The sequence below is a fragment of the Balaenoptera ricei genome, chromosome 14 (assembly GCF_028023285.1).
Source record: "Balaenoptera ricei isolate mBalRic1 chromosome 14, mBalRic1.hap2, whole genome shotgun sequence".
NCBI classification, from domain to species: domain Eukaryota; kingdom Metazoa; phylum Chordata; class Mammalia; order Artiodactyla; family Balaenopteridae; genus Balaenoptera; species Balaenoptera ricei.
The window spans coordinates 42,338,290-42,482,468 of record NC_082652.1 but is presented as its reverse complement, the minus strand read 5'-3'; positions in this window follow the sequence as shown (position 1 = coordinate 42,482,468).

Genomic DNA, 144,179 nt, shown 5'->3' with positions numbered 1-144,179 from the left:
AATTCCCTAGTAGCTACTTTTAGAGACTCCCTTTAGTATGAAGCCTAGCATATGTGTGCACCATTATCGGTATAGTCTAGGCAGTCAGTTCTTGAAATAATCTTGTTTATCATGGTTGTAGGTGAATAGCTCTCAGATGGCAGCTGCATCAGGACAGCAGAGAGCAACAGTTGCTGTGGGCTGCTTTTCCATCCATTGGCTCATAGATGGGTAGAATCTGTCCTCTCTCTTCTCTTTTAGCAACTCTGAACCTGGAGCATGTACTTCTGCAGCCCGGCTGAATTATCCTCCCCTCTCTCTCCTCCAATAAACCCCTGCCCTTCTCTCGCTAAACCGTCATGTTTATAACCTCACTTTTTTTCTCGATTCATTTTATACTTTGTGTTATTATTTATTAATTTATTAATTGCTTCCAGACTTCAGCTTTATTGTTATGAACTACTGTTAATATTTTAATGGTATTTAGTTCCCTCATTGCTGGTATTTATCGCTTCACCATCAATTCCCTATTCCCAGCTGTTGTTTTGAACTAGCGTTATATATTATTATGTTTCTTCATTGCCTCTTCTCTCTGTCACAGCTGACTGCTTTTTTACCTCTCCCTCTGTGGACTTTCCTACTGTTCTCCCTCTCCGTGTTGCTCCGAATACTTTGTTGTACCTCTCTCCATTCACTGCCCTTCCAATAAAATGCACGATATTCTTCGATTCCCCTTTACTTCTTCTCTAATAGCTTTCTCTGTTGCCGTGGGGGCATTTTATGGTGCATTTATTCCCTAGAGCACAGCCAGGGTCCCTCTCCCTCTCCCTCTCCCTCCCCTCCCTTTCTGATTCAATTCCAGTCTCCTCCACAACCGTCTCATCAACGGTTCCCAACACCCCCACTCCCAGGGCTGCCCTTGCAGCCTTCTTGTTTTTGCTCTGGACTCAGGTTTCTGCTCTGGTTTTCACCTCACCGACTCCTATCCCTTCCACATTTTCTGAACTTATCGATCTTCTTTAAAGTGGTTCATCCAGCCTAGGCTTTTGTTCTAAATACATAATATTCCTTCCCCGCAAAAAACTCCCCTACATGTATATTTTCCTCTAGAATTACATACTAATATTTATTGAGTATCTTCTGTAAAACAGGCTTAAGAAACCATTGTAAGAGACGTAAATGTAATATCTCTTTTAATCTCAGCAAGGACAATAGTAGTTCTATGAGGGAGGTGTTACCCCTGATAAGGAAACTGAGACTGAGGGGGTGAAATATTTGTCCTCTCTTACGTGTTAGTGAGTGGTGGGCTGGGATGTCCATCAGGTCTGACTCCAGAACTCAAGCTCTCGACCACCAGCCTCTGCCAAGCCCACGGACAACAGCTGTCTTGACTGAGTGAAGGCAGCCTCTCTATTTCCTTGGCCCCCATCATTAGCAACTTCCCTGTCCTAATAAAGGAGTTGAACCCTCATTTTCTATAGCACTTTAGCTGGCATTGTTTCTCTTTACACCACTCTGTTAAGAATATTCCATCTGTTCTTTCTCCTCCTTGGGGAGGAGAGCTGTCTGGCAGTAGACAATAGGTGCAGATGCAGGCAGCAGGTGGCCCAGGGAGTCTGTCACTGAGCAGCAGGAAGACATAGGCTGTTGATCAGGCAAATCTGTGAAAGGACCTGGGGATACAGGGACCCAGTCCTGGGGGGCCAGGAGCATCAGGCTGGGAGCTAAAGTGGAAAGTCAGGCAACAGATAAGCCTTTGATGTAGATACTGGAACTAGGGCACAAGGTGGGTTTGTACACAAAGATTGAGGTAAAGCCCAGGAACATGGACCGGGTCCAAGGGCAGACTGACATGAGGTGGAGCTGTGGTCCGGGATTGGCTCTGTCCCAGAGTCAGGGGCAGATGAGGCTCTCCTCGAGGCTGTGACCTTGGTGTGATGTGATGAAGCCTTGGAAGGTGGTACCAGGCAAGGAGAAGTCGGTTTGGTTATGAGAGATGCTCTAAAAGTTGGACATGACACGGTGAATAAGAGTACCTTACATCATTCCTGAGGAATCCCTGATGGGACTCAAATTTTTGTTTTTATATTTACTTTTCTATCGATGAGCCAAAAACTCAAATTGGTTTATCTAAAGACCTGTTAAAAGTGTTGATTTGGATCAACCCATATTCTTTTTTTGGAGGTATTCAATTAGTTTTAAGTACCTAGGTTGCTTCTAAGAGTGGTACTGCATTAACAGGTTAAATAACCAGTAGTTTGGATGCCTATTTGCAGAAAACATTTTGTTCCTTGATGTGGTAAGAATCATTTTCCAATAGTAGTGAAAAATTACTCTCCATGCTTCATGTTTCTTATGGTTCCCTGTGGCCAAGTGCTGGCTGGAGTTAGAGGTTTACTCTGTGGCCATGAGACCCAAACCTTTCCTGATCCATGTACCTTGCTAAGGTTGTGTTTTTTTGTGTGTTTTTTGTTTTGTTTTTTTGCTGTGATTTACCCAGTACTTTGTCTCTCGAATATGGTGGAAGTTAGCAGGAAACACCCACAGAAAATGAGTGCTGTTGGGTCCTGCCTGCATGATGGGCGGTGCAGCCCTCCCCTTCCTGCTGCAGAGTTGGCTGCTAACAGCTGAGCTGCCTTCCTTTCGGTAGACTTGCGTACACTCCCTCCCTGGTCCCCATGCATCCTACAGCCAAAGGCCTGACTGGTAGGGGGGCACAAAAGACTTGAGATGGCACTGATTTTGTAGTACAATTCCTGCTCCAGATCTCCCTGTGGGATCAGACTCCCTCATGCAGTTACTCTGGAAAGTCCTCTGTCCATCAACCATGAGCACTCAAATCCCAGTCTCCGGTTTCACTTTGACTTGAGGCATTCTGATAGAAGTGGTAGAAATAGGGGAAGTTGCTCATCAGCCTCTCTAGAGATCAAGACTTGTCCAAGTTGGTGCCAAAGTCACACAAACCTGACTTGAAGCCACTGTTGTTTGATCTGAGGCATCTATGGGTTCCTTCAGGAGGGTGGATTGAAATTCATTCACTTTTCATTCCATGAGTTGAAGTGTCAAAAAGCCTTGATAAATTGTGATTCTGTTACCAGGAGGGCTAACAATAAGATGGTAAGAATAGCAGCTATCATTATTGAGAACCTAAAGTGTGTGGGTGCCAGGCAGTGTGTTAGGCAATTTATCTCCACAATTCCTTTAACTCCTAAAGTAACCCTGCTAGGTGAATGTGGTGGGGACTGCCGCTGTCCCCAACAAAACGCCCAGCCTGCTGGCCACAGTCACAGAGTTGGAGCGAGGCATCCAGTGAAGGAGCACATTTCCCGAGCCCCTTCCAGCGGGGTGGGACCCATTGCTAAGGCGTGTCTCATGTCAGCTCTTCCCTTTTTGCAAGGAAGCTCCCACCATGAGGACAAGGATAAGGCCCTAGGGAATCACAGAGAACTGTGCTGGAGAGAATCTCACTTTCTGCTCTACGTGTTTGAAGAAGTGCATTTTTTTTTTTTTTTAACGTAAGATGAGGACATTTCTATATGGTTTGAACCGTTGTGTTTTGGGGATCTCTTTATTACAGTAGCTCTTATTCTCTAACTAATACGGTAAATATTATTATCCCCAGTTAATAAACTAAGACACGGAGGCACAGAGCAGATAGGTAACTTTCCCCCACAGCAATATCAGGAGTGAAGATTCGAACCCAGATGTTTCTGCTCAAAAGGCCACTGAGAATTAGTTTGTCAAACAGTTTCCGTTCCCTAGAAAATGGAACCTAAAAAGTCTAGTAAGGCAAAGGGCCAGAAAAAAGTCTTAAATGTAGGTGACATCAGAGGGAGATTCTGAGAAGCCAGGTGACAGGGCTCTGTGACCCTGTGGCACTGCCCTGGGCTGGGCGCCCACAGTGAGCACTGGGGTTACTCAGGGAGGAGAGACTACTCCTGACTTTTTGTACGGAGTGCAGCCTGTAAGACACCCTAAAGCAGCACTTCTCAAGCTCTGCAGTGCATATCAATCACCTGAGGGTCTTGTTAGAATGCAGATTCCGATTCAGGAAGAGTGGGCTGAGGCCTGAGGTTCTGCATTTTCATACGCATTCAGGTGATGCCCATGCTGCTGGTCTGGAGACCACACTTCGAGTAACAAGAATCTGTGAGGTTTTCCATTTCAAGGTGAGCATCCTAGACTTCAAAGAGCAATTCACCGAGAGCGCCTGGTATTTAAATTAACCAACTCTATTAACACTCTAAATTACAAAACTCCAATTCCCAGAGTGCCTTTCAGAGAAGTGCCTGGCCATCCGGACGCCTGGATTGTACCTTTTGTGCAATTCGAATCACTGGCTATGTGGATTTTGCTGGTACTGGTCTGCAGGTGATAGGATTTTATAGTTATGAGATGCAGTGGTATGCTACAGATCAAAATATTTTTCACTTGTTTGACTCTAATCTATGGGGAAGGGGTGAAATGGCCAATTGATTATAATTCAGAATATAAAAAGATCAAAGTCCTACAGCACATAGCAACAGTGCTGTCCGCAGAAAAGGAGCAGGAGCTCACGGGAAAATGTTCATGTAATATATGAGGCATTAAAAATTCTGTTACATTATTCTTGCCACCAAGATTGTAATGAAAATGGGAAACAGCACCAACTTAACCCATTCTCATTACAATCGTTAGATTGTAATCTCATGTTCTCCCCTCAAGAGAATGCTAAATGAGATTTTAAACAAAAGGGAGGACAGAGAAGTATGGAGAATAAAGGAGCAAATAGAAATTGGAAACTTAAAAAAAGTGATGCATGATAGACTTCCCAGTGTTCATTTGAGGCTTTCTCTTTACTTTAGAAACAAGAACAGAGAACAGAGCATTGCAAAGACCAATTGAAGCCTACGTGGAAAATCCATAACACAACCCAAACCCGGTAACTATTTAAAACAAAAAGGAAAATGACAGGCACAAATTTGCTTTTACCCTTTAATAGCTGGGTTCACTTTAGAGAAAAAGACATGAAATTACCAAAAAAAGAGAAAACACACGCAAAAAGACAAAAACAACAACAAAACCCTGAGAGGAAGAACCTTGTAAATATCATCCTCTGTTCATAGTTACAGTTTGGGCTCTCTCTTCATTTTTGACACTAGGCATGTGAGCATGCTTAGATCATATGGATATGCTTTCTTTATCCACTTTCATGTTGCTTGCAGGAATGAAGGCTCTTTGAAGGCAACATGTAAAAAATGTATGGGGGGGGACTTCCCTGGCGGTCCAGTGGTTAAGACTCCATGCTTCCAATGCAGGGGGCACGGGTCTGATCCCTTGTTGGGGAACTAAGATCCCACATAACACGCAGCGCGGCCAAAAAAAAAAAAAAAAATGTGTAGTGTGCATGGAAAATACCATGAGAGATACATCTTCCAGGATTTATGGAAAACCTTGGTATACTGGATGTAGTAGTGAATTTTTCAGTGAAAGCCATACATGCCAATCAACTTTATAAAGATTTATTGAGTACTTATTAAGTCCAAAGTATTATGATGGTTACTATAAGGGGTCTAGTCTAAATTCATTCATTACTTAATGCATAAAATATTTATAGATCTACTATGGGCCAGACACTGGAGCTGGGGAAAGAGTGTTAAATAGAGAGACGGGATCCTTATTATATCTAGTTGAGTGGTAGAGTGAGGCATTACACAAATAAACAAGTAAATTACTGTATAGCTACAAGTTGTTGTAAGAAATGGAAATGAAAACAAGATAATAAGAGGACAAAGAGGGAAGATCTAAATGGGTGGGAGGGGAAGGTCTCTCTAAGGAAGTGGCATTTAAGGAGGACCCAGCAAGACAAGTAAAAAGTGGGCAGAAGAGTGTTCCTGGTGGAGAAGAGCGACTAGTTAGTTACCAGCCTCCTCTGTAGAGGAGATAGACGGGTGTACCACAAGGTCTGTTTAGGAAACAACCCACTCCACGTGTTTCAAAACAGGGAGTTTAATCTGAGAAGTAATTTTCAAATATTTGGAAGCATTGAAAAACCTTAGAGGCAATTGGGCTTCAACCCCAAGATTAGCTGCATCATCTCTACGACTAGGGGATAACAGGGAGAAGTAGTGTCCCCAGAGCCCAGGAACAAAGATGTTCTTGGGAGAACTGAGGGAGAAGTTATCTGGGTGGGGGCTGAAGCCCTGGGGGAGGCTGGGTCATTGCTGTCAATGCCACCTGAAAGCAGGAAGAGACAGAGGGGGAAATATCCTGGCCTCTCACTTCTTTCTTCCCTCCAAGCTTCAGCAAGTGCCTCTCATTGGCCAAACTTTCCTGGCAGTCAGTTGGCAATGGGAACCAAGCAAATGTAATTTGCACAGGGGAGGAGAAATGGGGAGTGGATCTGAGAAGTGAACACCAAAATGCTGATCAATACACAATATGTAAACCAACAATACCTGCTATAGAAAAATATAAAACAGGTAAAAGGGAGTGCAGAAGGGCTGGGTGTTGGTGGACACGATTTTGCACAGAATAGTCAGAGGTCACTCTGATCTGGGGACAGGAATGGAAGAGAACGAAGTGCACGCAGTGATGGAGGGAGCCTCGCTTCTATCTGGGGGAAGGTTTTCCAGGCAGAGAGAAGCGAATACAATAACCTTGAGGCAGGAGCTTGCTTCTGCGTGTTGAGGAACAGCAGGTAGGCAGTGTGGCTGAAGCCCCATGAGCCATGGGGTCAGAAGGTGAGATCAGAAAAATGCAGGGGGAGAGTAAGGCTTGGCAGATCACATGGGAGTTTTGAGCTATGGTAAGAATTTTATTTATTTTTAACTGAGTGAGGTGGAAAGCCACGGGAGATTTTTGAGCAGAGGAATGGCTTGACCGGATTCAAGTTTTTAAAGCATTGATTTGGCGGTGACATGGGGAGCGGGAGAAGCAGGGAGAACAGTTAGGAGCAGTGGTGTGCTGGCAAATGTTTAACAACTGGCTCTACGAAGAAAAAAACAAGTAAATAAAATACAATTACTAGTTGTTGTAAGAGATGGAAAGGAAAATAACAGGGAAATAAGAGAAAGACAAAGAGGTGAAGTCTGATTAGGATAGGTGGGAGGGAAAGGCCTCTCTGTGGACTTGACATTTAAAGAGAGACCTGACAAGCCAGGTACACATCACAGGTCATCAAGTCTGTTTCTCTGGGTTTGAATGGGACCATCTGTCAGCAAGTCCAGATGTTGGAGAAAATGTACTTAAAGAAAGAAACAAACATCCACTAGGGAAAATATATTCTTCTGTTTTCTTTAGTAACATATATTCCAGTGTTTACCATGTTCTCAGAGGATTTGTGTCTAACTTGAATCCACCCTTCTGCACTTGAAGCCTTTTCTTTATTCTGAGTAGAGAATGGAGAGTAGTTCACTAAGCCCCAAATTTGGTCTCCTTAAGTTATCCACATGCGCTGCTTGGGTCTGAACCTTGGTGTAGCTGAACTGCTCTCCCTGCCACGTTAGTCCTTGATGACTGATGCCTTATTCTGGCGAAGTTAAGGAGAATATCAACAAATCTGAATGATGTTGCGAGTCACCTGAGCTGTTCCACCAGCCTGTTCAGAATTTCTTATAGCCTCTGGATACCAGCACTAAATAAGATACAGAATGCGCCACAAAGGGACCTGCCCTGAGGGTTTTGCAATTCCCACTGTCGAAGCCCAAGGATTCCTGAAGCGAGTGGAGGAAATGAGAAGAAAAACCAGCTGAAACAGTTCATTGAACCTGCTCTGAGTTTATATGTTGTGTTGTTTTGACAGCTTTTTATAAGCGTGTTGCATGGATATGGTAAGGGAGATGGAGAAACAAGGTGGAAATTGAACAGGCACATAAATACAGAAAAATTACCAACACAGTATATATACACTATTATACAATTATATCAAAGCAATGTTGTATTTCAGGAACACCTCTGCTCTATTTACTGTTTTTCAGGTGAAGAATGTGGTTTTCAATGAGAGAGACTTTGAAGGGATAATGAATAAATCTAGGAGGAGTATGCTAATGTTGAGAGCCTGTGGTGGTAACTCACAAGGACGAGGGAAGATCTAGGCTAGTAATATAAATGTGTAACACTGCTAATGCAAGTGTGACACTAGGCCAGAAAAGGCAAAAAAAAGAATACAGAAAGAGAGAACAGCCTTGGGAAATGATCAAGGTTCTGAAGAGAGAAATAATAATGATTGGTCGTGCTAGATGGCTTTGCTACAGATATATTTTGTAGATGGCAGTTGGTTCGTGCCCATTTTACAGGTCAAAACGTGAACTTATTGTTTACTAACAATCTCATTGTCTTATTTCTTGGTCCTATGTCATATATTTATATACATATGTGTGTGTGTGTGTATATATGTATATATATATATTTTTTGGTACTTTTTTTTGTTTTCTTTTTTAACATCTTTATTGGAGTATAATTGCTTTGCAATGTTGTGTTACTTTCTGCTATATAACAAAGTGAATCAGCTATACGTATACATATATCTCCATATCCCTCCCTCTTGCATCTCCCTCCCACCCTCCCTATCCCACCCCTCTAGGTGGTCACAAAGCACCGAGCTGATCTCCCTGTGCTATGTGGCTGCTTCCCACAAGCTATCTATTTTACATTTGGTAGTGTACATATGTCCCTGCCACTCTCTCACTTCGTCCCAGCTTACCCTTCCTCCTCCCCGTGTCCTCAAGTCTATTCTCTATGTCTGTGTCTTTATTCCTGTCCTGCCCCTGGGTTCATCAGAACCATTTTTCTTTTAGATTCCATATATATGTGTTAGCATACGGTATTTGTTTTTCTCTTTCTGACTTACTTCACTCTGTATGACAGACTCTAGGTCCATCCACCACACTACAAATAACTCAACTTTGTTTCTTTTTATGGCTGAGTAATATTCCATTGTATATATGTGCCACATCTTCTTTATCCATTCATCTGTCGATGGACACTTAGGTTGCTTCCATGTCCTGGCTGTTGTAAATAGTGCTGCAATGAACACTGTGGTACATGACTCTTTTTGAATTACGGTTTTCTCCAGGTATATGCCCAGTAGTGGGATTGCTGGGTCGTATGGTAGTTCTATTTTTAGTTTTTTAAGGAACCTCCATACTGTTCTCCAAAGTGGCTGTATCAATTTACATTCCCACCAACAGTACAAGAGGGTTCCCTTTTCTCCACACCCTCTCCAGCATTTATTGTTTGTAGACTTTTTGATGATGGCCATTCTGACCAGTGGGAGGTGATACCTCACTGTAGTTTGATTTGTATTTCTCTAATGATTACTGATGTTGAGCATCCTTTCATTTATTTGTTGGCAATATGTATATCTTCTTTGAAGAAATGTCTATTTAGATCTTCTGCCCAGTTTTGGATTGGTTTGTTTTTTTTTTTTTTTTTTTGATATTGACCTGCCTGAGCTGCTTGTATATTTTGGAGATTAATCCTTTGTCAGTTGCTTCGTTTGCAAATATTTTCTCCCATTCTGAGGGTTGTCTTTTGTCTTTTTTATGGTTTCCTTTGCTGTGCCAAAGCTTTTAAGTTTCATTAGGTCCCATTTGTTTATTTTTGTTTTTATTTCCATTTCTCTAGGAGGTGGGTCAAAAAGAGTCTTTCTCTGATTTATGTCATAGAGTGTTCTGGCTATGTTTTCCTCTAAGAGTTTTATAGTGTCTGGCCTTACATTTAGGTCTTTAATACATTTTGAATTTATTTTTGTGTATGGTGTTAGGGAGGTTCTAATTTCATTTTTTGCATGTAGCTGTCCACTTTTCCCAGCACCACTTATTGAAGAGACTGTCTTTTCTCTATTGTATATTCTTGCCTCCTTTATCTAAGATAAGGTGACCATATGTGTGTGGGTTTATCTCTGGGCTTTCTATCCTGTTCCATTGATCTATATTTCTGTTTTTGTGCCAGTACCATACTGTCTTGATTACTGTAGCTTTGTAGTATAGTCTGAAGTCAGGGAGCCTGATTCCTCCAGCTCCTTTTTTCTTTCTCAAGATTGCTTTGGCTATTCGGGGTCTTTTGTGTTTCCATACACATTGTGAAATTTTTTGTTCTAGTTCTGTGAAAAATGCCATTGGTAGTTTGATAGGGATTGCATTGAATCTGTAGATTGTTTTGGGTAGTATACTCATTTCCACAATGTTGATTCTTCCAATCCAAGAACATGGTATATCTCTCCATCTAATTGTATCAGCTTTAATTTCCTTCATCTGTGTCTTATAGTTTTCTGCATACAGGTCTTTTGTCTCCTTAGGTAGGTTTATTCCTAGGTATTTTATTCTTTTTGTTGCAATGGTAAATGGGAGTGTTTCCTTAATTTCTCTTTCAGATTTTTTATCATTAGTGTATAGGAATGCAAGAGATTTCTGTGCATTAATTTTGTATCTTGCTACTTTACCAGATTCACTGATTAGCTCTAGTAGTTTTCTGGTAACATCTTTAGGGTTCTCTGTGTATAGTATCATGTCATCTGCAAACAGTGACAGTTTTAGTTCTTCTTTTCCTATTTGGATTCCTTTTATTTCTTTTTCTTCTCTGATTGCTGTGGCTAAAACTTTCAAAACTATATTGAATAATAGTGGTGAGAGTGGGCAACCTTGTCTTATTCCTGATCTTAATGGAAATGGTTTAGTTTTTCACCATTGAGAACGATGTTGGCTATGGGTTTGTCATATATGGCCTTTATTATGTTGAGGTAAATTCCCTCTATGCCTACTTTCTGGAGGGTTTTTATCATAAATGGATGTTGAATTTTGTCAAAAGCTTTTTCTGCATCTATTGAGATGATCATATGGTCTTTCTCTTTCCATTTGTTAATATGGTGTATCACATTGCTTGATTAGCGTATACTGAAGAATCCTTGAATTCCTGGGATAAACCCCATTTGATCATGGTGTATGATCCTTTTAATGTGCTGTTGGATTCTGTTTGCTAGTATTTTGTTGGGGATTTTTGCATTTATGTTCTTCAGTGATATTGGCCTGTAGTTTTCGTTTTTTGTGACATCTTTGTCTGGTTTTGGTATCAGGGTGATGGTGACCTCCTAGATTGAGTTTGGGAGTGTTCCTCCCTCTGCTATATTTTGGAAGAGTTTGAGAAGGATAGCTGTTAGCTATTCTCTAAATGTGTGATAGAATTCACATGTGAAGCCATCTTGTCCTGGGTTTTTGTGTGTTGGAAGATTTTTAATCACAGTTTCAATTTCAGTGCTTGTTATTGTTCTGTTTATATTTTCTGTTTTTTCCTGGTTCAGTCTTGGAAACTTGTGCTTTTCTAAGAATTTGTCTATTTCTTCCAGGTTATCCATTTTATTGGCATATAGTTGCTTGTAGTAATCTCTCATGATCTTTAGTATTTCTGCAGTGTCAGTTGTTACTTCTCCTTTTTCTTTTCTAATTCTGTTGATTTGAGCCTTCTCCCTTTTTTTCTTGATGATTCTGGCTAATGGTTTATCAATTTTGTTTATCTTCTCAAAGAACCAGTTTTTAGTTCTATTGATCTTTGCTATTGTTTCTTTCATTTCTTTTTCATATATTTCTGATCTGAGTTTTTTGATTTCTTTCCTTCTGCTAACTTTGGGGGTTTTTTGTTCTTCTTTTTCTAATTGCTTTAGGTGTAAGGTTAGGTTGTTTATTTGAGATGTTTCTTGTTTCTTGAGGTAGGATTGTATTGCTATAAACTTCCCTCTTAGAACTGCTTTTGCTGCATCCCGTAGCTTTTGGGTTGTCATCATTTCATTGTCATTTGTTTCTAGGTGTGTTTTGCTTTCCTCTTTGATTTCTTCAGTGATCTCTTGGTTATTTAGTAGTGTATTGTTTAGCCTCCATGAGTTTGTATTTTTTACAGTTTTTTTCCTGTAATTGATATCTAGTCTCACAGCATTGTGGTCGGAAAAGATACTTTATACAATTTCAATTTTCTTAAATTTACTAAGGCTTGATTTGTGACCTAAGATATGATCTATCCTGGAGAATGTTCCATGAGCACTTGAGAAGAAAGTGTATTCTGTTTTTTCTGGATGGAATGTCCTATAAATATCCTATAAATCCATCTTGTTTAATGTATCATTTAAAACTTGTCTTTCCTTATTTATTTTCATTTTGGATGATCTGCCCATTGGTGAAAGTGGGGTGTTAAAGTCCCCTACTATGACTGTGTTACTGTCGATTTCCCCTTTTATGGCTGTTAGCATTTGCCTTATGTATTGAGGTGCTGCTACGTTGGGTGCATAAATATTTACAATTGTTATATCTTCTCCTTGGATTGATCCCTTGATCATTATGTAGTGTCCTTCTTTTTCTCTTTTAATAGTCTTTATTTTAAAGTCTATTTTGTCTGATATGAGACTTGCTCCTCCAGTTTTCTTTTGATTTCCATTTGCATGGAATATCTTTTTCCATCCCCTCACTTTCAGTCTGTATGTGTCCCTAGGTCTGAAGTGGGTCTCTTGTAGACAGCATATATAAGGGTCTTGCTTTTGTATCCATTCAGCCAGTCTGTGTCTTTTGGTTGGAGCATTTAATCCATTTACATTTCAGGTAATTATTGATATGTATGTTCCTATTACCATTTTCTTAATTGTTTTGGGTTTGTTATTGTAGGTCTTTTCCTTCTCTTGTGTTTCCTACCTAGAGAAGTTCCTTTAGCATTTGTTGTAAAGCTGGTTTAGTGGTGCTGAATTCTCTTAGCTTTTGCTTGTCTGTGAAGGTTTTAATTTCTCTGTCGAATGTGAATGAGATCCTTGCTGGGTAGAGTAATCTTGGTTGTAGGTTTTTCCCTTTCATCACTTTAAATATGTCCTGCCACTCCCTTCTGGCTTGCAGAGTTTCTGCTGAAAGATCAGCTGTTAACCTTATGGGGATTCCCTTGTATGTTATTTGTTGCTTTTCTCTTGCTGCGTTTAATATTTTTTCTTTGTATTTAATTTTTGATAGTTTGATTAATATGTGTCTTGGCATGTTTTTCCTTGGATTTATCCTGTATGGGACTCTCTGTGCTTCCTGGACTTGATTAACTGTTTCCTTTCCCATATTAGGGAAGTTTTCAACCATAATCTCTTCAAATATCATCTCAGTCCTTTTCTTTTTCTCTTCTTTTTCTGGGACTCCTATAAGTTGAATGTTGGTTCATTTAATGTTGTCCCAGAGGTCTCTGAGACTGTCCTCAATTCTTTTCATCTTTTTTCTTTATTCTGCTCTGCGGTGGTTATTTCCACTATTTTATCTTCCAGGTCACTTATCTATTCTTCTACCTCAGTTATTCTGCTATTGAGTCCTTCTAAGAATTTTTAATTTCATTTATTGTGCTGTTCATCATTGTTTGTTTGCTCTTTAGTTCTTCGAGCTCCTTGTTAAACGTTTCTTGTATTTTCTCCATTCCATTTCCAAGATTTTAGATCATCTTTACTATCATTATTCTGAATTCTTGTTCAGGTAGACTGCCTATTTCCTTTTCATTTGTTTGGTCTGGTGGGCTTTTACTTTGCTCCTTCATCTGCTGCATATTTCTCTGTCTTCTGATTTTGCTTAACTTACTGTGTTTGGGGTCTCCTGTTCACAGGCTGCAGGTTTGTAGTTCCCACTGTTTTTTGTGTATGCTCCCAGTGGGTAAGGTTGGTTTAGTGTAGGCTTCCTGGTGGAGGGGACTGGTGCCTGTGTTCTGGCGGATGAGGCTTGATCTTTTCCTTCTGGTGGGCCAGGACCACATCCGGTGGTGTGTTTTGCGGTGTCTGTGAACTTATTATGATTTTAGGCAGCCTCTCTGCTAATGCGTGGGGTTGTGTTCCTGTCTTGCTAGTTGTTTGGCATGGGGTGTCCAGCACTGGAGCTTGCTGGTCGTTGAGTGGAGCTGGGTCTTACTGTTGAGATGGAGATCCCTGGGAGAGCTCTCGCCGATTTATATTACATAGGGCTGGTAGGTCTCTGGTCCATTGTCCTGAACTCAGCGCTCCCACCTCAGAGGCTCAGGCCTGACACCCGGCTGCAGCACCAAGACCCTGTCAGCCACACGGCTCAGAAGAAAAGGGAGAAAGAAAAAAAGAAAAATTTTAAAAAATAAAATAAAGGTATTAAAATAAAAAATAAAAAAAATTATTAAAATAAAAAAAATTTGGGCTTCCCTGGTGGCGCAGTGGTTGAGAATCTGCCTGCCAATGCAGGGGACACGGGTTCGAGCCCTGGTCTGGGAAGATCTCACATGCCGCAGAGCAACTAAGCCCGTGAACCACAACTACTGAGCCTGCGCGTCTGGAGCTTGTGCTCCGCAACAAGAGAGGCCACGACAGTGAGAGGCCCGTGCACCGTGATGAAGAGTGGCCCCCGCCCGCCACAACTAGACAAAGCCCTCGCACAGAAACGAAGACCCAACACAGCCAAAAATAAATAAATAAATAAATAATTTTAAAAAATAAAAAAATTTTAAAAGTAATTAAAAAAAGAGAAGAGAGCAACCAAACCCATAAACAAACCCAATTATAACTAGTGCTATAAACTATACTAAGATAAACATAAAAATCAGAAACTAGTCAGTCACATACAGCAAACCCCAAGTCTACAGTTGCTCCCAAAGTACGCCACCTCAATTTTGGGATGATTCATTGTCTATTCAGGTATTCCACAGATGCAGGGTACATCACGTTGATTGTGGAGATTTAATCCACTGCTCCTGAGCCTGCTGGGAGAAATTTCCCTTTATCTTCTTTGTTCGCACAGCTCCTGGGGTTCAGCTTTGGATTTGTCCCCGCCTGCATGTAGGTTGCCCTCTGGCATCTGTTCTTCACCCAGGCAGGAGGGTGTTAAAGGAGTGGCTGATTAGGGGGCTCTGGGTCACTCAGGCTTGGGGGAGGGAGAGGTACGGAATGCAGGGGGAGACTGTGGCGGCAGAGGCTGGCGTGGTGTTGCAACAGCCTGAGGTGTGCTGTGTGTTCTCCTGGGGAAATTGTCCCTGGATCACAGGACCCCGGCAGTGGCAGTCTGCACAGGCTCCCGGGAGGGGAGGTGTGGATAGTGACCTGTGCTTGCACACAGGCTTCTTGGTGGCTGCAACAGCAGCCTTAGCATTTCATGCCCATCACTGGTGTCCGCCATCACTGGTGTCCGCCATCACTGGTGTCCGCCGTCACTGGTGTCTGTGCTGGTAGCCACGGCTCATGCCCATCTCTGAAGCTCGTTTAGGCTGTGTTCTGAATCTCCTCTCCTCACACACCCCGAAACAATTGTTTCTTGACTCTTAGGCAGTTCCAGACTTTTCCCCACACTCCCTCCTGGTTAGCTGTGGTGCACTAGCCCCCTTCAGGCTGTGTTCACACAGACAACCCCAGTCCTCTCCTTGGCATCTGACCTCCGAAGCCTGAGCCTCAGCTCTCAGCCCCCACTCGCCCTGGCAGGTGAGCAGACAAGTCTCTCAGGCTGGTGAGTGCTGGTCGGCACCGATCCTCCGTGCGGGAATCTCTCCACTTTGCCCTCTGCACCCCTGCTGCTGCGCTCTCCTCAGTGGCTCAGAAGCTTCCCCCCGCCCAACCCCCATTTACACCAGTGAAGGGGTTTTCTAGTGTGTAGAAACTTTTCCTCCTTCACAGCTCCCTCCCAGAGGTGCATGTCCCATCCCTATATTTTTGTCTCTTTTTTTTTTTCTTTTGCCCTACCCAGGTACGTGGCGAGTTTCTTGCCTTTTGGGAGGTCTGAGGTCTTCTGCCAGCGTTCAGTAGGTGTTTTGTAGGAGCTGTTCCATATGTAGATGTATATCTGATGTGTTTGTGGGGGGGAAGGTGATCTCCATGACTTACTCCTCCGCTGTCTTGAAGGTCCTCTTCTATATATTTTTTTGAATGTCGATTTTCTACTAATAAAAACTGGTACAGAAACTGGGCAAATGCTCCAGAATAACTCTTTACACTCGTGATGAACTATAATATAATATGTCTTAGAGAAGAGAGAAGGAAAGTTTGCTAACAGTCTTTAAAATTATACTGAAGACTTTTATGCGAAGAGTGGTGATAATATATTATTACGTAGATACACACACATACAGTCTTATTGAAGACACAAACACACACACAAAAAAACTCAATAAATGTGCTGCAGAGAAACATTATTGACATTGAGGGTAGTTCAGTATTGGAGTAGACTACTAAAGAAAGCTGTAGAAAGAGTTTTTGGAGATCCTTAGGTATAATTTTAAAATTGAGTATGAAAATAAGACAAATATCTAGAAGAAGGCAGGGTTTTTACTGCTTAGACATGAATTTTTTGACCTTGACAACAAACCGGACTCTTCAGATTTGATGAGTTATTCCTACCTCATCAGTATTTTTTTGCCTGAAAATCACCAAGCACTCATTTTATTTTCATAAACAAAGCAGCTTTCTGAAAATGTAAGCCTCCATTTGTACACTCAGGTATTTCTCTCCATATGCCAAGCCCATTCCAATGCCAGCATGATTGGTAGTTAGCATGTGCCCTAATTATGCGTCCCCTACTAACTCCTTATCCCTTAGGTCTCAGATCAACTGTCACTTCCTCAGGGAAGTCTTTCCCTTAATTAGATGCTCCCTACCCCAATCCCCATTATACTTTCTCAGAAAATCCAGGTTATTTTAAAAATTGCTACTACATGTTTATTTGTTTATCATTTATCTCCCCCACAGGCTGTGATCTCCATTAGGACAGGGACCATGCCTCTTATGCCCCTGCTGCATACATCATGCTTAAGAATATGGCCTGACTCATAATAGGCACTCAATAAATATTTGTTGAATGGCTGAGTATAACCATTTAAAAAATTGTTGATATTAATGAGAATAATTGGTGTTATAAGAAAGACCAGGGGCTTCCCTGGTGGCGCAGTGGTTGAGAATCTGCCTGCCAATGCGGGGGACACGGGTTCGAGCCCTGGTCTGGGAAGATTCCACATGCCGCGGAGCAACTGGGCCCGTGAGCCACAACTACTGAGCCTGCGCGTCTGGAGCCTGTGCTCCGCAACAAGAGAGGCCACGATAGTGAGAGGCCCGCACACCGCGATGAAGAGTGGCCCCCGCTTGCCGCAACTAGAGAAAGCCCTCGCACAGAAACGAAGACCCAGCACAGCCAAAAAAAAAAAAAAAATCAATCAATCAATGAATAAATAATTTAAAAGGGGTATATTTATAAAAAAAAAAAAAAAAGACCAAAGATTCAAGCCCTAAAACCCCTTAAACACAAGGGCAAGGACCCTCACATACAATTTTCCAGCAAAAGAAAACAATAACGCTTTTTAAAATATAAAATTATTTATCAAAATGTTATGCTTGAGAGCAGTGTGAGGACTGAGCACATATCCTTAAGGCAATGAATTTTTCTCAGATCAGCTTTCCTCTCTCCTTTTTCTTGTCTGAGTTTGGCTGCCTAGGCTCTGATATAACTGAAAAACTCAGTCTGGCACATCTAGTAATTTACGATGTCTTTTTTCCTACTCTGTATTTTCCATTCATTTTACTGCCCAAGATGAATTGTTATTTGCTATTTTATTTGGGCAGCTCAAAGTGGCCACTCTTACCAGCTCCTAAAGATTACTTAATGTAGCCATTTCACACCATGTTATTACCCTGTGGAGTCTTTGGTTCACCTTTCATTCTTCAAGGTTAGTGAGTAGCACATGGGCGTGGAATGCTCATAGCCTTGGCTAGTGGATTCTTTTCTAGTAGTTGAGTAACAGAAGCCCCTCTGCTCTCAGATGCTCGTTGTTTAGCTGAGTGAGTCCAAGAGGCTGCCTTCAGGCCTGGTGCTTGGTGAGAAACCCAGAGGAATATTGTTACTTTGAGGGTCAAGGTCATTAGGGCTCTGTGTGAGGATTGATGAAGAAGGGAGGAGCACACCTGGTACTTCACGCTTCTGAAAGTACCCTATAAACCCCTTCATATTTCTCCGTGATCCTGATTAAAGCAAATGACAAGCAAAACAAAACAGGAGTGGTTGTCGGTGTGTTTGTGTGTGAGGTGCAGAGATCTTCTGAAGACTGGAGGTAAAGAGGGGCTTCATGGTTAAGAGCTTAATGTTGTCTTAGACAACTCTCTGGATGAACTTCTCCTTGGTCCTCATTAGAGGACCTGCTTTATAAATTGCTGCTCCATAAACTGTTATTGAAAGAATAAGTGACAATGGCTCTATGATCATGGAAGTGGTAGAACCAAAAGCACCATCATTGGAAAAGACTTGGCCATAGTTAAAAGTAAGTTATGTGCAAAATTAGGCTTAAATAATAGAGTTGGAATTTTTAAGGAAAGCTATGAGAAATCATTCAGCAAGTTTGATCAGTTTAAGCTGGCAGATTCTGACCAAATGAACTCTCTCCTTTCCAGCCTCCCTCTGCCCACACTTGTAAACTGTTTGTTCTAAATTATTTACACGTTGTCTCAACATCCATCTCACATATTTGTGTAGACATATCCGTAAAGAGTTATATAAACAGTATTATTATCATAACTATTGTTATCATTAGCTGTTTCATTTCTTATCATTTTCCTTGTGGTTCATCGAGGGTCTTCTGAGGGCTGTCAAAGAGCTTGAAAAAATAAGAATTGTACTTGTAGATATTTATTTTCATTGTATTATTTAGAACTCTACCTTAGGGAATCCTGCTAATTCCCAGTTTACTAATCCACAAAAAACCTTAAATTCTCACCCTGCTCCTCTGTAAGATTTAATAGCAACAAGATGGAGTGAAGGCTCTTATTATTAAAACTACATTACTCATATAAAATATTCGTGAGCGCTCCTATGCTGTGGTGTATGATCATAAATAATTAAAGCTGAGCTACACTTGTCAGAGGAACTGAAGCAAAGATACACTCCTCTGTTTTCAGACACTCTATAGGCAATGACTTCCTCATTAATGCAGCAATTCACTAAGGATTGCCATAGTTAATGGGCATTAGCAAAGTGCTAGCATGCCCATATTCTTCTTTTGAGAGGCTATCCAATATTCAAAGTGATAGGCCTTTTGAATGATACTTATTGAAAGTATCCAACTCTTAAGTTTCTTTTCAAATTAAAACCTCAGGAGTCACATTTTCGAAGGTGTCACTATAAGACTTCCTATAGGGATTAAACAATTTTAGAGAATACAAGAGTTTTTGAGTCTAATTTTCCCTGGACTCTTTGCCTTCTTTCACTCTTATGAAGAGTGATGACCTTTATAAAATTACTTCAGATTTGTGCTCTGTAGACCAAGATGCTGCCTATCTGTTCATATAATTGTACTGTGCTAAAAACTCAGAAGATGTTTATTCAATATTTGATCAAACTAAGTAGAGTGGGCAAGCACTTGTACAACAGAAAAAATTATTAGTATTAAAAAGAAAATTGTTATAGCTTCAAATTAGGTCAATTAAAATGATGACCCATTTCTAGAAAATTTAGTTCATTCATTCATTCACTCAACAAATATCCATTGAGTATTTACCCTGTGCCAGGAACTGTGTAAGATGGTGTATGAGATAGGCCAGGTTCCTACTCTCAAGGAGTTTACAGTTTAGCAGATACAAGTATTGTCTTCAACTATATGAATGCTTTTATTTGACTGTTACTAAGTTACAAGGCAATTTCATGTGTTTCAACCTAATACAAAGAAAACATGTTATAGGAGCACATAGGAAGAAAGCTAATATAGTTTCAGGATCAGACAATGGCTCCTTGAGGAAATGATATTTGAGCTGGTAGGAGTAGGATGAGTAGGAATAAGCTAGATGAAGCAGGAAATGACCCAGTAGTGGCAATAGGATGTGCTAAAGCTCAGAAGCAAGTGAGAGCCTGACTGTCTTGGAAACACCAGTATGGAGTACAGAAGGGAAGGGAATGAGAGGAGTGTGGAGAGGTAGGCAGGGCCAGGTGGTGGAGGGACATGTTAAGTCATGTTGTTGAAACTGCATTAATAGCTAGGGAACAGTTTGAAGCAGAAAAGCAAACTGATCAGATATGCACTGTTGGAAGTGACTCTTGCTGTAATATAAAAAGGGATGAGAGAGAGGCAGGTCAGGAGGAAGAGTGACCAGTTAAGGGGCTGGAAGATGGTGCAAGTTTAGTCAAGATTGGTTACAGTGAGGATGGAGAGCAAAGGACATTTGAGAGATAGAACTGACAGGACTTGGTGACCCAGTGAATGTGCAGAGTAAAAGAGAAAGGAGTTAAGGAAGAACCATGGGTTCCTGGTTTAATGGTGATGCCATTTATGGAGATAAAGGACCCTGAAGGAGGAGTAGACTGGGGGGCATTGTTGAGATGTTGAGTACAGATTTGATAGTATTGACATTATTTGATTCTTGGGGGTTCTTGGGAGACACTGAAGTAGAGAAGTCTAGTAGCAGTTAGTTACACAGATTTGGAACTCAGGAAGAGAGTACAGTCTGGATGGGTGGTGAAGATTTAAGAGTCACCTATAACTAGATGGCAGTTGAAGCTAGGAGAGCCAGTCAGACTTCCCAGGGGCAATATAAAATGTGAGAAGAGAAGGAACAGATGGAAGAAAAAGAAGCTATAATAGGGGCTGGAGGGGAAGGAGAGAAACTGAGGTGGGGCAGAGGCAGGAATTTGGTGTTGGAAAATAGATGAAATTCAGTAGTTTGAAAAGTAAAAGCTAAAGGCGCTGAGAGGTTAAGAAAATAAGGACTGACAATATAAATTGTAAAATTAGTAGTAGAATTAGGTAATGAAATGTGTGACTGACTTAGATAAAAAGAAATTTATTAGAACCCAATTCAGATTACAGGTCAACAAAAACATGGTAGATTTAATTTCTTCAGATTTGCAGTTTTTCTATCCATTTGTTTTTTACTAATCCCTAAGTACTGAGTGACAATAAATCATGTAACGAGAAATCATTCACTACATGTGTTTGGATTCCAATCAATGTTGTCTTCAGTTTGATAGGTCGTTGGATGACCATATGATGTCTGGTTTGCCTGGGACAATCCCATCATGTTATTCCATTGTATTTATTAATTAATACATGTTATCCCATTATATTTATTAATAATAACTCCTTTTACTCTAAAAAGTGTCCCAATTTTGACAAATGAAATGTTGTTCCAAGCCACATATACACTGCTTCTATGTCTTTCAAAAATTCAGCTCTCACTGCTCGGGTGGGAAGGTGTTCAATTCATACATATCTGATTTTGTTATGTGCTCCACAGCTAATTATGAGAAAATCATAGGAGACACATTCATGGATCTTTTTTTAATGAAAACACAGTCATAACTAATGTATAAAGGAAAAGACCATTTTCAGCTTTGAATGACTAATGTTCAATCCAGAATAATCAATATTTATTGAACATCTATTATGGGTTAGGCACCACATTCAGATTCTCAAGTTTCTTGCTCATAGTAGCACTTATTTTTCAGTACTTTGATTCAGTCTGTAATAGTTGGTCCTGATTTTTACTGCCTCTATATTATTTAGGTTTTCTTTCCCTTTCCTCCTTTAATTATTAGAAATAGAATCTGCCTTATTATATATGAACATCAGTGTCCTACTTAGATTCTATTTATGCTACCTAGCAGAAGGCAATTTGATGTCTAGTCTATGATGCCTCATGCTAAAGATGTTTACATCTATAAAATCTAGAAAGGAGAGAGCTTCTAGAGTAGAAGAAGGGACATTCCCCTCAGCATATTGGAAGCAACGAATGGATCAATAAAATGGGTGGAGGAGTTAGAGGAAGCTAGTAGGAGCACAGGAAAGTGAGGGCAGATCTGTGCCCCAACAGCCTTCCCCTCCCTGTCCCCCTAGCCACAGCTGGTGATCAGGGGCCAAGTCCCAAGGGAGGCCTGGCAGGTCTACTGCAGGCACAGAAAGAACATTGAGATGCAAAAGCCTTTTAGTCTCGGGAAGAGACAAGAATTTTAATAACAGAGAGAATTGGCCGTGAGCCCAATAAGGAAGGACTTTACAGGAATTTGGTCTAGAACCAAGGCAAAGACGAACAATAAAAGGCTAAAGCATGGAGCTGGCAGGGGCAAGTCTGATGGTCCCTGGCCAACTGGATGGAGGAACAGGACTAGGCTCTATCCAACACTGGGAGACCAAGGGCACCGGTTTCAGATCTTTAGGATCTTGTCCCATCAGTACAGTTGTTTGATATCGTATATGCTCAATCACATATGCTCAAATACATATATAGTTATTTAATTGTTTATAAGTTATCTGTACCACAATAATAATATAGCATATAAAATAAAAAACATACACAAATATAGACTTAAAAAAAAAGAGATAAACTAAATGTAAAAAGAAGTTCTAATATTTTCCTCTTGTATCCCAGTGGATTATCTTGGAGACCAACCAGTATCCTAGGAGGGGCAGAGAGACCAGATCAGAAGAGGTGCCAGGATACTGCCCTAAGGCAACTCTTGGGAATTTTCAGGAGAATCCCTGTTGGGCTTGGTCCTTGAAAAGAGAACAATAATTTCTATTTCCAATTCCTGCTGATTTCTTATTAGGCTGGCTGACTGATTTTAATATGCTCTTTCCAGTTGACAGTCTTTGGGAGCTATGAAGGGTGGGTTAGTTAATAGGGAGGGCAACACTGTAAGTGGTGTGTGTTGGGATAAGCGTGGAAGCGGGAGGGATTTGGTGTGATTGAATTAAAGATGATTCATAGACCAGAAAAGAATCTAATGGAGCCTTGTGTTCTCATGAGAGAGAGTGTGTCATGAACTAGCAAAGTCTCTTCCTCTTCTTGTTGCCGTGGGGATTGAGAAGAATGGGGTGCTCATGTTCTTTTTATTCTTCTAGAAAATAATTAAAGATAAAGAAGGAATCTATTAGAGTCTGTTGAAAAGGCAAATAATAACCTTTTGTAACCAGCTTTCATTGGTGTCTGTCTGAGACCCAGGCTGTGGCCATCTCATAAATAGAAGAGCTAGGATGACCAGATAGAAGTTTTCCTCCTTTAGAGTCCTAATGTGTCTCTACTATGTCCTTTTCAAAGAAAAGACTACTTTCAGCTCCAGGATTGCTGCTTAGTTTTTTTTCCAGAATGTAGTCTAATCTCGCACCTTTTGCTCTCTTGTCTTCACCAAATTTTTTGTTCAAATATATGCTTGTTCACTCCATTCATTTATTTACATATTTATTCACGTTATTCTTTCACTCAGCATCTATAGAATACTTACTATATTCTAGGAACTGGGGCTATCCATGAGTGTCTAAGTAGGAAGGAAGCTATGTCATTCTAAGTATAAAGCCTTGTGAGGTGTCTTTCCAACTAGAGAGGATTTTTCTAGGAACACCCTACTAATCAACTTAATTTTCTTCCTATTGGATTTTGAATTTAAAACTTACATAAAAACAAATTTGCACCAAATTGTTTACTATATTTACTATTGTTGTTCTCATTTTGGACCTCAGGTGCAAAAGGTTCATGCAGGACTACTCTTTGTTTTACTTATTTTTCACCTTTATTTCTTTATTTGATTCCCATTCCCCTGCTCCTCTTTGCTGTGTGAACTCACTCTAATATGTTTGATATATACCTTTGAATGTGTGAATATGCATATTGTAAAATATGAGGTGTGGCTCTTGTTTTTCATTTACATAAATGGTGTTATACTATAGACTTTGCTCTTTTAAATATTTTTCACTCAGTCCTTTGTTGTTATTACTCTTCTTTTACATCTTTTCATGTTTCTGTATGTATATCTAGTTTGTTGCCTCTAAATGTTTCATAGAATTCTATAGTTGCAACCACCGTATTTTGCTTATGTTTTTCTCTAATAACATAGACCTGGTTTACTGCTAGTCTGTACTACCATAAACAACACTGTGATGAGTATCCTTGTTCATGTAACTTCATAGGCCTGTGTGAGAGTTTCTATTGGATTGCTGTGTCATGGGGTATATGTTTACTTAATTTTGTTAAGTATGATGAATTATTTGCAGAAAATCTGTTCTTATTTTTATTCCTATCAGTAGTATACGTGGTTCCTGTTTCCCCACATCTCTGACAACCTGATGTGTAAGAGGTAACTAATTGTTTAAGTTTGTATTTATTCGATTATTAGTGAATCTGTATATCTTTTTCTGCACTTGCGTAATGGATGCTGTGATGGTATTGCCCAGATCCTCCTTCAGGAATGGACTTATTCCTCCATCTGGGAAATCTCCTAGCTGATGGCTCTCAGCGGTCAACCTTCTCCAGGAATTACCCTTGGGAGAAGAGAGCTACCTTGTCCAAGTTTACATGCCTTTTCCAGAAGTAGTCTATATCTAATAACCGGTTTATTTGAGGATATAGGCCCAGCTGCCTCACCCTACCATGGGGCAATTCAGAAGGACAGCCAACCTACAGAGTTCTCTGTGGGCTCAGAGGAAGCCTTGGTTGAGGCTGCATTGCAGCCCATTTTCTCCATTTGTACAATCCTGCTTCCTACTTTTCCTTCACATGTGTTGATCTTGAGAACATTCTCTAATAATCTTTCTTCATTCAAATCTCCATCTTGGAATCTGTCTTCTTGGGAACACAATCTGCTACAGTTGGTGCCAAGTATGGTGTGGTTTGAGAGAGTACAGGCTAAGAGAGGAATCTAGGGATGGATCACCCTCCAGCCAACTGGCAGTGTGGACCCCACACTGGTGGTAGGTTGATCAGGCTAGCCTGATTCTGCAAAAGGTAGCAGTGAAATTGTTAAAAACTTCATTAGTCACCAACTAAGATGGTGTACTAATGAAAAGAAATGCGCTAGTGGGTGCACTGTATTCACCATTTCATAAATATGGGGCAAATGATAATATGAACAATGAAATTAGATGGCTATTGCTAGGGGAAATCGGTGCTTTAGAAAAAAATAATGAATGATTGAGACTTAATTAATTAACAACTGAAGGCTAGGTATGAAATCAAGAAGGCATTTTTGGCTGCTGGAGAGCAGAAAAAAGCCAAAGTCTAGACCCAGAATTCAAACATAAGAGTAGGAAAAACCCAAAGTTTTAATCCTCAACCTAGACAGGTCTACTGTGCCAAGACCAGGGCACAAATTGGGAAAGAATGAGACCCTGAAATATCTTGGTTGATGAACTTGAGAATCTTGAAGTGGCCCACTCTTTCAGGTTTTCGGCTAGTACTCTATTTAACTGGCAAAATAGATAACAGGAACTGGGCTCATGGAGAGTAGTAAGGGTGATAGGATCTCAAAATAATAAAGGCATGAGATGCCTGGGTCAGAGATACTGACATGGTTGTATTTAACCATCAGAAGCAAGTCAGACCTGATTACTGTAATGATTGACAGACCATAGTGGCAGTCAGAGAGTTGGCAGAACCCGGTATTGGTTCCCTTTTCTGTGTGGTATGAACTATCATAGTGGAGAAAGCCAAGCTCTGAAACTGCTCCCACCCCATTTAAATAATAATTAAATAAAAAATGGAACCCTGGGGGTTAGGGGATGGCAGAAATTCATGTCTTGATTAAGGACCTAAACAATTCAGAGGTGGTCCCTATCATATCTCCATTTAATTCACAAGTCTGGCACCTACAAAAGCCAGATGGAACCTGAAGGATGACAATAGACTACTGCACGTGCAACCAAGTGTAGCCTGATTGCATCTGCAGTGCCACATCTGGTATCTTTTCTAGAGCAGATTAAGATGACCTCAGGAGTGTAGGATGCAGCCTTTGATCTGGTGATGCACTCCTTTTCACCTCAATCAGAAAGGAGGATCAGAAACCATTTGCATTTACTTGGAGCAGAAAACAATATCTGTTTACAGTCTGCAGTCTGTAAATGACAAATGTTAATAGTCCATCCCTTTGTCATAGTTTGCACAGACCTGAACTGTCTGGATGTCCTACAGAATACATTGATATTATGCTAACTTGACTCTATGTTGGAAGCCATGGTAAGACATGTGCTTAAGAGAGTATGAGGTAAACACTCTGAAGATTCAAAGACCAGCCACATTAGCAAAATTTCAGGCATCCAGTGGTATATCCATTAACTTTGTTTACAGTGTTCTTTATTTGTTAGACATCTAGACATTTTTTATGCTTTGGGCATGTATTCTAAGAAGTCTTTCACTACCCCTAAATTTAAAGCATGTTCTGTACATTTTCTTCTATTATCTTTATAGTTTTACCTTTCTTCTTTAGATCTTTATTCCATTAGGCATCCACTTTGAATATGGTGTTTGCAGAAATTCAAGATTATTTTTCTATATAGAGTGCATGTGTTTTTCCTATATTATTTTCTAAACAATACATATTTTTCCCATTTTTTGAGACCTTTATGTTCTATTGATCAATTTTCTTTTACTGTTATATTGGGTTTTTTTATGAAAGCTTTTTAGATAAATTACTTTAAGATAGAACATGCTCCTTTTACCTCGATCCTCTTTTTCAAGACTGACTTGGCTATTTGTTGTATCCACAACATTTTTGGATAAATTTGTAGAGTTCCAAAAAATTTCTGCTGGAAATTTTTATTTGGAATTGCAGTGCACATGGAGGTTAATTAGGGAGGATTGACATCTTTGCTATTAAATCGTTCCATCCATGAACATGGTATAACATCATTTATTTAGATTATTAAACTACTTTTCAATTGTGGTTGAACTGAGACTCCTTATCTTGTGGTGCTTCCATTATTCCCTGTTATTTGGTTATCAAGGCAGACTTAGGAGATACAAGCAGACTTAGAAACCTACATTGTTCATCTAATACTTGTTCTAGAAATAATAAATAAATAAATACCCTCCTACGGTTAAGACCTATTCTGTAGTTAAGAAAAGAAAAACAATTAATAAATGGAAAAAGACTATGAGAAAATGGCTTTTCAAAAACAGATAAAAATGTTCTTAAATATAAGAAAAGGTGCTCAATCTCACCCATAATTGGAAAAATGCAAATAAGAAAAATAACGATATAGCACTACTTTACCCACCGAGCTGGCAAGTTTCAAAAGTGTGATAGTAATCTGTACTAACATGGTGTGAGGAAGCAAGTATTCATATGGATTGTTGGTAGGATTCCAGACTGATGCAGACTCTTTGAAGGGAAATTTCTCAGTGTATTTCAAAATTAAAAATACACATAACATTTGAATTTGCAGTTCTGTTGGTAGAAATTTGTCCTTCAAGTGTATTTATATATCTATGCAAAGTTGTATAAAAAAGGCTGTTCATTACAGCATTATTGATGTAGTGAAAGGCTGGAACAAACTAAATGCTCATCAGTAGATATGGCTAAAAAATTATTTGTACATCCATTCAACAAAAAATTATCCAGCCTTTGAAAATAATTAGGTGTATATTTTTCCTGTGATATGGAAGAATTGTAAAGACTTTTAAGTGGAAAATGCACAATGCAAAATATATACGAAGTACATCTCAACTGTACAAGGCAAAAAGGTCCATTAATATACATGTTTGCATTCCCATAGAATATCTCTAGAGTGATAATTAAGAAACAGATAATAGTGGTTGCCTCTGGGAAGGACAGCTGGGAACTGAGGATTGAGGTGGGAGGAAGACTTTCTTTATATTCTAGATCCCTTTAAACTGTTTGATTAGTTTCTTAATGATGTGTACATATTAGTTTTAAAAATAAATTAATTAAAACTATTCTACAACTTGGTTTATCTTCTCACATAAGTTGTAGGATATTATCCTATATTAAGGAGGTTTTTCTGTATTTAGATTTTGACCTAAAGGTTGTATCCTCTCAGTTTATTACATGGTCTTGTGTTCCTTTCTGCACATTCAATTATTATTATTAGGAGAAATCTTTTTCTAGTAAAAATTGGAGAAAAAAATAGCATGATTTTAAAGTCTGTAACAATGGTAACTCGTCCTACTTAAGATGTAAGGGCTTGAAGTGTTTCATTGCATTTGAATAACACTGAAGTAAAATCTGGAGAATTCTTAATAGACAAGTTGTGGGGCTGAATTGCATCCCCCCAAATTCATATGTTGAAGTCCTATCCCCTAAAACATCAGAATTGGACTATATTTTAAGACAGGGGTTTTAAAGAGGTAATTAAGTTAAAATATGGTCATTAGGGTGGGCCTTAATCCAATTTGACTGGTGTCCTTGTAAGAAGAGGAGATTAGGACACAGACAGGTACAGAGGGAAGATCATGTGAGGACACAGCAAGAAGATGGCCACCTGCAAGCCAAGGGGAGTGGTCTCAGAAGAAACCAAGCCTGCTGACACCCTGATCTTGGACTCCAACCTCCAGAACTATGACAAAATTAATTTCTGATGTTTGAGCTACCCAGTCTGTGGTACTTTGTTATGACAACCAGAGTAAACTAATACTTGATAATAATTCAAAGTAATCTATGTAATGGAAAAAAAGCACTGACATAAAATATTTATTAGATGAAGTTTTCTAAGGTGCTGGGTTTGGACTGTTTCAAATGGACTGACCCTAACCAGTCCTTGCGATCTTTTTCAGAGGATAAGGGGTTAACCTCCATAATTAACATTTTGAATTCGAGTGAGATGATAGCATGTAAAACCAGGATTGCTGGAAAATGGGGGAATCTCTGTGATCTTGCAAGTGATGTTTTAAGACAGGTAATAGAAGACAGTAGTTTACACATTAGGCAGACAGGTGAGCACCGGTGTATGCCTTTCTCTCTTGTAAGATGTTATAAAAAAAAATTTAAAAATAAAGTATCCATAGCCATTCCTAAAAACAAGAGTGAGAACTCTCTGTGGACTAGAAAAAAAGAGGCACTCCAAAAAGATGGCAGTAGATGGGCAGCTCTCACTGCCCGGCCCAATCAGATACTGCTGCTAAAATCCTGGGGTTGATGTCACTGGTCAAAGTCCACTCCTGCAGAAAGGTTACTTTGTCAGGAACTATCACAACCCAGGAAACATACTGGAGAATTCTTCCACATACGAGTGCATGCAGCAGATCCTTGATGCCACCTCTAATTTCAGCTGCATCAGCCTTGCACAGTTTCATGCATGTCTGGACACACATTGAGCAGGTCCAATCTTAAGGGCATGTCTTCTCTGCCTTATGCCCCAGGGCTATCTCCAAAACTAAGGGAACTCCTTTGACCCATAGGCAAACACAGTCCAAAAGTAGGAGGGAGTCAGCACTCTTAGGGGCAGCCCTCAACTAATGGAGGGGGTGGTGGGGGATGAGAGTCCTTTGGCAAACAGTTCTGAGAGGGCTCTATATGCTTCTCAGAGGTCTTGCCTGAACTGAGAAATCTCTAATTGCTCCCTTATATTTGGCTTTTCCTGCTCACCTAGCTCACTCTCACAGCTCCTGGGCTCGTGCTTCTTAGGATTCCTTTTAAATAAACTACTTACGCCACTTTCTCAGGCTCTGTTTTGAGGAAACCAAAAACGAAAACAGTAGATAACCAAGAATTACCCAAAATCTGAAGATGGACAACACAATGGAAGAGAGAATACTAATAGCACAAACAGAAAATTTTGAGACCCAAAGAATGTGAATATAAACAATCCAAAAATCGTTTTAAGAATATTAAATATCACCAGAGAGATAAAGGAGCTTTTTGCAAACATGATATATGAACAGGAGATTATTAAACTACAAGAGGTACTTAGGAAACAAGATCTGGCAGTTACAACTTCTTAGAAATGAAAAACGTGATTGTTGAAATAAAAAATTCATTAAGTGGGTTGAGTAGCAATACTGGATACACCAGACGATGAATCAGTGAGTTTCAGTGAGGGGAGGTATTCTCTCTGAATCTAGCCCAATGACATTAAAAGATGGAAAGTATAAAATTTCAGGGATGTGGAGGGGAGAGTTTGACCATTCATCGGGGTTTGACCATTCATCGGGTAGGACATTAAGGAAAACTAGAATTGTGGAGGGGAGTCAATACAGGAAGAAATAGTTCTAAGGATTTCCATAACTGAAGGAAGACTTCAAACTGAGAGTTCATCAAGTGCCATGCAGAATGAAAAACTAAAGAAGAAAATGCATGCATGTATGAATGAATATATCAGGAACATAATTTTGAGCAGCTTGATTTGATTCACTATAATATTATTTATATTCTTATGGTTGGGTAGTTTCAAATGATACAGACTTTGTTTTTATCCTTGAGAAAAGATTCTGTAGATAGCAATAGAGGCAAATTGAGCTGCATGTTTAAGTAATCACCAGGTAATTGATGTTGTAAGGGCAATCTGATTAATTCTGGCCAGGAAAAGTCCCCATTTTATCCTCTTTATTAAAGAATTGGACAATAAGAATATCTGTGTATTAAAGGATCTGATCCTCTGAATAGATGAAAAGCAGCTTTCAGAAGGATCACTGCTGGTCATCTTACTGATTAAATTGGATCATGTCAAGATTACTGAAGCCAGCTCTATGGAGCAGACTGGACATTGGAATCTACACTGCTGGTAATATTATTTACTTCCTACATCAATCTGATTTTCCCCCTCAGTTTATGAAATGGAGAGTGGTGGTCTATACCACTGGCATACAATGACTTGTCTTCGGGTGCCAATTATTGACATGGTGGCTGTGCCTACATGATACGAAAACAATTGTTCACTCCAGTTACAAAGCGAAAGCAAACACACCGGTTAGGTAGTGTAGACAAAACATTTGTGCATGTTGAATTTTTCACCCTTAGATTGATTGATTTGATATTGTGTAGACACAGCCTGTACTTGGCATCAAGGTGCTGCTATTTCCATTGTGCCTGCTTGGTAGGCTGCTTTCTCTTTGTGTAGAATGATCTATTTACTGTACTGGTCTTTTGATACCCTGGCAGCATTGTCTCTTTCTCATAGCGAAGTACTGAAGAAGGGCAAATCCATATGTTCCCCATAGTCTAAACCCCTCTTGCCATGTTTAGCAGCTCCTGCCTGAATCTGGAGGAAAGCATTCCATGAGCTCTGTAGAGCTGAGCCACCAGAGGTAGTGCACACGTTTTATCATATCTTAAGGGAAGCAGCAGTTTGTCGGTGATGTTTGATGGCTTTCTTTATCTTAACACAAAAATCTCTGGGGCACACTGTGGTCTCTCAACGTGTCCCTATTTAACTACACTCCTTACTTTTAGCTGCTTGGGCTCAGCTAACCAAATGGTGTCAGAGATGTGTATAGGCAATCTTAAATCATTCTGATTTTCCCAAGTCCCTCTGCAATTTTAGGAGGGAACATATGGCAATGTTATGTCTATTTGAAAAAGCCTTTGCATCATATGTTTATACAACTGCTCACTATCCCAAGACAAAAATTCTTTTCCTGTTATTGCCCATTTGCTGACTAAAGAAATTATCCTCTTTATGTATTCTGGTACTTTACCTTGATATCTTACATGTTTAATTATGTAGCCTTCAGTCCATAATCTATATCTTCATTATCTAAGGCCATTTTGCTTCTGTGAATCCAAAGCTTAATGATATGTTGGGAGATAAAGGAGAGATATTTTAAAAAGTCTTCTACTATTACTCTTTCTCAGATTAAAAAAAATCATAGAATCACAGGTAACAGAGTTAATAGGGAAAAACCAGTAAATTCTCAAATGTTTCTTATACATTCCTCAATTATGTGTGTTACTAAAAACAATACCTTAAACCTTCACACCAAATAATCCAACTTTGACATCACGGTTTATCTATAAGATAATGGGAATATGTCTACTTACCCTACGAGTGTAGTCACCCCAAGTGCTGCAGAGTGGAGCACTATGATCACTTGACCCATCTCAGCATCCATCTCCATGAAGAAGAAGGCAAGAAGAGCCTGGCAAACCCAACTGAACCTCATTTGTAGACAGTAAAACTGATTATAGGAGACAATAGTGAGGATCAATACTCATGGAGATTTCAGAATCTAATATGGGTCATAGAATAGCCTACGAGGCCTGTTGGAAGTTTTCTTATAAGTGAGATTTACAACTTGCCCCCCTCACCCTAATTTAAAACCCTTCAACCATTTCCAGGAATAAATTTTCTTCTTGGAGATCCTTTGTTCTATTTGCCTTTTATCATGTCACAGCTGAGTGAATGATTCTAACCTAAATTATTTCCTGTTCCTATGATATGAACTTGTCTCTAGGGCACTAACGGAACCAACTGTCAATTTCAGCTCATGAGTTTCATGAGAGCTTATCAAGAGTGTTGGGATGGGGGCAATGCAACATTTAAATATTTTAAAGTTTAAATTCAAAAATTACATGGCCATTCAGCCCTTTGTGAATGTTTTGCTGAGGTCTCAAACAAAAGTGTGTTTGAAATGTGAAGCTTAAACTTGTTGACCTGGGAACTTCTTGGAAAAAGTTCTATTACATTAGCTAATGCAGTACAAAGTCTAACCTGAATTGGGCATCATGTTTTGCATGTAAACCAATGGTATCGAATTTGTGGCTTTTGCAAGCTTTGCAGAAAAGGTTTTTTTAAAAATACATTTCTTGATAGTGCAAAACTAACAAAAGCCACAAATGGAATGGGTTTGCTTCTCATGGAAAACCTTTTGCATCCTGGAGCCCTGGTAAGCCTCTACAGTACTTTGCGGTTTGCAGCTCCAATATCAGAACAGGTCTGTTATCATCTTAGCTCCTTGAGAAGCTGCACAAGTTCCATGTAGACCACCAGAGTGGTCTATGGGATACTGCCCATCTCACTGGCAGGCTAATGCTTCTCCGTCAGTTTCCAGCTTTGTAACAGTAGGACCAAGAATCATACTCAGGAGAGCAATTTGTTGGCCCCAGATGAGTAGACGGTTGGAATATCAGACATCAGTGTGTCTAAAGATGGATTTTATGGTAAAATAAAATGGATCATTCAAGATAAGAAAAAGAAAGTGGCAGCTATTAGAGGCCATGACCACAATATTTGGAAATCCATGCAACATCTGCTATACTTGGACGAAAGTACATGAAGTATATATAACAATACTGACAACTTACCTTTCAGACTACCTTTTTACTTTGTATCTTCTTTGTCTACCTATCTATCTGGAAAAGAAATGAAAGGGCTCTGGGTTATCTATGCTTTTATCTAAGAGGAGACCTAGAGATAGGGAAAAAAAAAACCCTAAATTTCCTTCCACTCCAAGCTATCAAAAGCCAAGTTCTCAAATCTTGCGAGTTTTCTTTGATTACATTGCACTGCATCTCTTTGATTATATTGCATTGACTTAACTATTGGTATTCACTTTTCATCCCTCTGTCTGAAGATCCTGTCTTTCTGCCATTTGTTGCTAGTGACCATTTCAATTTTGTTTGGAGAATTGATATTATGAATTGGGAATAAAGAGAGAAAGGAAACACAGGTGAATTAATTTTGCTCCTTTCTTTAACTTGTACATTGATGAGAGATAAGATAGGGAGAGGAATGAAACTCTTAAAAAGTGGTTTAAATTATCTGTGGATTTATTGAATTGTGTTTCTCTACACAACTGATTGAAAATTGGCCATGTGTACAGCATACATGCGTTTGTTACATTCTAGTCTCTGTTTATTGTGTAAGACATTAATCAAAGGATGACTGACTCAAATGGTGTAAAATTATACCTGTGGTAAGTGGTAACAAGGTGATGTCATGCTTAGAGAACATATGATAAGGAACCATCAGGTAAGACAATCCTAAAGAAGTGATTACTGGGCTGGAATCTGCAGAGAGAGCAGAAGCTAACTGGATAAAGCTAAGGATAGAAGAATGTTCCAGGCAGAAGAAGTAGCATGTGCTATGGCCTTACGGTATGCTGGAGCCTGGTGCACTTGAGAAAATTGAAGATATAATCAGTACTTCCAGAAGTATTTATGCTCCTGGAGAATCATTGTATTGATGCAGAATGTACATTTTTTTCCCTCGATATTTTGGTCAACTTAATATTCATGGAAAAAAACAGGAATAGAAAGAAGTTCACAAAGGTGTTTGGTTCACATGACTAATACTACCATCATGTTAGAACAAAGACCTAACCTGGAAAATTCAGTATTCTAAGTGTAGGCCTCCCTTTCCATTCGTTCTCATTAGGAATGGTCACGAGAAAACCCACAAACAAACACCAAACCCTCAGAGTGTCAGTATACAGTAGTCCAGCTGAAAAAAAAATAGTCTTTTTCAATTGTAAATGGGACTGATGTTTCCCAGCCAATTCCCAGAACTGATTTTGAACCCTTATCACCTCAAAAATCAGGAAACTTTCCATTAGTTGCAACTCTGGAAGAAGAAATCATACGGTTACTTTCTTGGGGATGAGAGCTAGATCCAGTGTTCACTCTTGACCTTATGTATACAAATCAAAAAAAAAAACAAACACAGGGTGGTACAGGACCCTGTAAAAAATCTGATGCTCCATCCTGAGAAATATGCGAGGTTGGGGCAGCAGAACTGTCACCGCTGGACTGCAGAGTGTCAAATCTTCCTGCACAAGAATGGGAGTCAGTGCTATGGATGCTCTCAATTAGAACCTCAGTGGTTTCTTCCTGGGTGGCACTTCCTGGAGAATCTCACCTGGGCATTTCCTGAAAGTTTTCCATATTGGGGCCACACTTTTGTCACTACCAGCCAAAGCTGCTTTTATGGTGGGAGTTTTCCATGGCAGCAGGATTATTGCTTAGTGTCTGTCACAACCAACACAGAGACTCTGAGAACCATTGGTCATTTGTATCAGAGTAATGAGGTTGTCCTTTTTCTGAACGTGATGCCCGAATTGTATGCTGACTAGGGGAAAATGTCTGACTGTGGCTATCAAGCCTTACTTCCCCTGCCCCTCTCCAGAGCTTGTATAATTGATGATTCTTCCTGCCAGGATAAGTTTTTGAGCACAAAATTCATTTTAATAGCAGTTTTTGCTTATGAAACAAACCACTGTTGTTGTTGTTGTTTTTATTCCTGTTTACTTCAACAGCCAGAATCACAGAAGCACAAAACAAATCAGCCTAATTTTGCTGTGAACTTTGCTTTTGACATCTTTCTATTTTTCAGAGAGAATAAATGTGTTGTTACTTGACTGCTCTCTTTCAGACTGAAGAAGCAGAGAGCTATTTTTGAAGCTCCTTAAATCAGAAGCTATGGCTTTTTACAAAAGCAGCCCCACAGGACATCAAGACTGTGTTTGGAAACATGTGTGATAAAAAAAAAAAAAAGAAAGAAAGAAAGAAACAAACCGTAAAAATGAACTGGGATCACCTTGTAATTGGGCAGAGAGGGCTTCCTGCTGCTCTCCGTGTTTTTTAAAAAGCCATTGCTTCTGCATTTCTCACCTTTTGCTGTATGAGACTGTACACAAAATCTCCAATTGCCAAGCAAATCACAGCTGAGAGTCAGACCCCCTGTTTGGAAGAGACCTTTCTCCCCTTAATATTCTCTTTTATTGATGTTATAGAAAGAAATTAAAGATACACAAAGAATCAACGGTAGTTATAGTGAAAACGCAAGTCTTATGCAAAGAACACCGACTGAGGTCTTACAATATGCCAACATCCACATGGGGATGACATTAGACAGCTCAATAAAGTTTAATTGTTTCACTGCTGTGCTTCCAGGCGACACCTTGCATGCCAATGGAGGATAAGTGCCTTGTAAATAAAGTGCATTATTATTATTTTACTTAATGTCGCTAAATAGCTGTTATCTCCCCAGCCAGCACAGGAGCAGGAAAGACTGGGGTGTGGTGTGTCTGGGGAATGATGAGTCCCCCATCTCATCCCAGAATCTATCTGAGACTCTTAAGGTGATAACTTCAATAAATGTTCCTCCTCTTCAGTTTCTCCTCTCTGGAATGAGGTCAAAAAATAATTGCTACACCCACCTTTCAGAGCTCAGCACAGCAGGGGTCATTGAATATGCATATGGTTATTAACCACAAATGATATTTATTGGCTGCCCACTGTTCTAATGGTTCTGATTTAGGAAAAATAGAAGGATTTTTTTAAAATATAAAGAATGCATGATTAATTTTTAAGGTGTTTGCCAATCTCTGAGTTATATTTTCAAGAACAATTTTGACTGAAGTCCAATTTTGCAACTGTGCAGGCACAGAAAATTATTAGCATGAAAATCTGTGAGAGTCTTAGAACAAGACTCTTCAGGGGTGAATATTATGTGAAAAGTCTCAGTTAGAGGAGATAATATCTGATTATGTGATGGTCTCTCCAGTTATAATTGCTTGTCAAACACATGTACTAGCTAAAAGGTAAAGAAGTTGGTTGAAAGCTTTCCCTTTAAAAAAATTTCTCTTTGAAAAATTTGTGTATAAAGGCATGCACGAGGGTAAGCAATCAGTATGAGAAAACTAAACAGGCATGGGAGTATGAGAAAATACTGAAATTTATACATAGGTAATATGTTCCTTCTCCTAAAATGAATACTTTGGTAAGCTTTACTCTCTTCTTATGAGACTAACAGTTTTTGCCTGTGTACAAGCCTAGATAACGTACATTTTAAATAAGTTATTCCAAATATATTTTACAATAAATGAGGAATAAGATGCAAAATTATGGGGCAGAAAGATTCTACCTTACTTCTTTTTAGTAGGTTTTTGAAATTTACAGTATTTTCCCCCCACTTAAAGAAAAAAAAAAACCTTCTTATGATGCTAGTGAATTACTGTATTCATCCATGTTTATGGCATGTAAACTTCCCCGTATGGATGGATAGACAGGAACGTTATTCTTGGAATTTGTAGACAACATGGGTACAATTTTTCACTCCACCTATTCTCAGGGAATTCTGCAAAGCCATAAATTCAATGTTAGCTGGCTAGAGTGCTTCTAGGAAAAAAACAAAACAAAAAACCCCCAACTTTAACATAGTGAAACTACTTGGTTCCAAAGAAATCTTAGTGGCATGTTGGAAAGTGAATACATTTGTCTGCCTACTGAAGGCAGATCTGTTTGCTGATGGTGGAAACAGAAGCAGCTAGACTTGAATTCAGTCTCTGCGTCATTGGTGATGCCTTATCTATTGCTTTATAGTTTTTTGTGCCTAAGTGTGTAGTGGACAGGGCACGACTATGGAATACAATGAAAAAGAGTATCCTGGACACAAAGAAATAGAGATGGTTGGGGAGAAAAAACAAAGACCTTGCTGGAAAATAGGGCTGAAAACCCTCTTCTGCATGCTCATGGAAGGAGTTTTCCAGGCAAAAATGCTCCTGCTTTCAGGCCCAATTCAACTGCCTCTGGCTGTGTTCACCAGCTATCTGTTATAGAACCTCTTTCCGCCCTTTTTTCTCCTGACTTCATGTTTGATTAATACTGAGTTCTGCTCCTGTAAGGTAGACCCACCATCTTGGATACCCTCAGGAGTTCTTTTCTCCTTCCTTCTTACATAAGCGGATTGTCTTGGAGGTAATTTTGCAGCAAGTGATTTTTGGCCCCAGGGCTCTTTATAATGCCCTGTGTTTGCTCTTCTGATAATTAGATGGATGTCTTTTTCGATATCTATATGCCATACTCTCTTTTGTTTGCTATAAATACAAAGCTGAAAGAAACCCAGGGGATCCAGCTGAGTTCACGGTTCAGCCGAAGGCATCCTCACACAGCATATTATTACACCACTATAACCAAGGTGCTCTGGGGACATGAGGGACAGGGTGGCCGCGTGCCTGGGAAGGTTGAGAAGGCTTCACAGAGGATAAAGCACTTTAGTTGGGTTTCTACTAGAGTTTCGAGGTCTAGTTTGTTGACCAAATGCCACCACTCATCCTTCTTTCTTTCTAGGGTTCTGACTGTTAGGGTTTGCACACAAAAATTTGAGCCAAGTGGTGCAAAATTCCTCTTAATACAAAATGTGTAATAAGGGAAGGGAGGGAAAGAAAAGAGAGATGGTTCTGTTTTGAGAGACATCAAAAATGTCTCTTTTGAGACAAATAATCCCATCTACTAAAAAAAAAAAAGAGGCCCAGTGGACATGACACTCATCATAGTCAGATCAGCTGTTGCTGCCCCTTCTGTTTTTGAGGGGAAAAAAGGAATGATGAGAATGGTGCAGTGCCATCCCAGAGATGTCTGCCAGAGTGTCATGGGCATTTTCCTTTTCTATGGGATGATGCAGGAAAGTGGGGAGAGGAGGAGGAGGATTCTCACCTATATACATAAAAGATGGATAAGGGTTTGTCAGGAGAAGTAGAGGGGAGGAATAATCTGTGCAATGACATAGGTGCATGAAAAACAGGATGTTTGAGAAAGCCATCTTTGGTATGTGAGTGGAGTGGAAGGGAAATTGTAGAAGATAGGACAGGAAATGCAGGTTTGGAAAACATTTTGAAGAATTTGGATATTATGCCAAATAGTGTGGCTTAATTCTGTTGGCAAAGTGAAGTCATTACAACTGGAAGGGACATCTCCATATTTGAGCGTGTGTGTGTCTGCGTGTGTTTGCGTTTAATAACTTTTTATTTTGAACTGAAGACCCACAAGAAATTGCAAAAATAGTGTAAAGAGTTCCCATGCACACTTTACCCAGATTCCCCCAGTGGTAATAACTTACATAACCATAGTACACTGTCAAAACTAGTAAATTGTCATTGGTACAATATTATTAATTTAGGTATAGACCTGAGTTATTCAGATTTCACAAGTTTTTACATGAACTCTTTCTTGAATGTATACTTCTTTGAAATTTTATTATGTATGTAGATTCGAGTTACCAATATCAGAATCAGGATAAAGAACTGTTCCATCAGCACAGAGAAATTCCTTTGTGTTACCTCTTAATAGTCATACTCTCCACCAAACTTAAACTCCAGCAACCACTAGTATCTTCTCCATCATTATGACTTTCTTTGAGATTGCTATATAAGTGGAATCATACAGTATGCAACCCCTTGAGATTAGATTTTTTTTTTTACTTAGCATAACTGTCTTGAGATACATCTAGGTGGTTACATGAATCAATAGTCTATTTCTTTATATCTTGATTAGTGTTCCATTGTATGGGTGAACAATATTTATTCATTCACCCACTAAAGGACAGTTGACTCGTTTCTACTTTTTGTCTATTACAAATAAAGCCACTATGAATATTTGTATACAGCTTTTTGCATAAATATAAATTTTAATTTACTAGGATAAGTATCCAGGAGTGTGATTTCTGGGTCATATGGTAAATTTACATTTAACCTGATAAGAAACTGCCACACTCTTTCCAGAGTAGCTGTACCATTTTATATTCCAACCAACATTATATGAGAGATATAGTTTCTCTACATCATTGCCACTATTTGGTACTGACAGCATTTTTTATTTTAGCTGTTCTAATAGGTGTGTAGCGGTATCTCATTGTCATTTTAGTTTGCAACTACCTAATGGCTAATGATGAAATCTTTTCATGTGTTTATTTGCCATCTGTATGTCTTCTTCGACAAAGTGTCTGTTTAAGTAAATATTTTGCCTGTTTTGCCCAAATGAATAGTTTGCTTTCTTACATTTGAATTTATAGAGTTCTTTATATATTCTGGGTATGAGTCCTTTTTCAGATATGTAATTTGCAAATAGTTTCTCCTAACTTGTGGCTTTTCTTTTCATCCTCTTAACAGAGTATTTTACAGGGCAAACATTTTTAATTTCACAAAGTCCAATTTATTACTTTAGCTATTATGAATTTTGCCTTTGGTGTCATGTCCAAGAACTGTTTGCCTAATCTTAGGTCACAAAGATATTTTTGTTTGTCTTCTTCTAAAGTTTTATAATTGTATGCTTTACATTAAGATCTATAAAACATGTTGAATGAATTTTTATATAAGATGTGAGGCTCGGGTCAAGTTTCTTTTTCTTTCTTTTTTTCTTTTCTGCCTATCATTGTCCAAATAGTCCAGAATCATTTGTTGAAAAGGTTATCCTTCATCCATTGAGTTGCTTTTGCATCTTTGTCAAAATTCAGTTGGCTATACTTGTTTGGGTCTATTTCTTGATTCTCTGTTCTGTTCTATGGATCTGTGTTTCTATCCCTCTCCTAATACTACACTGTCTTGCTTACTGTTGCTCTGTAGTACATCTCAAGGTACTATAGAGGTAGTATGGAGGTAGTGAGATTCCTCTAACTTTATTCTTCTTTTTCAAAATTGTTTTGAGTATTCTAGTTTCTTACCTTTCCGCATAAATTTTAGAATTATTTTGTCTATGTCTAAAAAGAATCTTCCTAGAAATTTTATGGCAATTTGTTGAATTTTCCAATTAATGAACACAGTGATTCTACCCACCTATTGAGACCTTCTTTTATTGTTTTCATTAGCATTTTATAGTTTCAATATGCAGATCATGTGCACATTTTATTAGTTTTATACCTAAGTGTTTTATTTTTCTTGGAGTGATTGCAAATTGCATTGTGTTTTCAATTTCAGTTTCCAGTTGTTCGTTTCTACCATATAGAAATGTGATTGACTTTTTATGCATCCTTGTTAAACTTGCTCATCAGTCCTAGGAGTTTTTGTTTATTTGTTTGTTTGTAGATTCCTCAGGATTTTCTATATTGTATGCAGTTGCAACCGTTTCAGTTTTACTTTCTAATCTATATGATTTTTATTTCCATTTCTTACCTTATTACACTGGATAAGACTTCTAGTACAATGTCAGATAGGAGTGGTGAGAACAGACATTGTGCCTTATTCCCAATCTTAAGGAAAAACATTCTGTTATTTTCCATTAAGTATGATTTTTTGGTAGATGTTCTTTATCAGTTTGAGGATGTTCCCTTCTATTCCTAGTTTGCTGAGGGAGTTTTATAATGAATTTTATATTTGGATTTTTCAAAGCCATGAATTTATCCAGAGTTTGAAAAGGCTGGTGGTGAGAATTTTTTAAAAGACAGTGATCAGTGTGCTGCATGCCTCCCCCTCAGCCCCACTAAGGGAGGGGGGAAGCTGCCCTGTCCTCACCTCAAGCCGATGAGGAGGACTTCAAGAGAACCATTTAGAGAGCATGGTAAGTGTGCCACCATGGAATTTGAGAGATGCAGGATCTGGAATGTCTAAAAAGTTCAAAGCTCAGGGGGTCTGCTGGTGGCAAAACCAAGAAATATGGCTTCTGACATTTCAGAGCTCTATGATGTTTTCTATAGGTCGGAAGAAAGTTGAGGATTGTCAGAATGGGCAAGGGGACTCCCCAGTGGAAGTGTGGTATATGTGTGCAACCACTGCAAGTCAGAAGTGGAGGGAAAATCATAAACAGCCCACAGAAAGAGATATTGCCCATGTCAAGAGAACTGAGGTAGTAGGTCCCCAGTGATGGTGGAGGGTCTCCAACAGAATCCAAAAAGCACCCCCCAACACCAGATTCCAAAGGTAACACAGTTTTGCCCCTTATCTCTTTACTGTCCACTGCTCCATTTCTGTGGAGTCAGAGGCGCATAATGAAAGGGGAACCAGTGATAAAGAAGGTGGGAAAATGGGGACAGGGTGAAATCATCCATGTCCCTCTCCCAATTCAGGTTCCTTGACCTGTATCAGACCTCAGATGGAGGAGGGGGTGATGTTATACATCGAGTTAGAGTTTGAAGTTTTAAAATTAGGCTAGATTGGCTATTTTATTATTTGAAAATTGAGATTATTTGATAATATTTGAAAGTGACGGGAAAAGCTTTATGACTTACCCAAGATTTCAACAAGTTAGAGGGGTTGGTTAAATGGATTTGCAGGGGTGGTGTAATGAAAGTATAAAATGGAGTTTTGTTTGCATTTTAGTGAGTCAAGTTATTTTACTTAACCAGTGATAGTCATCTGAGTCACAGAAGATCTAGATAACCAACTGTAAATGTGGACCTGGAGGAGACTGGGGAAGGAGACATCCATTTTGGAGTCCATCCAAACTTTCTTGCTCCATTTAGAATCAGTTCAACCTATAATATTTTCTTGGTGTTATTGCAATACACAATTTATTTTTAAATAATTCCAGTCAAAGTACTACACACACACACACACACACACACACACAAGAGTGATGTCAGCAAGATTGTGGAATAGGAAGTCCCAGCCCTCACTCTGCCATAGAAACACCACTTTAAAAACTATATATGGACCAAAATATAGTTATGATATTTCTAGAATCCAGTTAAGAGGTTATAGTACCCCAGGTGAATACAAAGTAGGAGAATAGCTACAGTGAAACAGTAAAAAGAGTAATTTCACTTACCCATGTCAACCCCTCCCCCAAGCCAGCACAGCTCAGTGCCAGAAGGGAACATGCCATCTAGTGACTTCTTCCTTGTGGGGGAAGAGACAAGTGGAATGTGCATTCAATGTTCTGGCTTTTCAGAGAGCTGCCTGAGTGACTGGTATCTGTATTGCCTGACTTGGGGTGCTGACACAGAGTTGGCATACTTTGAATGCCTGGTGGCTTCTGAGAACAAGGGAGAGTGGGGTAGCTTACTGCTGTAGAACCAGATAATTTGCAGTGCCACAGATAGACACCAGAGGGAGCAAGGCATTAGGAGCACATGAATAAGAAATTGGCAAGCCTTTCTAATTGAGAAATTATAGGCAAAAGCCCAGAGAAGATGCATCACTCCCAAAAAGGTTTTACAGGCCCCCAGAATCTCTAACCAGGCTGATTGGTGAGGGTCTTGCCACATAGGAAGCCAGTCCATAAAGACTGGGAAAAGTGGCTGTTTTTTCAAATGTGCAGATGCCAATACCAAGTTTTGAGTCACATGAAGAAGCAGGGAAAAATGGCCCCCCAAAAGGGACAAACTACACCTCCAGAAACTGATCCTAAAGAAATGGATGTATATGAATTAGTTGACAAAGAATTAAACACAAAAATGTCCTATGAGCTTAAGAAGATGACGCATGAACAAAACGCGAATATTAGCAAAGATACAGTATAAAAAAGAATGAAACAGAAAATTTGAAGCTTAAGAATACAATAACTCAGGTGAAAAATTCACTAGAGGGGTTCAACAGCAGACTTGATCAAGCAGAAGAAAGAATCAGCAAACTCAAAGACACGTCATTTGAAATTATCCAGTCAGAGGAACAAAAAGAAAAAAAGTGAAAAAAGCCTATAAGGACTTATGGGGCACCATCAAAAGGACTGATATGCACATTATGGTAGTCCTAGAAGGAGAAGAGAGAGAGAAAGGGACAGAAAGCTCATTTAAAGATATAATGGCTGGAAAGTACCAAAATCTGGGGAAAGAATGGACATTCATATTTAAGAAACTTAATGGTCTACAACTAAGGTACACCCAAAGAAATCCACAGTGAGACATGTTATAATCAAATTGTCAAAAGTGAAAGGCAAAAAGAATTTTGAAAGCAGCACGAGAAAAGTGTTTACCACATCCAAGGGGAATCAACATAAGACTATGTGTGGATTTCTCAGCAGAAGATTTGCAAGCCAGAAGGGAGTGTGATGATATATTCAAAGTACTGGAAGAAAAAAGCCCTACAAACCAAGAACACTATGTCTGGCAAAATTATCCTTCAAAAATGAAGGAGAAATAAAAAATTTTAAAATAAACAAAAGCTGAGGGAGTTCATCACCATTAGATCTACCTTACAAGAAATGATAAAGGAAATCCTTCAAGTTGAAGTGAAAGGGCACTAAACAGCAACACAGAAACAAATGATAGTTGCTTGCAGGTAAAGGTAAATATACAGATGAATACAGAATATTGTAACACTGTTTTGATGGTGTGTAAATCACTTTTAATTCTTGTATAGAAGTTAAAAGACAAATATATGAAAAATGACTATAACTATAAAAATGTTAATGGATGCCAAAATAAAAAGAAGTAATTTGTGACACCAGTAACATGAAGTGTGTGCTTGTGTGTGTGTGTGTGTGTAGAGAAGTAAAAGTGTAGAGTATTTGTGTTCATTTGAAGTCAATTTGTCATCAGCTTAAAATAGATTGTTATTACTATAAGATGTTTCATGTAACACTGATGGTAACTGCAAATAAAATACCTATAGAAGATATACAAAAGAAAATGAGAAAGGAATCAAAGCATGTCACTACAAAAAAAATCAACAAAACACACAGAGGAAGACATCAAGAGAGGAAAAGAGTAACAAAAAAAGATATAAGACAGAAAGAAAACAAGTAACAAAATGGCAAAAGTAAGTCCTACCCTATCAACAACTACTTTTAATGTAAATGGATTAAACTTTCCATCAAAAGACAGAGAATAACTTAATGGATAAAAAATGATCTAACTATATGCTGTCTACAAGAGATCTTGTAGATTAAAGACATACATAGGCTGAAAGGGAATGGATGGAAAAGAGATATTCCATGCAAATGATAATCAAAAGAGAGAAGAGGGTGCCCATACTCATATCAGACAAAATGGACTTTAAGTCAAAAACTGTCAAAAAAGACAAAGAAGAACTTTAAGAATAAAAGGGTTAGTTCACTAGGAAGACATAATGATTATAAATATATTTGTACCCCACATCAGTGTACCCACATATATAAAGAACTGAAGGGAGAAATAGACAGCAATACAATGGTGTAGGAGATTTCAGTACTCCACTTTCAATAATGGATAGAATATCCAGACAGAAAATCAATAAAGAAACAGCAGACTTGAGCAACATTATAAACGAAATGGATCTAACAGGCGTATATAGACCATTACACCCAACAGCAGAAGAATACACATTCTTCTCAAGTGCACGCAGAACATTCTCCAGGGCACATCACATATTAGGTCACAAAATAAGTCTTGACAAATTTAAGATTAAAATTATACCAAGTATATTCCCAACCACAATGAAATGAAACTAGAAATTAATAGCAGAAAGTGGAAAATTCACAAATGTGGAAATTAAACAACACTCTTGAATAACTAAATGTTCAAAGAAATAACCAAAAGGAAAATTATAAAATATCTTGAAACAAATAAAATTGAAAATACAACATATCAAAACATGGGATGCAGCAAAAGCAGTCCTAAGAGTGAAGTTTATAGCGCCCAGTGCCTACATTTTAAAAAAAAGAACTCAAAAAACAACCTAGCAACACACCATTAGAAAAAAAAGAATAAATTCAAATTTAACAGAAAGAAATGATTAAGATTAGAGCAGAAATAAATGGAGAATAGAAAAAAAAACAAAACTAAGGGTTTGTATTTATCCCTAGGATGCAAGGATGGCCCGAAATATGAGAATCAATCAATGTGAAACAAATGTTGGCTAGGATATGGAGAAAAGGGAACATTTGTGCACTGTTGGTGGGAATGTAAATTGGTACAGCCACTATGGAAATCAGTATGAAGGTTCCTCAAAAAATTAAAAATAGAACTCCATATGATCCATCAATCCCATTTCAGGATATTTATCCAGAAAAATTGCATGATTCCACATGTATAAGGTAGTTGAATTCATAGAGTCAGAGAGTAAAATGATGATTGCCAGGTGTTGGAGGGAGGGGGGAATGGGGAGTTGCTGTTTAATGGGTATAAAGTTTCAGTCATGCAAGATGAAAAAGTTTTAGAGATCTGTTATATGACATTGTGCTTATAGTTAACAATACTGTATTATGCACTTAAAATTTTGTCAAGAGATTAGATATCTTGCTATGTTTTCACCACAATTTTAAAAAGCATTTATGATGCTACATTTAGATTTTCTCATAGATAAATTCACATTTAACCCTTCCGTACCTTTGAGGTGGCGATCTTATGAAGTGCAGTCCTTGGATTCAGGCAGCCCTGAGTTCCAATCGCAAATAGGGATTATACAACCTTGGACAAATTACCCCTTCTGATGCTCAATTTTCTCCTTTGTAAAGTCACATAATGGTATTTGCCAGTGTAATTAGTTCTAAGTAACAGCTGGTTTATTACTTTGTCTTGTTACCAAATCACATACAAAATATTTGAGAGGCAACATTTTATTACACGTATGGCTTGATCCTCTGTCTTTACCTTCATCTTCTCTGGAAACTCCTTTTTTGTGTGCATGAAATTTTATTGATACATGTAAATATCGTTACTTTTCTGGAAACAGTGGTCTACATATGAGTACAATGAGTGTCATTAAATCATTAATAGAGCACCGATTAGGTTGAATGATTGATTCAAAGGGATACAAAACATTTCCCTCCAGGGGAGAAAAATATATTACTATTATTCACTAATATGTTAGTAAATATTAAATTAATGTAATTTTAAAATAATATGTTAATATTAAAACTTCAAGTAACCATTCAAGTACATCAATGCTAATCATCCAAGAAGAGCAACAGTACGGGCTGATGGTTTATGTGGCACACGCTGTGATATTAGGTAGCGTGTGACCATGACTTCATAGCACTGAGTCCCACTCCCACACGGGCAGTGAAAACGCCTGGGTTTGCATACTGGCTTTGCTACTTTTTAACCGTGTGACTGAGCAAATCACTTAACCTCTTTGCACCTCAGTTTCCTCCTCTGTAAACTGGGGGTAACAATAGTACTACCTCACAGGGTCATTATGAGGACTAGATGAGTTCATGGTTATCAATTAGTTAGAAACAAGCCTGGCACCTGGTGAGTGCTATGTATGTTTGTTAAATATAAATCAATGAATACATCAATCAATAAAATCACGCTGGGCAGAAGCTATTTTATTTTCAGTTCTCCTTCAGTCCTCCTGATGGAGTCAAGGAGAAGTTCTCTATCTGGTGCTGAAATGACTTTAAAACTTCCCTAGCCTTTGCTAATCTCACCTTGCAACAAAAAGAAAACATCTCAGCCTCCAAGCTTTGCCAGAAAATAGTACTGCAACATCACAATAACATGGTTTTAGTGTCATGGAACTTCTTTTTATTGTTATCTTCTGTTTGTGTCAAGTGATTCTGATTTTCCATTTATGGTAGTTATATATAGTTTACTTTAAAATAAAATTCAGTAAAAGTTTTGAATCAATTTAAAGAAAGGAAATAATTTATATTTAAAGAAAGTAAATAATTAGAGAGCAACAACAACAACAAAAAGAAGGGGTTTCTTAAAGACTACAGTTTGGGAAGGTTTGGATTAGAGCAACAACACAAAGCTAGTAATTCAACGAGAAAGGAGAAGGTTCTATTCTTCAACACTCTGCTTTTTTTACATGGTTTCCATACACAGTGGCCTCAAGCTACCTCTTTATCCATCTGTGCAAAGTGCATGGTTTTTGTCTGCCTTCCAAAATCACCACTCGCCTTGTCTAAGACACACTGTCAAATAGAAGTGGGCAAGGAGGGTAAGCACTTTGCATTGTTGTTTGAGTGGACCTTTTCTGCCGAAAAGTGTTTGGTCCAGCTATCTAAGGAGTTCCACTAATTGCCTCATTAGGCAGTCTCAATGCAGAAACAATATTTAAGTACATCAGTGTAACCCTTGGGTATATGTAGGATTTAATAGCAGATGAAGCCAAATGAGCTGAAATGGAATATTTATTTCTTTTTTAATAAACAGTCTTAAATTCTCATTAAAAAAAGAGAGTAGACAATTCATGCTTTTCAGCAAGATGTAGTTTTTCCTAAGTTGTAAATGCTTCTGAGCCATTTAGAGAGACTTTGAAATATTTTCTGCAAATTATCCTAACATTTTCTAGGCATAGGATATTTAATAAGAGCTTTACTTCCTACAAAGTTAGGAGGTACAATATGTGAATCACAATACCAAAATATACCATAGTATGTAAATTTATATGTAATGCATGTGTTCATGAAGGAGAATTGCCCCTTTTTAGTATGTAAGGTAGCTTTTAATAATTATGTTGAAAATATCCCCAACAAGGGTTACTATAATCCACGTTTGGCTTTATAGTTGTCTAATGTAAGTATTGTCTCCAAGTCAGGGGACAGAGGAGAATAAACACTGGCAGGGACAGAGAAGCAATCTGCTGCCATCCCTTGTGTTTCTCAATCATATGAAGGAAGGGTGACCAAGGACAAAAGCCTCCACAACCCCCTAAAACTCAGCTCTTCTGATATTTGAAATTCCTCCCCGTTTCCATCTCATTGCATCTACCTGGTTTCCATCACCTAATTACTTCACACCTGGATCATTGCCACAGTCTCCAAACTGGCCTCTTAATGTTAGTCTCTCTCCCTCTCCACCCGCATCTCAACTTGCTCTCTGTAGAGACTGGTCTTCCTACAGTCCTGTCCCCACCTGCACCTTCTTCCTCTAAGATCTTCTCTGGTTACCCATTGCCTTAGGATGGAGTCCGACAGCCTTAGCCTTGCTTTCATCATGTGCAACAGTCTGGCTTCAGCTGTTTTCCAGCATGTTTTTTCTCTTCCTAGCACTGAACTCTCCACTCCAGCAAGGTTGTTCTGGAATTCTCATTCTCCTCCTCCCCAGTGCGTCTTGCTCCCGGGCTTCTGAGGCTGATTTCCTACCTATGTGCTCTCCTTCATCATCTGCATTCCACCATCCATTAAGACACAGCCCAAGTTCTACCTGCAACCATTGCAGTCAAGAGCAAAACCCATCCTTTCACTCAGCTGAATCTCTCTTCAGTGGCCTTTTCTTTCTGTACCATGGATTGCTATTTAAAGTTTTATGTGTTTATTGCCAAGTCTTTTACATTAGCTCTGAAGCTACTAAGAGCAGAGACCATCTCATAGTAAATATTTGCTGTGCCTTGAGTACGAGAACTGCTTATACACTTAGGCACTGGTGTATAGGTGTATAAATCAGTTGATTAATTCATCAATTATGTGCTTTGCTAATTTGGTTCTGTAAAATGATCAGTTGCCATTTTGGACAACTATTAGAAACTTCTGAATTTTTGAAGAGATTTCTGGGAAATATGTGGCCTATTATAAGAACTAGATTTTTGAATTTCTCTCTGTTTTGAGCTTCCATGGAAACTAGCACGTATGGTGAAAACGGGATAGTCAATAAATGTTGAAAGAAAGAACCAATGAATGAATGACTGAGCATTGAGTATGGTTTTCTGTTCTTGGTCTTCTCCTTAGGACACCTGTACATAAGACCTCTCTATTCTATGCCTACAAAAGTCGATCATAAAATTATGTAATCTTCATTCTTATGTTTATTGTTTGTGATTATAGCAATCCTCAGATATCAACTTTGTATTTACAGAAAGGTCTTTGATTAATAAAACATGTTAATCTTCATTATCATTGCAACCTAACCAATAAAAATCCTTATGATCATATTGCTGAGATTATTACTATCTATCACAAATGTGTATTAGGGTCAGAAAGATAAAATTACCTGTCTTTGGGTGGGACCTGCTATTTGACCACTTACTTTGAAGATATGTGTATGTGCACTGCTGGTAGTAGAGTAAATTGATAGACGCTTTCAGGAAATTAGGTAGGCAACATGAGACAGTCAACTTTAAAAGGCTGAATCCTTTGATCTCATAATTCCATTTAATAGAATTAGAAAATAATCATGAATGTACACAAAGATTTAGCTCTGAAAATGTTCATCTTAGCATTGTTTCAAATACAAGTAATTGGAACCAATAAAAATACCTGATCATAAATTGGGCAAATTGGGTAAATTTGATATCCCACATAATGGAACATATACACTTATTAAAAATAATTTTTAGGATTTTACATAATAATGAATGAAATGGAAAGAGATCCATGGAAAACTATATTGTTAAATGGAAAAAAATCATGTGACAAATAGTATGTGGGCAATGATTCATTTTAATACAAGAAATTATATATATGTGTATGTACATATATATGGACCCCAACATGTTAAGAATAGTTATGTCTGGAAGGTAGAATTATGTGAGAATTTTCTTCTTTTTTGTATATATCTATATATTCTAAATTTTTAGAATAGATATGATAGTTTAAATATATATGTGAAAATATAAAAGAATATGGACATTTACTTAATGTTTTATTATCAAGCAACATTTAATTCTTTGGCTCATCATATTGTAAAATGTCATGTCTATTATCAAGCAAATACTTTGATAAAGTTCTGAGAGGAAGGCTACTGCTACTGCTGCTTAAAACTGTTGCCCTCAAAGAGCTTCCAGTTTTTAGCATTCTCACGTGGATCCAGGCAGTCAAATTTAGGATATAAAAAATAAAATTTAAGCACACAAATGTTTATTTTTTTAACATGGTCTTTTATTGTACCTTTGCAAAAGATAGTGATACATAGATCTTGAAAATATAATTCCAGGGAGAGAATTCTGATACTTGTAACAAATATATTCTAAAATAGAGTTTACTGTAGCTGATAAAAGCCAAGGATCGTCTTTCTCTGGGAGGCAGATGGTGACTGTTTTCAACCACCTGGAGGGGCTTTGAGACATGGGGGATTCAATTTTTGCAACTCAGAAATTTCAGATGCAGTCAGGACAAATAAAAAATACATGTCACTTGCTCTTTCTTCTTTTCGTGCCTCGTCCTCTGTGTCTTTTTTCTTTTCTTTGTCTCTCTCTTCTTTCACCCTTGCCTTTTTCATCCTCTGGCCTGCTAGAAATGACTGAGTTAATGTCCACCAGAATGAAGTACTCCTGCATGACTAAAACGCAATAATTACTCTTCTTTTTCTAACTTCTTGTCTTGCTGACATCTTTTATCATGGTTTAGATTTTTGGAGCCCAGTGTTCTGAGTGAAGTCCCACCCCAATTGTAAGTTAGCGCTTTGGAGGGACACTCATGCTTTCCTGCCACTAGGGGACCATTTTGTACAATATCATGCTTCAACTGACCCACTATCATTTACTTACACTGAACCCAACTCTTCCCAGTCTATGCGGTGAGGAGGCTGTCAGAAGAGAACCTATGTAAGCTCACCTTGGGCAGCTTTACTGGGGGGCAAAAATGGAGGTGAAAATGAATTACCCTCATGGTCCCTCTCTTTATTTTTTTCTCCAGCTTTATTAAGATATAACTGACATATAACACTGCATACTTTAGGGTATATAATTTGATGATACACATATATATTGCGAATTGTTCACCATGATAAAGTTAGTTAATACCTCATTCACCTTTTGTTACCCTTTTGTTGGTGGTGTTGTTATGATGAGAACATGTAAGATCTACTCTCCTAGCAACTTTCAAGTATACAGTACAGAATCGTTACTTATTCTCTCTCTTCCTCATGCTTTGCTAGGATGCGCCTCTCTTAGCCAGGAGGATTAGACCCATTATTTTCCTTGTCCCCTTGCAATTTGGCAGGATTTTTTTTTTTTTCCAGCAGAAACACTGCAAAAGATGGTGGTGGGGGCAAAGGAGTCAGGAAAACTGAGCAAGAGCAGGTTCCAGTTTGGTCTTTTCTAGGTAACAGAGACCATTTATAGTACTATGAGTACCACAAAGGGAGTCAAGTGGCCACAGAGGAAGGAGACAGGTGAAGACACAGGAAGGCCTGATATGAGAAGCCATGAGGGCCTCCATTTGTATGGAAAATGGGAGAGTCAGAAATGTCAAACTGTGCAAGCTTTGTGAACAAGTGACAAAGCATAGCAATTACCTTGGAAGTAAGAGGGGTCTCTTGCTATTAACAGTAGGCAAGGAGGAGCATTCAAATGAGAAAAGCCACAAGCCAATTTCTCTTGGTCAGTTGAATTCACTCAACCCAACGCCGTTTGCCTTCCACCTGGATCCTTGCTTTCCTGCTGACACTGCACGCTGTCTCCGGTCAGTGGTTGAACTGGAGTGTTACGAATCTGAGCTCACTGGTAGAACATGGCCCTTTTGCAGAGGGCCTTGTGGGGTTCTTTTTGCCTCCGAGAATTCCAGTGCATTGCTGGGAACACTTAGGGTTAATGTCTCCAGCGTTGAGAATGGTGTCACTTAGGCTTTTAGTTCCATCTATTTACACAGCAGGCAGCTTTGCATTTGGTTGTAAAGAAGAAATGCCCCAGTAGGTTTTCCTTCTCTGCAGAGAAAGTGTGCTTCTGGCCTTTTGTGGGCCAGACAGAAAGTGGTGGTGGGGTGAGCTGAGGGAAAAGGGACTCCCAGGTGTTCTTGACCATAGCCCCTAATTAAGGAGAAGCCAGAATTCACCAGTATCTACAATAAATATTTAATTGTGCTTTGTTCTACATCAAACTGATACATGTTGATATATTCTTTATGTTATTTACATATCTGTTTAATTTGCTGTGATTTTTTTTTTCCCTCTGGGATTTGGAGACATGAATAACTGTTTTCGTTAGTTGCTTTAGGCATCTCCCATTAGGCTCTGAAGGTCTGCATGTTTTCTAAGATCCTGGCATGCTCATTGGGGCTGAGTTTGGAAAAGTACTTGAGGAAGAAGAATCTAAAAGAAGTGAATAGGAAAGGATGGGGGTCAGCAGTAGAGCACCTAGGCTTAGTGGTGAAGTGAGTTGGAAATAGTTCAGAAAAAGCAAAATGGAAGTCAGCCCTATGATATTATTTTGACTCTCTCTGACATGGTGTTTGAGGTTAAATCAAAGGCCCACTTGCTTAGAGATGGCACTATTGGATCTGATGGCATTAAGCAGTCTATATGATTTGGGGGAATGATAAATTTAAAGGTCCATTGCTGTTGCACAAAACCATCATTGTTATTTTAAGCTTAAGTTTCATTTGGGCTGGAAGAGTTGTCCATTGCATGGAAATAACTGCTGTAGCCAGGGCCGGCACCCGTCAGCAGGAATATCTGCCAGCTGCTTTCCTTGGGGAGCAGTTCTGTGTCCTGGGGAAAGTACAAAATTTATTTTATTATTTTAGCTGGGCAGAGTCCCTGTTTAAAAGGAGAAGTGGTGGATATGGGAGTGGTTTGTTTTGTTTAGAATGGCGGTTCACAAACTTCAGTGTGCATACAGATCACCTGGGGAGCTTGTTAAATGCAGGTTCTGGGGCTCCACCCTAGAAATTCTGATTCAGTGAGACTATAGCGGGACCGAGGGATCTACATTTTTAACTAGGATCTTAAGTGATGCTTGTCAAAATGGTGTGCAGACCACACTTTGAGAAACATTGGTTTGTGAATTTTAAATCAGGATTACCTCATGAAAGAAAGAAGTCTCTTCTGACATCTCACCAAAAATCTATTTATACAGTTAGATTTTTCTAGCTACTTCCTAGCCTAAGTCTGGCAGAACAGTGATGTTCTCAGTACAGCCCTTATCAAGAGATGTCACAACAAACTGCTTCACATTATTGCATTGAAAACAAGTAAGTGTTGAGTTTGGGCATCCCTTTCCTCCTCTTCCTCCTGAATTCAGGGTGTTCCAGGGCTTCAGCATTTTCCTGGCCATTAAAGACTTCAGCTTTAGACACAGCTGTGTCCTGGCCATGGGACATTCTTTCAAGTACGGGGTCTCTTAACAATAGGAGGTGGAAATGTGGAGTGATTTCTTGAAAAGTTCAGAATTTTTGCCCCTGAATTACTTGATGTAGAATTTTCTTTTTTTGTCCAAATAACCCAAGTGATACTCTTGTCCCTTTCTGTTTCATTGTTACTAGAGTTTTGTTTAATGGAGAGTTACACAATGGCAAAGTAAATCAGACGCTTGCAAAGATTTTAGTGTAGAAAGAGATTTCTACGTTGACACTGTGGAGTATTTGTGATTCAACAGGTTTTGGTGGAAAGAGCCTTGGACTTAGAAACTGAAGCCCCAGGTTTACATGTTTATAAAAGGCAGTTGGCCTTTTATCTCCTTAAGGACTCTCACTCGGGGGAGAACATGCATATCCTACCATATCCTAGGTCCCACATGAGCTGCTCAACTTTGGGCAGGTCATGTTCCCTCTCAGGGCTTCCATATCTCAGCTGTAAATCAAGGATGATTATAATCTACTGTGTAGGTAATTGTAAGGATAAAAGAAAGTAGGTATTCAATGCTTGGTGAATATTGAAACTCAGAAAATAGAATAATTATTTTATTTAAAAACAAAAAAACCCTAGGTTCATATGTTGACATTTATCAAGTATATGGCAATGGGCAAGTCATGTTGTCATCCTGGACCCAAAATGGGGAGAACACTGCACACCTAGTTTAGGTGGTAAAAAGGAGTGAATGAACTAATACATGTCGGGGCACTTTGTGGAAGTGAAATTCTCCATAAAGCAATCTATACCTTGTAAAAGTACAAAGTCTTACCTCTTAACTCATGTCAACTTACTTCCTAGTACTTTTCTCATCTGTCCAGGGCGAAGGTAAACCTCAGGAAGAACAGGGAATGGTACGATTTTCCTAGTGAAGATGTAGCACATGCCTGAAAAGAATTATTTTTTCCTCCATATTTATTTATTTATTTTTAATTGAGATATAATTGACATATAATTATATTAGTTTCAGGTGTACAACATAATGATTCAGTATTTGTATATATTGTGAAATGATCACCACAAGTCTAGTAAATATCCATCACCACACATAATTACATTTTTTTTTTCTCTGTGATGAGAACTTTTAAGATCTACTCTCTTAGCAACTTTCGAATATGTAATACAGTATTGTTAACTATAGTCACCTTGCTGTACATGACATCCCCAGGACTTATTTACCTTATAACTGGAAGTTTGCATATTTTGACCACCTTTACCCATTTCACCTATCCCGCCCCACACAACCTCCACCTCTGGTGACTACCAATCTGTTCTCTGTATCTATGAGTTCTGTTTTTACTTTTATGCTTTGTTTAGATTCCACATATACGTGAGATCATTTGGTGTTTGTTTTTCTCTGTCTGACCTATTTCACTTAGTGTGATGCTCTCAAGGTCCATCCATGTTGTTGCAGTTGGCAGGATTTGTTTTTTTAGAGCTGCATAACATCCCATTGAATATAAATACTTACATTTTCATTTGCCAAAGGACACTTGGGTTGTTTCAAGAATTCTTAACTTTAATCCTACCTCCCATTCCTTTCTCCTGTGACTATAGTCTATGGGACTGAAAAAACTAGGGGAAATTGAAAAGGCCAGTATTCAGTCCCCTTAACACTGGCTTGGGACCCTTGGGCACAGAGAGAGAAATTTCTGGCTGGTGCCTTAGTCAAGCCAGCCTACCGCTGCCTCTCAAATCTATTTTTCCCCATCCCAGTTATCATATCATCCTTCTGTGATAACCCTCTACTCTTCATCCTGGAGTTTTATGATAGTGGTGCCCCTGATAGCTCTTGGTCTCAGTCTCCTTAAAGGAGAATCCCATGTCTTCTGCATCCTTGTTTCCTCTGGCGTCTGGGCCAGTGCATGGGACAGGGGAGGCGCTCAGCTGCAGAACTGGATTTTCTGTCTCTGTGCCTTGGCCCTGTGGTTGTCTCCTGCCAACCCTCCTACACAAACTGCACTCTTCCTCCTGGCTCTGTCCCTCTCTGACTTCAGGGCCTTCAGCATGTGAGGAAAACTTTTGGGGCCTCAGTTTACCATTCAAAAAGGCAACTTGTCTAAGGGGCTTGGTGCACAGTAAATGCTCATCAAATCTTCATTCCTGTCCTTAGTGAATCATTTTTTGGCCACTTGGCTGTTAAGGGATAGTCCTCCTCTGAACTCTAAACAGTTCTGTGTGCATGCACCACAAACATCACAAATCCTTGACATAATATATGTTACATTAGGGAGACTAAAACAACTTTTATACATTTTCACATATGTGCTATTTCTTTGCAAACTAGTTTGTTTAATCTCATACAAATAGAAATGGTTAAGAGTGGGGCCCTGCCTCAGTATCCTTGAGTCTGTGACTGGACTCTGTCCTTTAGCTGTCAACACTAGCCATCCCCAAGGGGAACCATCGTTAGACCCCACCCCCCCGAATCCCATTTATTCCATTCTCTGAGCAGTCTTGGATGTCACGAAAACCCAGATGTTTAATAACATGTGTTTTTGAAGGTGTTGATAATGGAAGACGGAGGTTTCAAGAAATCATGGAATGGAAAGACTCTCTATTCCAGCCCTGGTCTTACTCAGCATCCTGCCTGCAACTCCCCACAACACTTCATTTTTATCTGCCATGGTAAACGTGCTGAGGATACCTGTGGACACACACCTAGACCAGGAAAAGACAGTATTTGTGTGGTTGTCTTCTAATAAGGTCAAAGGCTCAATGTATTTTACAGCTCTGTGGGCAGCCAGACTCATTAGAGCAGGAGTGGGCCATGGGGTCTGTGTAGGATATTCAGAGGTGGAGATTTGATTTGGGGTCTGTGCTTAGTGGGTGTCCAGGATTCTCTCTGTAGAGCCTGAATTGGGGAGGGGGAGCACCGAAGAACCTGAGCACCTGGGAGCCCCGGAGCCCTTTGCCTTTCTGAATCTGAGGTTGGATTTCTCCCCTGTGTTAACTAAAGCTGGAAGCAAAGCAAAATGCAAAGACCCTGGTGCAGTTTGCAAACCCCTGGTCACTTCCCTTTACCAAATCCTGCTGTTACTGCCTCCCAGGTTGGGGGTGGGTTTTCCTGCCAAGCATAGGCTGTTGAGGGCAGGTGAGGAAGGGCATTGGGCAGGAGGAGAGCCCAGCGGGTTGTATTTTGGTGCAAGTAATGAATAGTGCGAGGCAAGGAGCTCAAGGCCAAAGCCTGACAGGCTGACAGGTCTGATTGTCATTTGCATGCGCTGCACTGGGCAAGTGGAAGTGACAGAGAGAGTGACTGATTTGTTTTGCTGAGGCTCCTTTGTGGTCTTCTGGGTGGATTTCCGGCCCCACCTCTTAGCCTCAAAGCCCTTGCTTTGCCTGCTGTTGCCTTTTTATTTGGGGGTAATGAAAATTTGTTATAAGCCTTCCCTTTCATCTGTACGTGGCAGGCTGTCACAGAGACACGAGCCATTCTGCAGCCTCACTCCCGTCCAAATTACTAAGTGTTTTTTTTCCAATTGCTTCCCTAATGGGCCGGGATAATGGGAGCGGCATGCTCTCTGCCCACGCCGGAGATGCCAGAGCATTTGTCCAGTGCACATGTGTGGTGGGCACCAGGCCCCTCTGTCCGTGGCTGGCCAGCCCCTCACAGCTGAGCGCCAGCTCATGCACCTGCCCCTTGCCCTCGAAGCCGCCAGGGGCTCAGCACCCCGGAAGGTGGCCCCTGGTTTGGCCCTCGCAGCTCGGCCATCCCTGCAGGTGAGGCTCTCCCAAGGGGGACGGGTGATCCAGGCCAGAGGCCCAGACCCGGGGCAACTAATGGACTAGCCAGGCCAGCTTTTTATGGACTCCAGTTGCTGCTTTTCAGAGGGGCGGGCCCCAGAGCTCCCCGCAGCCGGCTGTTCCGTGGGCTGGCTGCTCAACTGTGGCTGACCCGCAGCTTCATGAGCCTAAGTGCTTGTCCAGGAACAGAAGTGAGGAGGTTGTGTGTGATAAGAAAATAATTTGCCAAAACTGCAACAATAAAGAGGGCCTGGTGGGATCTCTTATGGTATGAATAGCCCCGAGCAGCTGCAGATTTCTCTCTGCTTTCACAATTATTTTCTTTTTTATAACAACTAAAAGCTAAATGCCTTGTACAAACCTGGTGACTCTTGCTTCAGCTTCCAACCCAACGTTTCTTTCTCTTTCTGGGAATCTTAACATCCACACAGCCTGAACAGAATGTTCCTTGGCATCGTGGCTTCAGCTGGTCTACTTCTTGGCCCGCTGACGACGGCAGCACGGCTCTCTCTAATGTCGCACACCCCCGAACAGTCCCCTCGCGCAGAGCTCCAGTTGCACCCTCTGCGGCCCTGGAGCAGGTGCTCCTATTACTGAGTTCTGGAGACAGGGAGCACCTCATCAGAAACCAGTGCCTTGTAAATCACAGCAGTGGCTCCGTTGACAAGGGACATGCGTTTCACTTGAGAACGAACGAGGCAAGCACCTTCCTGCCTCTTCACACGCTTCCTGTATGCGAAAGGCACCTCCAGCACTTACTGAGTATCCTCATCTTTCTTTTGGGGGTGCTGAGTGTTACCATCAGTCGCATTTGTCAAGCATCCCACACTAGGCACCTAGGCTGTGTCATGTAGAAGGCAGGCTTTCAAGTTGGACAGAACAGGTCCAGATCTTGGCTCCATCAGGAAGTAGCTATGTGACCTAAAACCCTGTCTCCTCTGTGCAGTGAGGATAAACTAACAACCACCTCACTGCACTATAGGTGCTATTAGTAAATTAAATGAGAAAATAAACATAGAGCCCCTGACAGGGTGCTTGGCACCTTATTAGCACTTAATACATGTTAGTTATAATAATTACATCAATTTTCTTTCTAAGCGCTATCTGTCTAGTTGGGAATATACATGTGCAACACAGAATGATAACAAGAGACAGCATGTGTTAAAGGAATCTACTGAGTGATGAAGACAACACAAGCTATGGTAGAGATAGAGGCCATCACTTAGTTACGGTTTCCCAAATTTGTCTCATGAATAGAATCTCCTGGAGCATTTATTAAAGATACCATTCCAGGACCTTCTCCTAGAGATTATTATTCATTCAGTCAGGGCTGGGCCTTGGAAGTCTTTATGGCTATGAGGACATTTTTTACAAAGATGATACCTAAAAGAGCACCATCCAGAAGATGTATTATTTTTTTTAATTATTATTTATTTATTTATTTATTTTTGGCTGTGTTGGGTCTTCGTTTCTGTGCGTGGGCTTTCTCAAGTTGTGGCAAGCGGGGGCCACTCTTCATCGCGGTGCGCGGGCCTCACACTATCGCGGCCTCTCTTGTTGTGGAGCACAGGCTCTAGAGCGCAGGCTCAGTAGTTGTGGCTCACGGGCCTAGTTGCTCCGCGGCATGTGGGATCTTCCCAAAGCAGGGCTCGAACCCGTGTCCCCTGCATTGGCAGGCAGATTGTCAACCACTGCGCCACCAGGGAAGCCCCAGAAGATGTATTATATGAGCCACATGTGTACTTTAAAATTTTCTAGTTGTGATATTGCAAAAAGTAAAAGAAGTAAATTAATATTAATAGTATATTTTATTTAACCCCAAATACTCAAAAGGGCATGATTTCAACATGTAATCAATACAAAATATTTTCACCAGATATTTTGCATTCCCATTTTCAAATTAAGTTTTCAAGCTCTGGTGTGTACTGTACACCTATAGCACATCTTAATTTGGCCTCTAAAATTTCATCACAAATACTCGATCTGTATTTAGATTTCATAAAATTTGCAGTTGAAAAAAGTGGATTTGCATACCCAAGTTGTCCCAAATATGCTTAAGAGTTTCCCAATAACTGTATTTGCTTTAAATTAAATTAAAATCAATAATTCAGTTCTTCATTCCCAATAGCCACAGTAGCTGAGAAGCTACATATGGCTGGCTGGTGGCTACCATATTGGACAGCACAGATTTAGACAGTTAATAATTTATAGTAGTCAAGGTCCTTTCCCCCTTATTATGTTAAGACTTTAGCATATATCAAGGGAGGATAGCAGTCAGAGAGCAAAGTGTTCAGTAGGAACAGAAGTTTTATGTCAGGAGCAGTGGAAAGTGACATTAGTGAAAGGAAAAAACCAAAATTTAGGTCAGCATTATCCTAAGCCAAGGAGTTCAGAGTTTATTGAATAGTCAATGGGAGTCAAAGATGGCTTTTGAGCCATACAGTGGTGTGGACAAAGCATGTTTCAAGATGAACTTGACTGGATTTTCCAGAGCAGGTAAGAGAATGGAAATGGGAGGTTTAATTGATACTAATGATAATAGAAAGGGACTTACATGAAAAATCAATAAAATTTTTAAAAATTGAATGTTTCTGTTGGGAGAGGTTGGGAGAAGAGGGAGAAATTCAGGATGTTTTTTAAGCTTTTTTTTTTTTAAGTGAATGAATAAATATAACATTGCAAATAGGGAAATCTGGAAGGAAAGCTGGTTCTGGAGAAAAGATTAGCTCAGTTTGAAGATTTGGACTCAGTGTTAGGCTATCCAAATAGATGACTTCACACTGTAATTATATATTCTCTAATATAGAATAGAGTAAAGCAGAAGGCTAAGATGTAAACCTTGGAGAATGTCAAGGACACAGATTCAGTCCATAGGAATAAGGAATCTATAGCAGCAGAAAGAGAACCAGAAGTTTAGTGCCATGAAAGTCACAGGAATAAAGAGTTTCTACAAGAAGGAAGCTGTCAGCAGTGGGGAATGAGGATAGGGCCAAAGGGAATAAAGACTGAGAACTGGAGTTGAGAATTAGAACACCAATAAAAATATGGAGAGATCAATTTCATTAGAATGATGGGGAGTAGAAGAAATACTGTTAGGAGTTAGGGAGTGAGAAAGTGATTTTAAAATAGAACTGCATTAAGAGCTTGGGAAGTTACTAGGAGGTAGTAGGTATGGCCTCTGGACTCAAGGGACCACTGGGCACGTTTCACCCAAAGTCACTAATCTGATGGCAGGGATTTTAGGCAGAGATGGAGGCAGGGAGAGGATATTATCTAAGGAGTAAATGAGCCTTTCAGTCTTTGCTAACTCATACTATTGGCTTTGTCTCTGATGAGGCAATTCTTCCTTTGCATTTTCAGTGGTCCATCACAACCTACCAAAGCCCTCAAGGAGTTTTTGTAATTCTGCTTTCTCTGTTATTAAGTTTACCTTTCTCATTCAGAAAAGTAAATGTGACCCTATACTATTCTTACAGTAAGATTCTAAAGTTCCCTTTTGTTATATTCATTCATTCATCCATTCTTTCTTTCAACAAATTTTTATAGAGTTCCCATGACATACTCTGTTCCAGAAATTCAAGATACAGTGGTGAAAAAGCTTTCTTCTTTTGCAGAGCTGTTACTATAGTGGATGGAAAGATAATAAGTATATGATATAAGATAGTTTCATAGGTAATAAGGTCTTGGGGCTGGGGAACTAGTTTAGTTCAGATGGCAAAGAAAGCCTTCTGAAGGAAGTGATATTTGGTTTTATTCTTGGGTGACAGGAACGAGTTAACAGTGAAGATCTCGGGTGGGACTGGGGATGGGAAACAAGCGCAAAGCTTGGCATGGTCAAGGAGCTGAAGGAAAGCTAGTGTAGCTGGAGCATAGTAAGCAAAATGAAAATAGATAGGAAATTTACTTCTGAGAGGTAAGTATGGCCAGGTCATGTTGAAACTGCAAGCCAAGGAGTCTGAACTTTAAGTGCAATAGGAAGCCACTGGAGGGTTTTTAGAAATGAAATGACTTGGTCTGTTTATGTTTGTAAAAGATAATACTGGCCACATGGATTAGTGGAAGGGGTAGTGACAAAAGTAGAAGCCATTGGTGGGTTGTAAGTAGGAGGATGACATGATTGCTTGAATTGCCTAGTGGGGCATGGATTATGGTGGAGCTAGGAGACAAGAATAGAAGCAGGGAGGACATTATATTGCAGTAATCAGGGTAGGAAAGACGATGAGAATTTATACTGGCAAAGGCGCAACAGCGGTGAGGGAAGTGGGCCAATAGGAGATTTACTTTGGAGGAAGAGCCAACAGCACTGGCTGAAGGATTGGATGTCGGAAGTCAATAAGGAGCCTCGGGTGTTTCATTTTAGAAAATTGATTGGATGGTTGTATCTCAGGATACAACCCCATGACAAATGCTCTTATCGTGATCTTTGTACTGCCACTACCAAGAAGGGCCCATTGTTCCCAGAAAATCAACCAGGATCCTTTAAACTGAAGTCATAAGTGGGAAAAAGAGGTTTAAAATGAGTGACAGTCATATAGAAGTTTATTATATTATCTCAATATTTGTGAATATTTGAAAATATCTATAATAAAAAGTTTTTTTTACAAAATAGAATGACATAAAGTCTTCCTTTCAGCCAATAAATACCAATTAGAGAAATAAGAGTTTTTTCCTGATTTTTGTAATAAAAACCCACTGAGCAGATGGCTTGAAGTACTAGATGAGAAAGTCCCTCCTTGGCCCACTGAGGTACTTTCAAGGGCAAACTGCAGCTGTGGTTTAACAGGTTCACATGCTGCACCCCAGCTCATGTCTGGAAGAGAGAAAATTAATAGCAGGGGAATTAAATGGCTACCAATTTGTGAGCACCCTGTCCTAATACGTTTATTGATTGGGGGTTCCTGTTTAGTGCTTGAGCTGTCTCTATCCATCAAAGTTTCCACATAAGGGCATAGATCATCTTGGAGAGGGGAGGGTAGCTGGACTGCCAGGACTGCAGTTGGAAATGTGGAGACTGTAGGTTCAAATCCACACTCCATGCCGATCCGCCTGGAACCCTGAGTAGCAGTCTGTCTGCTGCTTTAGTGTCCCTGATAAAAATAATACTGATCACTAATTGCCTCATAGTATGTTTACACAAAAGATGGATTTTAAGTCACAAAATCAAGGGACAAAATGACACCCACTGCTAGCATTTAAAAAAAGACCACACACACAATAAAATGTTCTTCCTAATTTTCAGATTGCTTTGTATCTGAAGGGAGATGTTAGGATGGGTGGATGAGGGCTGAGAGAATATATAGTCTCCTGAAAGACACTAACAATTCCTCAGGTGGGTCCAGAATGCTCTGTGCATTAGGATGGACAAGGAAATTTCCCAAGTCTTTCTTCTAATAAAACTGTTTGCTTTTGTGAAAGTCTTGACAGTGAGGAGATTCAGAAAATTATAACACTAAGAGGTAATTAGTGGAGAGATATCTCTAAATGAAAGATAGTGATTAAAAATGCAATGTAAAATATTAACACCATTTTTGAGAGGTTGAGGTTGTGATTAAAACACTCCATCTAAGATGTGGGTGAGCACTGGAGAGTTATCACTGTCAGCTGCAAAACTGTTTTATTTTGGTTTACTCCTAGTACACTGGGCACACCTCATGAAGTTATGCGAAATTACGGTGATATCCTTCGTACCAAATTGACCCGGTACATTAGGCCTTGATGATTGAACCAGCTACATCTCCTATCCTTAGTGAACAAAGCTTGTTTGGGGTAAAGTATTTGGCAATACCTATTAAGAATCTTAAAAACTGTTTTAATCCTGGATCATTCTTTGATTCAAATATTTAGAGAGACACAGACAGAGATTTAAACATAAGGATAGTTAATGGAATATCGTCTACGGAAAAAACACTGGCAAAATTTTTTTGTAGATTTCTAATAGTGGATGACTTGTTGAACAATTTATGGTTTCTACACACAATGGAAGAGTACACAGTCATTAAAAATGTACAGTGAGTACAAATAATGACATGGGAAATTGTTCCTGTTATAATTATAGTATTTTTTAAACATCTTTATTGGAGTATAATGGCTTTACAATGGTGTGTTAGTTTCTGCTGTATCACAAAGTGAATCAGCTATACATATACATATATCACCATATCCCCTCCCTCTTGCGTCTCCCTCCCACCCTCCTTATCCCACCCCTCTAGGTGGTCACAGAGCACGGAGCTGATCTCCCTGTGCTTTGCAGCTGCTTCCCACTAGCTATCTATTTTACATTTGGTAGTGTATATATGTCCACGCCACTCTCTCACTTCGTCCCAGCTTACCCTTCCCCTTCCCCGTGTCTTCAAGTCCATTCCCTACATCTGTGTCTTTATTCCTGTCCTGCCCCTAGGTTCTTCAGAACCTTTTTTTTTTTTTTAGATTCCATATATATGTGTTAGCATACGGTATTTGTTTTTCTCTTTCTGACTTACTTCACTCTGTATGACAGACTCTAGGTCCATCCACCTCACTACAAATAACTCAATTTCGTTTCTTTTTATGGCTGAGTAATATTCCATTGTATATATGTGCCACATCTTCTTTATCCATTCATCTGTCGATGGACGCTTAGGTTGCTTCCATGTCCTGGCTATTGTAAATAGTGCTGCAATGAACATTGTGGTACATGACTCTTTGAATTATGGTTTTCTCCAGGTATATGCCCAGTAGTGGGATTGCTGGGTCATATGGTAGTTCTATTTTTAGTTTTTTAAGGAACCTGCATACTATTCTCCATAGTGGCTATATCAATTTGCATTGCCACCAACAGTGCAAGAGGGTTCCCTTTTCTCCACACCCTCTCCAGCATTTATTGTTTGTAGACTTTTTGATGATGGCCATTCTCATCGGTGTGAGGTGATACCTCATTGTAGTTTTGATTTGCATTTCTCTAATGATTAGTGATGTTGAGCATCCTTTCACGTGCTTGTTGGCAGTCTGTATATCTTCTTTGGAGAAATGTCTATTTAGGTCTTCTGCCCATTTTTGGATTGGGTTGTTTGTTTATTTGATATTGAGCTGCATGAGCTGCTTGTATATTTTGGAGATTAATCCTTTGTCAGTTTCTTTGTTTGCAAATATTTTCTCCCATTCTGAGGGTTGTCTTTTCATCTTGTTTATAGTTTCCTTTGCTGTGCAAGAGCTTTTAAGTTTCATTAGGTCCCATTTGTTTATTTTTGTTTTTATTTCTATTTCTCTAGGAGGTGGGTCAAAAAAGATCTTGTTGTGATTTATGTCATAGAGTGTTCTGCCTGTGTTTTCCTCTAAGAGTTTTATAGTGTCTGGCATTACATTTAGGTCTTTAATCCATTTTGAGTTTATTTTTGTGTATGGTGTTAGGGAGTGTTCCAATTTCATTCTTTTACATGTAGCTGTCCACTTTTCCCAGCACCACTTATTGAAGAGACTGTCTTTTCTCCATTGTATATTCTTGCCTCCTTTGTCATAGATTAGTTGACCATAGGTGTGTGGGTTTATCTCTGGGCTTTCTATCCTGTTCCACTGATCTATATTTCTGTTTTTGTGCCAGTACGATATTGTCTTGATTACTGTAGCTTTGTAGTATAGTCTGAAGTCAGGGAATCTGATTCCTCCAACTCTGTTTCTTTCCCTCAAGACTGAGTTGGATATTCAGGGTCTTTTGTATCTCCATACAAATTTTAACATTTTTTATTCTAGTTCTGTGAAAAATGCCATTGGTAATTTGATAGGGATTGCATTGCATCTGTAGATTGCTTTGGGTAGTATAGTCATTTTCACAATATTGATTCTTCTAATGCAAGAACATGGTATGTGTCTCCATCTGGTTATATCATCTTTAATTTCTTTCATCCATGTCTTATAGTTTCCTGAGTACAGGTCTTTTGTCTCCTTAGGTAGGTTTATTCCTAGGTATTTTATTCTTTTTGTTGCAATCGTAAATGGGAGTGTTTCCTTAATTTCTCTTACAGATTTTTCATCATTAGTGTATAGGAATGCAAGAGATTTCTGTGCATTAATTTTGTATCCTGCTACTCTATGAAATTCATTGATTAGCTCTAGTAGTTTTCTGGTAGCATCTTTAGGATTCTCTATGTATAGTTTCATGTCATCTGCAAACAGTGACAGCTTTACTTCTTCTTTTCCTATTTGGATTCCTTTTATTTCTTTTTCTTCTCTGATTGCTGTGGCTAAAACTTCCAAAACTATGTTGAATAATAGTGGTGAGAGTGGGCAATCTTGTCTTGTTCCTGATCTTAGTGGAAATGGTTTCAGTTTTTCACCATTGGAAACTATGTCGGCTGTGGTTTTGTCATATATGACCCTTATTATGTTGAGGTAAATTCCCTCTATGCCTACCTTCTGGAGGGTTTTTATCATAAATGGGTGTTGAATTTTGTCAAAAGCTTTTTCTGCATCTATTGAGATGATCATACGGTTTTTATCCTTCAATTTGTTAATATGGTTTATCGCACTGATTAATTTGAATATATTGAAGAATCCTTGCATTCATGGGATAAACCCCACCTGATCATGGGGTATGATCCTTTTAATGTGCTGTTGGATTCTGTGTGCTAGTATTTTGTTGAGGATTTTGGCATCTGTTTTCATCAGTGATATTGGCCTATAGTTTTCTTTTTTTGTGCCATCTTTGTCTGATTTTGGTATCAGGGTGATGGTGGCCTCCTAGAATGAGTTTGAGAGTGTTCCTCCCTCTGCTGTATTTTGGAAGAGTTTGAGAAGGATAGGTGTTAACTCTTCTCTAAATGTTTTATAGAATTCACCTGTGAAGCCATCCGGTCCTGGGCTTTTGTTTATTGGAAGATTTTTAATCACAGTCTCAATTTCAGTGCTTGTGATTGGTCTGTTTATATTTTCTATTTCTTCCTGGTTCAGTCTCAGAAGCTTGTGCTTTTCTAAGAATTTGTCCATTTCTTCCATGTTGTCCATTTTATTGGCATACAGTTGCTTCTCATGATCCCTCATGATCCTTTGTATTTCTGCAGTGTCAGTTGTTACTTCTCCTTTTTCATTTCTAATTCTGTTGGTTAGAGCCTTCTCCGTTTTTTTCTTGATGAGTCTGGCTAATGGTTTATCAATTTTGTTTATCTTCTCAAAGAAACAGCTTTTCGTTTTATTGATCATTGCTATTGTTTCCTTCATTTCTTTTTCATTTATTTCTGATCTTATCTTTATGATTTCTTTCCTTCTTCTAACTTTGGGTTTTTTTTGTTCTTTCTCTAATTGCTTTAGGTGTAAGGTTAGGTTGTTTATTTGAGTTGTTTCTTGTTTCTTGAGGTAGGATTGTATTGCTCTAAACTTCCCTCTTAGAACTGCTTTTGCTGCATCCTATAGGTTTTGGGTCATTGTGTTTTCATTGTCATTTGTTTCCAGGTATTTTTTGATTTCCTCTTTGATTTCTTCAGTGAACTCTTGGATATTTAGTAGTATATTGTTTAGCCTCCATGTGTTTGTATTTTTTACAGATTTTTTCTTGTAATTGATATGTAGCCTCATAGTATTGTGGTCAGGAAAGGTACTTGATATGATTTCAATTTTCTTAAACTTACCAAGGCTTGATTTGTGACCCAGGATATGATCTATCCTGGAGAATGTTCCATGAGCACTTGAGAAGAAAATGTATTCTGTTGTTTTTGGATGGAATGTCCTATAAATATCAATTAAGTCCACTTGTTTAATGTGTCATTTAAAGCTTGTGTTTCCTTATTTATTTTCATTTTTGATGATCTGTCCATTGGTGAAAGTGGGGTGTTAAATTCCCCTACTATGACCGTGTTACTGTCAATTTCCCCTTTTATGGCTGTTAGCATTTGCCTTATGTATTGAGATGCTCCTATGTTGGGAGCATAAATATTTACAATTGTTATATCTTCTTCTTGGATTGATGCCTTGATCATTATGTAGGGTCCTTCTTTGTCTCTTGTAATAGTCTTTATTTTAAAGTCTATTCTGTCTGATACGAGAATTGCTGCTCAAGCTTTCTTTTGATTTCCATTTGCATGGAATATCTTTTTCCATCCCCTCACTTTCAGTCTGTATGTGTCCCTAGGTCTGAAGTGGGTCTCTTGTAGACAACATATATACAGGTCTTGTTTTTGTATCCATTCAGCCAGTCTGTGTCTTTTGGTTGGAGCATTTAATCCATTTACGTTTAAGGTAATTATCGATATGTATCTTCCTATTACCATTTTCTTAATTGTTTGAGGTTTGTTATTGTAGGTCTTTTCCTTCTCTTGTGTTTCCTGCTTAGAGAAGTTACTTTAACATTTGTATTAAAACTGGTTTTGTGGTGCTGAATTCTCTTAGCTTTTGCTTGTCTGTAAAGGTTTTAATTTCTTCATCGAATCTGAATGAGATCCTTGTGGATAGAGTAATCTTGGTTGTAGGTTTTTCCATTTTATCACTTTAAATATGTCCTGCCACACCCTTCTGGCTTGCAGAGTTTCTGCTGAAAGATCAGCTCTTAACCTTGTAGGCATTCTGTTGTATGTTATTTGTTGCTTTTCTCTTGCTGCTTTTAATATTTTTTCTTTTTGTTTAATTTTTGATAGTTTGATTAATATGTGTCTTCGCATGTTTCTCCTTGGATTTATCCTGTATGGGACTCTCTGCGCTTCCTGTACTTGATTGACTATTTCCTTTCCCATATTAGGGAAGTTTTCAACTATAATCTCTTCAAATATTTTCTCAGTCCTTTTCTTTTTCTCTTCTTCTTCTGGGACCCCTATAATTCGAATGTTGGTGTGTTTAATGTTGTCCCAGAGTTCTCTGAGACTGTCCTCTATTCTTATCATTCTTACTTCTTTATTCTGCTCTGTGGTAGTTATTTCCACTCTTTTATCTTTAAGGTCACTTATCCGTTCTTCTGCCTCAGTTATTCTGCTATTGATTTCTTCTAGAGAATTTTTAACTTCATTTATTGTGTTGTTCATCTTTGTTTGCACTTTAGTTCTTCTAGGTCCTTGTTAAATGTTTCTTGTATTTTCTCGATTCTATTTCCAAGATTTTAGATATCTTTACTATCATTACTCTGAATTCTTTTTTAGGTAGACTGCCTATTTCCTCTTCATTTGTTTGGTCTGGTGGGTTTTTACCTTGTTCTTTCATCTGCTGTGTGTTTCTCTCGTCTCATTTTGCTTAACTTACTGTGTTTGGGGTCTCCTTTTCCCAGACTGCAGGTTTGTATCTCCTGTTGTTTTTGGTGTCTGCCCCTAGGGGGTAAGGGTGGTTTAGTGGGTTGTGTAGGCTTCCTGGTGGAGGGGACTGGTGCCTGTGTTCTGGTGGATGAGGTTAGATCTTGTCTTTCTGTTGGGCAGGACACATCTGATGGTATGTTTTGGGGGTGTTTGTGAACTTATTATGATTTTTAGGCAGCCTCTCTGGTAATGGGAGGGGTCGTGTTCCTGTCTTGGTAGTTGTTTGGCATGGGGTGTCCAGCACTGAAGCTTGCTGGTCGTTGAGTGGAGCTGGGTCTTAGCATTGAGATGGAGGACTCTGGGAGAGCTCTCGCCGATTGATATTATGAGGGGCCAGGGGGTCTCTGGTGGACCAATGTCCTGAACTTGGCTATCCCACCTCAGAGGCTCAGGCTTGATACCCGGCCGGAGTACCAAAACCCTGTCAGCCACACGACTCAGAAGAAAAGGGAGAAGAAAAAAAGAAAGAAAGAAAAAATAAAAAAAATAATTAAAATTAAAAATTTAAAAATATTATTAAAATAAAAAATAAAAAAGTAATTAAAAAAAAAGCACAACCAAACCAATAAACAAATCCACCAATGATAACTAGTGCTAAAAACTATACTAAAAAAAAACGGACAGACAGAACCCTAGGACAAATGGTAAAAGCAAACCTATACAGAGAAAATCACACAAAGAAGCATGCACATACACACTCACAAAAAGAGAAAAAGGAAAAATATATATATATATATATAAAAGGAAGAGAGCAACCAAATCAATATATAAATCTACCAATGATAATAAGCTCTAAATACTAAACTAAGATAAACATAAAACTATAAACAAATTATAGAAGAGAAACAGAAGGCAAACCCCAAGTCTGCAGTTGCTCCCAAAGTCCACCACCTCAGTTTTGGGATGATTCGTTGTCTATTCATGTATTCCACAGATGCAGGGTACATCAAGTTGATTGTGGAGATTTAATCCGCTGCTCCTAAGGCTGCACGGAGAGATTTCTCTTTCTCTTCTTTGCTTGGACAGCTCCTGGGGTTCAGCTTTGGATTTGGCCCTGCCTCTGCATGTAGATCACCCTCTGGTGTCTGTTCTTCACCCAGACAGGATGGGGTTAAAGGAGTGGCTGATTCGGGGGCTCTGGCTCACTCAGGCCAGTGGGAGGGAGGGGTTCGGAATGCGGGGTGAGCCTTTGGTGCCAGAGGCCAGCATGGCGTTGCAACAGCCTGAGGCGCGCCATGTGTTCTCCCAGGGAAGTTGTCCCTGGATCACGGGACCCTGGCCATGGCGGGCTGCACAGGCTCCCGGGAGGGGAGGTGTGGATAGTGACGTGTGCTTGCACACAGGCTTCTTGGTGGCTGAAGCAGCAGCCTTAGCATTTCATGCCTGTCTCTGGTGTTTGCGCTGATAGCTGCAGCTTGCGCCCATCTCTGGAGCTTGTTTAGGCGGTGCTCTGAATCCCTTCTCCTCACGCTCCCCGAAACAGTGGTCTCTTGACTCTTAGGCAGTTACAACCTTTTTCCCGGACTCCCTCCCGGCTAGCTCTGGCGTACTAGCCCCCTTCAGGCTGTGTTCACGCAGCCAACCCCAGTCCTCTCCCTGGGATCCGACCTCCGAAGCCGGAGCCTCAGCTCCCAGCCCCCACCTGCCCTGGCGTGTGAGCAGACAAGCCTCTCGGGCTCATGAGTGCTGGTCGGCACCGATCCTCTGTGCGGGAATCTCTCCGCTTTGTCCTCTGCACCCCTGCTGCTGCGCTCTCCTCCATAACTCTGAAGCTTCCCCCCTGCCACCCCCATCTCCACCAGTGAAGGGGCTTCCTAGTGTGTGGAAACCTTTCCTTCTTCACAGCTCCCTCCCAGAGGTGCAGGTCCCATCCCTATTCTTTTGTCTCTGTTTTTTCTTTTCTCTTTTGCCCTACCCAGGTACGTGGGGAGTTTCTTGCCTTTTGGGAAGTCTGAGGTCTTCTGCCAGCGTTCAGTAGGTGTTCTGTAGGAGTTGTTCCACATGTAGATGTATTTTGAATGTATTTGTGGGGAGGAAGGTGATCTCCACGTCTTACTCCTCCGCCATCTTGAAGGTCCTCTATAATTATAGTATTAAGTAATAAAAGAAAGTTCTGAAATTGTGCATACATATAAATATATTGCTCAAGTATGTAAAAAGAGGATATATGTTTATAATACATATATATATAGATAATATGCCTATATCTATAATGTATACAATATATGTCTATTTTGTATATATTCACGGAATGCATGTGTGTTTATATACACATATATACATATAAATGTGTGTGTTTCTGTATATATCTATATATATATATATCTACAGAAAAAAAAATTGGAAGGAAATATACCAAAGAGTTCTTGTGGTATATGGATGGTGAAATTATAGGTGGATTTTTCTTCATGTTCCAAATTTTTTTAAATGAGCATGTTTTATTTTTACAATAAAATTATGATTAACTTTTAAAACACTATTGACACCACCATAAAAAACAATATTGTAAAGTCAAACTTTGGATGCAACTACCCCAGACTTGCACCTTTTCATGTGAGCAATTATCTATGTAGCTATACGTGTTTCTTTTTAATGTCAGAATTTTGCAAGACAGATTGGTGCCTCATCTCTGCAAAGCCAGTTCCACTTGCTCGAGGAGAATATTCCTTGTTTATGCTGCAGGCAAAACAAGTAGTGTTTTTTTTTTAAACCTCAGGTCTATTGTGAAAATGAGCCATCTGTGGCAGCTGTGGTGTTTTTCCTAACCTAATAGCACCTTTCATACTGAACTCTTGGGCTTTTCCAGGCGCTACTGACAGCTGCAGAATGATTATGTACATTTTTTATATAAATTGGTATAAGGTGGCATACTGAGAAATCTTGCATATGCGTGTAGTGTGGGGGATGAAAAATGACAATAAAGTAAACCTTGTGGTTTGGTTTGTAGAGTCCACGTGGAAGACCATCTAGCTGAGTAATGCTTGGTTGTGGTAACATGGCCTCATGACATAACTTCATCACTTCAGAAGTGGGAGGAAAGTCTTCCCCATAAATATTTTCTGGAAACATGTTAGAGTGTGGGGCACATAGTAGGTACATTTATTTTGATAAATGAAAGAATGTTCAGTTTAGGTAATTTTGTCCTTCAGGTGATTGGGGACACACCTTTCCACCTACCCACTTGCTTCGGTGAGGAGCAATGAAGAAGCACCTGATCAAGAGAAGGAGGCAGGGCACATAGCATCCTTAAAATCTGGGGAAAGGCACATGGTGACGCCCTAGATATTTTGAGCAACCCAAGGATTATCAGTTCCTCCCATCTGTGAAAGCAGACTTTTGCCATCATTGGTGTTATTTTATTAATATCACATCCTCATGGTTTCTCTGATTAGACTTGGTTCTTCTAAAAGTTATGAGGGAAGATTTGCCACAGGCTTCTAAATATAGCAGGAATGAAACACAGAGCAAATTTTGAGGCAAAGCAGGTTCTAGGCAGTCCTCCATGAACAGCGCAGGAGTTCCCCTGGTAGAGTCATTTTCCTGATGCTATATTTCCTGCTCCCTTGCATCCTTCGAGTTCTGAATTTTGCAGCCTTCCATTTGATGGAAAAAAGCTGGAAGTAACTCTTGCTCATTTTCCTTGGCTTTTCAGCGTCACTCTGTATATCACCTAGTAGTTGAAATCATGGATCACGTGGATGCCCCCAACCTCCACCTCTGGGACAGCTGGAGAAATACATAAGGTGGCCTAAAGCTTAAACCCAGGGTTCCTCAGCTAGCTCGGCACTTCCACTTAATAGTGAAATATATCTTTGACAGTCCACAAAAGTATCCCTTCTGGGCCTTCTTTGTCTAAACTTAATATTTCCTGTATTAAGTCTTATAACAATCATCACAAGGAAGGTTGAATGCTAAAGAATTCAGAATCAATTAAGACTCCACCAGGAAATCAAAACCTTCTGTTAAGCTGTAAAATGCTGTGGGATGAATTGGTGTCACCTGATAATATTGCACCAGAGATGTATTGTAAAGCCTGATACTCAAGGCCGAGTGTCTCTTTCTACAAAAGCTACAATCCCCTCACCACATGAAGTTTATCAGTGCTAGAAGAATAGAATAATGAGTGATTATACAGCACCTTAAATGATGGTTCTTTTTCACTAATATTGATAGAAAAGATTCTTCATTCTTGTGCCCACTTTCACTGCTCTTTAGAAAAAGATTTTGCAGCAACAATAAGAAGGCAGGGCTATCGCATGGTCAGTCATGAGTGTCTAATAGCGGAGTTCTTTTCTTTTTTAAGTGTAATTCCAAGATTAGTCGCTACAGATTAAAGTAACTACAGGATCTCAGACAGTGAAGACCAGGGGAGCTCACAGTGGCTAAACACAAGGTCAAAGACTTGATGGGCACTCAAAATACCTAGGTCCCAGGTAACAAGAAAACATTTACCTTTAAATCAATAGGTGAGCAGAACGAAGAAATTTTCACAGAAAAATAAAAATTTGCCATCAGAGTTCCTAATAATCCATAAAGATTATGCTAAAATGACAGATACCCAGTTTACCTGTATTTAGCTCCCCATCTAGAAAGTTCCAGAAGACCAAATTGAGAGGCAGTGATGAAGCAGGGAACACAATTCTTAGTATTTCCAGATTTAGGAATTCTGATACACGAGCAGATAACATCATGGGAAAATAAAATGTACTTTTATTTCAAAAAGGATAGGCAACATTTCTTCCTTCAACAATTGTTAATCGTTGCTTTTGTTTTATTTTACGTGAGGTTTAGAGATAGGACTTCCAGGTCCCTTTCACATACCAGACTGAAGAATATGAGACATGTATTAACAGCTCAGAGGCTGTGATTGCTAAATGTTCCTCCACATTCCCTGTGCTGAAGCCATTGTTAACCTGGCTTCACTATTTGGAGTGGGGTGGAGGGGGAGATTTCCTTTTAATGGACCAGACCTCGTTTTTATTCCCACTTCTGGGAAGGACCATTTGGCTCACATGAAACTTTGCTGGGCTCTGTTAATGGGGCAGGCATGTAGTTTGGGGCTGGTAGGTAATTTTAGTAGTATAGAGGTGGTTAGTTCCATTGCCAGGGATGTTGAAGTCTCTACACGGTCAGTTTGCTGTGTGCTCACTCGGTGTATGTACACAGAGCACACTGCAGAAATACGTACCTACTCTCAACGCAGCATGCAAGCTGTTAGCAATCTTCTTTACACTACCTGGGGCCCACTCCATCACCCCTTTCACTTAATATGATAGATTGCAGGACGTAATACAGAAAAATGTAGTGTGTGTGGCATATAAACTCACAGTGCATATCGGATTTAATATAAAATGCACAGAAGCCACTCTGTAATACATAGTCAAAAAGGCTGCAAGCTGCTGTATTGATGCCGTGCCCAGTTCAGGAAAATAAGGCAGGTTTCCATTGCCAGAAAAGAGCATAGTATTCAATTTCTCATCCAGTATAGAGTATAAATAAAACATGGTGTACGTTAATACCAAACGGCATGAAATGATTTCCCTTAGTACATAAACTTATAGCACCCCAGTCTTTGCTTCAAGTTGAATTTTCCCAGTTCTCTCAGATGGCAATAGGGAATTATATGACCTTCTACAGCAAGAACTTCCCACTTAACAGATTCTAGGGCTCCGCTGGGCCTCACGCTAATGGACAGCCATTAACCATCTTGGAGCTCCCTAGAATTCCCTGGAGCTTTGCAAGCTGAGTTCCTGGATCTCTCTGGAGATAGAAGTTGACAGGCAGCTGTCAGTCAACTGGAACTTTCTTAAAGCTATACCCTGTAGCAAATAAAAAGGCTCAGTGTTTATAATGAGGAAAGATTATTGTGCCAACACTAACACGTTTTAATAAAAACATTAACCCAGTAGATGTAGTCTTTAGGTCTAGTCCTCCACATATAAATGCATATGTAGTATGCATTTCCTCTTATTTATGGAGAGTTATTGATTAATTTTGCTTTGCAGTTCTTGAAGACAGTCCATTCTGCTTCTATAACTATACTTTGAAATGGGTAGCTCTTAGCTATAGAAATCCCCAATTTCTGTGAAAGTGTCTGTCAAAATTAGACAACCAAAGAAAATATATTCTAAAGCAAATTTTAAGATATATTAATATTACTGCTTTCATAGGGTTGTGTCTAAAGGGACACAAGAGGACTAATGCCAGAAACTTTTGAGATTAATTTTATCTTTGTTCTTCCTTTAGTGTCTTGGGTAATTTACTAAGTTGCTGTTTCTACATTCTTCCTGTAGCAAGTGTGGTCGGTAAATTTTTGCCTAATCTACATGGTCCATTGGTTCAAGTTTGGGTGCTACTTCAAAGTGAGAAAGCAGAAGTTTGTTTGGGAGGAAAACATCAGTGCTTTCCTTAGGGCTTATGCAGAGATGTAAATCAATCATTCAAGGCTGTGAAACCATGGTTAAGCAGGAATTTTCAGTGGCTACTGCTATCACTCTTTAGGTGATTAGAGTACAATGCCTTTCACCGTTCATAGCACAAATTTTGTCATTCCTGACTCTCAAATACAGGAAATAGATATCATAAGAACTGTCTTCTCAAATCTGGGACTTTCACTGACAGAACAGATAAAACACATAAAAGAGTACTGAGATCCTGATCATTATGCTGACTCGTTGCTGATAACACCAGACAACAGATCTGCTTAATTAAAGTCATGGCCTTTTTATGGTCAGTTCTTAAATTCTGAATGTCTCTCTCTTCTTTAAAATCTGAAATAATTTCAGACCGAGAGAATGTTGTAAGACCAGAGCAAAGAATTCATGACTATCCTTCAAATTACGTTAACTTTTTACTATATTTATTTTATGATTCTCTTTCTCTATATTATTATTGCTATCATTAAGTACATACAGATTTTTTTTTATTCATTTGAGAGTAAGTTGCAAACATAAAGGGCCTTCACTCCTAAATAGTTTTATGTGCATGAAGAACAAGAACATCTTCTTACATTACAGTAAAAATATCAAATCAAGAAATTAACATTGACAAAATGCTATTATCTAATCTATAGACCTTATTCAAATTTTTCCAGTTGTCCTAATAAAATATCTTTACAGGAAAAGAGAGAAAAAATTCTGGTCCAGGATCCAATCTAGGATCAGACATTGCATTTAGTTATCATGTCTCTTTAGCCTCTTTTAATCTAGAACAGTTTCCTACTCTTCCTTCATCTTTTATGACTTTGCCACGTTTGTAGAATGTCCCTCAATCTGGGTTTTTCCAGTGTTTCTCCATCATTAGCCAAACATCTCTTTTTAAAATTTATTTATTTTATTTATTTATTTTTGGCTGTGTTGGGTCTTCGTTGCTGCACGTGGGGTTACTCTAGTTGCGGCAAGCTGGGGCTACTCTTTGTTGTGGTGCATGGGCTTCTCACTGCGGTGGCTTCTCTTGTGAATCACGGGCTCTAGGTGTGCGGGCTTCAGTAGTTGCAGCACGTGGGCTCAGTAGTTGTGGCTCGCAGACTCTAAAGCGCAGGGTCAGTAGTTGTAGCGCACGGGGCTTTGTTGCTCTGCGGCATGTGGGGTCTTCCCAGACCAGGGATCGAACCCGTGTCCCCTGCATTGGCAGGTGAATTCTCAACAACTGCACCACCAGGGAAGCCCAGCCAAATATCTCTTAAGTGAAATTTTCAAAGGAAAAGTTTGGAGGACGTTTCCATTTTTCTTAGAGATGTGATATTGTCAGAGTCTAGTGTGGAAAGAGCATGAACAGTACAAGTCACACTGTAAGATAGAAATAGGGTCACCCACAGAATTATCTTCGTAACTGGGTCTGAGATAGTTCCTGTCACTTATTCCCCCCACCTTCAAAACACTACCTTGAATCTAGTATTCTGTTAAGACAACAGGCAAAAAAGAGACAGCTCCTGAGCATTGGTACCTTGAGTTTACGATTTGGTATGGAAATGAATAACTCACAAATGAGGGCCATGCATACGTGCTTTTAGTTTCTTGCATCACCTTTCATTGTCTTAAGACTGAAAAGTTAATAACCCAGTGTGTAATCATGCCATTATCAGTTTACATTGTAGTAAAGCCCATTCAAATGATGATTACATATGTTAATGAGTGTCGTTATAATGCACTATACAGTACATTACCTTCAATAAATATAATTGTTTATGCACTTTAATGAGGGTCTATAATGCCCCAAAACTAATGGTATTGACTAAATTGTGATTTATTGTTCTAAAACTTTGCCATTAGGAAAGGAAATCTTACAAAACCTTTTATTTTTACCTGACTTTCTTTAGCCCCCTAAAAGCTGCCACTCATCTCTCCCTCCCCCTGTTACAAGAAGAAAATAGCTCCAAGATGCTTCTACAACATTCGCTGTCAATGCTTCTCTCAACCTGAAGAAGCAGGAGGTGGGTTCATTTAAAGCGTTTAATGAAGATCATTATGTTTACCCCTTAGTAAGGTTTAATGCATTATCTGGCAGCAAAACTGATGCCACGTCAGAATTTTGGCTTCAGATCAAATAACAAGGAATAGAAACATTGTTTGTTAAACTACGCACTAGGAATAGAAAAGAAAGCCAGGGATAGCGTTTGGCTCAGAGTCCTGCATCAGGCCAGGGAAGAGACCATGATTAAATTGTCTCTGTGCAGACCTCCAGCTGGGGGCAAAGAGAGAGTGGGTGGAACCCACACAGTTAATTCTAATCCCAAGTTTCTTTCCCCTTTTCCTTTCTATAAGGAAAAATTTAGTCTCATCTTAACAATGAAACTAAAAAAATCCTCATATCTGATAAATAAAAAATAAAACATAGTTATTGTGCATGATGGATACTTTGTTTTCCAAATTAATATAGATACTAAAAATAAGGACTAAAGTCTCCAAATGGGCTTTGTATTGCCTTACATTTTGGCTTTAGTATTCATGTTTCTAAGTAGACAGACATCATGTAGCTAATGTCTTCAGCAAAGATTTCATTAATCAGAATTCTAGGAATTACTGATTAATATGTACAAACACTAAAGCCACTGCTTTTATGCTGAATCTGAACTAAACTCACTTATGCCAGTCATAACCAGAATTCCTTTTTCTCCACCCAAGGAATAGAATATCATTTGGAGCATTATCTGGTCTCTGGCTTTAGTGTGCATATTACCTAGCTAATTTCCAGCTTGTCTACTATCTGGTTCTTACATCTGAACAGTAATTGGGGTGTGACCCATCACTCTCTGTTATAACATCCTTCAGCCCAGGGATGACACAGACTTCCTGGTGAAAAGTAGGGCTGCAGGAGGAACTTTCCCCTAATCACTGGAAACGGGAGTTTTGTCACCTTTGGAGGTAAATTTGCATGTGAGGTCTCCTGGTTTTTTTCTATCTCCACAGCATACTATCTGAAAGGATTTTTAGGAGTCTTTATGAATAAATAAAACTGTGCAACTTAAAGACGAAGATTAATTCATGTAGATGCTTTTAATGCCCAGTAGAAATGACAACAGGAGATCTGTACTGGCATCTTAAAAGGATTTGTTGAACAATAGCAGTTTCTTAAAACAGATTCCCCGGGTGGAAGGTAATCACTGGAGAAACTTTCCAAGGTTTACAATGGTGTTCCAAGTAGTTTGAAAGTCAGTAGTTTAAAAAAAAAAAAAAAATTGACATTGAGATGCAATTTGTGGTAAGATCTAATTAATTTTTTTGCTCCTAAGAATAATTTATTATTTACACTTCTTATTATATATGTATTTTAGCTTCATTAGTCTGCAATGCTGGAAAAAATTATACCTTCAAGCCCTATTTATCAAATTAATGGTGCAATTTCCTAGTGACACATTCTAACATTCATTAAACCAAGTACAGTAAAAATGCATTTAAATTAGATTAGTGTGATGTAATAAAGATTCCGGTGTAGGGAGTGATATTCTAGCTGAAGAGAAACACCCAGATTGAGTTGAAAGCAACTTTGAGATAATGCTTCAGAACTGATTTTGGCACTGGCTAAGTAAAAGAATAAGCGATGATGACTCTCTCCTCTAACTGCCTCTGCTTAGCTTTTGTTATGCTTTACCATGACAAGGGAAAAAAGACTCAAAGATGTAACACGATCACCCAGCACAATGCTCAAGCTTTGCTCAAACAAAGGCTATGGTAGTTAACTTGTCCAAAGCTTCTGTATTTTGACAGATTTGCTCATGATACAAATAGATACTGTACCCACCGTCATCATTAATTAGCTTATATTTGAGGATGAAAAGCACCATATACCCACCAAATATTACATTACTGTGCATACTTCCTCACTTGCAATGATTAAGAAGGGGGTGTAACTTGTACTATTTTCCAAGGTGAGCACGTTACATTTCCATGTTTAATATGGTGAGGCCCACATATGAAGATGTTCTCTCTTAAATACACATAATAGAAACACTTAGGTAATACTATGAAAAATGTGTGTTCTTACATCAATATGCCTGTGTTACTATGCTGCAAGACCTAGGAAACTCTGAAATGGCCATTGTCCTGAGTTTAACACAGCACATAATACAAATTAGTGCTTCATAAATACTTTCAAGACGATGGGAATTCTTGGAGATTAAGTGAGATAATGTATGTGAAAGCAGTTGGTATATAAAAGACATTTACAATGTCAGCTAAATCAGAATCTGAATCCATAAGCCTAGAAGGCTTTGTGCAGAAATCCTGGCACAACTATCAAGATAGAGACAAGGGTGGTGCTGCTCTCTAAAATACATGCAATAAGTTTTGTTGTTTGTTTGTTGTAGGCAATTCTTACTGGTAGACATATTATTGGTAGTTAGGAGAAAGCAATGAGGGGTACAAACTGGGCGGTATGTGGTGGTCTGCATGACCCCAGCTGCCCGCTCACAGAGCTAGGGGTAAGGGAAGGAGTTGTTGGAGCACGCTGGCCATGAATGGGCTTCCCTGAACCTTTGTGATGGGATGAAGGAGGGAGAAATTGAGCAGAAAACAGACCGCAATCCTCTTCTGGCTTAGCCCAATACGAGATATCCAGCCATCTTCATGTATATTTACCCACCCAAAAAGAAGGAACTATGAGGAGGTCTCAGGAGAGAAATGAAAGTTAAAGAAATAAGGGGTGATATGGAACTGACATAAAATGGAGATTACCAGTTTTAGGACATGTACCTGGGTCAGGAGACCAAGAAAAGCATAGATTTCAGAAGGCAGAGAAAAGCAAACAATAATGTTGGAACAAATTGAATCATGGCCAATAATCAGTCTGCAAAATACTTAGAAATGTGATGGGTTGGCAACTCCCTGGGGAATTTGGCAGTGTGAACAACCAATTTGAATAATTGACAGAAAAATATTTCTGGTCAACCAGGATTATACAGATTGTCCATTCACAGCTGTCAAATCATTCAACGAATTGACAGTCTGTCACTTAACTCTGCTTCCAGAGGGTCCAGGGCACCCTGACTCTGGTGGCAGGATTCAGTGATAGGATGAGATTAGTCTGCAGTCACTACATGCCTGTGGTTCCTGGACTTAAACCAACATTTTAAAATGAAGTTGAAGATGAAAATTCTGTTTTGGTTCAATGTTGTATCTCTTTTTGAAAAAATTATTTTATAAATTACCAGACTAAAATGGATGTTTTTTAAGGTATACAGTTTTGTGAATTTTAATACATGTATAGATTCATGCCACCACCCCTATGATCAGGATACAGAATAGTTCCTTGTTCCCCTGTAACTCCTTTGCTATTTCTTTGTAGTCACCCCTTCCCTCACCCCACTCTCTAGCAACCACTGATATAATCTCCATGCCTACAGTTTTATCTTATTGAAAATGCCATATAAATATAATCACACACTACAGAACATTTGAAACTGACTTCTGTAGAATAATGGTTCGAGATTCATCCAAGTTACTACATCTATCAAAAGTTTGTTCTTCTTCATTGCTGAGTAGTATTCTATTATGTGGGTATACCACAGCTTATCTGTTCAACCATTGAAGGACATTGGGTTGGCTCCAGATTTGGGCAATTATGAAAACAGGTAGTCTTAACATTCAAGAACAGGTAGTCTTAAGAACATACATGTTCATTATTCTAGGGTCAATATCCAGAAATAGAATTGCTGGATCACAGGTTAAGAGCATGTTTAAACTGCCAAACCATTTCCACAGTGACTATATCATTTTGCACTCCCAGCAGCAGTGGAGGAAAACTCTGTTGCACCACAGGGTCACTATTTTTAATTTTAGCCATTCTGATAAGTGTGCAGATGTATCTCATCATGGCTTTGTTTTCATTTCCCTAGTGACTAATGAGAAACATTTTTTTCATGTGCTTTTTTGCCATCCCTATAGCCTCATGAGTAAAGGCTCTCTTCAAGTCTTTTGCTTATTTTTTAGTTTTTTTTTTTTTTTCTTATTTGTTGCTTTGAGAGTTCTTTATAGATTCTGTGTATAAGTGCTTTGTCAGGTCTGTGATTCACAAGTATTTTCTCCCAGTCTGTAGCATGCTATTTCATTCTCTTAACATTGATACTCACAGATCAAAAGTTTTTAAATTAATGAATTTTTTCCTATGGATTGTGTCATGTCAAAGATCTCTTTGCATAACCCAAATCAGGAAGATTTTCTTCTGGAAATTTATAGTTTTTATGTTTTACATTTAGATCTGTGTTCCATTTTAAAGTAATTCTTGAATAAGATGTGAAGTTTAAGTTGAGGTTTATTTTTTGCATATGGATGTGCAATTACTGGTCATTACTGGTCATTACCACTGCCTTAGTGGATTGTTTTGGGTCTGGTGCATGAGAGAACGGAGAAGAGAGATGAGAGAAAAAAATAACCACAGAAATACCAGAGGATTTCTACACTCTCTCTGAGCATTGGGAGTTTCCTTTTTCACTCTTCCAACCAGAGCTAGAGAGTTTCTCCTCAACCTCCCTGTTTGCTCCTGACATTCACTCCTGGTTTAAACTACATTTAGTTCAGGCTGAAGGATACTGGAGAGGAATAGATGGCTCAGTACAGCTGGTTCAGTGGTACTTCAAATCTGGTATTTTCCTCTGATTAGCCTGCTGCTATTTACTCCTCAGGGACCTCAAATGTAAGCTCCATGCATTCAGTTCCGTTTTAATAGTTGTATTCAGTGGGAGAGATGGACTGAGTGTGCTCATTCCATCTTACCTGGAATTTACTCATCTTTCTTTTATTGCTTCTCTCTAGTACATTTGTATCTTCCACTCCTTATCACCACCTCAAAACTTACCATTAAAATTCAGGTTGGGTTGTTCTAATTATTTCATTTGTCTGATAGGTTGATATTTTCTCATAAAAGATTAGGTCTTTTGACCCATTATTTTATTCATGGTCTTTGACCCATTTGTAAAATAATGCCGAAGCATTACTTTAGATTTGCAAGCCTTGCAGCAAATGTTAGCCTTTAGTTAACGGAATAAGGACATTTGATAGGTAAACAGCAGTCAGCTTGTGAGCATGGGGCACTTAAATCTGTAGCAAACGATTTCCTGCAACTTTCATCAAAATCAGGATGCAGTCAGAGTCTAAGTCCTGGATGTACTAACATTCCACTGAGCATTAACTTTTATGGAAAAATTATATTCATTTCTTTGCACTTTGATATTTTCCTCTTTGTGTCAACTCAAACACATTTCACTGTTTGAAGGAAAGATTGTTCCATATGGAAGGGTCCTGTGGTAACCCTCTTGTCCTCCTTGCCCTGACAGGCAGTTTGCTTTCAGGTTGCCATAAGTGAGAGCTTGGCGTGGCTTCCAAAACCTGAGCTCGGATTCATTTACTTCTGTCACTCTTACCCCCCTGCTCATGACCATTGATGTTGTATCTCCCTACTGTGTATTTTGCTCAGATTTATACACTCAACAGTCATTATTGACTGATTTGTAGCATAGACAATAAAAGTTTAATAAAAAGGGAGTGAGGACTCAGCTCTGTGATTTAGCCTTTATTTTTCTTTTGTTTAAAACCAAAAGCTTTTTTTAAAAAAAATGTAAGAAAAAACAGTGGTTGATCTTGGGTTGCTGAAAAATATGATTTCCTACTTCTGTTTTTATCAAGGTCTAAGATCCAATATTCATCTTTCTGTTGTGGACCTGATTAGTCTGAACATGCCATTAGAGGACACTAATAAATAGGAGACAAAGACATTCAAAGTAAGACCAAGAATTGGTAACTTCAGGGCAGTTCACAAAAGGGAAGTGAGAACACTAGTACCCTGATTATAGAGAGGGGAATGCTTGGGTGCAAGAGACTCCCCCAGTTAAAATGAAGGAGTTAGTTTTTGGCCCAGCACAGAAATATATTCCGTCCATGCTAACAGCATTGACATTCTTTCTTTATCTGTTGACCCATTCCTACTAGGATCTAAAGTGAAAAGGGAATTAAAGCTGTTTTTTCTCCACCACAGCCTGCCCTGTACTCAGGACAATAGTGTAATAAAGACTTGGCAAAGTTCTTTGGAAATCACAGAGGTCACTTAACTAGGCTGAGTTTAAATTGAACATTCAAAATACATAAATATTTACTATTGTAACTATTCTAATGAGGCTTAATTTCTCCCTATGGTTCTGCAGAAGAATGTTCTGGCAATTTTGCCCCAGTGAAATGTCAAAGCAGGTGCCTAAAATAACTAACATATTAACTTCTGACATTTTAAGATGGCTTTGCTCTGATCTTAGATAAATGACTACATATCTTTATGTTTTAATTTCCTCACCTAAATACGGGCTGATGCTGCTCATTTGCCCCACATGATTGTTAGAGAGAAAAGTACTTAAATGATCCTAAAGTACTTTATAAGTGCAAAGTGCTAGAAAATGCCAATTAATGGAAACATATATTTCTACCTACAGAAAAAAAAATATAGCTGTAAGAGATGAAGGAACATAACACTCCTAGAAAAGATAGGAGTAGAATTCTAAAATATTCATAGCCTAAATTAAAATTTTTTCCCTGAGAAAAAGAAAAAGAAAATTAAAAACTAGCTATTTCCAGTTTTTGCTTAGGAGGTAGAGAGTTTGAAAGAGCATCACCCATGCTCTTAAAAACAAAAACATCACAAAAAAAACCTGGACAGACTTCAAGTTCACAACTTTTTGGAAGCCATCAAGGAGCTGAAGTGACATGGCAAAACACTAGCCCCAAACCCAGGGAGATACAGATTTCCTTTAGGGAAAAACAGGAACTGAGTACTTCACCTGAGGAAGACTCAGCCAAACACTAGTAGGAAAATTTCATTAGGAATTGTTAATGAATTGGTAGAGACTGAGTGTGGTTGGTGAGAGACTGTGCAGCTCGTTGGAATCACAGATAGAGGGACAGTTTGCACCAACTTTAAGGCTCTTCTCTATGGTCCTCCCTGGGCATTCACAAAAAAAGATTTCAGGCAGTCCCCAAACCATGCCTTGTGCAGGTCTGAGGGAGAGAGCAGCAGCCACTATGAGAGGGGCACAGAAGCCTGCCCATACCCTTTTCCTCACCTCTATTATGAAACAAAAGGCCTACACTGCTGGGGGAAACACAAAAACACTGTCACCCTTAGAACACAGGAAAAAACCCATTGTAGTCAAAGGAGATAAACATAAAATTACACTCTTCCCCTGTAAGAGGGACAGGATTATCTGCCGGGACAGAGATACTGTTGGGGGCAGGGGAGGAGCACTGAGAAAGTCATGTTCCCTGCCCACAGCCCCTAGCCCGAACCCGAGGGAATCAGTGCCTACCTAAGACTGCAGCTTAATTATCACAATGGAGAAGCCCTGCCTTACCCCCCACCATCAGGTTAACTATCTTTAAGTACAAGTCACAGTGGAGTACCCCTGGGATAGTTGCAAGATCATGGAAAGAGAGCCTCTCTGAAGCACAGCACAAAGAAAAGACCCAAAGCTGAGGATAGAGTAGAAAGTCAGAAAATCTCTGAGAAACCAGTCCCCACCCTAAATTCAAAGTTACCAGTAGAGGAATATGAAGACTATTACACTGAGGGTGATCAAAGCAACACCAAACTCCCAAACCATCTCAATTCCTAACTAGATTGACTCAAACTGCCACACAAAAAGCCTCACAGAAAAAAAAGTGTGCCCGTCTCTAGCGGGAATAAAACCCCTCAAAACTATTTATTTCACTTCACTTCAGGCTTTACTGCTCTACACAAGATATCAAGCTTTTAACAAAACTTATGAAAATCCTTGCATATGAAAAAGTGAGGGGGGAAAACACATTACCAAGACACAAAGAAATGGACAGAACATGGTTCAGATATGATATAAAGGCTGCAGCTATAAGACAGGGAATTTAAAATAACTATGATTAACATGTTAAAGGCTATAATGAAAAAAGTGGCCAAAATGAAAAGATCAAAAGAGAATTTCAGCAGATAGGTGGACACTATAAGAGTCAAATAGAAACACTAGAAATAAAAAACACAGTGACAGAGATAAAGAATTCCTTCAATGGGCTCATTAGGAAATGCATGTAGCCAAGGAAAGAATCAGTGAACTTCAGGATAAAGCAATAGAGGTGACCCAAAATGAAAGACAAAAAACAAAAAGAGAATTTTCCAAAATTGATTTGGCAGAAAACAAGCCACAGATACAAAAATATCGAAGAACATCAAGCCAGATTAAAAATATATATATATACCTAGGCGTTTCATGTTTAAATTTCTGAAAACAATAGCAAAGAAAAATTTGAAGACAACTGGGAGGGGTGGGGTGGGGAAAAAGAGACATTAAATGCAGAGGAATTAAAGATAAGAATTACAGCAAGCAGACTTCTTGTCCGAAACTATGCAAGTCACCGAACAGTAGAGTGACATCTTTGAAGTGCTGAAAGAAAAAAAAAAAAAAAAAAAAAAATCTATCAATCTAGAATTCTATACTCAGAGAAAATAAAAGCAGAATAAAAAATAAATCAGAAATAAAGACTTTCTCAGGAAAACAAAAACTTAGGGAATTAATTTTCAGCATACCTATACTACAAGAAAGGTTAATAAGAAATTCTTCAGTCAAAAGGAAGTTAATAGCAGGCAGAAATTTGGATTTACACGAAGAAATGAAGAGTGCCAGAAATAGACTAAATGAAAGTAATAATAAAGTTCATTTTAATTACTTTTAATTACTCTAAAAGTTAAGTGAATGTCTAAAACAAAAATAGCAATGAAGTTTGTGTTTATAGCATATGTAAAAGCAAAATATATGATAACAATAATAATAGTACAAAGATTGGGAGGGAGGAATTGGGAATATACTGTTGTAAGATCCATATACTACATGTGAAGCATTATAATATTTGAAAGTAGATTCTAATTAAATTAGTTAAATACGTAATTTTTAAATCCTAGAGCAACTTTTAGACATTTTTAGCATTATAAATAGTAAGTTAATCATGAAAATAACATAGAACCATAAAAAAATGCTCAATTAAACAAAAGAAGGTAGAAAAGGATGAAAAATGAATGACCATATGAAACAAATAAAAAACAGATAACAAGGTGGTGGTTTTTAATCCAACCATATCAATAATTACATAAATGTTCATAGTCTGAACACACCAACTAAAAGACAGAGACTGTCAGATTGGCTTAAAAAGGAAGAGCCAATGGATCTTCTATATGCAAGAAACTACTTTGAATATAAAGACATAGATTGGTTAAAATAAGAGTTTCAAAAAATATATCTTGCAAACTCTAATCAAAAGAAAGGTGTAGTTGCTAATTAATTTCAAATAAAATAGACTTCTAGTCAAGAAATATTATTTGGGATAAATGAAGGACATTACATAAATAATAAAGAGATAAGTTATCCAAGAACACATAAAATCCTAAAGGTGTGCACACCTCACAGCAGACCTTCAAAATGCGTGAAGAAAAACTGATATATCAAAAAGGAAAAGGAAACAAATACACAATTGTTGTTGAAGGTTTCAAGACTTCTTTCTTAGTAACTGATTTTAAAAGACTAAAAATAAGTAAGAATATAGGAGCCCTGAACAATGTTAACCAATTTGACCTAATTGACATATAGAACACTCCAGCAACAACAGAAAAGTTTACATTCATTTCAATTGTACATGGAACATTCATCAATATAAACTATATTTCAGGTCATAAAACAAATTTTAATATACTTAAAAGAATATAAATCATACAGATTGTGTTTTTTTAACCATAGCTGAATTAAACTAGAAATCAATTAACAGAAAGATATCAAAAAATACCCAAATGTTTCAAAATTAAACAGCATATATTAAAGTAACTTAAAGGTGAAAGCAAAATTTAAATGTATTTTGAAGTGAATAAAAATGAAAATGTAACATCAGAATTTGTGGAATACAGCTAAAGTTTTTAGAGCATAATTTATAGAATTAAATGCCTATATCAGAAAATAAACAAGGTCTCAAATCAACTCATTTTTGACAGAGGTGTAAAGACAATTCTATGGAAATAGGATAGTCTTTTCAGTAAATGGTGCTGAAGCAATTGGATGTCCATATGCAAAAAAAGTGAAGCTCCACCCATACCTCACACTTTATGCAAAAATTAACTCAAAATAGATCAAAGATCTAAATATAAAACATAAAACTCTCAAATTTCTGGGATAAAGCATAAGAAAATCTTTGTGACTTTGAATTAGACAAAAAGTTCTTAGGTAGATGCCAAAAGCCTGAGCCAGAAGATCAAAATTAATAAATTGGACTTTATCACGTTTAAAATTGTTGCTCTACCAAGGACCATGTTAAGAAAATAAAAATGCACACTAGAGATTGGGAATGTCTGTTTTTGCTAAATATGTATCTCATAAGAAACTTGTATCCAAAATATATTTTTAAAAATTCTTAAAACTTAACCCAATAAAAATGGGCAAAAGATTTGAAAACTTGCCCCCAAAATACATATAGATGGCAAATAAGCACATCTAAAAAAATCTCGACTTTGTTAGTTACTAGGGAAATGAAAATTAAAACTACAATTAGCTACCACTAAACACCTATTAGAATGGTAAAAACAAAAAAAATGAGAAACCTGACAATATATAATACAAAGTACTGGCAAGGAATCAGAGCAATGAGAGCTCTCATATAATGCTGGTATGAATGCAAAAGTGGCATAGTAATTTTGGAAAATAGCTTAGTAGTTTCTTATCACGTAAAACATACATACACTTACCTTATGATGCGGCAGTGCCACTTCTAGGTATTTACCCATAAGGAATGAAAACTTATGGCCTTACAAACCTGTATTGATATGCTTATAGCAACCTTTTTAATAATTGCTAAAAACTGGAAACAACTTAAATGTCCTTCAGCTGATGAATGGATAAACCAAGATACATCCATACAGTGGAATACTACTTGGCCAATAAAGAGAAATAAATTATTGATACACACATGGCATTGATAAATCTCAAATAATTTTGTTAGAAGAGAAGCTAGACCTACATTTTAGATAATATATGATTCCATCTATATGACATTTTGGAAAAAATAGAACTATAGGGACAGAGAGCAGATCTGTGGTTTCTAAAGATAAGGGTGGGAGGTGGGGCTGACTACAAAGGGGCAGTGCTAGGGAGATAATGGGGTAGTAGAACCATTTTGTATCATGATTGCGGTGGTGGCTACAACTTGATATATCTGTCAAGACCCATAGAATTATATACCGCGAAGAGTTGATTTTAGTGTGTAAATTTTTAAAAAACCCAAAGAAATGAATTGTGACAAACCTCCTCATAAGTGCACAGACAATATATGGGGGGATACAAACAACCCAGGAGAGGCTGAGCAAATTTCCGCAATGGTAGGATATTAGGTGAAATTTTCAGGGAAGCAGGCATAAACTCTTCCCTGTCATGCTTCTGATAATGAGACTATTATCTTAGTCTTTATCCCAAAGACCACTAACAACATGCAGTTATGTTTGAGGATGTGAAAGGGAAAAGAAGTAACATTTATTGAGTGATTTTTTTGTAACATGCATTTTGCTAGGCACTTTTTCACATAGAGTAACATATTCTCACTGTGAACTCAAGATATTATTATTCCCATTATATAGAGGAAGAAATCAAGGCATTGAGAGATTGAACAACTTACTCAAAGTTCTGCAACTAACAAGCAAAATTTGGGTTTCTACTGAAGTTTGTCTGTCTTGTCCTTCTTTCACTAGGTGGTACCACATCTACATGTAAATAGATGAGGAAAGCCAGATGTTGGTCTTTCTCATCTCTTGTCATTGTTCCTTTGTCAGGTAGCTATAGTCTGCACAGGGTCACAATGACTTTTTAAAATAGAAGATTGTAGGCAATAGGGACCTCTAATTCTATTGTAGTATGTTGCTCTTTACACCTGATATTAAATATTGTTGGTTAAATTTTTAAAACTTCCACTTAAACGTTCATAAATTTTAAAAGTAGTGTTTCACTAAGAGTTACAAGAGTTACAAAATTCAGCCCTCATGGTTTGTTCCTGTAAATGTTCAGGGATTTAGAAATGTCTTCCTTAAAATTCTAGACTAACATTAAGAAATCACAAGAGAAAAAAAGTACCACTTTCTTAAGAGTGGGGGACAGAGGTCAATGTCAGAATAGGGAGGGTTAATTAAAATTGGTTTCACTGGGCTGAGGTATAGCATTCATATTCATATTTTTCCCATTTTATGATAAACTATTTATGATAGCTATTCTAATATATATCTGATATTTTACCACCTCATACAACCTTTAATAAAAAGAACTTCCTAGCACAACATTGAGTGTTATATTCCTGAAGGCACAAACAATACTTTTTTTCCCCAGTTTTATTGAGATATAATTGACATATAATATTGTGTTAGTTTAAGGTGTCCAACATGATTTGATATATGTGTTATATATTGTGAAATAATCACCACAATAAGTTTAGTTAACATCCATCACCTCGCATAGTTACAATTTTTTTGTGTTTCAAAACTTTAAGATCTACTGTCTTAGCACCTTTCAAATATATAATACGGTGTTGTTAGCTATAGTTACCATGAACTCATACAACGAAAGAGCAAAAAAATAAATACTCCAATGCACAGCAAAGACAATACTTTAAAGTATATAAGAAATTAATCTATAATTAAAGAGATATTCTCAAATACTCTGTAAATGATTAATTGTCCACTTTTTTTTCATTTTTAAAAATTTTATTGAAGTATAGTTGATTTGCAATGTTGTATTAATTTCTGCTGTACAGCAAAGGGACTCAGTTATACACATATATATACATATTCTTTTTCATATTCTTTTCCATTATGGTTTATCATAGGATACTGAATATAGTTCCCTGTGCTATATAGTAAGACATTGTTGTTTATCCATCTTATATATCACAGTTTGCATCTGCTAATCCCAAACTCCCAATCCATCCGTCCCCCAACCCCTCCTCCCCCTTGGCATTTGCCACATTAAGGATTTTTTCCCTTTAAGCTAGGTTAGAAATAAAATGACTAGGTTTAAGGTTAAGAATATTAGGCCCCCTGAGACACATTTTCAGGCATCTAGTTGAAGAACAACATCTAAATAGTGAAGCTACCTGAATGGCACAGATGCCATCAGGCCTACTGCTGAGTCATCTTATTTGTGCAGGCTCTCTGGGGGCACCACTTTACACTAAAATTAGGTCCTTGCCTCTACACTGAACCCCAAACAATTTCTTATCTTTTTAAACATACCAGACAGAACAAAACGCCACCCAAAAAAGTTGCACATATTTGTGTTAAAAACTTCTAAAATCTTTAAAAAAACACAAATATTTGCTTAAAATACTGGCCACAAAAGCAAATATTTGCCTTAAAACTAAAAAAATTATACTTTTTATGTATCATAGCAAAAATGAGGGTATCTCTCTCTTCCTTTTTTCTCTTAATTGACAAGGATAACTTTTCACAGAGGGAACGTGCTTGAAGAGACCTTCCCAGTGACAGCTGCCTTTCAGCCAGGTTGCCCTGGTGTGTGTCACCCGTGCTTTAGCTTGGCTCAAGTATTCTCTTCACTGAGAAGGTGTTGCTTTGGCAAAGGGTTTAGTCTACCTGAGAAGTAATGAATTAGAACTCATTCTTCTTTAAAAGCACAGGATCCTGAGGAAGCAAACAGGTTGCAGTTATGGTACATTCAAACACGCTGAAAAGGGAATGTTAAAAGATTAAAAGCCTAGTGTTATCTGACCCCTAATTGTCACTTTTTGAGAGCAATTTGGAAAAAAAAATCAGATCTCTACCTCACTTGCCAAGTAAATTCTAGAAGAATTACATATTTAACTATAAAAAAGTGAAAATGCACTAGAAAATTATTGATAAATATGTCTATAATATATATTATAAAATATAAATATATTTATACTCTTGGGAATGAAGAATACTTTTCTAAGTATGACATCAAAGGCAGAAATCAAAAGGAAAAAACAGAGTATCAACTACATATAAATGTAAAACTTCTGTAAATCAAACTCTTTGAATTAAAAGAACAATGCCTAAGATGGATAAAAACATTTGCAACATTTATGGCAAGAGAATTGATATCCCAGTTAATGTCTCAGATATCAATAATATAAAGATAAATAACCTGCCAGGAAAAAAAAATGGCAAAGAACTTGAGCCAAATTTACACAAAAGAATATAATTAGCCAATAGACATTGAAAATTAAATCTTTTTTTTTTTTAAACATCTTTATTGAAGTATAATTGCCTTACAATGGTGTGTTAGCTTCTGCTTTATAACAAAGTGAATCAGTTATACATATACAATATGTTCCCATATCTCTTCCCTCTTGCATCTCCCTCCCTCCCACCCTCCCCATCCCACCCCTCTAGGTGGTCACAAAACACGGAGCTGATCTCCCTGTGCTATGCGGCTGCTTCCCACTAGCTGTCTATTTTACATTTGGTAGTGTATATATGTCCATGACACTCTCTCACCCTGTCACATCTCACCCCACCCCCTCCCCATATCCTCAAGTCCATTCTCTAGTAGGTCTGTGTCTTTATTCCCGTCTTGCCACTAGGTTCTTCATGGCCTTTTTTTTTTTTTTTTCCCCTTAGGTTCCGTATATATGTGTTAGCATACTGTATTTGTTTTTCTCTTTCTGACTTACTTCACTCTGTATGACAGACTCTAACTCCATCCACCTCATTACAAATACCTCCATGAAAATTAAATCTTTAAAATCAATAAATGAAAATTTAAAAATATGATGACCTTTGAAACTAATCACATTGGTGAATAATTATTTCCAATACCCAGCTGTGGTAAGGATTTCAGCGAAACTAACATTCTCATTTGTTACTACAGAGGTATTTTTACATGAGAATTTTAAAAATACATTTTAAAACCTTAAATGCTGCATAGGTTTGACCCAGAAACTCCAGTTTTAGAAAACTGTCTGAGGGAAAACAGCAAGCTGGACAAAGACTTACCTACGTTTATTGTATCATTATTACTAACAACAAAAAGTGGAAATAGTCTACATCTCCAAAAGTAGGGGATGGGTGAATAATTTATGGTATACACATAGAATACTCTCAGTGATTTTCTCCAGTGGGCTTATACTGGCTTACGAGTATAGACTGTTAAGACTTCAGGAATTTTAGAAGCCAGTTGTTGAAGTGTTGGTAGCTTGAAATCAACCATGGAGTGAGTGCTTACCAAGGAAATCTGGAAACTCTGCAAATCTAGGCTGGTTTGATCCTTCAGAGAGCTGGTTGATAAACACCTACCAGCATTTAACTGCCTTACATCTATTATTAATAATATTTGTATAAAATTAAAAGACAGGAGAAAATATTTACTATTTTTTTTCTCACGTGAGGATGATATCTTCTAAAGCAATATGCATAACAATTATTTAAAAAACAGAGAAAAAGAGACGGGAATTAGAGCCATGTTTTATTTTCTGAGTGGTTAGATTAAAAATATCTATTTTATTTATTTATTTATTTTTAAAGATATGGCAATTTATTATTTACTTTTTATTTATTTATGGCTGTGTTGGGTCTTCGTTTCTGTGCGAGGGCTTTCTCTAGTTGTGGCAAGCGGGGGCCACTCCTCATCGCGGTGCGCGGGCCTCTCACTATCGCGGCCTCTCTTGTTGCGGAGCACAGGCTCCAGACGCGCAGGCTCAGTAGTTGTGGCTCACGGGCCCAGCTGCTCCGCGGCATGTGGGATCTTCCCAGACCAGGGCCCGAACCCGTGTCCCCTGCATTGGCAGGCAGATTCTCAACCACTGCGCCACCAGGGAAGCCCCATCTATTTTATTTACTTTTACATAGCTAGATTTTCTACTTGGAACATATGATACCTCTGTAAAAAATAATTGTTTGGATAAGCAGTTCTTGATGTTTCTATCTCTCAGTTACTCCTAAATATCACTGTGAGAATCCCTATAATAATCAAGAGCAGGAATCAGCAAACTTTGGCCCATAGGCCAAACCCAGCCTGACACCTGGTGTGTAAATAAAGTTTTATTGGAACACGAGCTCATTTGTTCGCATATTGTTTATGGCTGCTTTTGTAACCACAACAGCAGGATTCAGTAGTTGTGACCTAGACTGTGTCACTCACAAAACCTAAAATATGTGCTATCTGGCCCTTAACAGAAGAAGTTTACCAGCCCCTGCTCTAGACATACTTTGGACTGTGTCTGCACAGGCTTTTTACTGCCCCCTTTATTGAGGAATCTCTTCTCACCCATGTTCTCACAAACCCACCCGAGTGGATTTGCCCAATTTCCGTCCCTTCCTCCAGGTCAGGATTCATTGAATCCTGACTCAGGATCTGACTCTCCTTAAAGTGGCTTGTGACCTACTTGCGTGGCAGTCAGGTTCTTCTTCTGGGAATTTTGTGCTAGGAAACCAGCAAACTGTTGGCATTGGCCGTGGATGCTGCAGCTAGAACCCAAAAGCAATCTTAAGTTTCAGTTCTGTGCAAACTGAATTTACAGAGGCAGTAAACTGAGCAGAGGGGGACACTCTAGTGGTTCCCCAGATAGAAGCCATGAGCTGAGGGAGATCACATGGTGTCTGAGAGGAGAGAGAAGACTTGGTTCCTGCCTTTGTAGTTCTTTGGTTTTGTCCCTACAAAGGGACATGTTTGATTCTTGTGCAAATGTCTGTCAGAGTCCTTATTTTTTAATATTTTAAAAACACTCCTCTTCTTGAGTTAGGGTTGAATGCAATCAGATGAGCCTTGAACAGAAAATATATTCTTAGAAGTATTTAAGGACTTATGGGAAAATTTCATTGGTCTAAATGATAAAATAATTTGTCAAGCATGATTAAAAACAGAGGGTGATTTACCTACAAGATAATGATTTATATGTTATAACAAAGGAAGTCACAGTAAAAATAATTTTATAACGTCCCATATTTTGTACCGTTGTGTTATAATTTAATATGTGAATGCTCACACTGCACAGTGATAGGAAAGGGTGTTTAAGGCCATTGAACATGCACTTCATTAAGATGTCATTGGTACAGAAACACTTGTGTCAAAGAGCTTGAAGCTTATCATCTGTGAAAGTCAGTAACCCCTTAAATGTCTCACTTCTTAACTCTTAGGTCACCCGGAGTATCTAGTCTGACAATTGAACGTTGGTTGGCCCAAACTTTTGAAATCTTTTTAACTTATTCCCTGTGTGGTGCCAAACGCATTCCCTTAATTTGCTCTACTCTTTGTGTATTTCTGCTACAACTAATTTGAAAGGGGAGAAGTGGGATTTAGAGATGTGAAGATGCAGCTGTTCTAATTGTAAAAGCACAGATAAAAACACAGCCTCTCAACAGTATGGAGAATGTAAAATGTTCACCCGAGAGTATGAGGAAGGATTTCCCCATTGGAATTGTTATGTTCTGGGTGCCTGCAATGGACACAGTAAGACCATAAACATACTAGGTTTTTCAAGGCATGCCCCCAGGATGTGTGTGTGTGTGAGTGTGTGTGTGGTTTGTGTTTGCGTCTGTGAATGTGCATAATGGAGGGGAGGAGAAGATGAGCACAAATCAGATATGTTTATACTGCTTTTTAATTTTCTTTTTTTCAGAGGTATTCTTACGATACAGTTATAGGGCATCTATCATGCACTAGGCCCTGGTGATAGTGGTGACTGAGCCGTCCTTCCTGCCCTTGTGGAACTTAAAGTCTGGCAGATGAGACAAACACATAAATAACAGATAACTAGCATCACAGTGGCCAGGTGAACAAACAACTCTCCAACACTAAGGGGACCATTTTTTGTCCTATTGGGAGTGGGAGGTAGAGAGTGTTAGAAAAAATTCCACAGAAGTGGGAGTTCAAAAGATTCACCTGGCACAAAATGGGGCGCAGTTTTTATGGAACAAAAGCACAGGCCAGCTCTGTGGTAGTGAGTGGCCGGCACATTTGGAGAACAGTGGGTCTGCATTCTGCTGTGCTTTGTTAGGAGATGGAACACAGTAAGTAAGGAGTTCAGATCCAACAGTAACAATGGATCACAGAAGAAGTAAGTAACAAGAGAGCAAAAAGCAAACCAACAGTCAACAAACTCTAAACCTGATCATTTCCATTACTTCTTGACACTATGAACAAAGTAAGACATGTTGAATTCTCTTAAAATCCAAGTATGCCCTGATTGTATACCTGAACACGGCAAGTGGCATAAGTCATGTAGCACCCTCATGATACCATTTATTCCATGTAATTTGTGATGCATAAAGGAGAGGAGGTGACCAACATCATTCATTTCCTCCGCAGATCTTTATAGTGCACCTTCTTTGTGCCTAGAACTGCACTAGGCACTGGGCAAACAGATGCAAACGAGAGGCAAGGTCCAGCTCCCGGGTCCCAGTGTGTCTGAGCTGGTCTGTAGATAGGAACTTCTCTCTGTATCTTGTCCTGTGGGAACAGAGAATGAAGGTCATGTGTTAAGCTGAGCACAGTGGAGGGGTGAGCCTGCATTCAGCCCTGTGTCTTGTCCCTCTATTACCTTCCTGCTCAGCCAATAAAAGGAGGAAAAACAAAGAGTCCAATGCAAGAGGTTAGCAGCATTGACTCCGGAAGCTTTGACAGTAGCAGGGAGGGTCCTTGTCCCAGTGTCAGAACCCTTGATGTCAAGCAGCACTGGTGCCATCATGGTGAGCAGCAGCATGGGCATGCGTGTGTGTGTGTGTGTGTGTGTGTGTGTGTGTGTGTGTGTGTCCACGCCACAGCGATGCCTTCTATGGGGACTCGGAGCACAGCACCTTGCTGCTGATGCCGTCAGCAACAGGAGGAGAAGGTGGGTGTCACAGAGAACCCAAGAGGCCAAGAAACACATGGGAGCTCCTCTCCCTGGAGCGGGGAGCTCAGAACTATTTTTGGAGAAACTCAAGGGTGCTAGGGTTCGGAGGGTGGAGAAAAAAGCCAAGGAACAATGACTTGTGACAATTTTTGTGACCTTATTTTTATGACTCCAACAACCCTGTGAAGGAAGAAGACTTGGGATTTTTAGTCTCGAGTCACAGACATGGAAACTAAAATTCAGACTTGGCCATGGAGCTCATAAGGTGATTGGATTGGGGCTCAAACCCAGACCAGCTTCACAGTCCTAAGTTCTTTTGTCCTATTTTTCAACAAATGATCATCATTTAGAAATTCATATCATATGACATAAATAAATAATACTTGGAAACCTATTTTGAAACACAAAGAATCAGTCTACACCTGTGATAGTGCCTTCCCTGAAGTGGTTAGTCTAGTGTCCTTGAACACAGTGGGTTTAAAAGCTTTAGAAAAATCTATTTGTTGGTATGACCTGGTCAGATTGGCCCAGGCAGGTGCCTAAATTCTCTTCTCTCTTCAGGGATAGCCCCAGGAGTGGTTCAGGAAGCTAATCCCTACCTGGGTCAGTGAGCTTCAGCCCCAGGCTTCTGTTCCCTGTATCTTGTGAGCCTGACCTTGTAAAGACTGAGAAGGAATGTGAAGTCATGTGCCTTTTCTAAGTGGGGTGGATCACTTTTTTAAAAACATAGATAGCGGCAATACATATTAATCGAGAGTATGTGATACTAGAGTGGCTTTTCTAAGAACCACCTGGGCATTACCAGAAAATAACAGATCTTACTGGCTTTCAGTCTCTGTTCCACTCTACTCACATTGGTAGGAACTAAGCAACATTGGGCTTAAAAAAGAAATCTGAAAATTGCTAATGGCAGGCAGGCAGGAGCCACCTGTCTAATTGTATTCAAACTCGTCTGAGCTGGTTTCCAAAGACCTTCATCCTTCTCCTCCCCTCTTTGAAAAAGAGCAAACCAGCACTTTTTTTTTTTTTTTAAACTCAATTCTATTTGGGAAGGGTTTTGAAACCAAAAAGAGACAGAGAGAAGGGGGAAATCTGATCTACCAGCTCTTGCAATACCCCAGCCGTGGTGTATACAGAATAAGGAAGCTTCATTTCGGACTGAGGTTGTGAAGGTCTCAAGACAGCAGAGTGAGCCCCTGCTTTAATGCTGAGCGTGACATTTTTGTATCCTTTGTGAGGTGGTCCATATGGAACAGCACAGCGCCTAGTCAGAGCTGGGCTAATTCCTTCTGGAATGAGAGGAGAGGGTGTGAACCAGCCAGGAGCGAGCAGAAGCATTTGACTCCACAGGTTTATGCCAAGATGAAGGCTGCTGCTTATTGCGTGATGCTGCTCTGTGCCAGGTCCTCCTAAAGCAAACCAGCAGTACAAGATGACACTGGTTTCTCCCGGCTTTATACACACCGTCTCCAGTAATTATTTGACTGCATAACTCTCTGTGCCGCTAATGCTCAGGTGTGTGGTGGCAGTGGGGGAGGGCAGAAGGATGAACTCTGGGACACCCACTAATGGGGGGATCGTCACTGCAGAAATGTTCCTAGCCCTTTGCTGCTAGCCCTGGTTGCTGTTCTCTCCCTACTTGCTGTTCAGAAAACGTGGCCCTCAAGAAAATGACTCAGATTCGAGTTATTTCCGATTGTGATTATCTGAGAGCTAATTATTGCCTTTTGCACCGTCGTGTGGCTTTTTCCTGCCTTCCCCTTCCCCTCCTGCTGCTGACCATTTCCCTGTCATTAGCACTTCCACCAGAGACGACAGCAGGGACCGCAGAGGAGAGCATGCTCACATCAGCCCCACTATCCTGGGGCAGAGTAGTTTATCAGCTCCATGTGCAGGTTCCGGGACAGAAGGGATTAAAGTTCCGAGGTCCGCTCTCTCTCCCTGACATCATTTGTAGAGATAACTGAAAATCGTGTGGGCAAATTCTTCACACTTCATGATAGCAGCTGCCCATAATGTTGCTGTCAGTTGGTTGAATTATGTGAGTTCTCTTTGGGCGTGCCCTGAGTCTTTTGGTGTCTAAACTGCTGCCAGGTGAAAGGCCATCACTCGGGAAATCATGTGCATTTACAGACCACCAGGGGGCCGGTTTGAGAATGCAGGTCTGAACTAGAATCCAGGTCCACCGCTTACTAGCCACTAGAACTCAGGTCCCTTGATGTGGAGGATGTCTGTGGTTTCTGCTAGCTCACTATTCATTTCCTCTCTGGTCACTGAACCCATGGTTGGGTTGGGTGGAAAATAGAAATAATCTCCAAGTCTTTCTTTCTAATGAGGTTAAATCTTCAGCTCTCAAAAGGGGATTTGCAGGTATGATGGAGTAAGAGAAATAGAGACATAGAAGGAGAGAGACAGAGATCTATAGACCCTGAGATTGGAGCAGTAGCAAGACCCCAGACAGAAGTGGCTGTATGGTGTGTCTCAGTGAGGAAACGTGTGCCCCAAGCATGGCACTGAAGTCGTACAGCCTTGGACCCAAAGCAGCCAGTGGAGGCAGGAAATGTGCCACCTCTCTAGAATGAGAATTGAGGCAAAAAGAAGCCACACCCCAGCACTCACCACCCATGCCTTGTCTCTGCATAGACTTCAGTGCAAACTCAGAAGAAATTAGGCTTATTTTCCCACCAGTGGGAAAAAGTAGACTGAGACACAGAAATGAAGCTAAGGTATAGAAAATAGACGAGGTTATCTTTCCTGCATATCTAATTTTATGAAATTATCCCTGATACACTTATACTAATTATTTAGTAAGTATGCATTCTTCTCAAACCATAAAATAGTATCAGTAATTCTCAAGTAACCTGTTTGTTGTCTTTATATATTTGTGAGTAAAACACTCCATTTGTATTTGTATAAACAGCAGATAAAACCATGACCGTTAAGATCCTGATATCTATTCTTAAAAACTTTCAGTTGAGGTATAAATGAGAAAGTACCTTTCTCGAAGATGATTTGGCAAAATGTAACACAATCCCTGAAATTGGGCATATCCTTTGACCCCAAAATCCTACTTTGAGGAATTTACCCTAAGGCAATAATCATGAATATATTTGAAGATTTAATTGCAAGGATGTTTATAATGGTGAGAGGGTTAATTTTTTCCATTTTAAAAAGTAATTTTTATTGAGATATAATTTATTTATGGTGAAATGCACAAATCTGAAGTGTGCAGTTCAATAAGTTTTAACAGATCCACATGCCTTCAAGATATAGAGTGTTTTATCACCCCGGAACATCCCTTGGTGCCCCTTCCCACTCAAACATCCCCAGCAACAACTGTTCTGATTTCTGTCACCATAGCTTAATTTTGCTTGTCAGAGATACTATTGTGACAATATTAAACGTGTAATTTTTAATAACTTGTCTTCTATGAACTATTGTCACCAGCAGCCACTCTAGGCTTACAACTCCAGGGAAGGAGAAAGCGTGAATGCCACCTCAGGAAAGGGGTGGTAGGATACTATCCCGGGCAGAAAGGAAGAGGAATTGGGAAGAAAGGCTGTCCTTCTGCCCTAGTGGATTGTGGGAAATGATGAGGTAAAGGAATCAGGCAAGATGACAGGTATTTCTTGATCATCCCAGAGTGGAGAGAAAGGTTAGATAGGAAGGAATAGAACCCTGCAGCAGACACTCTTGCCATTCTCTGGTAAATATAAAGCCTTCCTCCTCATCAATGAGACATCAACAGAAATGATGGTCAGGGGCTTTGGGAGCGGGCTGCTGTTTTCCTTGTAGAAAGAATAGACATTGTGTGTCACCTCTTCACTCAACTTTTTGCCTTGAGACCACTAAGCAACAAACTTGAGGATAAAATAACAAGACGCTAAAGGATGGCAGTAGGAAGTACAGAAAGAGACCGTCCTTGGTGGCGGCTCCAACAATGTTAGAAACTGCTTATCCCTGGATTTCATATTATATGAGAAATACAAATCCTGATTCATTGAGCTACTGATAGCTGTATTTCAGTTACCTGCAGCTGAAGGTATTCCCAATGGGTATACATCTGTTTCCTATTTGGAACTCCAAGAGGAGATTGCCTTGCAGGGCTCTCTAATCCCATTTGCATCAACCTAGAATAGCCACAGAAGAGTAATGATGGTGGCATGGCAGGGTTAACCATAAGAGAAGCCTGAATTAGGGCACCTTGATTTTCCATCAGTGTCTGTGTGCCATGGAAGAGATTCAGAAGTCTTTACTGGCTTCATAGTGTGGTGGATCATTCAAGCCAGTGATTGGATTTACAGTACACAAATAACTCAAGGCAACACACAGGGCCAGTTAGAGCTCAGGTGGGGTCAAGTCAAGCTGCAAGAAGTAGCAGATACTAACAAATCAAGAAAAAGTAAGCTATGAGCTACTTGGACATTGGCTTCAATACAGTATGTTCACAGGGCTTCCCAAAGATGAAAACAGCCACAAGGCAAGAATGTGGGTCCAAGGCTTCACTATTTCCGGCTACCATGTGGACATAAGTTATCTGACCCCCCTACATGCCAGGCACTAATTTAGAGGGAGCAGGAGGAAGAATTCTGAAAGACTGAGCATTTGTCCAAAAGGTACTGAATTACCCAGAGTAAATGTTTAACTTGTAACATTAGACTGAGTGTACCGGATAGCGCTTTCCACACAACTATTTCTCCACCCACATGTCTACTCAATATTATTTATTTTTCATTACTTAAAATATCAAAAAGGGAGAAACAGTATAAAAGTAAAAAAACTAGGCCAATGTTAGATAAATTATAAAAGATCCATTGAATAAAATATTATTTGGCAACTAAAATGGATTAGTCTTTCAGTTAAACAAGGTGGATTGAAGAGCATATTAATCTACTTCCACTCCCCAAACCCCTCTGGAATAATAAAAGACAGTGAAAGGGAGAGGAGGAGCGGAAAAAAAATCAGAAGCTAGGAAAGGGCCTAACAAGTGGTAACTGACTTTAGCAGACCTAAAGCAAGAGGCATTCTTAAGTAGCAGTGGAGGAAGTCCAGAAATTGGCTGATCTATAATAAAGAATATCAGAGAAGCTCAGGAATTGGAACATCCAAGTAACTTGGAAAGTGTGTGTGTGTGTGTGTGTGTGTGTGTGTGTGTGTGTATGGAGCTGGAAAAGGACAGTTGGTTGAAACACTAAGTAAGAAGCAGTTATAGACCCTTGGCTTCTTTTCCACACTCCTTGAGGTCCCCTTACCAGTCCCCACCCCAGCAGAAGACTGAAAGTTCACTCTCTGGAGAGGGAGAGGCTAAGCTGAAGGTCTAGTACACTAGTGGACACTGGACAGAGTTGAGGGCTTCAAAGAGAGTGGCTCTATGAAAGGGTTGATATTGAAGGGTGAGAGTCCTGGCCCCTTGTCACACTTAGCTCTCAAAATGCTGAAACTAAACTCATAACCCCCAGGAAGGAGACTGGAAGTTTTCGTTCTTAAAGTTGATTCTTTTTCATCCGCAATAAAAAGACCTTCAGACACTGGTAAGTGGAGGTCTTTCCCCGCAAAATCAGCTTGGAATGAAACCAATCAACCAAGACTTCCCATGCACACAGAGCTTCCAACAAACTTTTCAGCACTTCATCCTAAATTGAAGCACATCAACCAGGCATTTTGGAGAAAGCCTATGTATTGGTCAGTGTTCTTAGTTACAAACATGGAATTCATTATTGGCTCATTTAAGCAGAAAATGAATGAATTAAAATATATTATTGCAGAATTAGAGGAAGATGTATAGGTGGGATTAGAAGCCAATGGTGGGTGACAGGCTTTAGAAATCAGTGGCTACCAAGTCAGCTTCAGGGGCAAGTTTGAGCTCCCACTGCTTGGTTGGTGGCAACAGGCAAAAGAAAATGACTGCTTTGTGTAAATGGAGATAAATGTACACAAATGTGCGAAATTTCTGGCTGTGAATCCCCCAGAATTTGTAGGGAGAGGGACTCTGAGAAAAATCAAGACATCATTCTCATTTTCCAGGTAGGGCCCGGGCGGGGTCTTATTTTTATTTTCTATTATTTTTTTATGTCACAGACGTGAACTCTGGTACCTTGGGTTCCTTATGTGTAAAAAAGGAAGTAAAACCAAATTTTAGTTGTAGCTATCTCTGCAATATTGGGATTTTCGTAATAGCTTATTTTTCTCTATGTGGTTTCTCTGTGTTTTCACATTTCATTATTTTTAAATCAGAAGCCTTTTTAAAGAATTGTTGGAGTTTCATTAGGTCCCATTTGTTTATTTTTATTTTTATTTCCATTTCTCTAGGAGGTGGGTCAAAAAGGATCTTGCTGTGATTTATGTCATAGAGTGTTCTGCCTATGTTTTCCTCTAAGAGTTTGATAGTGTCTGGCCTTACATTTAGGTCTTTAATATGCTCAACATCATTAATCATTAGAGAAATGCAAATCAAAACTACAATGAGGTATCACCTCATACCAGTCAGAATGGCCATCATCAAAAAATCCACAAACAATAAATGCTGGAGAGGGTGTGGAGAAAAGGGAACCCCCTTGCACTGTTGGTGGGAATGTAAATTGATACAGCAACTATGGAGAACAGTATAGAGGTTCCTTAAAAAACTAAAAATAGAACTACCACACGACCCAGCAATCCCACTACTGGGCATATACCCTGAGAAAACCATAATTCAAAAAGAGTCAAGTACCACAATGTTCATTGCAGCTCTATTTACAATAGCCAGGACATGGAAGCAACCTAAGTGTCCATTGACAGATGAATGGATAAAGAAGATGTGGCACATATATACAATGGAATATTACTCAGCCATAAAAAGAAATGAAATTGAGTTATTTTTAGTGAGGTGGATGGACCTGGAGACTGTCATACAGAGTGAAGTAAGTCAGAAAGAGAAAAACAAATGCCGTATGCTAACACATATATATGGAATCTAAAAAAAAAAAAAATGTGGTCATGAAGAAACTAGGGGCAGGACGGGAATAAAGATGCAGACCTACTAGAGAATGGACTTGAGGACACAGGGAGGGGGAAGGGTAAGCTGGGACAAAGTGAGAGAGTGGCATGGACATATATACACTACCAAACGTAAAATAGATAACTAGTGGGAAGCAGCTGCACAGTACAGGGAGATCAGCTCGGTGCTGTGTGACCACCTAGAGGGGTGGGATAGGGAGGATGAGAGGGAGGGAGACACAAGAGGGAAGAGATATGGGGATATATGTATATGTATAGCTGATTCACTTTGTTATAAAGCAGAAACTAACACACCATTGTAAAGCAATTATACTCCAATAAAGGTGTTAAAAAAAAAAAGAATTGTTGGAGAAAAAAAGAAATATTTTTGGTGGCCGGAGTGGGCAGATGAGCTAAGAAAGCCCTGTAGGATCACTTTGCCTTTGTAAACTTCTTGCCAACTGTTTCTGGGGTAAGCTTCACTTGGAGAATGGTCACTTGTGTACAGCAGCTCTGAGTTACTGCTTCAGACTTTCAATGTTCTTATTAGCTTATAGCTAGCAATAAGAAGGCTATTCCAGGTAAACTTTTGTAGGCCAGCTGGGGAAGAGGGAGAGTCACACATGGTGAGAAGCCCTTTGAATAACCATTGCAACCCAGAGTGCAGGAAGGCTTCACATGTGAGCAGAGGGGTGGGGTGGGTGGGAGCAGCAGTAGCTCTTGACAGAGAGCTCTGCATGGTTGGCACTTTGTAATTCCTGAGGTCAGTCCACATTTGAGGGGACGATCCTCTGTCCCGTGTTTCCCACCTCCTGTAATGCCTTCCAAGTTCATCCATCCAAGGACGATCCCTCAGTCATCCTTGACTCCTCTCTTTCCACCACCTCCCGCTTTGAATCACTCACCGAGCCTGTATTTTCAGTTCCAAGCATGTCTCTGAAGTGACTTTCAAATCTGTCCCATTCTCTGCATCCCCCTGCAGCTGCCCACTTTCAGGCCTCCCTCAGTCCTGCCCTGGACAAATGGGAAACCTCCTAAGTGTCTGGTTGGCCTCCAGGACAGAGTTACCTTTTTCAACTCTGTGTCAAAGCAGAGACCCACCCTTTCCCACAAGGCCAATGCCTAACCCCCTTGCAGGGCATACAAACCTTTCGTAAACGGACCCTAAACTTTAGGTCACCATCTGCTTTGAAGATGGCCAACTCTTCGTGGTTTGCCAGAAATTTTCCAGGTTTTTAGCACCCAGAAAACCCCTCAGTCCTGGGAAAACCAGGATGGTTGGGCACCCTATCCTAGCCCTTGCCGCCTAGCCCCCACTCAGCTGGCACATTAACTAAAACTTTGCACTTAATAAGACAGGGTATGACTCTGTCTTATTAATTTTTATCTGCCCCAAACCTGCACAGGATCTGGCATGTCACAGGCATTGAGTAATCTATCACTCTCTGACAATTCGTGATGTCAATAAGGCTACTATTTTCTTTAAGATTTTTGACCTCCTTTCTGTTACTTTCCTCGAGAATGAAAGTTTTGAAAATAAATTTCATTGTGACACTCTTTCCTTTAGTAAATGACAGTGGCTTAAAATGGTGTGCTAGTTTTATGTGTTTTTTTCCTACCCCCTGCCAACAGAGAAAAAAACAGCAATATTTATTTGTCAAAAATTACTGAATATAATGAATTTTATCACAAGGAAGAAAGTAGGCACAGCTCTTATATTCTGCTAAACCCAGGTTCCTGTGGAACCTGTCTACTTTAGAACATTTGAGTGTCATTCCCTAATAAATGGTCTTGCCATTATCCCACTTTCTGAAGAAAGACCAGATTGGTGAAAGCCTTAAACTTTGGAAGCATGCTTTACAAACTCTGTGACTGTTAGTTCCCAAGGACCATATTATCATTAAAAGTAGTAGGCTTAATGGGAAACCCATCAAACACAACAGAAAAAGCAATATTTTTCTTTTGTTTTTTATCCATTTTTACATTTTAACAAACATTATTTTATGAAATGGATATTTAGCTATATTCACCACTGAAATACCTCATTACTACCATGAATTTTATTAGTCTGTGTGCTTATAACACTAATGTTCAGAGTAGGGATCACTGGAAATGACATGTACTTGAGAAAATTAGAGAATTCTCCAAAATTAAACAATTTAATCTTTCTTTTCTGATTGTGATTCAGTCAAGTCTGCACAAGCTGTGTTTGGTAACCTGTACTTAATTCTGTCTTGAGATGCTCTTTCCCTATGTGGAACATTCTAGAACTCAGATTGGCTCTGCCCACTTGCTCAGCTGTGAAGTTCTTGCACATGTTCTCCAAATGCACTGGGAAGTCCTTGGGCCCTCATCTCATCACTGTTCTTTTGTATGGTTGGGTGTTCACACACATCCCCTGGTAAGTGGCTCAGAAGTTTGTAGTCGTGTCTATTGCAAAGTTTTTTAGGTCTTCCTGCACACTGACTAAAGACTACTTTTTTAAAAATTGAAGTATAGTTAATTTACAATGTCATGTTAGTTTCAGGTGTACAGCAGTGACTGTTATATACTCTTTTTCAGATTCGTTTCCATTATAGGTTATTACAATATATTAAATATAGTTCCCTGTGCTATACATTAGGTCCTTGTTTATCTATTTTATATATAGTAGTGTGTATATGTTAATCCCAAACTCCTAATTTATCTCCCTGCCCTCCCCCTGCTATCCCCTTTGGTAACCATACGTTTGTTTCTTGTGTCTGTGAGTCTATGGCTTGAAACCTCTGCCTGGTGTGACTCCTTCCTTTTCCCCCTTTGTCAAGCCCTCTTCAAAGGAGGAATAGGTAAGAGGACTAGGGCAGCCTAGTTACCCTCCCAACTGTGGTCTGTGTGTGTACACACATACACAGGGTGGATGGAAGAGAGGTTGCTGATTAAGTTACACTCCTCCTGAAAGGGGGAAGGGGGAGTGTGATACTTTCTTTCCATGTTCAAGTGAAAATAAATAATGTACCCTTCAAAAAAAATAAGCCTGTAGCTGCATCTATTGCAAAGTTTCCACACACTGACTAAAGACTACTTTTTTTAAAGGACAGTTTCTGTGATTGGGTTTGAACCCCACGGCTTTTGCTCTCACAGCATCTTTTCACTTGCTGTGAAAAGAGAACCCCCATCTCTTCATCTTTTTCCCTCTTAGGAGAGGCAGCAGAGAACCCAGCTGATAGCAATTTATAAAGAACATTTGTTTTGATTTGAGGAAGTGATCCAGCCCGACAGCTGAATATTCCCTTTTTTTAAATTCTTTCCATCCATGTAGGCCTCTACAGGACTTGTAAGCTATTAAATGAACTACTTTGTTTCCATTTACAAATATTTGCACAGTGTATGGATAAACTCATTACTTGCTAAGGACTGACCTTGACCAGCTTAGCAAGGTAAGATGGCTTTGAAATATTAATGCAAATCCCAGGTGATCAGTGAGGTCCTGAAGATCGGAGTCCAGAGCAGACCACAAGGCAAGAGTGGAACACTTGCTGGGCTAGTACTAGGATGCAAAGGACAGCTTCATGTCTTTGTAGAGAGGAGTAATTGACACTTCGAGAAGAGTTAGAGTAAATGATGAAAAATGATTGAAAGGCTGAGAAGTAAGAACTCTAATTTAGGAAGTCAATGACATCTTGATGTTCAGGGGAATTGAATAATGACTAAAGACACCACAGGGATAGAGTCAGAAATTGGAGTCCAATCCAGCATGGTGCCATGCTCTCTCTTGAGTCCAGGGACTTAGTGTAAGCTACTTTCTCTGCTTGGAAGTCCCTGTCCCCTCCCTCCTTCAAGACACCCCCTCAAAGCCTGCTTCCTAGAACAAGTCCTCCTAACCCTGTTGGTCTCAGGTAAAATGTCACTTCTCCCATGAAGTCTTTTCTGATCTCTCATCACCACCACTTGGATAGATATCCCTCGCTTTGCTCCCAGAGCACTTGTACTTTGTCCTATTTTAATAATCATAATGGCCCATTTATTGAGAATTTACTAAGTGCCAGACCCTCTTTTAAGTACTCTGCACATAGTACCTCATTTAAATCTCCCGGTAACCTACTAGATGGGTACCATCATTGTACTCATTTTACAGGTAAGAAAATGGAAGAACAAAGATGTTTAAAAACTTGCTCAAGGACACACAGTTAGTGTCAGATCAGAGATTGGGATCCAAAGCCTGAACTGTTAACCATCATACTACTATAATTGTCTATATCTCGTTTTTGGACTATAAGGACACACCTAGATTCAAGGGTAGTGCACATATATCCTATCTCTCAATCAGAGGAGTGTCAAAGAATTTGCAGTCACCTTTACCCACTACCTTAGTTGCTAAATATATATATATATATATAATATTTTTTAAAAAAATTTAATACATATACATGTATATGTATATATGTATTACAATTGCAAATAAGATGTTATCTGGATTTTATTTTTTGTTGCATGCCATTCTCTGATCTTGACTTAGAGCCAAATTTACCCTTTAGAGTTTCTATCTTGATCTCTTTCTTATGAACAGTGAAGAAAAATAAATGTTTCAGAATGACTACTTGAGTCTGCAGCAAATCACATCTTAATCTCCTTCCATTCTGGCAAAGATTCCTAAAGCTAAATGTCTTCTGTGCAACGTCATATAAAATATACCCCATTCCTCCTTCATACACCTGCAGTAGATGTCACTAAATAATCATACACTCGGACTCTTTCTTAACCCAACTCTGCAGATAGGCACTATTAATTAAACAGACCTGGCATATGAGCTAAAACCTATTTGCCACCCCTCTTTTATGCTACCACTTTCTAACTTACTCTTCCTCCCAACCTTATAGATTTTATAATGGAATGGATTTTTTTTTGATTTGGGGGAGGAATGGGGCTTAATATTTCATAACTAGCCTCATATTTTTAGATATACTTTGAAAAAGGGTTTAAAAACCTATATTCTCTCAAATATATATAAAATATATTTGAACTGAAATTACTGGTTTCTATATAATAATTTTGAGGTGGTTCCTGATACTCTTGAGGTGTTTGGAATCAAAATTTATTTTTATCCTCCTTCTCCATAAAGTATTTACTGAGTGCCTCGTTGTAGTATATGGTTTAAGCAAAGCATTGCGCAAAGTAGATTATTCAGAAATAGTTTGAGTGCATAATAGTTTGAGACATAAATGATTTCATACATCTACAGGAGCTAGGAGGGCTAGTTTATAACTGGAGATATTGTTTTATAAGGTGTTATTATTTTAGAATACATGTGTCAAGAATTCAGACGGCAAAGTTATTTTCAATGATTACATTTATGGTGGCCAGATACTGTTATGCTTGGAAGCAAAGCCTTCCAATCCACCCAGGATCTAGGCAACCATTTTATTCCCTATCGCACCCTCCACCCACACCATTTCAGATAAAGTGTCAGGTTGGTGCTCAGCTGCTGGGAAAACTAATGATCAAAACTCGGGAAAAAAATTCTTTAGAGGTCTTTTCTGGCAGATACCTATAGTCTGGAGGGAAGTGTTGCACAGTGAAAATGATCATGTTTACTCCTAAGCTAAATGGGCGTTCATCTTATTCTCATGCCTGTCGTGGTGTACCCAGAAAGTGCTAAATAACTCCCCCTCCCTCCAGGAAAAGAAACTTCTCATTTTAATGTTATGGTGTGTTCTCTAATAGTAATGATCTTTATAGCTTTATAGGATACTCTCAAAAAACGGCACTGAAAATGGATCAAATGATTTCATTTTGCTTTGGCTATTAGTCTATCTCAGAAACAGTTTATTGTCTCATACGTAATATACCAATAGTGATTATCCCTGATTTCTAAATAACACTATCAGGGATTCAATGACAATGAGAACAGCAGGAAACGCCAAGTAGCATAATAGCTTCCTAAGCAGCTCTGTAACTTTCTATTTCTCTGAGGGCTGAGGTAAGTCATTGGACTGGTGGACAGAGAACTTTATCTTCTGAATGCTGTCTGTTGCCCCTGTAAGAGCCTATGATGGAGGGGCGTCAGGACCAAAGAGCTTGAACTGGCAACACGAATTTATTTCATATCTTGGCAGAAACTCGCACGCCATCCCAGTCCAGCGTGATAATGGTGTGTTCTTTCCCGACTATGACCCACCACAGGAAAACCATGAGGGTCATACAATGGCCAGAAATTAACTCTTGACATACTTGCAGCTTTTCCAGCCAGCGCTGGGGCTTAGTATTACAGAACTAGAAGAGCTGATCTCCCCTGGTGATAGCAATCTGCCTTTCAATTTTGCTGTCTCGAACAACCAGCTGTGAGCCTTTATATAACATTTCACAGTCCCTTAATTACCACATGACAACCTCAGGGCCGCTAATCCTAATACCGTTCCAAAGTGAAGGACATATGACATGTCAGCAGTTAAATGCAGCTCTTTCTGTGGTAATCATGTTTGGTGGAAAATATAGTTCTTCCCAAACACAGTGAATACTAACCTTAAAATGTTCAGATAAACTTTTGCTTATGCCCCACATCACTGGAGAGAAATAGCTTCTTGTGTCCTGGCTGAGAGGTGTACCAGGGCCGCTAAATATATAGCAAAAGGCCAAATGAGAAAGACTTGTAGAGAAAAAAAAAGTGGATAAAAACTGGCAGGACAAGATTCATTGTACTGCTCAAGCATAGCATAGCTAGTCTTTTTTCTTTTCTTGGTGGAAATTGGGCCACAAACACAGCATTCGCAGGCCATGTGATGAAGCAAAAGGACTAACTAAGCTTTGATGATCTTAACATGGCCGCCAGGACAGTGTTATTACTTTAGCGCAGATGAAGGCAGGTCAAGGCACCTACAGGAAAAAGAAAGGTTTGCCCTTACTGGGTAAAACAGAGACATCCATTTACCAGGCCCAATCATTCAAGACCAGTATTAACTGGGACTCATATAGGCTGGATTTATTTTCTCTGCTTCTGCTTACCTTCTACCCAAGTTGGTATGCTACTGACTGCCAGAAAGCAATTAATCAAGTCTACACTTCAAATGTAGCAGTGTAAATTTAATACATTTGTTGTTTGGTGAGTTTCTTAATATCCCTAGACATATTAATCAATCAACCAGGACTTACTAAGCCTCTATTCTGCCCTGAGTGTTTTGCTAAGTGTTCTTGGGGACATGAGACATATGAGGTGGAGTTTTAGTTCTCCAAGGAAGTGCAATGAGGTGGCTTACAGCGTTTGAATCCTAGCATGTCAACTTACCAGGCTGATGACTTTGAGAAAATCAAGTTACATTTTAGACCCTCACCATTTTTAACTAGTTTAAAAATGCCTATTGTATGGAGTTAGAATTTCTATCCCAGACCCCCTCTGAGCTCCATACTTGTATATCCAATAGTCGACATGCAGAGTCCACCTGGATATCTAACAGAATCACAAGCTCTACACGTTCAAGATGCTTCATCCTTGCCCCCCCCACCACTGCCAAGATCCCCACTACAAACTTTTTCCTCCAACTTTTCCCTTTGTCAATAAACAACATCATAGTCCCATCAGGACCTTCTTTTCTCATTAATTCATCAGCAAGTCCTATCAGTCTTGTCTTGGAAGTTCATCTCTGATCCACCTACTTTTCTTTGTCTTCATTGCCTCCACTTGTAATTCAGACAACCATCATTCATCTCCTACAACAGTTCCCCCTCTGGTTTCACAGCTTTGACCCTGAGCCCTCCAATCCAATCTCCACTCAGTAGTAAAAGTACTTTTGAAACCTAAATTGGGATTTTCACTTCTGGTTAAGATGTAAAAAGTCATGAATTCCTATTTTTGAATGGTGTACTTAATTATATTGTGCTCAAATTATTCCAGATTTGACTGGTGGCAGCCTCTTCAAATGACTCCCATGTCTTTGTGACATGTCCTCATTAATTTTACTGAGAACGTCTTTACTCCTTGTCATAACAAGACTTTCCAGGCTCACCTTGTACCTCTCTGTCCCAGGTCTAGAATCAGCACTTCTCTGAGGATCCCTGGTTCCTTTTATTGGGGAACGGATTAGAGACCACGTTTTGGGTGCTAGGGGTGCTCATTATTCTTAGGATGTCATCGTTTCTTGACCCTTTCAGTGGGCAGAGCTAGGAAACATAAAAATTTATGTACATATAAATATACTTATGTATACACGTGCACATACACGTGTATAAGCACATGTATTTCATATTTTAGAAACCATGAGTTCATGTTGTTACCTCCAATTCCAGTTCATCCCTACAGGGTTCATTTACTTCATTTCATATTTGTATGTCCTTTCTTCCACAGTGCGAATCCTGGCCCCCTCACAGTAGCAACACATTTACTTATTTGCTCAAGCTTGAAATACATTAACGCCGTCTGTTTTACTTTCCATTTTAGATTCCCCCTTTCCATCTGGATTGGGTTAATTTAATTTTTTTATATTAAATACTTTAACATGATTCCAAAGGCTAAAACTGTATCAAAAAGGAATATTCTGACAAGTGTCACTGCCCCCATATCCCTTTTGCCCTGTTTCTTCCCCTACCTAACCTTATAGGAAGCAAACTTTTTTATTTCTGGTTTATTTTCCTTGTATTTCTTATGTAGAGGTAAGAAGATATCTATTATGATTTCTTATTTTTCCCCTCTATTTTACACAAAAAGGAGTATACAATATGTGCTCTTTTGTACTTTACTTTTTTCTCCACTTAGTAATATATTATGGAAATCACTCTGTAGCAATTCATATAGCTCATCCTCGTTCTTTTTTTACCTCCTTCTCCCACCATTCCCCTTCTTTTTCTTTTTAACTGCTGGGTAGTGTGGCTGACATCACTTGGTGTATCCACCAAATTTTATTATATCAATGCTTGGACATTTAGGGAGCTTCTGATATTTTGCAGTTATACATATTGCTGCTGTGCATAAATTAGTACATATATATTTTCATATTATTGAAAGTGTATTTTCAGTATACGTTCCTAGAAGATTGCTGGGCCAAAGGACACAGGTAGTTGTAGTTTTGTGAGACATTGTCAATTTTCCCTCCGACATTGTCAATTTTCCCTCCATAGGAGTTGTGTCATTTTGCATTCCAGCCAGCAGTGCATAAGAGCGCCTCTTTCCCCACGGCCTCACCGATAGAATGTGTGTTGTCAAGTTTTTGAAATTTTGCCTATCTGACACGGGTGAGAAATGGTAACTCAGGGTGGTTTACTTTGCATTTCTCTTATGTGTAGATTGTACATCTTTTCATATGTTTCAGGGCCATTTTTGTATCTCTTTTAATGAATTTTTGGTTTACATCTTTTGTCCATTTTTCTGTAGGAATTTCGTCTTTTATTCTTCAAAATTTAAATGTTCTTTGTATGTATCATGTATGCTAATGTATTATGTATGTTAATCCTTTATCTGTGAAACGTGTTGCATTTATTGCCTCTCAGTATGTTTTCATTTTAAAGATTGTTTAGTTTTTGGTGGTAAAATTTATCAGTACTTTACTATGTTGCATATGGATTTTGAGACATTGTTAGAAAGCCTTTCCCTACACTTAGGTTATATAAGAATTCACCTGTGTTATCTTCTGGTACTTGTATAGGTTATTTTTTTTTTTTTTTACATTTGGATCTCTGATCCATTTGGTGTTTATTTTGTGTATTATAAAAGGAACGAGTCTAATTTTACCGTTTCTAAAAAATTATCCCATTGTCTCAGCACTATTTACTAAGAAGAAAGAAGATAATCTTTATCTCAATGTTTTGTGATACCACCTTTATCATATGCTCTATTTCTCTGTATAACTTGGTCTATTTAACCATCAAACTCTTAACAGCCATGTATGGACTGGTATGTAGGATCATAATTCAGAGGAGCCTCAGCCACAGGACAAGTCGGCACTGACTTGCCAGATCTTTCCCATGAGCCTTCACTGAGTGCATAGGGGCCATGTGCTGGTGACTGGAGACAGGGCAAGAGCCCTTAAGGGACTCATATCCCCAAGGTACATGTCCCATTCCCTACATGCAAGGTGGTGGCACAATGAAGTCACTCCTGCTGAGCTCTGTCTGAATTTCTGATCCACAGATTCATAAGCAACATAATTGTTATTGTACCAAGCCTCTAAGTTTTGGGTTAGTTTGCTATGTAGCAAGAGAAAATTGAGAACTTCTGCTTTCTAGTTTGCATATAAGGCATGTGGAAGTCACCATGCCATCTAATAACAAGTAAAGAAAACTGAACAGACTGAAAAATCAACAGCTTTTCTTGGACCCATAAGCGAAGGGAGGATACAGGGCAAACCACTGCCCTGAAGATTGGAGAGACAGACAAGTGAATATAGGGAGTCATGGCTTAGCAGAGCAGAGTCGTAAGTGAAAACCACCACAGGAACCAGTGCTGGGGTAGGAAAACCAGAACTGTAATTGACAAATTGCTGGAGACTCAGTGTGGGCAGGTCTGAGAATTAAAAACTCCAGGGGTAGCCAGTTATTGGAAGGTCCCTACAATATTGTAAGAGTTACCTCCAGCAGCTTGGCTAGATTCCCACAGTAAATATGGGAGAAAAATCTCCTTATGTTTCTGGCAGAGGAGGGGAAAATGACCCATTTTAAAATATACCAGAACATTCTGTTCTAACAAGGCCTGCCCACAGGGGAAACTAGTTAACCAGAGCCTAACCTGTTGGAGTATTATCAGATCCTAATTGACCCTGGGGAAAAGGAACTCCCAGCTCCAGCCCACCCTAGCCATCCTATCCCACTTAAGGTGGGAGAAAAAAAACTGAGAAATTCTTATGCAGCTCACAGTCTAGAGGCCTGGTCTCACTAGAAGACTGAGACCTAATCATAGAACTATAGAATGCTTCTCCTCCCCCCACAGCTGACCACCACCACATAAACAAACTATGGTCCATCCGGACAATGCAATATTATTTAGTGCTGAAATGAAATGAGCTATCAAGCCATGAAAAGACATGGAGGAAAGTTACACGCATATGACTAAGTGAAAGAAGCCAATCTGAAAATACTACATACTCTATGATTTCAGCTTTATGACATTCTGAAAATGGCAAAACTATAAAGACAATAAAAACCTCAGTGGTTGCCAGGGGTTAGGGGTTAGGGGTAGGGGTAGGGATGAACTGGCAGAGGATAGAGGATTTTTAAGGTCATAAAAATACTCTGTATGATACCACAATGATGGATACATGTCACTATCCATTTGTCCAAATGTATAGAATGTATAACACTAAGAGTGAACCATAATGTAAACTATGGACTTTGGGTGGTAATGATGTCAATGCAGGTTCATCAGTTGTAACAAATGTACCCCTCTTATGGGGGATGTTGATAGTAGGGAGGCTATGCATGTGTCAGGGCTGGGGATGTATGGGAGTTCTCCGTACCTTCCCCTCAAATTTGCTGTGCATGTTAAACTGCTCTTAAAAAATTGTCTTAATTTTTAAGAAGATAATTGATATACTACTTCTATTAAACATTGTACTGGAAGTCCTTGACAGTGAAATAAGACAAGGAAAATAAATAAAAGATATATGTATTAGAAAAGAGGTAGAATTTCCATTATTGTTTACACAGGAAAACTTATGAGAGTTACAAACAAAACAAAACAAAACAACTTACTAACACTAGTAAGTACATTAAATATGGTTGCAGAATACAAGGTTAACATAGAAAAATCAATTGTATTTCTATACCTAGCAAAAAAATTGGAAAATAAAATAAAAACATTTATTATAGCAACGAAATATCAAATACCTAGGAATTAATCTGTCAAAAGATTAATTAATTTCAGTCTTTGCACTGAAAACTAAAAAATGTTGCTAAGAGATACTAAAGATATTGGAAGACAATATTGTCAAGATGTCAGTTCTACCAAACTGATCTTGAGTTTCAACATAATCCCAACCGAAAGCCCAGGAGGGTAATTTAAACTTTTTATGAAAGTACAAATTATCTAAAATAGTCATAACATTTTGAAAAAGAACAAATTTTGAGATTTGCAGTACTTGCTTCAGGGCTTTAAAGCTACAGTAATCAAGACATTGTGGCATTGCCATAAGGATAGACAGATAGATCAATGAAGCAAAATACAGTCCAGAAATAGATTCAGAAAATATGGTTGATTGATTTTTACAAGGCCTTCAATCAATTCAATCAGGAAAGGAAAGTCTTTTTAACAAATATTGCTGGAATGATTGGATACCCGTATTTTAAAAAAGAAACACAATGTCTACGCATACATAAAATCTATGTAAATGTATGTATAGTAATACATAACAAAATTAATTTGAGACAGATAATAGATCTAAATGTAAAAGCTAGAACAATGAAGCCTCAAGCAGAAAGCATGTAAGAACATCATGTGACCTGAGAATAAGCAAAGATTTCTTAAGACATATAAAAGGAAAAAAATGATAAATTGATAAGTTCATGAAAATTAAAAAGACACCATTAAGAAAATGAATAGGCAAGCCACAGACTGGGAAACATATTCGCAAAACATGTATCTCACAAAGAACTCATCTCCATATACATAAACAAATCCTATGTTCAACAACCTCGTACAAAATTGGGCAAAAGACTTGAACAGAGGAAAAAGGACACATGAATGTCCAAAATGCCCAGGAAAAGGTGTTCAACATCATTGATCTTGATGAAAATGCAAATTAAAAGCACAATGAGATACCATTTCCCTCCCACTAGAATGGCTAAAATCAAAAAGACTGACATTGTTAAATGTTAAAGAGGATGTGGAGCAAATGAAACTCTCACATTTGGTTGCTAGGATTGTAAAATGGTAAAAGCCTTGGAAAACTGAAAGTTCCTTATAGAATTAAACATACACCTTCCCTATGGCCCAGCATTTCTACTCCTATGTCTTTACCTGAGAGAAATGAAAACAAATGTCTCCCAAACACTTGCATGAGAACATTGAGAGCAACTTTATTTATAATAGTCGGACGGGAGTCAGTACAAGTGTCCATCAATAGGTGAATGATTAGTCCAGTTGGAGTGTTTGCATGCAGTTGAATACTCTTCAGCAATAAAAAGAAACGAACTATTGATACACATAGCAGCATGGACGAATCTCAAAAACACATTGAGTAATAGAAGTTGGACAGAAACAGGTACACACTATATGATTCTATTTATATGAAGTCCAGGAATAGGCATGATGATAGAAATCTGGTCAATGTGAGAAGGGAGTAGGGTTGGTAGTTGTTGTTTACTGCCAAGGAGACTGGCAGAGAGAGAAGTGCTCTATATCTTTTTATGGGCAGTCATTATAAGTTACACAAAACTAAATTAGATCACCTTATTCTCCTCTTTGATGGTTTCAATTGCCCTTGGATATAACCCAAATGGCTAGGTTTTTGGGGTTTTTTTCCATTTGCACTTATAGCAGTTTAAAAGTTTTATTTATTTAGCTATTTCCTATGATAGGTTTGATTCTGAGGGCAGGGACTATGCCTATCTTGTTCACGATTGCATTGCCAGTGCCAGTATACAACTGTTCATTACGTTTTAGCTTCTTTCTCTTTCCTTCTCGTCCACCCTTTAAGGAACTGAAGTTAATCACCAAATCTGAACTAGAACTGGTAACACACATTGTTCTTTCTGGATTTAGCTTAGCTGTATTTTTGAAATTGGCTTTCATCACATACATGTTGTACTGAGGGGGTAGGATATGATGTCCAGGTGAAGGGACTGGAGTTCCTGCCAATGAAGTAGCGGGTGTTTTACAGCAATCCTAACACCGGTGGTTAGTCAAAATGCAGTTCTCTCATATTGTAGATTCAGACCTTTTTTCGATTTCTTGTTACAAGAAGTTATTACCTTCCAATGAATAGAAAATAGTGTTTAAAATATGGTCAAGTTGACTGTTTATGTCCTTGAACTGGAATGAATCATCTTAGAAATGGGTACCATAGGATAGCACTGGATGTATCACAGAGAAAACGTCTACCACCTGTTCTGCATATAAATTTCTGGACCATCAACCAGTTTAACAACAAAGAGAAGCTGTAGCCATGTTTTTGAAATGAAGAACTAAATCACTGCAAAGACATAGACACAAAAGGGCACATCACTGATCTTTGCATTTTTATACAAAATAAGCATTTAGTAACTGTTAATGAGGAGAATCACAAAGTATTTTATGCAATAATTTCCTTTAGGAAATAATGGTTCTATTGAAACAACCCTGGAATCTCAGTGGCAGAAGACAACAAAGTAGACAACATTGCTATTCTCACTACCTGTCCATCATGGATCAGCTGGGGACTGTGCTCTTCTGGGGCCTGTGTCTTTCCTCTGTGATCAAAGAAGGAGAAATAGCCACCAACAGGAACATTGCTGATTGTCACAGCAGAGAGAAAAAGAGTGAGTAGCCGATTGTTCATTGCTCTCGAATTTTCCCCCAGGAGATAACATGCATTTCTTGGCCAAAGTGAGTCACAAGGCCATTTCTCACTCTAACGTGGACAGGGCACTGCAATCCTACCATGTGCCTGGAAGGGGGAAAGCTGAGAATATGGGGTAAACAGCATTCACGATCAGCATCCCGATGAAAGTTGAACCTTTTCTTCTATGACCACCATCAAGACAGCCACCACCACCATCACTCCTCATGAACTAGTCAAAAGGCACTAAGTATTGACCACATGCCATGTATTGTGCTTTATTCATTAGCTCCTTTACTCGTCACAGCAACTTGATCTTGTAGATACTATTGCTATCCACACTTTTTAGATAAGAAAATAAAGACTGGAAGAGGAAAGTATTTACACCCAGGTCATACATTCAATAAGGGAAAGAGCCAGGATTTGAACCTAGATACATCTGACTCAAGGACTTGTCCTCTAAACCACCATGTTATACAGTCATTCTAGCCTTGCTGAAATGTGTTTAAAATTAACACTGAAGGCCCACATCTCTAAGGCACTCTTAAGAACTTCTTGAATTGAACCAAGGATATGCCAAAATCAGGTATTTGGTACAGGCTTAGTAACACTGACACATCTGCCAAGTTTTTTCTAGGCCCCAAGGACCACATGTCTTCATTCTCCTTGGGAGTCTATAGGTTTTTACTTCCGCCAGCAGAGGCTGTGTAGATTCTCTAGTGTATAGACATCTGTGAAAAAGGAGACATGGAGACTGAAAGGGAACATTTCAGGCTGGTTGATACTGTGCTCTCATGAGATCCTGTCTAGCTGTTACAGAGTGATATGCTTCTGCCCAGGCGTAATACTCAGAAACCTATAATCTGGGGTCCCGGTTTTAAGAATTGCTTTCCATAACTTCTGAACCTCAGAACCAGCCTTTTATGAATGTCTGAATATCTTCTTCTGAAAGTACCTCACCCTACTTTTTCTTTAAGAAACTGAAAAGCTGCTTTGGCCTACTAATTTGGGTCATTAATCCCTATAGATCTGAGCCTCTTGTAGAGAGATTTAGTGCTAAAGTTTAAATATTTGGACTGGTTTGTCCTTTACTGACAACTTTTCACCATATTTGGATTGTCTGATTTTATCTTTATTGCTTTAGGTATGAAGTGTTGAGGTAGCTATTCGAGGTATGTCAATTGGTCAGATAGCTCCTGACCTGAGCAAGGTCGACCAACCTTTTTTCCCTAGTAATTCCTCAAGGACCTGCTAGCACCCAGATGGAGCTGCCTCTCTATCAAAAGATTCCGTTGGCCTGAAGCACTGTTCTTCATAATTAAAGATAGTTAATTTTAAGTTCATATTAGGTCTTCGGAAAGTCTGATGGCCATTACTTGTCAACAAGAGTTTGTTAATACTTGGCGGTCCTCAAAGGCCAGTGCAAAGAGTGACCAGCCACTATTCTGTCCTGGCCTCCAGCGTTGTTGTTCCTAACCGCCTTGGATGAAATCTTTTTTGTCTATTCTCTCTTGTCTGGGCTTTCACCCCAGTACCACAATAAAAATGGCTTTCTGGATGCTTTCTCCTGCTTTCAAGAAGCCTTGAACAGCAAAGTCACACATCTCTCCTGGTGTGTGTATGTGTGTATCTGTTGTCAATTACCTTTTAGTCTATCTTGACACCTTCCCCTTGGCTCCAAAATGGAACCCATTTTATTGCCATCTCCAGGAGACACTCTCAGGGGCTCCCCATATCCCATCATCCTCACCACCTCAGTGCACCCCCTCTGGACCTCCTGCGGCCAGAATATGCATTTCTTTTCCTGAGGGCTTTCTCTCAGCACTTTGCTACTCCTATGAGAATTGACAGCCCCCATCCATCCACCCACACACCTTCCTACCGCTCTCAATCCATGACTGGTGGGATTTGGTATATAAATACCCAGCTCCTTCACCTCTTGAATGGGATAACTAATTCATTTCCAGTCACCTACAGGGGCAGCTGGCTTGGTAACACACATTTCCCTGGCTTCCTGCCTTTCCTCATCTCACTCCCTTACTCCTCTGCTGTGCCCCTTCACCTCCCTGGTACACTGTGTGCTTGTGTCTTCTGTCTCAGGGTCTGCTTCTAGAGGAATCCTAGCCATGATACCAATCAAGAGTGAGTTCTGACAAGCTGGTATTGGGTAATTTTCATGAAAGATTTGTGCTTTAAAAGATTTGGTAGAATGAAAGTTTTGGGCATTTGAAAAGTTTACGTTTTCTCCTCTAAAGAAATAGGGGTGATATGGCAGTCAGAAGCAGAAACCTGGTCTACAGAGGTGGTCAAAGAGGCTGTACTTGCTTCTTTCCAAAGTTGGAGGGACCCAGAAACAGAACATGTGCTGACCGGAAGCTGGGGGGAGAAAGGGAAAAGTCATTTGCGCTGGTGACATTATCAGTGTCTGTGTAAGTGTTTAGGTCTTGGGGCAATTTTGAAGCTTCCATTTGTCATTCGTTTCCCCTCTGGTGAGAGAGAATGCACCACTGTTTTGTTTTGAAGCATTTTGTGCTATGTACAGGTGCACCTAATTCCACGTATGGCCCTCTGTGCTCACTGAGCCTGACTGCAAACACATCTTTCACAACATCCCAATGCATTTGTCACTTACCCAGTGTGTTTACTACCACATGATTTTTACTTGGGGAACGCTCTTCCAACTCTCCTAGTTCCATCTGCCCAAGGATTTGTTCAGATTGCAAATATCTTTCTAGGAAATTTGCATTTTCTGCAAATGTCTGGTAAAATGTTTTCAGTCTTCATTTTTTATTATCTTCCCCATGTGATGATGGTGTTGTATAATGGGCTCTGTGTTGGAATCTCTTACAGTTTGGGGGATAGAATTATCACATATCTTCTAGCATCTTAAGTTCAACACTCACACACACCCCATTACTATAGATAGTCCTTGAGTCTTCTCTTTGCCTTTTCCCATGTGGTGAACCTAAGAATAAATCTTGACTTTCCCTGTTCCCTCACTGTCCCCATAACTATTCAATCAACAAATCCCCAGCCTCACTTTCACCTTGTAAATATCTCTCATGTCTGTTCGTTTCATTCCACCTTTAGTGCCATCAGCTCATCCCATTACTGCTAACAAGCCTCCTGCTTCTGATTTTTTTCTCCAATTATTTCTCCACAATGCAGCCAGACTAATCCCACCAACTGCAAATATAATAATTTCAACTCCCCTACTAAAACTTATCAGTGGCTTCCCTTTCCTCTTAAAGTAACTCCCAAACTCTAACCTGATTTTCCAAGCCCTTCCTACTCATCTCTTTAGAGTTACCTCCCTCTACCCTCCCTCTGGCCTTCTTCACCCCACCCTTCATTCCCCAGCCTTCTGTCTTTCAGCTCAACAACTGCTCTCTCTTGCCCACCTTCCCCAGTCCCATTTTCTTGCCCCATTTGTCTGCCTCATACTTGAGGCTTCAACTTAACAGTATTCCCTTGGGGGCTCTTCCCTGATCCATAAGCCAGACTAAGTCCTGACTATATTAACTATCTTCCCAGCTAAACTGTAAACTCTGTAAGGACAACAATTGTGTCTATCTTGCTTATCATTCTATTCTCAGTGTCTAGAATACTGTCTGGTATAGAGTTGATAAACCACACAGCTTCAAATATATTCTTATACGTTATGAAGAGAAAAGGAGCATTACAAGAAATTGAAATTGGACGTCTCTGGTCCAGTTTCTGTCACTTACCAGCTGTGTCACTTTATTTAGTCAATATGGCCTAATTCATCTGTAAAGAGCTTGGACTAGGTGATCTCAGGCATCTCCTTCAGCTCCAGGATTCTAAGGGCTTTTATAAACTTTTATATATATAGTTTACATGTGCTGATATAACCTTACTATGTGTAGAACCCAATGCTGATGAATGTAAATAATTATTTCATTATGGCTTCTTAGGTCATGAATGGCTTATGCCTTACTGACTTTCATATCTATATGGATTTTTCAACAAAAGACAGAAAAGATAAAAAGTAGCCATAAAAGTAATTTTTGACACATTCATAGTGATTGTACGTCCTTTTGGCTCCTCCTTCTAAAGTTGTTTCAGTGATTGAGAGACATCATTCTATATGAAGATTGGTCCTAACAGTTAACCTATAAATGTGTTAACTTCCTCAATTGTTATCCAAGTTCCTACTCGTGTTTATTCTTTCATTAAGTATAATGTATATGTCAGCTACTCAATCTTTTCTGAAAGGTACACATACTCTCCTTGCTTTTATACAATACTGAACAGATTACCCTGTAATCTAGTTAGTACAGTGCACACAAATAGCAAAACATTTCATAGTTGCAAGCATGGGCAGGTGCTTAGAAAACATTTACTGAATGCTTGTTAAATGCTGAAGCATTGTCTATACATGTATTTAACTTATTCTCGAAGCCAGACTCCTTGATAGGTGTTAACCCATTTTCCTGATGGGAAAACTGAGTTTCAGAAAGGTTAATTTGGCCATAGTCTCATATGTGGTTGGTCATAGAGCAAAGATTCAAGAGTTCATGGAGCTAGACTTCATGTTCCTGAAGAGGAAGGACTGTTTTGCTTTTTGTCACCTCTGAATTCTCAATAAGTATTTACTGACTGACTGAGTGAGTGAACAATTGACACGCAAGTCAATATTTTCCCTTTCACATGGTGCATATTCCCCAGCCGGAAGCAGAGTGAAACTGCAGGTACCTTTCTAGGTTCTACCTGGGCTTCTCTCCTTTGGTTTCCAGTAGTCAGTGTAGAATACAGTGGCATCTTATCAGCCAGCCTTAATGTACACCAACACACATATGGTTTCAGCTCTGCTTTGTCTTAATGCAAGGAAATCAAAACCGTGATTGTAATTAAATAAAACCCACTCTGTCATGTGGCTTTTTTATGGGCAAGCCCACCTGCAGTGGCAAAAGATAGCTGATGTTCTTTTCGTAGGAAGATAACTGTTCTTGGTACTTGCTGATCATTGATGATCAGAGATTCCAGTGGCTGGACAGGTGACAGGTAGGGCAAAGGAGTTGCCACAAGTGCTCATAAATACCCAAAGTTTATATTTATGCAGTGGTTAATGAGTTATATATGTGGGGTACTGGGGCTGGCTGCCTGGTACAATGTCCAGAGGGTGTGTTGTCCATTTTGGGGTTCTCCTTGCCTCCTTGCGCCTTTCAGGGCTGCCCTTGATGGCCACTTCTCACTCTATTAAAAATGTTAAGGGTTGAGAACACTCATTGATTTGCCCCGGGCCCCTCTCCAGGACCTGAGAGCACTAGTATTTCACCTTTATTGCATTCGTTCCATGCTAATATTGGATGGGATTGTGTTAATTTTCTATTTCTTTGCTTGAAGAGATCCTGAAAGTACCACTAAGGAGTATTTACAGGATAATAATGTCACAATCTGCAGTTCTTCATTTATTGATTCTCTGCAAGCCTTCTTTTTCTTAAACTGTTGTTTTTTCCTTTCTGCTTCCATGAGAATTAAAAGTCTTTTGGTTTGTTGTTGGCTTTAATCTAGTTTATTATTAGCAAGGTTCTTATTTGAAGTCTAAGGGATGGTTAAGATTCTAGCAGCAGTTTTGTACAAATAGTGGACACAATCTCTGTTCATTATTTCTACTCAACTCTCAAATGCTATTTTCTTAGCACTGCCAGGGCATTCGTTTTTATGGATATTAGCAATCATATGAAAAGCAATCCAAGGGTATTGAAGAACAGATTTCATACTGTAAAAACTGACAGGCTTTATCACATAGAATAAAATAGTAACTATATATTTTTTCTAATTCACTGCTGTTGATGGAGATTTTAAAAGATGATTATAATAAGCACTTTTCTTAGTTGACCCATGAATTATTTGGCTCTGTTGCTGAAATGTCAAGCAGTCAACTAAGAAAAGGAGTACAATTTAACTAACAAACCTATTCCCAGAGCAGTGCAGATGGAGTTTCTACTTCTTCCCTTGAGAGGCCACTTTGTAATCCAATAGTTCTCACAGTCAGGAATTTTTTTCTTGACATTCAGCCTAAAATTTTCCTTACCTGAGATCATCTCATTATACCAAAAAAAAAAAAAAAAAAAAAAAAATACTACCAGCAGCTGGTTTAAAAAATTATCCCCTGCAGAGGTACAAACTCTTCTATTTCAGTATATTTATTCTTAATAATGGATTTATATAGATTTTTGAGGCTGGTGTCTGAGATCCCACTCCTCATTACTACTAGTACTATTACTAGTGTTATTATTATTATTATTATTTTGCATTTTTAGTCTGTTCTTTCCTATGGGTAAGCAACATTCTAGATGCATTTTTTTCTGGCGGAGTTTTAAATGCCTTATTTAATACACCATGCTCACCTAGTATGAAGCTGTTCTCTAAGCGGCTATGACGTGACTGATCCTGTCATCCTGGATCTCACACAATTGATAGCAATCACCACTTCCCAGTACTAGACTACAGGGCCATATATACTGACTGTGAGCATGGAAAACCTCAGGACAACCATATCCCAGAGCAGTAATTTCAACAGGATCCTCTTTCTTCCCTCCTTTCCTCCCTCTCTCTTATTCTGTCTCTCTTTCTTCTCCTCCTCCTCCTTTTCTTCCTCCTCCTCCATCTTCTTCTTTAAGACTTCTTTTCTATCCCCTAGTCAGTGAGGTGAGATTTATTTCTTGTCTTTCTTAGATTGATCACCAGACTACCAGTACTATCTCACCCATCTTCCATCAATATTTTTAGTACAGAAAGCGCCCACTATGTGGAAAAATGTGTTTTCTTTTTATTGGATGCAGATGTATAGATAGAAATAAAATATAAGATATATTAATAGGCTTTATTTTTAGAGCAGTTTTAGATTCACAGCAAAATTCAGCAGGGAGTACAGAGTTCTAACATATCCCGTCCTCACCACACACACACACACACACACACACACGGTCTCTCCACTGTCAACATCCTGCATCTGTGTGGTACACGTGTTACAACTGATGAAACAACTTTCACCCGTCATTATCACAAAGTTCACTCTTTCTGTTGTACATTCATAGGTTTTGACAAATGTATGACATGAATCTGCCATTACAGAATCATATAGATAATATGAATAGTTTTGCTACCCTAAAAATCCCCTTGATATAGATATTTTTATGGTCTCAGCATCTTGCTTACAGATCCTTGTTTTCCTTGACTATATTCAAGAAAAAGATATAACCATCAGTGGTTTACAAAATATGTTATCTAATAATCTTAACCGTGGATTCTTAGAGTCCAACCCAATTGTGAAGACTCAGGGTTTTCACAGAGAGGAACACTTCTAAGGGGAGTTGTTGTCCTAATGACCACGTTCCATTTGACTTTACTGTGTAAAGTTATTGACTGGAGACCCTGGACTGACCCACAGTATTTTGAAGTGTGGGTAATACATCATGTTGTAATCACACCCTCCCAGGTCCAGATTAAGATCTAAGAGCTATTAAGTTTATGGTGTCCATCCCCATATTTAATTCAAGATAAACAGTACTAAGCTATATAAGAATGACATCAGTTTATTAGTTTTTAATTTGTCCCATGATGATTACCTAGATGCTCTTTTTTCATATTTGAAAAAGAAAATCTTTTTTTGTGCCCACTATGTACTGATAACTGAAGCACATGCTTAGCCTGCCTGTTGTGGAATCTGAAACTATTCTTTCCTTTCTTACTTCAGTCTCTTTGTTATGTTTGTGTGAATTTTACTCTTTTAAATTTGGGTAAAGAGAAAACAAAAGCAAGATGTGGGGAAGAGTTGTAAGCATCTGTGGGAACATTCCATTTAGCCTGGATTGGATTGTCCACTGCTGACTTGTTGATGCCCCTTAAATTTCTAAACGCCTGAGTTTTACTTCTTTGCAGGTAGCACCAAGGGAGTTACAGATATTCTAATTTTCAGATCTCTGTTTAGAGTTTCTGAAATCTTTCATGAAAAAATACACTCTGGACTCATTTCCTGTTATGCAAATTGCAACTTGGAGAATGTGCCACAAACATTAAATGACATATTGAATCTCACATTTCATAATTAAATAAGGCACAGCCAAAGCCCAGACCCGTGGCTTTAAGAATGTTGAAGCCTGGGCCCTCTGTGGTGACTTTGTTAGTTTGAACTGTGTTTGCGTTTAGCCGAACGAAATATTCCCATGTGGTACAGGCCTTTACCTCGTCACCCACCCTCCTCCCCAGTACTCCCAAGCTGCCATTCCTTCAACAAATATTTACTGAGCCCTTGCTGTGCGTAAGGCACTGTGCAATGAATAAAAAACATAAATCTTTCTGCCAAAATGCTTATAGTCAAAATGAAGAACATATTCATTCATTCATTCATCAAATACTACACAGTGCTATGCGGTATAAAGCATAATGTAAGTGGTGTATCAGATGTACCAAAAATTGTCTGGCCTGCTGACCCTGGTGTCAAGGGCACCTGGTCAGCAATAGCTGAAGCCCTTTAAGACCAGGGTTTTTGACATTTGCCAGGTGGAGATAAGTATATAATAGATCTTCTCTGGTTCTTTTGTAGTAAAGAATGGCTTTTCAGTGCACTTACTTTCAGAAAAACACAGCCTTACATATTCTCCACTTGTCAGTTTGCTTAGTTCTCTTTAGGATCTACAACAGTCCTGTCCAATAGAAATATAATTCTAGCCATATCAGTAATTTAAGATTTACTAGTAGTCACAATAACGAAAGTAAAGAGGTAAAATTTATTTCAATAATATATCCTGCTTAACTCAGTATATCCAAAATGTTATCATTTCAATATGTAATCAATGTAAAAAATTATTAATGATATATTTTACGTTTTTCTTTTCATACTAAATCTTCTTATTTGTATTTTACAATTCCAGCAAATCTCAATTTGAACACTTTTCAGGGGCTCAGTAGCCACATATGGATGGTATAGATCTGGAATGTATAAACCCTCCATTTGAAATTATTAGGAAGTTTTAAAGATGTTCTCTATATAAGGGTATGCAGAATATTTTATCTCAAGCAGCTGATAGGAAATTTTCTTTGTAGGGAGACCATTGTGGAAGAGAAATAATGCTTTCATAAGCCTATTATAGGGTAAAAGCAACTTCCAGAATCTGGGGTACCTGAGAGGTGGCCAGTTTTCAGGAAAGAGAAACTCCACAAATTAAAAGCAGGGTGAAAACTTGCATATTGGAGAAGAAAAGAAAAGAAGGATTCAGGAGTAGGGAACAGATGGGACTGAGGGTTCAGTGGGGAAGGTCAGGGACATGGTGAGCCCTGCCCTCCATCCCTTCCAAAATCTACATCACTCTAACATGATTTTGTATCAGTGGATTTTATTTCTGATGGTGCCAAGAGTAGGGAGAAGCTTGGAAAGGAGAACAAAGAGACAGCTGATATTTTGGTTACAGCAGTACAGTTCATAAGTAATACCTAGAGGAGAGATGTGGCCTTACATATCAAAGTGAGGTCTAAAATAAACTTACGGTTACCAAGGGGAAAGGCGTGGGGTGGAAATTGGGAGTTTGGGATTAACATGTACACACTGCTGTATTTAAGATAGATAACCAGTAAGGACCTACTGTATAGCACAAGGAACTCTGCTCAATATTCTGTAATAACCTAAATGGGAAAAGAATTTGAAAAAGAACAGATACATGTATATGTATAACTGAATCACTTTGCTGTACACCTGAAACTAACACAACATTGTTAATCAACTGTAATCCAATATAAAATAAAAATTTTTTTAAAGTGACGTCTAAAGATTATGACACCTCAGAAAAGCATGTACTTTACATTTTGTACTTTTCCCCTGCCTCTTGTGTGATTTACAGTTCGAAACTTGTAAGTGTACACAGTGCTTAGAGATCATTCATAACCCCACCACTAGACAGTATAACACAGTAGTTTAGAGTGAAGGACCCGGATTCAGGCCAACTCATATTTGACTACCAGTGCTGCCCCTAACCTGCTGAGTGATTTGAGAAATAGTTTATTATCTCTCATCTGTAGCTTCACACTTGGTACAATAGGGAGGAAGGTGGCATCCACCTAATACAGTGCACATGGCCTGTAATAGTCAGAGGTCAATAGATGGTGGTTGTTCCCATTATTAGACAGATCTATGACTTTAACCACATGTGGTCCCTGGTCCCACAGAAATAGCATCATTCAGAATTTCTTACAAATGCAAACTCTCCAGCCCACTTCACTTCCCAGACCTGTGGAATCAGGAACTTGGTGGTAGATCCAGAAATCCGTACTTTAGCAAACCCTCCAGATTTTGATGCAAGCTATAGCTTGAAAACCAATGGTCCATAACAATTTCAGATAAATAAGAAGCCACTCCACTTTAAGGATACCCAAAACAGATGCTTCAAGCTCCCTGGGCAACTTGTTCAAATGTTTAGCTGCTCCTATGGTCAGAAACTTCTTATTTTCCAATACTCATGTGAGATACTTTGAGACTGTTAGGGGAAAATTGCAGTACAAAGACAAATGCTATTAAGATCTTACCTGTTTATCCCCAAGTTGAAGCCTGTTAGTAATATTTAGCTCTTTCAGACCCTACCTTGGTGAACTCCCCTTAGAGCAGTACGTAAAGCAGCTCTTTCCTTTTTTTAATGTTATTGTTTTCCCCTTCCGTTTGCTACCTGAGTTTATTTTTTTGGTTATTGAATCTTCCTTGAGATTGAACTTCCATTTTGTTTTCTCATATGCCCATTTTCAGAAAATACTCACCGTATTTTCTTCAGTAGCATTGTCTCTAAGCACTTGTACATAAATATCACAAATGGCTTGTGTCCCATATAAGAAGGTAAGCAACAAGTAATTGTTTATAGAGCCAAACACACTCTTTATATCTACAAGAGTAAAAGAAGTGAAATCTCTCCCTTCATCTTTCTGTCCGAAATACGATGCTCCTTTAGTTGCAGGTGATGAAAGGACAACTATTTGTCCTTGAAATAATGTTTGGCAAGTACAAAAAAGCTACAGGAGGGAACATATCCTAAGGAATATTGTTCCGTCTTTCCCTTTAATGGGTTTCTGTAGTTTTCCTTCACAGCACAAAACCATTGCCCTCTTCCTGTTGCTTCTCTTTACAGAGAACATTGACCTGCTGTAGAAAAAAAAGTCCCCTAAAGCACTTGCACATCATAGGAAGTAATGGAGCGAGACAGTCATTGCATGAAGTGGGAAATCTGGAAATTCTTTCCCCTGCCACCTCTTCCCCACTCCCCCATTTTGTCCCTCTTTCTCCCACCCACCCTGCCCAGATTTATAATTTAAAACAAATTTTTCCCAAGGAGATCACTTGTATGTTTCAATTAAGATTTCTTAAGTATGTCTCTGTACCCCACACATGCCAATGGCCAGAATTCCTTCTGTAGGACTATATATAACAGACGGAACAACAGGTGTGGGTCAGTGTTTACAAAGCCAGTTATGTGAACACCATTTCTTGGTCCATGCTCCCTCTTCTCCCCTGCCCATTCCCTACTCCAAACGCAGTTAAGATTTGGCAGTTCAGTCGCACTGTGGTTATCTGTTCTTCAAATCATAAGATTGTTTCTAAGTTGATTTTTCCTCGGCAACCACTCTGCTTTATTGTGATGCCTACCATTTTCATTAATATTTATATATATGTATTTCAGTTCTAATACCCAGTTTGATGATATTATGATTTATTTTGTGCAGTGTGGCATACACTATCTCGAATTATTGTTCATGCCACCATCATTAAAGGCAGTTTAGTCTCTCTGTCATAAACCCTAGAATTCTTGGGTTTTTAACAGCTATAAAAATAGACGTATATTCCCTGATGACAAAGCTGCACCGGGAAAGTGAATCTTTCTGGAAAATGAGAGGGACCTTGCTTACTGTTTCAAAACCCAAAACACTATTGTTTTCTGGGCATTTTACTTTTTTTGCCCATCAAAATGAAAAATGGTTTAATTTAATTTCTTAAAAGAAATACGAGAAGCAGTGTAGTCATTACTAGCTCCTTTGCTAGATTTTAGTCATTTCGTTTTAAAAAAGAATTGTTGCCTATCTGGAATAAAATTATACTTGCATAAAAATGTGTCACATTCTTAGTGTGTTTATTTTGCCTGCATTTTAATCCATGCTGATGCCTCTTGTATATATAACAGCAGACATCCTTTTGTTTGCTAAGCTAATGGTTTTATGTAGGTTCTTTTTATAAGCCCTGATAATTGTTTTCATCATAGAAACTTACTGTTTATGTTTTAATCTGTGTTAATTTTTGGATAATTAGTGTAAGAAATTTATTAATATCCGTAAATGCAAATGTAGCCCCAAAGTTAATAATTAAAAAGACTTGGAGGCTGCAAATCTAACTCTATAAAATGACAAAATAATAGACAATTAAGGATCATAGAGATTCTGGATTCTTTTGGTCATGCTGCCCACTCTCAATCTTTCATGCACCTCTGGATTCTCTCTTTCATTATTCCCTCATTTATCCACTCATCTCCTTTGTCCCTCTCCACCAATCAATATTCATAGCTGTCTAATCACTTATTCTTTCGAGGATTGTATGGGTATGGGTATAGTTTCTATGCATGCATATTCCTATGTAGGTAGGAGGGATATCTGTGAAAAATGAACACTGAGAGGTAGAAAGGATCTTGGGTCAGTACTTCCCACCCACGGCTTTTTAAAAAGAGTTAGGTGGTTCACAAAAAGCAAGTGAATGATGATTTGACTTTTTAATAGATGGAACTCAGCAACCCCTTTCTAATTCCACTGCATGTGTAATTTAAACATACATATTCATATATCATCATGGAATAGGGGGAAACTTGTTATGGCTTTTTAAAATAGCTATATAACTGTGGACAAATCACAATATATGTGAGACTGTTATTTGTAAAAGGTGATGATATTATAGCTACTGCCTTTCTTTCACGGTTCCTACAAAAGTAGTGGTTTCAAATATTTCCTTTGCTTTGGACTTAGAAATCTACAACACTGAATTCACTCTTCAGTTCCAAAAATATTTATATTTATATGCACTTATATATATTTTATATATCGGTATACATTAGCTTTATTTAGGTATAAATTATATACCAAAAAAATCACCAATTTTAAATGTACTATTCAATAAGTTTTGACAAATGTATTCAGTTGTACAGTTGTGTAACCACTACCATAATTAAGTTCACTCCGTTTTATTGATGAGAAATATTCCTTCATGTGGATATAACATAGTTTCTCTATTCATGATTTAATGGACTTTTGCATTGTTTCCAGTTTTTTTTGTTGCTGTTTTCATGGGTAAATTTGCTATCAACATTTACATACATGTCTTTGTGTTTTCATTTATCTTTTCATTTGTGTTTTCATTTCTCTTAGATAAATAAATACTAAAGAGTAGAATTGCTGGGTCAAATGCCAGTGCACATTTAACTTTATAAGAAATTAATCGTCCAACAGTTTTCCAAAGTAACTGTACGGTTTTGCATTACCACAAGCACTGTATGAGAGTTCCAGTTTCTCTAAAACCTAAAGGACACTTGGTGGTGTCACTGTTCAATTTTCACTCTACTACTAGCAATGAGTGGTGGTATCTCTTTATGGTTTAAATTCGCATAGTCCTGATATATCTTTTATAAATAGCATAATGGTCATAGAGGAGGGTTGAAACCTAACATCCTGCTTTTTTCGCTATTTATTGCATCTGTTATTTATTCCCTTTTTCTTTTTTCCTTGCCTTCTTTTAGAATAATTGTGCATTTTTATAATTCCATTTTATTTGCCATATTGGCTTATTACCTATACTTCATTGTTTTGTCTTTTTAGTGGTTGCTTTAGGCTTTACAGTAAGCAATTAACTTATTACAGTCTACCTTCAAATAAAATTATATCAGTTCATGTACAATATCACAACCTTAAACATTACACTTCCATTTCCTCCATCCCATTTTTTCTCCTCATTATGGGCTATATTTTCCTGTTTTATGTTTTGTTTTGCTTACCTAGTAAGTTTTGATTGTATGTGAGATATTTTTCCTTTACTTGTTTGGTACTGGCTATTTTTTTATTCCTATAAATATTCTTGAGCTTTGTTCTTAAATGAGGTTCAATTAATTGGAAACAGTTTGTCCTTTCAGGTCTCATGTGTAAGGTTAGTTAGACATGACCAGAGTAGCACTTAGTCTAGGGCAAATTTTCCCCAGGACTGAGACAATGCTCTTCTTTGTACTTTAACTAATATCTCGTAACTTATGAGGTTTTCCCCGCTGACGGTTGGGAATAGACTTATTCCCAGCACTGCGTGAGCTCTGAGGACTGTTAACCTCAGTCCTTTTGGGTGGTTCTTTCCCTGAACCTGGATAGTTTCATCACATACAGGTAGTCAGTACTCAACCAAATATCCAAGGGCAGTCCTCAGCAGGGTCCTCTCTCTGTGCAGTGCTCTTCTTTCCAGTGCTTTACACTGGAAACTCTGGTTACCTTGGATTTCCCAGATTCCCAGATTAGTCTTCTCAACTCATAAAGACCTCTGGTTTTGCCTGAATCCCCCTTCCCGTATCATAGCCTGGAAACTTTCTCCAGACAATAATCTGGGATAATTTTAGGGCTCACCTCATTCTCTTCCTTGTCCTTCCTTGCCTGATGTTCAATGTATTATTATTTTTTCATATATATACATATATGCACCTAAAATATATGTATACACACACTCGTGTGTGTGTGTGTGTGTATGTGTGCGTGTGTGTATTTTGGTGTTCTGGATGGGATGGTAAATTTGATTCTATTATAATACTTAATATTAAACAGAAGCAGAAGTTTCTCAGCATTTTTATAAGATATTTTTGTTAGGAATAGAATCTGGGTTTGCAGTTTTATTTATTTATTTTTCTTTCAGCTCTGAAAAGACATTGTTGCATTTACTTCTAGCCCTTTGGTTTCTGACAAGAAATCTACTATCGTACTTTTGTTCCACTCTGCACCTTTTTTTCTCCCCTCTGGGGGCTTTCAAACTTTTTCTGCTTACTACTGGCTTTCAGCAATTAGACTGTGCCTTGGTGGGTGTGATTTTCCTTATGTTTTCTCTATTTGGGTTTCATTGAGCTTCTTGAATCTGTGGGTTTCTAGGTGTCACCAGACTTGGAAGACTTTGTTCATACAGCTGTTACATTTAAATAATTGTCAGCTTTGGGTAGAAGGATGGATTATTATTTTTATTTTTATTTTTCTTGTACCTAGAACAGGGAGGTGCATAATAGGTGCTTGATAAATATTGTGGATGACACAAAATACAAGATTTGTAGTTGGAGACCCTGAGATTGTCTTGCATCCATCTTTTAATAGTTTCACAATCTTGAGCCTCAAATTTTTCGTGTGAAAATGGATATACTGAAGGAATAATTTTATAAGATGAATCTTTTTTTTTTTTTTTTTTTTTTTACTTATGGCTGTGTTGGGTCTTCGTTTCTGTGCGAGGGCTTTCTCTAGCTGCGGCAAGCGGGGGCCACTCCTCATCGCGGTGCGCGGGCCTCTCACTATCGCGGCCTCTCTTGTTGCGGAGCACAGGCTCCAGACGCGCAGGCTCAGTAATTGTGGCTCACGGGCCCTTTTGCTCCGCGGCATGTGGGATCTTCCCAGACCAGGGCCCGAACCCGTGTCCCCTGCATTGGCAGGCAGACTCCCAACCACTGCGCCACCAGGGAAACCCTAAGATGAATCTTTATTTTGCAGACTCTGAGGTAACAATTAACTCAGGTAAGGATTATTAGTGCATTTTAAAAAGCATCGGGTGGTGATATATCCATACCATGGAATACTACTGAGTAATAAAAAGCAATAAACTGTCGATGCATACAACAACCTGATGGGTCTCAAAGGAATTATGCTGAGTGAAAGAACCTGAATCCCCAAAGGTTACACACTGTATGATTCTATTTATGTAGCATTTTATATAAAAATGTATAAAGATGGAGAACATGTTACTGGTTGCCAGGGATTTGGGATGGGTGATGGTGGCAGTTGTAGTCACAGAGGAGTAACATAAGGAAGTCTTGTGGTGATGGAACCATTCCCGATCTTGGCTGTGGTGGTGACTGTACAACGCTAAGCACCGGAGCAAATTGCATAGAACTATTTACACACAAACACACAGATGAGTATAAAACTGGTGGTGTTTGTGTTTATTGTAAGTACTCAAGATTCCAAAAGGGAATGCGTGTCTGGGTATAACATTTTAATGTGAACAATTAAAACAGACATGCAAAACTCAAAAGCGTTGTATACCTGGGCTGCAGGCTAAGTCAATAGCCTATGTCATTTTTCAGAACTCTGGGTGTATGTGTGCATGATTCTATTTTCTGAAATTATCTGAGATTCTTGCTGTACTATATTTCTAAAAAATTAGATGTTATGATCAAATGGTTTAGGTCAAAAGAAATTTATGGGCAACTGATCACTCTTTCCATCACTTTTGGATATGAATGAATGAATTCAACACACATTTATTGAGTTTCTTCCTAGTATATAATAATATTCTAAGATCTGTGAGAATATAAGCACATATAAGACATGACTTGCAACATCCAGATAGAAGTAATCTGACAGCAGAGATAATATAATTAATAAAATTATAATACCACTAACAAAAAAAGGTTTGAAGACTAAAGCACATACTGACTAATGCAACATATGACCCTTGATCAGATCCTGGATCCAAAAAAGAAAGACCCAGCCATAAAGGACATTTTGAGGACAGTTAGGAAGCTGAAAATGTGCTATATCTTAGATGTTAGATTATCAACATCTAAGATAGATGTTAGATGTTAGATGTTAAATTTCTTATGTATGACAATGGTATTGAGATTAAGTAGGAGAATATCTTTTTCTCAAGAGAAACTACTGGAATATTTAGGCATAAGGTGTTATGATGTCGCAACTTTAAAATGGTTCGGAGAAACCGTGTAGGTATATACGTGTGTGTATGTGTGTGTGTGTGTAGGAGGTAAAGTGTTTTATTAAAATGGGTATAATAATTTCTACTGCACTGACTCACAGAATTGTCCTAAGAGTTAAATAAGATAATGTTTGAAAATTACTTTGTAAAATTCAAAACACTCTACATTTCTTTTAATTTTTCATTTATTTGGCTGCATCACATGGCTTGCAGGATCTCAGTTCCCCAACCAGGGTTTGAACCTAGGCCTCGGCAGTGAAAGCCCAGAATCCTAACCACTAGGCCACCAGGGAACTCCCTCAAAACACTCTACAAATGGTAGTTTTTATTACTGAATGAAGGTGTTTTTATTGAATACATATACTTAAAACATTTCTACTTAATGCATGGCCAGCAGACCTGAAGCATCAACAAAACCTGGGAGCTTGTGAGAAATGCAGATGACCAGGCCCCACCCCGGACAATCAGAATAAGAATCTTCATTTTAACAAGATGAACAAGTGGTTTGGATGCATATTAAAATTTGAGAAGTACTGCTTAAAGCACCAGAGTTATTGTTCTGTGCTTAGCACAGTGCCTTATATATAGTGGTACTTAATAAACATTTCAGAGTATTTGGAAGAGCTTTAGGTGGGAGAAAAAGCATAAGCGAAAGAATGGACCTGCTTGCTGTATTTGGGAAGCAGCAAGGAAAACCATGCGGCTAGTTTGAAGTCCTGATTCATGTGGGTGAGGCTAAGAGGGTCAGGGGAGCAGCTTGACTTACAGGTGACACGATTCGAACTGTCCTCATCAAAGCAGTGTTTTCATGGAAATTGATCTCTGGGTGGTGTGCAGTGGGGGACATGGATAAACACGACATGTTTTTCTAGCCCAATAAATGTCTTCTTTCTAAGGGGAACTAAACCTAATGGTGGGAGAACAATTAAAGGAAGAAAAGAGGTTTTCCCTTCAGTAGAAACTGAACACCAGAAAAAAAGGTTCTTGACGATTGTTGTAACTGGGCCACCCAGTGTCCATTCTCTCCAGTGGCAGCGACACCCTACTTCCTTATTGGGGTAATCACATCTCTCTCATCGTGTGTGCTCTTGCTGAATCTTTAAGTCAAGGTGCTATGCTCTCCCCTCTCCAAGGGTGGGCTTATGGCAAACACTCAGCCACCTGGACTCTAAGGACTCTTAGTAATTCAAGGATTTTTTTTCATTGTTTGGAGCCGATTCTCATTTAAGGGGCCCTTTCACAGCTATTAGATACTTCTCTGTCCTTTCCCAGGCTGATATTTAGATACCCATTCCCATGCCTTTCTAATAAATTCTCTTTTCACTCAAGTCATTCAGCAATGGCTTCTCTTGCTTGCCACCAAATAGCCCTCCCTGAAGTAGGGGAGGGGTGCAGGGGTGGTCCTGGGAAAGTTCAGCCAGTTTTCCATTTTAGACTAGACTAGAGGTAAAAACTGGACCCTCATTGTGGGGGTCTACACCAGTGGGCCACTGGCAAGTCTCTGTGGTCACGTCTTATCCCCGATCATTCAGTCTCCACACAGCAACCAGAGCAAACTTTGAAAAACGTAAATCAGACTATGTCACTCTTTTGCTTAAAATCCTCCAGTGGCTGCAGTTTCACTCAGAATAAAATCCGAAGCACTTACCTTGGCTCTGGCTCCCTCTCTCATGACTTTGCTAGTTGCTCTCCCCAATATGCTGCAGTCATACTGACATATTTTTCCCATTCTAGGACATTCCAAGCTCATTCTTCTGTTAGGATTTTCACACCAGCTGATGCCTTTGCCTAGACCACTCTGAGCCTTGACTTTCTCTTCCCCATCATTTAGGGCCTAGTGCAAAAGTCTGCTCCTCAGAGCGGCCTTTGCTGACCACCCTAAGCTATTCTTCCTCTCAGTTACGATACACCCCATTCTATTTTCTTCATGGAATTTATCACTTTCTAAAACAAGACTATTAAACTATGGACCTATGGCTTATCTGACCTGCTGCTTGTTTTTATAAATAAAGTTTTATTGGAACACCGCCATACCACGTGTACATCTGTGGCAATTTGGCACTACAATGGCAGAGTTGAATACTTGCAACAGAGACCAACAACGCCTAAAATATTTACTATCTGGTCCTTTACAGAAAAATTTTTGCCAATCCCTGATCTAAAATGCCATATATATATAATATATATATATATATATATATATTATACATATATATCTTTATATATATTATATATATATATATTTTTTACTTGTCTGATTTTTCTTTTTCCCCATGAGAATACAGATTCCACAAAGGCACAGACTTTTTCTGTCTTATTCACTACAGTATGTCTAGCACTTAGAACTGTGCTTGGCACATAATAGATGGATCAATAAACACTTATTAAAAGGGAGGGAGGAAAAAAGAGGAAAGATTCAGAAGAGACCAGTGTAGAATGCATATGTAATTGAGCAGGGACTCAACTCTGAATAAAAGCAGATTGAAAGTGAAAGAGAATGCAGGATTTTTGAGGAGCCAGTCAGAGAAGCCTGCTCTGGGAAGAGAATGGAGTTTAGGTGAGTGTCTCCTTGTAAGGTCTGAAAGATTTGCCCATGAAACTGGACTGTGTCTCTATCTATGTAATCACCAGCCTGCATGGAGTTTGTGCCCTCATAATCACTTGCAGCTGATAACAAAGCAATGATTCCTGACTGGCTTGAGGTGTCCTGCACTTGTGATGGTTAGCAAGAAGAAAGTGTGGGTTTCCCAGGCTGCAGTCATAGAAAACACCCCAAACCTTGGGATAGTGGTAGGCATTCAGCAGGGATACTCAAAACCAAGCTTTCTAAGGATAAGCCTTCTCCTACCTATACGAAAGGAATATTTCCAGATACCAAAGCATGAAATTGGGCCCTCCCTGGAAATAACCTCATATTTCAGAATCAGAGAAGGCGCTGATTTGTAGAGTGACCATGGATTGGCTTTTTTTTTTTTTTAATTTTATTTTCAGTGAAGTATAGTTACAATATTATATTAGTTTCAGGTATACAACATAGTGATTTGATATTTTTATACATTATACTCCGTATAAAGTTATTATACAATACTGGCTATTTTCTCTGTGCGGTACATTACATCCTTGTATCTTATTTATTTATTCATTTATTTAACATCTTTACTGGAGTATAACTGGTTTACAATGGTGTGTTAGTTGCTGCTGTATAACAAAGTGAATCAGCGATACGTATACATATACCCCCATATCCCCTCTCTTTTGCATCTCCCTCCCACCCTCCCTATCCGACCCATCTAGGTAGTCACAAAGCACAGAGCTGACCTCCCTGTGCTAAGCGGCTGTTTCCCACTAGCTATCTATTTTACATTTGGTAGTGTATATATGTCCATGCCACTCTCTCACTTCCTCCCAGCTTACCCTTCCCCCTTCCCGTGCCCGCAAGTCCATTCTCTACATCTGCGTCTTTATTCCTGTCCTGCCCCTAGGCTCATCAGAACCATTTTTTTTTTTAGATTCCATATGTATGTGTTAGCATATGGTATTTGTTTTTCTCTTTCTGACTTACTTCACTCTGTATGACAGACTCTAGGTCCATCCACCTCACTACAAATAACTCAATTTCGTTTCTTTTTATGGCTGAGTAATATTCCATTGTATATATGTGCCACATCTTCTTTATCCATTCATTTGTCAATAGACACTTAGGTGGCTTCCATGCCCTGGCTATTATAAATAGTGCTCCAACGAACATTGTGGTACATGACTCTTTTTGAATTATGGTTTTCTCCAGGTATATGCCCAGTAGTGGGATTGCTGGGTCATATGGTAGTTCTATTTTTAGTTTTTTAAGGAACCTCCATACTGTTCTCCATAGTGGCTGTATCAATTTGCATTGCCACCAACAGTGCAAGAGGGTTCCCTTTTCTCCACACCCTCTCCAGCATTTATTGTTTGTAGACTTTTTGATGATGGCCGTTCTGACCGGTGTGAGGTGATACCTCATTGTAGTTTTGATTTGCATTTCTCTAATGATTAGTGATGTTGAGCATCTTCATGTGTTTGTTGGCAATCTGTATATCTTCTTTGGAGAAATATCTATTTAGGTCTTCTGCCCAATTTTGGATTGGGTTGTTTGTTTTTTTATATTGAGCTGCATGAGGGTGCTTGTATATTTTGGAGATTAATCCTTTGTCAGTTGCTTCATTTGCAAATATTTTCTACCATTCTGAGGGTTATCTTTTCATCTTGTTTATGGTTTCCTTTGCTGGGCAAGAGCTTTTAAGTTTCATTAGGTCCCATTTGTTTATTTTTGTTTTTATTTCCATTTCTCTAGAAGGTGGGTCAAAAGGGATCTTGCTGTGATTTATGTCATATAGAGTGTTCTGGCTATGTTTTCCTCTAAGAGTTTTATGGTGTCTGGCCTTACATGTAGGTCTTTAATCCATTTTGAGTTTATTTTTGTGTATGGTGTTAGAGAGTGTTCTAATTTCATTCTTTTACATGTAGCTGTCCAGTTTTCCCAGCACCACTTATTGAAGAGACGGTCTTTTCTGTATTGTATATTCTTGCCTCCTTTATCAAAGATAAGGTGACCATATGTGTGTGGGTTTATCTCTGGGCTTTCTATCCTGTCCCATTGATCTATGTTTCTGTTTTTGTGCCAGTACCATACTGTCTTGATTACTGTAGCTTTGTAGTATAGTCCGAAGTCACGGAGCCTGATTCCTCCAGCTCCATTTTTCTTTCTCAAGATTGCTTTGGCTATTTGGGGTCTTTTGTGTTTCCATACAAATTGTGAAATTTTTTGTTCTAGTTCTGTGAAAAATGCCATTGGTAGTTTGATAGAGATTGCATTGAATCTGTAGATTGCTTTGGGTAGTATAGTCCTTTTCACAATGTTGAGTCTTCCAATCTAAGAACATGGTAAATCTCTCCATCTGTTTGTATCATCTTTAATTTCTTTCATCGGTGTCTTATAGTTTTCTGCATACAGGTCTTTTGTCTCCTTAAGTAGGTTTATTCCTAGGTATTTTATTCTTTTTGTTGCAGTGGTAAATGGGAGTGTTTCCTTAATTTCTCTTTCAGATTTTTCATCATTAGTGTATAGGAATGCAAGAGATTACTGTGCATTAATTTTGTATCCTGCTGCTTTACCAAATTCATTGATTAGCTCTAGTAGTTTTCTGGTAGCATCTTTAGGATTCTCTATGTATAGTATCATGTCATCTGCAAACAGTGACAGTTTTACTTCTTCTTTTTCGATTTGGATTCCTCTTATTTCTTTTCCTTACCTGAATGCCACGGCTAAAACTTCCAAAACTATGTTGAATAATAGTGGTAAGAGTGGGCAATCTTCTCTTGTGCCTGATCTTAACGGAAATGGTTTCAGTTTATCACCATTGAGAACTATGTTGGCTGTGGGTTTGTCATATATGACCTTTATCATGTTAAGGTAAGTTCCCTCTATGTGTACTCTCTGTAGGGTTTTTATCATAAATGGGTGTTGAATTTTCTCAAAAGCTTTTTCTGCATCTATTGCGATGATCATATGGCTTTTCTCCTTCAATTTGTTAATATGGTTTATCACATTGATTGATTTGCGTATATTGAAGAATCCTTGCATTTCTGGGATAAACCCCACTTGATCATAGTGTATGATCCTTTTAATGTGCTGTTGGATTCTGTTTGCTAGCATTTGTTGAGGATGTTGGCATCTATGTTCATCAGTGATATTGGCCTGTAATTTTCTTTTTTTGTGCCATCTTTGTCCGATTTTGGTATCAGGGTGATGGTGGCCTCCTAGAATGAGTTTGGGAGTGTACCTCCCAATGCTATATTTGGGAAGAGTTTGAGAAGGATAGGTGTTAGCTCTTCTTTAAATGTGTGGTAGAAGTCACCTGTGAAGCCATCTGGTCCTGGGCTTTTGTTTGTTGGAAGATTTTTAATCACAGTTTCAATTTCAGTGCTTGTGATTGGTCTGTTTATATTTTCTATTTCTTCCTGGTTCAGTCTCGGAAGGTTGTGCTTTTCTAAGAATTTGTCCATTTCTTCCAGGTTGTCCATTTTATTGGCATATAATTGCTTGTAGTAATCTCTCATGATCCTTTGTATTTCTGCAGTGTCAGTTTTTACTTCCCTGTTTTCATTTCTAATTCTATTGATCTGAGTCTTTTCCCTTTTCTTCTTGATGAGTCTGGCTAAGGGTTTATCAATTTTGTTGATCTTCTCAAAGAACCAGCTTTTAGTTTCATTAGTCTTTGCTATTATTTCCTTCATTTCTTTTTCATTTATTTCTGATCTGATCTTTATGATTTCTTTCCTTCTGCTAACTTTGGGGTTTTCTTGTTCTTCTTTCTCTGATTGCTTTAGGTGTAAGGTTAGGTTGTTTATTTGAGATTTTTCTTGTTTCTAGAGGTAGGATTTTATTGCTGTGAACTTCCCTCTTAGAACTGCTTTTGCTGCATCCCACAGGTTTTGTGTCATTGTGTTTTCATTGTCATTTGTTTCTAGGTGTTTTTTGCTTTCCTCTTTGATTTCTTCAGTGATCTCTTGGTTATTTAGTAATGTATTCTTTAGCCTCCAAGTGTTTGTATTTTTTTTTACAGTTTTTTTCTTATAATTGATATCTAGTCTTATAGTGTTGTGGTCGGAAAAGATACTTGGTATGATTTCAGTTTTCTTAAATTTACCAAGGCTAGATTTGTGACCCAAGATATGATCTATCCTGGAGAATGTTCCATGAGCACTTGAGAAGAAAGTGTATTCTGTTTTTTCTGGATGGAATGTCCTATAAATATCAGTTAAGTCCATCTTGTTTCATGTGTCATTTAAGGCTTGTGTTTCCTTATTTATTTTCATTTTGGATGATCTGTCCATTGGTGAAAGTGGGGTGTTAAAGTCCCCTATTATTTTTGTATTACTGTCGATTTCCTCTTTTATGGCTGTTAGCATTTGCCTTATGTACTGAGGTGCTCCTAGGTTGGGTGCATAAATTTTTACAAGTGTTGTATCTTCTTCTTGGATTGATCCCTTGATCATTATGTAGTGTCCTTTGTCTTTTGTAATAGTCTTTATTTTAAAGTCTATTCTGTCTGATGTGAGTATTGCTACTCCAGCTTTCTTTTGATTTCCATTTGCATGGAATATCTTTTTCCATCTCCTCACTTTCAGTCTGTATGTGTCCCTAGGTCTGAAGTGGGTCTCTTGTAGACAGCATATATAAGTGTCTTGTTTTTGTATCCATTCAGCCAGTCTGTGTCTTTTGGTTGGAGCATTTAATCCATTTACATTTAAGGTATTTATCAATATGTATGTTCCTATTACCATTTTCTTTATTGTTTTGGGTTTGTTATTGTAGGTCTTTTCCTTCTTTTGTGTTTCCTGCCTAGAGAAGTTCCTTTACCGTTTGTTGTAAAGCTTGTTTTGTGGTGCTGAATTCTCTTAGGTTTTGCTTTTCTGTGAAAGTTTTAATTTCTCCGTCAAATCTGAATGAGATCCTTGCTGGGTAGAGTAATCTTAGTTGTAGGTTTTTCCCTTTCATCACTTTAAATATGTCCTGCCACACCCTTCTGGCTTGCAGAGTTTCTGCTGAAAGACCACCTGTTAACCTTATGGGGATTCCTTTGTATGTTATTTGTTACTTTTCTTTGCTGCTTTTAATATTTTTTCTTTGTTTTTAATTTTTGATAATTTTGATTAATATGTGTGTTGGCATGTTTCTCCTTGGATTTATCCTGTTTGGGACTCTCTGTGCTTCCTGGACTTGATTGACTATTTCCTTTCCCATATTAGGGAAGTTTTCAACTATAATCTCTTCAAATATTTTCTCAGTCCCTTTCTTTTTCTCTTCTTCTTCTGGGACCCCTATAATTCGAATATTGTTGCTTTTAATATTGTCCCAGAGGTCTCTGAGATTATCCTCATTTCTTTTCATTCTTTTCTCTTTATTCTGCTCTGCGGTAGTTATTTCCACTCTTTTATCTTCCAGGTCACTTATCCATTCTTCTGCCCCAGTTATTCTGCTATTGATTCCTTCTAGAGAATTTTTAATTTCATTTATTGTGTTGTTCATCATTGTTTGTTTGCTCTTTAGTTCTTCGAGGTCCTTGTTAAACGTCTCTTATAGTTTCTCTGTTCTATTTCCACAATTTTGGATCATCTTTACTCTCATTACTCTGAATTCTTTTTCAGGTAGACTGCCTATTTCCTCTTCATTTGTTTGGTATGGTGGGTTTTTACCTTGCTCCTTCATTTGCTGTTTGTTTCTCTGTCTTCTTATTTTGCTTAACTTACTGTGTTTGGGGTTTCCTTTTCACAGGCTGCAGGTTCGTAGTTCCCGTTGTTTTTGGTGTCTGCCCCCGGTGGCTAAGGTTGGTTCAGTGGGTTGTGTATGCTTCCTGGTGGAGGGGACTGGTGCCTGTGTTCTGGTGAGTGAGGTTGGATCTTGTCTTTCTGGTGGGCAGGACCGCGTCTGATGGTGTGTTTTGGGGTGTCTGTGAACTTATTATGACTTTAGGCAGCCTCTCTGCTAATGGGTGGGGTTGTGTTCCTGTCTTGCTAGTTGTTTGGCATGGGGTTTCCAGCACTGGAGCTTGCTGGCCATTGAGTGGAGTTGGGTCTTAGCATTGAGACAGAGAACTCTGAGAGAGCTCTCGCCGATTGATATTACGAGGGGCCGGGAGGTTTCTGGTGGATCAATGTCCTGAACTCTGCTCTCCCACCTCAGCGGCTCAGGCCTGACACCTGGCTGGAGCGCCAGGACCCTGTCAGCCAAATTGCTCAGAAGAAAAGGGAGAAAAAAGGAAAAAAAAGAAAGAAAGAAATAAAATAAAGTTATTAAAATAAAAAAATTATTAAAATTAAAAAAGTAATTAAAAAATAAAAGAGACGAACCAAACCAATAAGCAAATCCACCAGTGATAACAAGCACTAAAAACTATACTTAAAAAAAAAAAATGGACAGACAGAACTCTAGGACAAATGGTAAAAGCAAACCTATGCAGACAAAATCACACAGAGAAGCATACACATACACACTCACAAAAAGAGAAAAAGGAGAAATATATATATAAGGAAGAGAGCAAGCAAATCAATAAACAAATCTACCAATGAAAATAAGCTCTAAGTACTAAACTAAGATAAACATAAAACTAGAAACAAATTAGATGCAGAAAGCAAACCCCATGTCTACAGTTGCTCCCAAAGTCCAGCGCCTCAGTTTTGGGATGATTCATTGTCTCTTCAGGTATTCCACAGATGTAGGGTACATCAAGTTGATTGTGGAGATTTAATCTGCTGCTCCTGAGGCTGCTGGGAGAGATTTCCCTTTCTCTTCTTTGTTCACACAGCTCCTGTGGTTCAGCTTTGGATTTGGCCCCACCTCTGCTTTCAGGTCGCCCTCTGGCATCTGTTCTTCACCCAGATAGGAGGCAGTTAAAGGAGTGGCTGATTCAGGGGCTCTGGCTCACTGAGGTCGTGGGGAGGGAGGGGTACGGAATGCGGGGCGAGCCTGCGGCGGCAGAGGCCAGTGAGATGTTGCAACAGCCTGAGGCATGCAGTGTGTTCTCCCCGGGAAGTTGTTCCTGTATCACGGGACCCCGGCAGTGGCAGTCTGCACAGGCTCCTGGGAGGGGAGGTGTGCTTGCACACAGGCTTCTTGGGGGCTGTAGCAGCAGCCTTAGTGTTTCATGCCCGTCTCTGATGTCCACGCTGATAGCTGGGGCTCGCGCCGCTCTCTGGAGCTCGTTAAGGTGGTGCTCTGAATCCCCTCTCCTCGCACACCCCAAAACAATGGTCTCTTGCCTCTTAGGCAGGTCCAGACTTTTCCTGGACTCCCTCCCAGCTAGCTGTGGCACACTAGCCCCCTTCAGGCTGTGTTCACGCAGCCAACCCCAGTCCTCTCCCTGGGATCTGACCTCCGAAGCCCAAGCCTCCGCACCCAGCCCCCACCCACCCCGGCGGGTGAGCAGACAAGCCTCTCGGGCTCATGAATGCTGGTCGGCACTGATCCTCTGTGCGGGAATCTCTCTGCTTTGCCCTCTGCACCCTGCTGCTGTGCTCTCCTCAGTGGCTCCAAAGCTTCCCCCACACCACCCCCTGTCTCTGCCTGCGAAGGGGCGTCCTAGTGTGTGGAAACCTTTCCTCCTTCACAGCTCCCTCCCAGAGGTACAGGTCCCATCCCTATTCTTTTGTCTCTGTTTTTTATTTTTCTTTTGCCCTACCCAGGTACGTGGGGAGTTTCTTGCCCTTTTGGACGTCTGAGGTCTTCTGCCAGCGTTCAGTAGGTGTTCTGTAGGAGTTGTTCCAC